General features: G+C 40.6%; 8 protein-coding genes and 1 long non-coding RNA gene across 16 annotated transcripts in view; 2 read left to right on the plus strand and 7 right to left on the minus strand.

Annotated features, from left to right (window-relative positions):
* Positions 1–559: 559 nt before the first annotated feature.
* Positions 560–4,194, minus strand: vrtn (vertebrae development associated). The gene is made up of 3 exons (XM_086060406.1): positions 4,034–4,194; positions 2,823–3,136; positions 560–2,694 (listed from the first exon to the last, which is right to left on the minus strand). Exons 2-3 carry the CDS (start codon positions 3,132–3,134, stop codon positions 1,003–1,005), a joined length of 2,004 nt encoding a protein of 667 aa, XP_085916532.1. The 5' UTR covers positions 3,135–3,136; positions 4,034–4,194; the 3' UTR covers positions 560–1,002.
* Positions 4,195–7,841: 3,647 nt separating this feature from the next.
* dicp3.1 (diverse immunoglobulin domain-containing protein 3.1) lies at positions 7,842–11,494 on the minus strand. The gene is made up of 7 exons (XM_086060409.1): positions 11,401–11,494; positions 11,013–11,273; positions 9,449–9,745; positions 9,333–9,386; positions 9,142–9,249; positions 8,302–8,342; positions 7,842–8,234 (listed from the first exon to the last, which is right to left on the minus strand). The coding sequence occupies exons 1-7, from the start codon at positions 11,450–11,452 to the stop codon at positions 8,130–8,132; spliced, it is 918 nt and encodes a 305-aa protein (XP_085916535.1). The 5' UTR covers positions 11,453–11,494; the 3' UTR covers positions 7,842–8,129.
* A 10,577-nt stretch (positions 11,495–22,071) lies between these two features.
* Positions 22,072–47,778, minus strand: fndc1 (fibronectin type III domain containing 1). 2 transcript variants are annotated; one of them, XM_086061394.1, is made up of 21 exons: positions 47,647–47,778; positions 42,694–42,888; positions 41,029–41,097; positions 38,646–38,894; positions 38,376–38,471; positions 38,166–38,283; positions 37,887–38,074; positions 37,673–37,780; positions 37,267–37,455; positions 34,827–37,184; positions 34,617–34,729; positions 34,396–34,507; positions 33,961–34,293; positions 32,930–33,115; positions 28,702–28,938; positions 27,561–27,669; positions 24,649–24,728; positions 24,455–24,484; positions 23,956–24,117; positions 23,379–23,501; positions 22,072–22,635 (listed from the first exon to the last, which is right to left on the minus strand). In XM_086061394.1, the coding sequence occupies exons 1-21, from the start codon at positions 47,717–47,719 to the stop codon at positions 22,520–22,522; spliced, it is 5,244 nt and encodes a 1,747-aa protein (XP_085917520.1). In that variant the 5' UTR covers positions 47,720–47,778; the 3' UTR covers positions 22,072–22,519. The 2 variants fall into 2 exon arrangements, with proteins under 2 accessions (XP_085917520.1, XP_085917521.1); XM_086061395.1 differs by lacking the exons at positions 41,029–41,097; positions 42,694–42,888; positions 47,647–47,778 and having other exon boundaries at positions 38,376–38,439; positions 38,646–38,792.
* A 2,799-nt stretch (positions 47,779–50,577) lies between these two features.
* Positions 50,578–98,332, plus strand: otofa (otoferlin a). Of its 5 annotated transcripts, XM_086061393.1 has the most exons (49): positions 50,834–50,921; positions 55,808–55,866; positions 62,458–62,546; positions 66,995–67,094; positions 69,269–69,468; positions 74,889–74,959; positions 75,765–75,903; positions 76,022–76,076; positions 76,894–77,025; positions 78,555–78,617; positions 79,199–79,283; positions 79,396–79,555; positions 79,660–79,846; positions 80,058–80,244; positions 80,500–80,723; positions 80,809–80,917; positions 81,012–81,198; positions 81,974–82,094; positions 82,390–82,490; positions 82,758–82,848; positions 82,912–83,028; positions 83,236–83,388; positions 83,752–83,944; positions 84,009–84,133; positions 84,237–84,371; positions 85,609–85,770; positions 85,970–86,041; positions 86,301–86,420; positions 86,487–86,648; positions 86,731–86,893; positions 87,519–87,592; positions 87,884–87,913; positions 87,998–88,135; positions 88,207–88,282; positions 88,584–88,729; positions 88,891–89,025; positions 89,098–89,235; positions 89,303–89,430; positions 89,561–89,731; positions 89,841–90,001; positions 90,500–90,642; positions 90,708–90,796; positions 91,899–91,997; positions 92,153–92,251; positions 94,331–94,572; positions 94,640–94,818; positions 95,289–95,389; positions 95,653–95,840; positions 96,076–96,224. In XM_086061393.1, exons 1-48 carry the CDS (start codon positions 50,840–50,842, stop codon positions 95,831–95,833), a joined length of 6,174 nt encoding a protein of 2,057 aa, XP_085917519.1. In that variant the 5' UTR covers positions 50,834–50,839; the 3' UTR covers positions 95,834–95,840; positions 96,076–96,224. The 5 variants fall into 5 exon arrangements, with proteins under 5 accessions (XP_085917515.1, XP_085917516.1, XP_085917517.1 ...); XM_086061389.1 differs by lacking the exon at positions 91,899–91,997 and having other exon boundaries at positions 50,578–50,921; positions 87,423–87,592; XM_086061392.1 differs by lacking the exon at positions 92,153–92,251.
* On the minus strand, positions 70,462–90,264 carry LOC147158586 (uncharacterized). Its single transcript, XR_015090884.1, has 6 exons — positions 86,703–90,264; positions 78,080–78,148; positions 75,772–75,916; positions 72,506–72,598; positions 71,577–71,664; positions 70,462–70,750 (listed from the first exon to the last, which is right to left on the minus strand). It is a non-coding gene; the product is annotated as an uncharacterized LOC147158586 (long non-coding RNA).
* A 153-nt stretch (positions 98,333–98,485) lies between the features above and the next one.
* Positions 98,486–104,610, minus strand: drc1 (dynein regulatory complex subunit 1 homolog (Chlamydomonas)). Of its 2 annotated transcripts, XM_086061397.1 has the most exons (14): positions 104,451–104,610; positions 104,254–104,302; positions 103,573–103,709; positions 103,315–103,498; positions 103,096–103,233; positions 102,095–102,181; positions 101,892–102,014; positions 101,575–101,696; positions 100,435–100,569; positions 99,725–100,052; positions 99,479–99,565; positions 99,196–99,374; positions 98,968–99,120; positions 98,486–98,895 (listed from the first exon to the last, which is right to left on the minus strand). In XM_086061397.1, the coding sequence occupies exons 1-14, from the start codon at positions 104,522–104,524 to the stop codon at positions 98,793–98,795; spliced, it is 1,899 nt and encodes a 632-aa protein (XP_085917523.1). In that variant the 5' UTR covers positions 104,525–104,610; the 3' UTR covers positions 98,486–98,792. The 2 variants fall into 2 exon arrangements, with proteins under 2 accessions (XP_085917523.1, XP_085917522.1); XM_086061396.1 differs by having other exon boundaries at positions 103,096–103,498.
* Positions 104,611–110,065: 5,455 nt separating this feature from the next.
* ostm1 (osteoclastogenesis associated transmembrane protein 1) lies at positions 110,066–113,850 on the minus strand. The gene is made up of 6 exons (XM_086061224.1): positions 113,341–113,850; positions 112,959–113,073; positions 112,604–112,701; positions 112,416–112,526; positions 110,991–111,156; positions 110,066–110,389 (listed from the first exon to the last, which is right to left on the minus strand). Exons 1-6 carry the CDS (start codon positions 113,698–113,700, stop codon positions 110,331–110,333), a joined length of 909 nt encoding a protein of 302 aa, XP_085917350.1. The 5' UTR covers positions 113,701–113,850; the 3' UTR covers positions 110,066–110,330.
* A 15,965-nt stretch (positions 113,851–129,815) lies between these two features.
* Positions 129,816–139,814, plus strand: nr2e1 (nuclear receptor subfamily 2, group E, member 1). Of its 2 annotated transcripts, none has more exons than XM_086061031.1 (9): positions 129,816–130,382; positions 132,896–133,041; positions 133,477–133,564; positions 134,227–134,462; positions 135,946–136,092; positions 137,549–137,645; positions 137,728–137,880; positions 137,957–138,062; positions 138,885–139,814. In XM_086061031.1, exons 1-9 carry the CDS (start codon positions 130,325–130,327, stop codon positions 139,045–139,047), a joined length of 1,194 nt encoding a protein of 397 aa, XP_085917157.1. In that variant the 5' UTR covers positions 129,816–130,324; the 3' UTR covers positions 139,048–139,814. The 2 variants fall into 2 exon arrangements, with proteins under 2 accessions (XP_085917157.1, XP_085917158.1); XM_086061032.1 differs by having other exon boundaries at positions 137,731–137,880.
* Positions 139,815–141,365: 1,551 nt separating this feature from the next.
* The window catches only part of snx3 (sorting nexin 3), a 14,383-nt gene continuing 13,128 nt past the window's right edge, over positions 141,366–142,620 (minus strand). Inside the window, exon 4 of the mRNA XM_086061787.1 lies at positions 141,366–141,527. Coding sequence (XP_085917913.1) covers positions 141,422–141,527 — 106 coding nt within the window. The 3' untranslated portion in view covers positions 141,366–141,421. The remainder of the gene's footprint in view (positions 141,528–142,620) is intronic.

Consider the following 142,620-nt stretch of genomic DNA (forward strand, 5'->3'; position numbering starts at 1 on the left):
CTAATATGTGATTAATCTGATTTTTAAAATTAATTGTTTGACAGGTCTATTTTTAATAGTAATTTAGTAGTATGTGTAATATATTGGTGGTATCTTAGATTTTTGACGCTGAAATAAATATGACCAGATCGAGGATGCGAATTTTAAACTTGCACCTATCAAGCGCTTCACTTTTACATGCGAGTGGCGGTATCACTTGATCAAAGTGTCTGAGGCAACCCCCGCCCATTCTCTACACTTCTTGAACCCCCTTCACCAAAACACAACCTCTCCAGTCTTATCTCCACCACCTTGCATACAATTAAGACCCCCTCCCCCTCCCCCTCGTCCCCACCCTTGACCATTACCTTCATTAGCATGAGCACAATAAGCTGCACAGAAGAGGGAAAACACACAAAACCGCTGACCCGCTATTGTTAAATGATTGTTTACACATCCTATGCAGGCCATCGATACCGCCAGGTCCAGTTTTGCAAATTTTTCATGTTGGTGCACTAAAGGCTAGCAGTTTTTCTCGCCTACTAAAATAAATACAACTCAAGTCTGCGGCAGTTTTTATTTTCACACTAGGTGAGCACAAATGTAACACTGGACTTAGAAAAAAAAAAGTAGCTTATGAAAGGCAACTGAGAATAGGTAGTCTTGAAATGAGTGGTAGAAAAAAAGTTACATTCAAGTGTCTTCAGAATAAAGGTGCATTTGGTCAAAATGATACATTCACAGTGTTTTTTTGGTGCAAGTCACAATAATGTTGATTACTAAGCAAAAAAATACATACAGCTGAACTAAAAAATTGTAATAAAAACCCTGGCTCGTAGAAACAGTCAACATGATATGCAAAAAGCATACAACAACCAAAGAAAAGTAAAGGGTGCCTGGTCCGGAGCTTAGCGGGAGTCCAAGCTTTGAACTGCCTTTTGCCTGTAGGGCTTCAACACGCCCGCGTCTTAGTCACAGTGTTACACATGTGCAAATTTTCCAAATGCGGTGATGCGCCGGGCTTCAGCCGTGAACCAGCGACACCCCGTGATGCAGAGCCCGCTTCCACATGTAGTAGGTGGAACGCGGGGTGAAGGGAAAGTGGGAGCGGAACTCCTTGAACGTGGGGAAGGACTTCTCCTCGAAGCGCGTCTGCAGAAACAGCTTGGCCTTCGCTTTGAAGTTGGCCAGCGCCACCACGTCCACCGCCAGCCTCTGCGTGTCCGGCAGGGAGCACGCCAGGCCCTCGTTGGGACGCGGCTCGTTTAGGGGAGCCGCGCTGGAGCCGCGGCCGGCGTACGAGGGGATCTCTGCGAACGGGAGCGGCGCGTGATGATGTGCGATGTTGATGATCGGCGCCTCTTCAACCTTCGGGGCGGGGGCATTGACCTCCGTCACCCTCCGCTTTGTGTTTCCGTTCCTCCACAGCCAGAAGAAGCAGAGGGACAACGTTGGAAACCTGAGCTTGAACTTGCTCAGGGACAATTTGGACTTCTGGACCAGCAGCTTGGCCACATCCCTGAGTTGCTTCTTACTCACGTACGCCACCCGGAAACTTCTGTGCGTATGCCTGCAGATTCTCGAGCGCGGCGCTGCTTCGCCGACGTTCTGCAACACCGGCGAGATGCTTTGAGGACTTTGGCTCTTGTCGCCGTCCGAGCTGTCCGAGCTGCTGGCTTTGTAGCCTCCAATGAACAGCATGGCCTCCTTCCTCCAGTTGTAGTAGGTGGACCTGGAGATGCCGGGAAAGTTGCGCTTGAAGAGCCTGAAGGGAAACGAGGCGTTGGTGGCTATGCAGTTCTGCAAGCAGCGTTTGGCTTGCTGCATGTGGGCGACGCTCTGCGCCCGCTCCAGATCCGCCATGCTGAGGCCGAACATTCCGGCCACGCTGTCTTGTTGGTCCAACTCTTCCCGTCTGAGCTCCGGCGAGGACCAGGCTTCCTGCTCCGTGCTCTCGCCGGGACTGACCTCGCCCGTGGACGACGACGTGGAGAAGGTGCCGCCCGATTTGAGGAGCTCCTGCTTCCAGTTGTAGTAAGACGATCTGGAGATTTCCGGGAAGAACTCCTTGAACTGGTGCAGCGGGATGAGCTTCCCTCCCAGGTAGCACGCCTGCAGGAAGTACTTCGCCTCGTAGCGGGCCGTGGACTTCTTGCAGTGCTCCTGAGACTGCCTCTTCCAGCGGTAGAAGGTCCTCTTCGTGATGTTGTACTTGTCCTTCAGACTCGGGTATGAGAACTGGGAGTCTTGGTTGAGGAGCTCCTCGCTCTTGGGACTCTTTGAAGCGAAATCGCTGACGTGGACGAAGGCCACGAAGTGATCTGGTCGGAACAAAGTCTCGGATTGCATCTCGCCGGACCACATGATGTGGAGGGTTTGAGGCTCGCACTCTCTGGGCCAAGTCCTGGGCCGGATGATTCGGTTGAAGTAGTATCGGATCTTATGGTTGAACATGGGGTAGATGGAGTAGATGTTCACCTCGAGCACCGACGCCAGCGCGTACACATGCCACATGTTGGCGTACGAGTCGGGGAAGCACGAGGCCTTGACGTCGGCGTCAAAGATGGCCTCCAGGACGCCGGCGGACAGCTTGATCATGGCCTCAGACTCCTCGGCGCAGAGGCTGAAGCGGACCGCCTGGAGCATCATCTTGGAGTCGATCATCCCGGACAGGTAGTACCTCTTCCACAGGACCATTTCTGCAACCGTCCTTACCTGGTGGTGTAAAAACAAAATCCGATTAGATTTTTTTTTTCCTCCCCATCTTGACCACCAAAGTAAGCCTACTATATCCTTTTCACCAAAAACTAGTCCAGTATACATCAATGGCAATGGACTCTCACCTGCAGCTCCAAGCTCAGCCCACTGTTGCCCACCAGCAGCATGCTGGCCGCGTCAAACAGCAGGTTGCCCTTTCCTTTGCATCGTAGCGGCAGGAGGTCCGCAGGGGCATCCCGCGGGTACAGGCCCTGGGCGACGTCGTCCACGCCGACCCAGTCGGGAAAGTTCTGGCAGGGCGGGCGGGCCAGCGGGAAGGGAGCCAGGAGCCGGTCCACCTCCAGGGCTTTCAGGGTGAGCGCTTCCAGGCCCGAGCTCTCCGTGGCCTCCTGGAGCTCTCTCAGGATGGACAGCACCACCTCGTTCCGCTGGATCATGACTGTCGGACATCGCGGAAGCAGGGAAACGATCAATTGTGTTCAGTGTTCTCGCGCTATATTGCAGATTTTTTCAGCACCTTTATAGGGACAATGACATTATTAAAGAATTAAGTCTGATTGTTATCTAGAGTGACATCTTTTCATTAGGTTCCCAACAGAGCTAAAATGGCCGTAAAAGAAAGAGGAAGGATTATAAAGGAAATAAATGTGTTTCATCTATCTGGGAACCATATTTGGCTACTGAAGTCGGTATTCAAAATGAATCCTGCACACCTCATTATGCAATGGAACTATCTCACTAGTTAAACATAACGCACAGTAACTAAACAGTTGTAATTGGTTGAGGTCAAAATTTACAATAGGTTCCCTACAGCGGGCTAAATCACAGCTAGTTTATCCAACACAATCAAAAACTTGCAAAACTACTTTTTACTGATCGACTTTGTCTTTGACAGCAAACGTCATTCTTCAGGATGAACTATGTTTAATTAAGATGGGAATTCAAAATCGAAACCGCACACGTCATATGAAACAACAGAGCAACTTTTAGTACTTAGTAAAATGCATTCAATAATTTATATTTCATAGAGGTTCATGGTCAGGTTCCCTAAAAAGAGCTAAATTGCAGATTTTGCAATCAACTTAATTAGAAAAACCTGTAATTAATGCGCGCAGGAATGAATTTAGTTCGTTAAGGTTGTTGTAACGTCAAATCCATGTCATCTCTCGATGACTCCATTCAAATGCAACTCGAGCAAACGTATGCATCGCCACGCAAACTCGTCGTTCATTTTGCAAACTTGAACGACCTCAAAAGGCAAACGAAATGGCCCGTGAAACTTTTCAACAACAATGACAAACATTTCACGCGAGAAAAACAACGTGCAAATCCAAACCTGCAGCGATGCGTTGATGTCGCGGAGGAATCGAAAAGCAAAAACTTGCGAGGACTTGCAAAAAAGTTTGCTCGCGCTGCCTCGTCCTACTCCATCGCGCGCGTCAAAGGTGACAATGCGGCGCAGCCAAGAAACCTCCTCAGGAAATTGTCAATCGGTGGAAGGGGGGAAAAAAAGTGCTCCTCCTTCCTCTTTCCTCCTCCTCCTCCTCCTCCTCCTCCTCCTCCTCCTCCTCGCGGTGGTGCAGTCAGGGTCAACTTCAATGTGAAGTGTTAACAAAAGGACAGTCCCCGTGGGGGACTTTGAGTTTGAGCAACATGTTATTTTGTCAACAGTTCAAGGTTACGTGTCAGCTGTGCTTGGAATTAAAGTGCATTTTGTTCCTCACAGCTATTGCAAACTCAAAATGTTTAGAGTGTTTTGGCTCTTGAACGCTGCTTGTTGTTGAGATTTTGTTAAGCATTAAAGAAGAAAAGAAAGAAACAAACCTCTTTCTTTTTTTTTGACCATTATTATTTTTTTACCACATTTAAATCTATTAATCCAAACAGACTCTGATTAATCCATTATGTCATATTTTATTTTTATTTTTATAAATAAATACTCATAAATGTTTAGTTTGTTGCATTGCATTAAGAATGTTTTAATTTATAGTTTGATTTGTTTTCATGGTCGAGCATGTTTTCATTTTATTTTTATGGTGGCCCATCACATTATAATGTTCATATTATACTTCAAAAAACAACAACATTTTAAGCCAATACCGAGTCCAATATTTTACTAAATAAAATTACCGTAAGTGTTTAATTTTACAACAGAGGGTAAAATATAAAAACAATTGGAAGATTATTATTATTAATAATAATATTGGGGGGTATTTTTGGGGACGAGGGATTGTTTAAATCTGTGTAATATATCCGTGTGTAAAAAGAAAGAAAGACAGACGGAAAGAAATCCACAATAAATCGGTAATTAATTTTGATTTTAAAATCGCTAATACAGCCAAACCACTGTTGAGGCCCTAAAATATACATAAATATATAATATAATTTTACTTTATTTTTAATAGGATTTCATAAAGTCCATGCTGTACTTGTGCTTTAAGATACGACTTTAACTTGTTCCTTGACCATGCTCGTAAACCGAAACACTCTGATCGCAAATCATCTTTCCCGATGGAAACAAATGCAAATGCAATGTGTTAGTAATAAGGCAAATAGCACATTATAGTATTACATTATTTAAAAAATAGCATAACATATTCAAATGGCATGCGGCTTCTTTTGGTGTCCATCGCATTAGCCACCGGGGGGCAGTATAATGTAGTCATGGGAACAAACGAATAAGAGTTTCACAACTACTGTAAGTGAATGCACTGAAGTCATATTAGTTGCAGATGATAAAGAATGTATCATAGATGATGTTTGCTAGCCCATCTATTCCATTTTCCATTATGCGTGACCAATAAACTGGTGAAATTTAATGCAAAGATTGGTGATTGTTTTAAAACACACCAGATTTTAGTATATTTGTTTTATGTTTAGTTTGACTGTAAACTTCAAATTCAAAGTATGTTCTTGTTGGGAAGTGTTAGGTTCACTGCATAATGTGATTGTATTTAAAAACAATTTTTTAAAGCCATATAGTTTCATGAGTTAGTAAGTAGTTAAGTAACTGATGACCAAAAATGTAACGTAATGCACAAAATGAGTTTGGCACCTGCAAAGTTATTTGGTGTTCATCCAAATAAGCTGTGGTCAGCTATCTACTGCGTGTGTGTGTGTGGGGGGGGGGGGGGGGTGAGAGTCCTGTTTGTGGATTGGAGCGGAGAGCGTTCAGACTGGGCGTGGAACTCGGCCTCCACTTTTTTAACACCTCTCACCTCTCTCTTGTGTCTATTGCAGGATTTCGCTCATCAAGGCCCTTTTGTTCCACGCACAACCCCCCCCCAAGTTACTCACACGCGCACACACGACAGCAGGGGACTGCAACATTTGGCCCCCGCTGACCCATCAGACAAGCTGGTGCCTGGCTTGGACAGGCTTCGCGGCTTTGACCTTATCAGTTGATCGTGTGACCTAACACACACGCACAATGCATAGGTGAGTAAATGATGCATGTCATCTTTTCCATGGTTGAATGGTTGCAAAGTGTGTCAAAAGCATGTGGTATGTTTTTTTTTTTGTGGTACGCTCGCTAAAGGTTTTTGAAATGACAATGGTGAAATCGTTGTGCAAGGCACACAAGAAGTGCATCACTTGGAGGTTTGAAAGAGTCACCGTGTTCCTTCGAGCCGTTTTAATGACCTCCGACAAAGACGCTTTTGTTTAGGGTTCCAGGGTTTTCACACTTAAATGCATCACACAAAATATTGTACTAACAGTTTAAAAAAGTTTTATATATATATATATATATATCAAAAAACAGAAATAATATCCCAAGATACAGAAAAAACTGAAAAAAAATATATATAATGAAAAACTAAAACAAAAAAATCCAATAAACAGAATATATTCTGAAAACCAGAAACTAAAATGATTTAAATAGAAAATAGTTTATTCCTAAAACAGTTATTCTAAAAACAAACAAGTTATTAAAAACAGATTTTAAAAAAAAAACATTCAGGAAAAACTGACTTTTTTCCACAATAAAAAAACAGAAAAATTATTCAATAAAAAATAAATACATAAATAATAATAATAATTCTTCTTGTTATTATTATTATTATGTGAAAACAGAAACTAAAAATAATATTTTTTTAAACAATCAGCAAAAAAAAAAGTGAAGGCTATATGCTTCCATAATCGACGTAATACTTAAATAATATTGTCTTTCATTGAAATATTTGGGCTATTTGTAGCACATTACAACACATATTTGTTTTTTAATTCATGAACAATTTTTGTCACGATATTTGCTTTCAATTCAATGGCCATTGTGCTGCTCCTTCTGTTGTGTGCACTTTGGCCACCTGCAGGCACTATAATACTGACATACAGATACGCTGTACACGGACATCATCACTCTTGAGTTTGCCGCAGTAATATTAGTCATTTTTTGTAGACTATGAAGAAATATGCCTGTGAGTGTTGTTATTCTATCCGTCTGCATGTGCTATTTGTGTTGCTTCAAGAGTTATAATTTGCCAGTCTGCCTATGGTGTTTTGTGCTGTTTTGTTAGCATTAAGCTAATAAAAGCAAAGTCTCTTTTGTTTATTAGTCAACTTCAGCTCGGAGTGGCAATCAGCCTAATAATAGCAATGATCTTATTTTTGGAAGAATTTGTCTGCCAAACTGCTCGTTGTTGTGACGTGCCTTGGGTTCACTGCCACTGTGCAGCGCTCGTATCGCAAACGCTCAAAAATCTTGTAAGGTGGCTCGCTCGTATCTTAAGAAGACACCACTAATATTCCCAAAGTTTCTCTTCCTACAAACATTTCCGCTCTCACTTATCTTTTCGACCCCCCCACTCACCTCTTTCTCGCTTTCTGTCACGCACACACACACACTCTGAGGTGTGGAGATGCACTGTGAACAACACAAGAGTGGGCTGACTAAAAAGCATTTAAAATGCAAATCGGGCAAAGGCTGGGACCGGCTCCGGCAGGCTCTCTCGCCTGCTGAGACTGTGTTCCAGTGTATGCGTGTATGGCTGCGCAGGTGTGACCTCGTGTGTGCGTGCGTGTACGCAAATGCAGGCTTAAGTTAAGTCAATAAAGCAAAAAAAAAAAAAATGTTTCCAAATAATTTTTGCAGCTTTTGTTAAGAGAATAGTCATATGTTTTTGAGGAAAATATAAAGTCACAGCTCCATAACAAACTTTTTTTTTTATTTTGCAAGGGGGAAAAAAGAGAGAGAGAAAAAAAATTTGATTTTAAAATCTAAAAACAAAACAAAAACTAGAATAACAGAATGTTCACTTCACGCCAGGGAGAAAACAGAAAATCAGGAAGTCACTCTTGTCAAATGACAAAAAAAAAAGGGGAACTGGTATGTCTTGAGGTAGACTTTTCAAATACATAACATATAAATACTTAAGCAGACACATGTACAACAAAAACAATCTTCTGTGCACATAAACACGCATAAAGGACTACTAGTAGCGAATGCAAGCATATTCTGTATCTTGGCCCTGAGAGAAAGACACACTTTGCGCACCATCGGGCAGGACCACATCCGCATAAACGACGTCATCCGCCACCTGTGATTACATTGAACTCAGTTTGTACGCTCCCACATTATATGAATTAGGTTGAGGGTTGACTTACATGGTTGTGAATGGCTGTGGGACAAGAAGCTCCCGGCAGATCTGAAATCATCATTTGCATAATGTCATACAAAAATGGGCAACTATATTCTACGACTAAAATGTAAACAATTTGTGAGGACCTATTTTAATATCGTCCCGCCTCCCCTTTATTGTGAGTGTAATTCCACTGTTGATGGCAAATGGCAGCACTTCCTTTAGTTTGATACTAAATTTGACTAAAGAAGAAGAATTGAAACAGGAAGTATTTCAGATCACCGTATTTTTTTCAGAAGATTATCAAAGGTCACATTCCTACTTTTTACGCCTACAAAATGCAACAGTTCAATTTATAATGTGCATCTTTTGGCATTTTTATTGATGCATATTGTGAGATGCAAAGTTAAGTTTGTTGGTTTGGGGGGAAAACAGCAAATTTTATTTGATGCTATTGCTAGCTATATATCAGGTTTATCTCTGCTTATATTTTGTTATTTATATTCTGTTTATTACTATTTTATGACTATTTTAAGGTCTCTTTGCAGTTTCTTTTAGTCATTTGCAAGGTTATTATAGTTAAGGAAAACTGTGAAACACCTAAAACTAAAATTTAACAAATGCTTCTTTCTTTTTTTTACCAAAATATGTCAGTTAAGATACATGAGTTTTCGGTACAGTATTGCTGTACGTCCATACAGAAGCACTCGACAAACACTTCACACTAAAATTAAAGCTAATAACTTAATAAAACTAATAACTAAATAAAACAAAGCATTTTCCCAAAATAATAATAACTAATAAACTTGCTCTAAAAACGAATTAAAACTTAATCCCAAACTATTTTAACACCGTCACTACTTACTACTCGCTGCCTTTCTTCGCCGGACCACAACAAACATGGCGGCCAAAGCGGTCAACGTGGCGCACGCCAACACCGCCACCACCACGGTGACTTTGTAGCGGCTGTCACCTGGAAACATGACACGGATGTCACTTCTGTGGCATACATTTATAATTAGTCATTTTTAAAACTGAGTGGACTTCATTCCATACCTTGAGGTTCTACTTCTTTGAAGTTGGAGTCTCTTCTTCCCTTCCCTTTGGCAACTAAACAAGCAAATTTGTGTTATTTGTAGTTTAAAATAATTACAGTTCTGTTCGTGCCACACCTGGTACTTGGACTCGCATCTCTGCCGACGTCCAGGTGTTTTGTCCCATTGTAGCCTGGCACCTGAACGCCTCGCTCCCGGGAGCTTGCAAGTTGACCGTCAAGGTTACGTCGCATGGGGACAATCGTGATATGCGATAGCGCAAGTTGTCGCTAACCTCCTGGTTGGCTTGGTCCAACCAGGTCAAGCGCACGTCAGACCGCTGACTTTTAAAGCAACGGCCCAGTGTCAAGAAGGACAGCAGGGTGCACTGGAAAGACACGCCAAAGCCCGGCGGCCCTTTAAACACGGGCGCTTCTAAAAGAAACCACAAATGAACATTCATTTTCATTTTATATCTTTTTTTCTCATCTGGGACTTTTTTTTACATATCATTTTTATTTTAAAATTCTGACTTTATTGTAGTGTGGCAAAATTTTACCATTTTGGTGTCCACTTTTAAAATGATGACATTTTGGCATGATACACTCTTTTTTTTGAAAGTTCAAAAACTTAATAATATGAGTAACTTTAGCATTTATTTTTGTAATATATTCACTTCAGACTTTCATCTTTCAGTTAAAAAAAACTTATATACTGACAATTAAGACTTGAAACGATTTTTCATACGGCATTATTTTATTTTATTTTTTTGGTCGAATACATACATGACATGACATAACTGTAATAATAAAACAATTACTTTTATCACTGCTACTGGTACTGCTAGTATTGTGGTGGCTGCCAATACCAGTCACAGATACTTAAGGCAAACATTGTTTTTGTTTTTTAATTCAGAGATCAAGTAAGTCCTTCTTGGCAGTAGTTGGCGCTATACTGTGGCAGTTTGACACATCATATTTTTTTGCTATTTTCTCAAATTAAATTTGAAATGTCAAAAGTACAAGTACTCAGTATTGGTGAGTACTCAAAGTTAATACTCATACTGGTATTGGTCTGAAAAAAAGTATTGTACAGCCCATTGTAATACAATAATAAAAATGGTTTCTTCAAACAAAACAAAATATTTAATTCTCCCCAAAATATTAAATAGTTCGAGAAATGCTTCTTTTTTTTCTTCTTAAAAAATATATATTATTAACTTTCTTTCTGTAAAGATATACAATTTATGGAAAATAAAAATACAAATTTTCTAAGACATATAGGCAAATATAACTGCATTATTGTTAAATCTGTACTCTTTTTGTCTTACTTAAAGAAAAAAAGATTTGATTTTAAAATCCTTTCTTCTCAAAAAATTATGAAATTTTGCTCATAAATTTGGGATTTTTTTCAGATTAAAAAAAATGTTATGTCAAAAAACAAAACAAAAAAGAAACCCTTTCTAAAAAAATATATCTAGAAAAAAGCATGATTTGTGAAGTCATATTTCCAACGTAATGCACGTCATGTTTACATGCAATTCTTGTCAAAATATGTTTTCCTTGTAATATACTTCATCGTCTTCTAAATCTGATTTTTATTCTTGTAACACTTATTACATACAGGTAATCTTATGCCCCCCCCCCCCCCCCCCATTATTAAATTTCACCTTCAAGTGTCCAAGCATTGCAATTTTACTGACCATTTTGAGGTGTGAAGGCATCATCAATTATTCTGCAGTAGTGAGTTCCAATGTTGTCTTCTGTCAGACGTGGGAGCTTCTTTGTGCATTTTAGGTCCTGATCGTCGTCTCCCGGCGATTTCATCATCTCTCCGTTACTCGCTATCACCACATCGACGGCGCTTTTAGTTTTCGGGCTAAATCTCCAAATGTGATAGCACGCCAAATTGTCGCACGGAAACGTGAACGTCAAGCTGATCGGCTCACTGTCGCCATTGATGCCTGCAAGAGTTGGTGTGCAATAGACTAGAGTCAATAGGACTATTGGTGGCAACTTTAACAAAAAAAAAAAAACTCAAATATTTCCTTTTTTCATCCATATATATACACAGTATACAAATATCATTACCTGCGATGATTAGAGGAAGCAGGAGGAGCCTCATGGCGAAGTACTCGAGCATCCTGAGTGTGTGTGCTCAAGTGTCCAAATCCTCGCCCGAGTCATTCTGTCGTACTTCCTGCCTTTGCATGCAACTTCCTCGAACAAACTGCTGCTGAGGGCAGACTTAGTGACGTCATTGAGTACTTTTAGTACAGCAGGAGTGAACATATTTGGTTAACTGGGAGATTATTATTCATATATGATGTTATTTCAACTAAACTGCACAGTGGTGCCTTGAGATATGAGTTCAGGGCATTCTGTGACCACGCCTTCCTTATATCAAATCATCTTTGCTCATTGAAATGAATACAAATTATTTCTTTCAACAATATTGTGGTTTCTGGATGCTAGGAACTATTCTGCTGCCATTTATTTAAAACGTTCAAACAGCATTTGTGACATTCAGAGACCGAAAATGTCTTTCAGACGTTGAGATCAAAAGGCAACAGACAGTTTTGAAGTTGGCCAGCAGATGGCAGTAACACACTTTTTAAATTCCTAATACTTTTAAAATTCCTAATAAAGATGAATGAGGTCATTCATTTTCTCAAAAATAATAATAATAATAATAATAATAATAAAATAACATAAAATATAATAAAAAAATACAATTACATTTTAAAAAATGAATAAAAAAAAATAAAAAAATAGGCCTACTACTGGTCCCCATATACAGAACAGGATTAGGGCCAGTGAAAGAAAAAAAAAAAGGTCGTCCGGATTCTGACTTTTATCTCAGAATTTTCACTTAACTGTTCCTTGCAATAAATTTAACAACTTACTTAACAACTTAAAAACCAACAGACCATAAATAGCTAAAAAACAAACAAAAAAACAACTGTATTTATTACAAATAACAGGTAAATGTTTTACACTTCTTAATAACAAATTGCAGATCCATTTATCACGATTATATGTAACAAAAAACAACAAAAACGCCAGCAGGACTGCAGAACCGGATCTCGCATTTGGGGGATGTATTATATATCAAATTAGCGGCCCCAGAGACAGCTGATATGTTTTTCACAGATCATATTTATCATTTACGACTGTCGAGTCATGATGACTGTTTCTTTTTTGTTTTGGGGGGGGGGGGGGGGGATCGCAAACTCGCCCGGACGTAGTTTTTAACAGAAGGCCGTAACCACGGATGGTTGGGTCTTTGCCGTTATGCAACACTTAAGGATGTCGTCCAGACGGCAGTGTAATCAAACACGGTTGACTTGAAGGGTCACTGAGGTTTAGGCTGGCTTGCTTTTTACCTGGCGAATTCTGCTCATTTCAGCTCTGTTTGCATTCACTACACTGACTTTAATTGAACAAAGTTATTGTAATTTCCTGTTAATGGACCGAAGTTTAGCACTTCTACATGTATTATTCATTTGTACAATCTGTTGGATTTGGAATGAAGACTCCTTTTTCGATTTAATCACGGTTGGATTTTTCAACAAATCAGCAGGCGTCGGCGCTGCCAGTTCACAGCAGCTCTTTGGCTGGAAGGGAAGGGATGTGTCATTGCAAAGAGGCTAAAAAGAAGTGAATAGCAACTGGAGGGGACCCAAAAGGATGAATTTTTCAAGCTCAATACAGTTGGCCGTTTGAATGCGCCGGACTTGGCTCGTTGTCGAGGAAGGAACTTCGTCCTCGATGGACTCTTTCACTTCCTGGTATACCGCAAAGGGGATGGTGCCAGACGGTAGCAAGAAAAACAAAAAAAGGGGGATATACCGTATTTCATCAAATAGTGTCCTCCACTTGATTAGTCTCGCAATCAACTTCTGGGTGTGATGTCCACTGCGCCCAGTAGAGGGCGGTAACATTTAGAAAAACAAAATTATTAATTATTCCCAACAGTCCATTCTCTTCAATTTGTTGGAGTTGTCCTGGCTGCACTGTTTCCATTAATGTGCACGCTAGATTATTTTTTTTTTGGGTGGTCCAATCAGAGTTGAGCCTCTTTATGTTGCCATGCTAATCTAATCTGCCCACAGCCTTTAGAATGAGTAGTCCTGGCCAATGTGACTTTGATTGCTAATAAAGTTTAATTCACATTACGACTCCTTGTGCTAGCTAGCTAGCTGCCTAGCTCGGGAGCTAGCTAGCTAGCACAAGGGGCTAAAGCCATACCGTGGCAGGTTTTTTACTTTCTGGGCCTGGATTTGACACCTCTGTTAACAGTGGGACTATTTATTTAACCAATCAGATTTCAGATGGCCCTTGATGAGGTTGCCGTTTTTCGTCCCCCGATTGGCCGCACAGCAAAAATGTCTTACAGCTAACTTCACGCATGGCGGGAAAAATTCAGACAAGTGTATTTTTAAATAATCATCGCCACGTCACAAAGCTTTATCACCTCTCTCAAGTAGAAATTAGTCCCAGTTGAGATTTTGGAGGAAATACCAAAAACAATTCTGTATGTTGTTGCGGGTAAAACGATATACAAATGTTACTTTTCATCCATGCTTGAATTTGCTTCCAAGTGACTCATAGCCTTCATTTTGGCCCTTAAAAGAAATTATCTAACGGTCAAAGAATCTTCATCTGCGCTTCAGCCAACAGTGAAGCAATCGAGGCAAGGATCTATGAGCTGACAAATACGATACAAGCGCTAATCGGAAAGCCACTTTAAAGGATAATATGTAACAGACATGCTTGTATGGATTAATAACTTCAACGACAACAATATGGATCTTGTCAATCACTCAATATATTAGGTACACCTGCACTACAGCTTCATTTGTACAGCTTTTTTTGACCTTGTTGACCCCCAAAGCCAAAAGAATAAACAACTCGTCCGTTTGGTAGTCTTCACCGGTCAAAGGAAGGTCATTTTCAAAACGGCTTGCTCTCTGCCTGGCTTCCCAGTTGACAGTCTCAGTGAGATCATGCGCCACACACCAAATGGCGCAAGAATCTTTTCATTATTGCCGTCTGCTATGTTTCATTGTCTGTCTAAACATATGTCCACATGGAAAGGCTGGCGCTGCAGTCAGCACGGAAAAGATGAGTGGGTCACAACAAAATGGGTGTTGAAAAAAAATAATAATATGGAGGTAGATTCAAGGTCAATTCATTCAAGTGGCTATCGTGGCGTCTTACGCAGAGACCCGAGCAAGTTTGGATAACGGGACTTTTGTTTGTTTAAGAGATAAGTACACAAACTGCCAGAGGATTTTCCACACATTTTTCCAAAACAGATGTAATCTATGGCAGTGGATATGAACTAATAGGCCCCAAAACGAAGGCATCAAAGGATCCTCGCCACCGTCTTAAATAATTTCACACTCCCTTAGCGACACTATATCCTATTATTAGGTTCAGATTGTCCATGTGGCTTTCTTCTCTTTCCATTCTCTCACAGTGAGTTGTTCTAAAAGTATGTTTGGATGGCAGTACTGTTATGTCTGTAAGTTATACGACTGCAAAATAGCAACGGCTCGGCCGGACAGTTCAAGATGAGAATTGAGCTTTTTTTTTTTTTTTTGGGAGTGGGGGTTAATGGATTGCAATGAAATCAAAACAACAGTCCTTGCATTGATGCAGCAATTTACTCTAGCACTGAAACTCAAACAGGAGCAGCAAATTGCTGGAAAATCGTCCAGTTAGGAATATGATCTCGTTTAACATCTCATAAAATGGTCCCAAGGACGCTGACGTGATTCAACATCTTCGGGGGGGCTCCACGTGAGTGACCTCATCGTCGCCAGCCGCTCTGCAGAGGTCACGAAAAACACAAACATGATGCAAAACAGTACTCCACAAAACATTGGTCGCGAATGAATTAAGTGCTGCTTCAAATCAGCCGTCCTGGTCGGAGCATGCAGACGGCTCCCGTTGCTGTGGGACTTTTCCGTCTCCGGCTGTGGACTCTGGCCAGTCCGCATTAAGAAAAGCAGGCACCATATCCGGCCTCCACAATGGAGGATACATTTCAACACACAAGTTAGGTCCAGATTCCAGAAATATTTGGACAGTGGCAGAGTTGCTATGGTTTTGCCTTTCTACGCCACCGCAATGGCTTTGACAGAAAGCAACCGTCAACAATATTCTGAAGGAGGTTGGCGTGTCATTGTCAATATCTACGTTGTCTAGTAAGGTAGTACAAATGTTTTGTTAATGTACATAACAAAGTACGATTTTATCTCTACAATAAACACTTTTTCACAGATTAAATTTTTTTATTTTATTTTATGATATAATTTCACTTTGGGCAACTCGGTGGCAGCACTCGATTGTGTTAACACTAAATTTGTAAGAACAGAAAACAGGAAGCGTTTCAAGATCAGCCTCATTTTTGCTGGTGCTCAACCCTCTATCATCCTGTGTTTTACGCCTACAGAAATCAATAGCTGTCGGTTAATTTCCTCATGTACATTTTTGTGCGTGTTTTTTTTATTTGTGTCGTGAGATTATAAGTTTGTTAGTTTGGGGGGAAAAGCGATGTGTCTACTGTAAACACAGGGTTAACGAGATGTACAGGCTAACATGCTAGCTCATTTCTAACTGAACCACTGAACTATCCATCCATATATCTTCTCTATCACGTATCCTCACTAGGGTGAACCAAACGGACAAACAAAAATGACGATGAATCCAATGCACCCAATTGAAAGTCTCGTTGAAAATTGTGATCGTGATTTTAAACTAATGAATGGCATTTCAAGTTATTTCACTGGCGAAAATCAATTGGCTTTATGCATAAACTGAGCCTCATTAAAATTGTAAGTTTAGTTATTGTACCACTATACAGGATTTTAATATGTTATGCCTCTTGTGCACTAGAGCTCTATATTGTCTGAGCTATTTGCAGTCATATGACCACAGATGGAAGTGTTTGTGTTTCTGTCCGTCCCGCATCTGTCACCATGTCGCCGTGTGTAAATAAATCTTGCTTTCCAGCGCTATTTAAATGATCAAAATTGCCATCGGCGACCACAAGCATAAAGTCTGATTACTGTCTTTGCTCCAAAGTCACTCCCTGGAAATCCAGAACAGCTCTCTGTTTTGTTTGGCTTTCTAACTTGAGTTTGAAATGTCACGACTGACAAATGATGATTTTCAATATGGCTCATTTTCCATTTTTGATTTAAATTGTGCGGAACACGCGATGACTTTTTCAGTTTATGTTCCGATGCCCTGTGCGAGTGTCCCTGCTATGACTTTGAAATATGGATAGAAATTCCGGCACATTTATTCCCGACAACGTTTTTTTTTTTTTTGTATCTTTTATTGAGCTTTTGCAGTGGAATCCGCTTCCATGACATCACCTCTCATTGTAATGCAAAATACAATAAATATCATTTCTACAGCAGGTAGTTCTGATCAAGCAATTCGATTTCTCAGGGCTTTAAATCAATTGCAACAGTTGGAACGGAAATGGTATCATTTGTCTTTTAGGATTCAATTGACTTATCGTTAAGATGCCTGGCAGAGGGCTTCTGTTGGTCAATAAGTCATTGGATGGAAACTCTTCTTAGTATTCCATTGTGTTTGAAAACACAGTCCACCTCACAGCAGAGGTAGCTCCCTACCTTTTATACAACTTGTAAATAAATGCCTTGCCTTGATAGACCACAATATGAATTGGTGAATTTGCATCTCCAGTGATAGGGTCATTGCTCACAGACTGTATAATATCAAAAAATATGTCACAATAAAAGCTTACAAGCACTACAAATTAACTGCTGTTTAAATTGGACCGGATCATTTCTTTCTTTCTTTCTCGGGATGAATCACTTTTCCTTGGAAAAACTGCAAAATGCAATTTGGATGAGAGCTAACAGTAAGTTTTTAGTACTGACGAGATGGGAACACACTGTTGTTCTTGCTACTGTCCAGATGTGTGAGATTATTGACCTGGAAACATGTCATTGTTGCTCAATATTTCCAGGTCATGTGCAGTGGGTGTGTCAGAAGTCTGGACAGGGGAATATGCACAGGTGAAAGGTGTGCAAGCCAGGCGTGTATAAAAAAAAAAAGAAGAGAGAGAGACTTAGGCAATAACAGAAGAATATGGCCCAATAAAATGCTTCAAGTTAGCAATTAGCTATTATCTTCTTTAAAATATAAGTGTGCCATCCAAAAAGCATGTCATCAATAAAGTTTTGGTCAAATAAGATAAACTCACAACAAATTAGAGACAATCATTTTAATTAAGCTAGCAATGACCTTTTAGTTGACCTGTATCATGAACATTACATTTAATTTCGTATGATTTCAGGCTTAATTCTGATGAGAAACAAAGTTGTAGATAGGGCCAAGTCTGGGCAACTCGTATTTATGTTGGCTTTGTTTTTACACTCCAACTGTGAAAGTCAGCACTTGTTGAAAAACAATATTTGACAAAGGCTGACTTACCTGCCAAAACTTTTGTTTGGATAAGCCGATGAAGTCGCTTCCTGGTTACATGGACTTTTCCAGTGACGATCCTGATAACAATGAAGTAATAGAACGTTTTGGAAAAGCTGGACCAGAACCTAGTAGTAGTAGTGGATTATTAATGAAGTGAATGCTTTTTGAGCATGTAAAACATTTGCTAGAGTCAAATAGGACCTGTCTGTCTGTCTGTCTGTCTGTCTGTCTGTCTGTCTGTCTAGCTATCTATCTAGCTAGGTAGCCAGCTAGCTAGGCAGCCAGCTAACTGGCGAGCCAGCTAACAATTTCCAGACTTTAGACTTCCATTGTAATAACACGAATCCTTCAAAATAACATCATGAAAATAATCAGATAATCAAGATTAAAAATGTATTTACCTATTCACAAAGCATTCTTTCTAGCTTTGTAACAAGTCCATCATAACCTAGCAACTGAGCTAGCTAGCCAGTTATGCAGCAAAATGTATATTTCAGACATGAACTTTCTTTTCAAAACAAGTATTAAATGAATACTGCAAAACCTGCCAAAGGTGATTCACAAGCTTTAAGAAATACTTGTTAAGCATTCTTGGGTTTCTATGTAAGCCCAAAAAGTGATTTATTAGCAATGCACATAAGTTTATACCCTTTTTATAAGCATGAGATCAGAGTGACATTTGTTATTTGGGCAATTAATAATTTCCAGATTTTTTTTTTTGTTTATTGTCCTGTGAGGTTTTGTTTCATCATATTTTCAACTTATGTTTTGGGTCAAGGCGGGCACATCTAAAACTGGAACTTTCCTAAATGAGTCCAGATGCATTTTTCTACTCGTGCACTTCAAAGCCAACAAAATAATAGTTGAGGATCGCCAAAAAAAAAAATGTTGTAAAACCTTTTTTTCTGTGAATGTATTTATCCATTCAGCTCCTGTGCCAGCAGCGTTCTAATGTAACCTTGTCAAAATGAGCCCTGCTATCAAATGTTAATAACGATCAAACCCAAAATGTTCGCGTTCATGTGTGTGGTCTGTAGTCGATTTTTGGACTCGTTTTACGTCCTGCGCAAGCAGCAGCCACGAGTGACAACATTCACATTTCGTTGAGTAAAACTGATACATCCTGTCAAGACGTGAGTCATGCGCGGAGATTTCTATTACAAGTTGAAATTGATGAAAGGCCTGAGTGATTTATGCGATAATTTCGACAATAAGAGGGGCCGATGTTGTGTTGTTGCCTGAGGGAGGTCGCATATACAGTATTTGTGACAACAATGAAGATCTCGAGCTATAAGTAAAACATCTGTTCTCAACTCAAGAGTTGAAATACATTTCCTGCCTGTCTTTTTCTTTCTCTGTCAAAAGCTTCTCTGTGATGATTTAAGCTTTCTACAATGAAGTCTTAACTTTTTCCAGGCCAAATAGTGACCCACTTAAAAAAAAACAAAAAAACATAGCATGTGTTCACGAGCACACATTCTATAATCATGTTGAATAAAAAAAAAAAAAAAATGGTGGAGTGGAAAGGTGCTCTTAAATACTCACAACGAGGCCAAAAAGAAGCTTTGAAGAAAACAAACAAACACATATAGTTGAGTCGCTAATGTACGAGCCACGTGTGGAAAGTAAGCTCAAGCCTGGACTTAATCAAGCCAGCGTGGCCTCTTGGCCTTTTTGCTGTAAAAGATGTGTGTTTTGCCGCGTGCGCAGACCTTGACTCTCACCGCGCCGCATGAAAACTATTACACATGCTCCGACAGATTCTGGAAAAATGGCTGACAGCTGATGTTCTGGCGCATAACGAGGGTCAGCTTGGCCGCATCTTCGGAGGCGATGCGCCGCGTTTAAGGCCGCTTTAATGATATCAGGTTTTTGGCGGAGCTGGATCTAATCAGATGTTAATGCGGTCAGCAGCGTCGGCGCCGTTCGCGGGCCAAACTCATTGTCATCGGCGCATTTATTCCACAGGGACAAAGACCACCGTGATGAGATGAAAAGGAGAAGGAAAAAAAACCCGGCACTTTCAATGGACCTAATGAACAGATGTTTCTTTTTGGCAAGGTTGTCTAAATGAAGTCAAAGTGAATCAAATAACAGCTTGAAAAACTCTGATTGTAGTGTTGCTGTTAAATCAATATTCCCAAAGGAAATAACGGAAATTCAAACTTCCACCATTAGAAACGTAACATATTTACACTTGATACTATTTTTTATAAATGAATGAATAAATGAATAAATATATATGTATAAATAAATAAATCTCCATTTGTTGCAACAATAAAAAAAACAATATAATGTGTTCTTTAATATGGAAAATGGCACTCTGTAAATCAGAAACCACCGCGCTCAGGAAAACGTCTCAGTTTCATTATTCTGCTACATTTTCATGACGACCGATCCTGATGAAAACACACTTTTTGATAGGCGTATTGTGTTTAAAATGCAAAGTTTTGACAAATCGGTTCCAGTCTGGCTGTAGAAACAAGCATCCATCTCCCTTGAATTGCCCAGCGTCGGCAGTGACATCGGAGATACATTGCATCAACATTTTGGCTTTAGTTACTGATGATAATAAATGAGAAGTATTAAGTACCATAGTGAGGTGTAGGGGTGTGGTGGGGTGGGGGGGGGGGTATGATGACAGGACCCTCGGGCGTTTTGTGCTCACGAGGATCCCGAACGTTGAGGATGAACGCGCCTGGTTGCTACTGCCACTTAATGGAAACTAACAGCTGCTCGCTGGAACGAGCCACAGGCCCCGCGAGCCGCAAATGAATCTCATGACGTAACGATTTAATCGGTGACAAATACCGAGCAGGCTTTTCCACTCATTTTCCACCTGGTTGAGTGCGTGTGCGACGCATCACCAGCAAAGTATTTCCTTTCTTTTGTTATTTTAGCACTTCACTTAACTGCTGGATGTGAAAAGTTATTATCAAAGATTTGATCCTAAACATAATGAGAGCAGTTTGTCCAGTGAGACAATTGCACTCAAATAATCCATAATAAAGCTTCAAATTATAAAACAGGGCGGGGAATTTTCCTAAATATTTGGACAAATATGACGCAAGAATGAAATGATCATCGTTATAGATTATTTGATATTTACCACTTGTGGTTGAAGTTGTTGAGGTTTTATTTGGGCTCTCTTGTAATAACTTCATTTCTTCATATTTATTTTTCATAGCCCTAATCAGTCACCATGTTGAGGACATTTTTGCCAAAAATATACTAAATTCAGTAGGCATGTACTGTATATCAGTAGAAGCACAAAAAAGTTTCAAGAAGTCATGCCTGAAATCTTGAAAAAAAATTTGAGGCCATGTATATAAATGTTGTAGACAAACATTTACGTAACTGTAAACTCTCACATTCACTATTATCTAATAATGTATCTTAAGTACAGGTACTATAAGTAATAATAAGTAATTAATATTGTCCATACTAAGTACTGTCTTTCTAACGTTTGTTATTTTTAATTCAATAGAGTTCTGCTTCTTTACATGAATCATAATTTGTGTATTTTTATATATTAGGGATGTTCAACACTATTTTTTTTTTCAGACCGATACCAGTACGAGTAGTTTAGATAACCGAAACCAAGTAACAACTTAAAAAAATCGATGTTCTAACCTTTGTTAGAAGGTTAATATGAACATGCATGCCATTTACTTCCTGATAGTAGAGCGACCATAAGAGAGGCTGACTGTGACTGGTGTTAGTGATTGGTATCGGCAGCCTTTCCACACTAGAATCGATACTTGTCCCTAGAATATATCCTGTGTATATTAGTGTTCTTATTTTATATCAGCCAATATATTGGTTGTAGGCCAATATATCAGATATTGGCCTGTACAGCAGTGTTGGGAAAAAAAAATGCATTTATATTTTTAACCCCAAATTAGAATGACATATACGAGACAGATGGGTCGTACTAAATTAAGTCAAATTTTGAGTTTTTGATGCAGCCTCATATAAGGTTGATTTTCAAAAGATGGAATTTCCTTCTAATTTATTTTTTTGGAATTTCCCCCCCACCCCCACCATTAGAATTGCACCCGCTCACCTGCATCTGCGCTCAATATGTTGTTTTGGATATTTAGTAAAGGTTTTAACTGCTCCAGTTGGCTGAAGAAACGTGTTGTGACTCAACTCTCCCATTGGATTGATCCAGTACTAAACCTTGATCAAGCTTTGATTGAGTAATAAAATGTGCCACGGATGAGGAGATGATTCGTGTTCTCTTCGTTGTTGCGGTTTCCAAGGCGCTGTCAATTCAGTCTCCTGAGCAGTTATGCGCTCTTTTATTCTTCATCTGCATACATTTAAAAACATACACGGTGACGTTTGAAAGAATTCGGAATGAGCCGCTGTCTGAAGCTAATAAACGATTATGTCCCATTTTCAAACGGAGTTAATTGAGTTAATTATCATTTGATGAGATAAATAACATTGCTTCGGTGCTTGTTTGACAAGAATTTTACAAAGCGACAACACACATGCTTTTTCTTCCCTCATATACAGACTGCTTTATGTAAAAAAAAAAATTAAAAAAAAATACACAGCATCAATACACTGGCTTGCATAAAAGCATCATGATCATTTCATGTGATTAAAGTGTGGTGTCTTTTAGTTGCGGCAAGCAAAAGTCTCAGTTTTTTTTTTTTTTGCAGTTGGCGGGGGGCTACTGGTAGGTTGCCCTCGGTGACAGTGCCCCCGCCCCTCCACCCGTGCGTTACCACTTCCCAGGGATGGGCACCCCACATTCGTACCAGCCCACGAAGGGATGAGACGTTCGTCTGCCAATCACGCCAAAAGTAACAGGCTCCTGTCGGTAGGCGCGATAATATCCTGCAGAAGAAATGTGGAACTGGTAATACATCCACAATATAATATATTCTCACAAATGTAAATATTTTTAATGACTGACATTAAATAACATAATTGTTTGTAAATTGTTGGTATTTAATATTTACCTGGGATTTTTGGGGGAATGAATGACAATTTCATTATTTGTTTTAGTGGTCAGTACATTATTTGATCATTTATCATTAGTTATTCTTAATTTAGTTTTTGTACAAAAGCAACAAAATATTAATGTTCATACTGTTGCAAACGAGCATGACATTTCTGACAAATTCCTAAAACATTTCAGTGGAAATTTGTGGTGATTCATTAAAAAAAAAAACGTTTAATTAATTTTTTCCAAATTATTTTTTAGATTTTAATTGATATTTAATTTAATTGAACAATAAAAGAATAAGATAATGTATTTCTCGTGTAAATTTCATAACAAAATGTGATACTTTTGAAATTCGCAATAAGATTCAAACATAAGCATATTGTATTCTACTGTATTCTTGTCAATTCACATTGGAGCCAATGCAGTGTCCAAATCTGAAAATGGACAGAATTGTGGGGTGTCGTCAGACACCCCACAATGATATCTGCGTGTGATTTCCAACTAATATCGTTCCCTTTATAAGCAAATAGTAAACATCATCATCATCATCATCATAAAGGAACAAGGTAGATCATTTCGAACGAGTCAAACCAAAACATAAAGCAACGACTCCAAGTGACCTGATGTTTACCTTGAGCTGAAGGCAGAGTAATGGAGAGATACGCGGGCCCAGTCCTGCCGTCCCTGTGGGAGTCCACAAACTGACAATGATCCTCTCCTTGTCCCACGGTGTCTCCTATACTGTAGAAAGGCTCTGCAGGAGATCAACATAGTGTTGATGTTAATCGGACGTATCCCTACTGCAGTTCTTACTCTTCTATGTGTCTTGATTCTCCTGTTTTTGCTTCGAACATTTATGTATCTGTTTTATTTGCCAAGTCAGATCAAGTGTGTGTGTGTGTGTTGTTCCCTTCCTGTCCATCATTTCCCTGGGCTAGAAATAAGACTTCCTGTAAAAAAAATTGGATTAGATTGGAAATGAGATTACTTTTGGGTCTATTGTTTTATTGTTTATACAGAAAATCTTCGCATTGCTTGGGGCTTAGTTCTTACCATGACCACTAACATCTGTAATACATAATAGGCAACAAACGGACTTGTAAGCAGAGCATTTACATTTAGCACAAGCACGTCGGCAATTAAAGTCTGATTGATTTGACGCTAGTACAGTATTTTGTTAATCGGTACATTTGTGCGTTCAGACCTACCTCTCAGATCGTCACCCATGAAAAGCTTGTATCGCAGCGAGTTGCACAAAACCACGCCCACAAACTTCCTGTACCACGTCCGCTTGACGTACTGACTGCCTTTACAGGAGCTGTGGGCCGAATTGTAGCGGAAGGAAAAGGGGATCCAAATGGGCTCACCGCCTGAGACACAAGTTGACAAGAGTAAAGAGATGAAACAAAAATGGAAATGTTTGTTAGCCAAAATGTAACATGCAAGTACTCTCACTACTGGCGTCCCGCAGGGCTGCGTTCTAGAGTTACTGCTATTTAAATCCTTTTTTTAATCCTCAGCAGAATTATCCACTAATTGTCATAATGAAAAAAAAGAACCATTATCTAGTCATCTGATTACATCATTGACATGCAAAAGTGTAAGGTAAAGGGACCACATTATTGTCTTCACATGACAAAAACTAATTTCTGCCTGGACTCCGGGAAGTTTTGATAGGACACGACTGAAAGTACTGTACAGACTTACCAGGCGGTCTTTCGATGAGAAGAGGATCGTCTAAAAGAAACAACATGGAGGACAATGTTAATGTTTTCACCTGATAGATAAACACATCTTGTCGGCTGCGATTGCAAAATAAATTACCCCATTTTGACATTTTCATGCTTGAGAACTAAACTATTCAACGTCTAAGCAGTTTTCACTCTGCGGGAGCTGCTCACCTGATTCTGTGACATAGGTGAGCGTATCGCTGACCGGTCCCAAACCAAACACATTCTTGGCCTGCACTTTGAAGTAGTACCTGAAAGAAAACAACGCACGACTCATGAGGGCTTTCGCGTAACATTCTGTTGCGGGGCTCTGCAAAAGTGAGGCAAATGCTAATGACTCTAGCAGATGACTTTGGTCGGCCTGATTCAGGACACAAAGTCTGTTTCCTATTGGTAGGGATCCGAATTCAAGCGGATATTTGGCTCACTTTAAAGGGAGGGTAAAGGAAATGGGCTGAAGGGGACGAGCGGCGATTAGGCGATAGCAAGGCGGGATAAGAACCAAAGAAACAAGCATGTGGAAAATGTCAAGCATGGATGACGAACACTGAAGGCAAAGACTTTCTTCACTGTGTGTTTTTCAAAATAGAGATGCTCACTTTGCCCCCCGGCTGATGAAGAACTTACTGGAAGTATCACAAATTCAAGGAGGATGTGTTTGTGCAGGAGTCCATTCATGTGTGAGGTCAACCGTGCCAAGTTCGCGGTGCTATCGTTTTTGTAGCCAAAAGTCTGCACCACCAGGCCTGGATCCAATCACCAGAGCCACATAACAACAGTGACCGAAATATACAGTACGGCGTGTATCTATCACTAGAGCGAGAGAGAAATTGAGGAAAGAAAAGCAGATGCAGAGAGTGGTGATGTCATGAAAATCCAAATTGGAGCGGGTGGGGGGAAACGAGGAAATCTGAAGCAGAATATAAAAACAAAGGAAATACTAGAAAATATTACATAGCCACAGTATGTGTCTGAAACATTTGTAAACAAAAAAAAAAGGAGCCTAAGATGAACACCTTGTCATCAATTCACATATAAGAGATGCTACTAAAAGACAGTAGTGGAAAGAAAATACTCCATTATGTGTTGTAATCATGTAAGTTTCAAGTACTTTCACTAATGGTGTCCCTCAGGGCCAAGTAATAGAGCCATTCATGTTAGAATGAATCATTCTGGTAGTTTTATACTGTAATTTTACTTTAATCTCACTTCATTTCATTTTTCCTATTTCTAGGGGTGTGGCTAAAACGGCGCCTCATCCCCACCATAAAAGAACTACTCTGGCTCAATTGTGATGTGCATTTAGCTAGCTAGCGATGCCTACACCACAAATATCTTCCCTTTGAATAGTCTGCTTCGTGTGAGTGCCTCGTTGTCAGCCATGAGTGCATGCAAGTGGCGTAGAGAAATGCAGAAGCCCGTGGAGGGCGGATTTTATTTTATTTTTTTAAAGTCTGATTTGACAGCCAGCTAGTGGAACAGGGCTTCGGGCTGGCGTAGCCGCTTTAGAGTGCCTCGTTCTCAGCCGCGAGTGCGCACATATTATGGAGAGAAGGCTAGAAAAGCGATGGGAAAACACGTCATTCAACTTTTATTTTTCAAATAATTCTTAATAATTCAATGTGATAAAGAGCCATTAAAATGGTGAGGGAAAATAGTGGGAGCCGTAACAAATAAATGACTGTCAAGGTTATTAATGAATTATCCTGCATATTGTGTACAGTGACACGCCATCCATATGACTTAATCTAATGAGCAGAACACCTTGTGGAAACATGTCCGCATCAGAGCGTCTACATATGGTGTGTACGTGCGTGTGCGTGCGTGTGTGTGTGTGTGTGTGTGTGTGTGTCTGGCAAGCAGAAGGAGCCTCAAGCATTGGGAAATGCCAACAGTGTCCCACACCAACGGTCCCATGAGTAACAGTAACCAAGACAGCCGTGCCAGCTTGGATACACGGCGGTTGCTAGGGAGGAGCTATAACAAACTCTTGGAAAAGTTGACACTGAAACACAGCTCCATTGTTTGTGTCCTGCAACAGGTGCTCTGCTCGGCTGGCGGCAGACACTGAAGAGACACCTGTGCATTAGATTAGACAGTAAATTAACCTATTTGCGTTTTTTGTGCTCTTTCTGAAATGAGCGGGAGGAGCTAAGTTTGTCTGGATTGCTACGGAGAGTCTTCACAGCATGTGCAGTTGAATGCGTGGAGGCTTGTTGTTTTTTCTAAATCCAATCATCTGTAGGCCAAGTGTAAAATCATCAGGTCGGTTATTTTGTTTTTGACGGTTTCTTTGTTAGCAGAATTTTCAGGAAGCATTCTGCCACGTAGGGTTCAGAGAGCGACATTTTTTTTTAGTGACACAAATCAAGCAAAGTGCTCATCTAACCTTTTAACCTTGTGCAAATGGATTTAATCAGCAGATGACATGTTTGTGGTGAATATTCAAAACATATTTCTCCACATGCCACCGCATTTACTCCAAATTGAAAAACTTCCTGATCATCCAAACATCTGACTCAGTGTGCTTGGATCAGCATCGAGCTGGCCAAAAAGAAAAAAGAAAAAGGAAAATCAACACATCAGTGCCATAAAAATGAATATACAAACAGATACGGGCATATTTTGCGTATTGTGTTATGGTGGGATCGTGTCCTAACAATCCCACAAACAGAAATAAACACTGATGGCGCCAAGAACCAGCAGGAGAGGCTCAACCGCTTCATAACATTTGCACGCAAGTCATGAGGTTTTGCATTAGACAAGATACAAAACGTTTAAAACAAAAAAACTATTTTTACACATCATGCTAAGGCCCTCCTAAAACTGATCAGTTTTACTACATTATTATCATCTTTATTTTATATTTATTTATATTTTTATGTATTTATTTATTGTAGCATTTAGCCTAAAAGTACGTTCAAATGTGTTTGTGCGTACGTTCGGAAAAATATTGAAATACGTTTTAACGTACTTTTGAGCGCACTCGTCTGTTAAAAATGTGAAACATTATCGGTTCCGGGCTTCCGCGAGTTTCTGATTGTCTTCACTTTCGGAGCGCCACAAACGTGATTATGCGTTACCTGGAGTTGGGTTTGAGATTCTCCACAGCGAGATGAGTCCCACTGGATATCTTAGAGGACCATCGATTGTTGAGCACGTCATCATATGAAGCACTGTGCACCATGTACCCTGTAACATCACACACACAAACAACAACAGTGTATTTATGATCTGTTTAAGGTTTTTTAAGGTTATTTTGAAACCATACGTCGTCCACCATATGGAAAAAAACAACTTTTTGGGGGGGGGTTGGCTGTTCTCTAGCCAATGTCTGTTTTCTTATTCTTGCCACTCATGCAGTCAACACTCAAATCTGGTACGTGACCCCGGGCCTGGGGGTCGTGCACCCTGGAGAAATCCCCCCTTAAAGCTATATTGAAACAACGTATGGCAGCACATCAAAGTGAGTCTGTTGGATTTTGAGACTTTTCTATTTTTACTGGAGCCACATCAACACAGCTGGCTGTTGACAAGGGGAAATGGAAATACTCCACTTCATATTACACCAGTTTTTTTTTTTATACCGTCCTCTGTCATCATCTATGAATGAAACATTCCAAAATAAATTGATTCCTCCCACACCCCACAAAAACCTTCCGAAAAATATCCTAAATGCTGCAGGAGGTTGAGAATTAATATTTTTTATTATCATGCAACCTTTAGTCTTCGGGTCCAACCGTACAAAGTTTTAAAGTAACGCAAATCATTCGCACCAGCAGGAAGGAAACACTTGACGGAAAATACCAAATTCAACCCCCAACTACCAAAATGTGGCACTGGAGACGCTATCTGTTTTACACATCAGAAGACGGCCCGTCCCACAACACAAGAAGGGGCTCGTGTGTGTCTGTCCGCCAAATAAAACACTCGGCATCTCTTTCTGATAGGCCAACACTTTTCACACAGAAGGACCTACTAATCTTACATTGTTATTTTTAGCTTTTGTACGTCAGACTTTTTGTTTCCCCTGAGAAACTGAAGAAACCAAGAAATTGCTAACAGCAAACTGCGACAACGCTTAAAAAGGACAAACTCAAGGGCGTGTGAACAAAGAGCACAAGAGACTATTTTGTATGAAATCGATCATACCGACCAATCGTCTGGAATGTTTGACATATAAAATACCAAGGTCTGTCGGATTTATAATCCAGCATTTCTTACCTGAAACCATATCATCCTTCAGTGGACGGCCCCAGTCCAAGATGATAAACGAATGGCATCCCTCCATGGCAACCACGGTGAGATTATGGGGTTTATTTTTGGGAGGCTGCTTCTCATTGAAGGCGCGACTGTCGTTCTTGATCAGATCTTCGAGGACGTCAACTTGGAGGTACTCCAGGGCCTCCGTCAGGGAGCACGGAGCTCCTGGGTCCTTTTGGATGTAGTTGACGTACGGCGCTATGGAGGCAGAAGAAGAAGAAGAAGAAGAAAAAGGACGAAATTCAGCATGATGCAATTTATACAAAATCCTCAACTGTCTATCATGGGAAATGGGCTCAACTGATTAATATTTCAAAACAAAGATAATGTTTTTTCCTTTTAGGATGACTTTGCAGGAAAAGGGTCCATGTGACCTTGGAAACAGATCCTATTCATTCCTTTTGAAATGAAATTCTGGACTCGGAGTTTCGGAGAAGGCCAGCTGGACCTACAGCTGTGAATTCCAAGTTTAACTGGGATTTGGAGGCAACCACAGGAGCCTGGACTGGCTCCCACCTCTGCAGACGATTGGGCCTCGGCGCAGGCCGAGAGTCTTCCACGTGTCAGCATCTGCATTCCACAGACCGTCAGCTCCCGCTGTATGATGTGTACGGAGGATCACACGACTCGCGGATTGCATATCCAAACATTGTCATCCGTCATCTGGTGTTATTGAGAGCAGATTTATATTGAAACGTGGGCCAATGTTTTGTACACTTGTCAGGGAAAAAAAGGTGCTACATTTGTACTTTTAAAGGTCCAATGTCTGCTCACTGGGGCAGGACCCTGAAGGGTATACACAAGAAATACCAGGATCCTTCCAATTTGGCAAGGGAACACCTCAGGGTACAGTTTAACGCACGATTCATAATCATGGTTTCATGTTAACTTGCAACCTAAACTTAATGCAATAATTAATTAAACAACGTTCAACGAACTACGGGTGACATAAACACACTTAAACGGTAATGATGAATGATCATATGACGGAAAAAAAATCTGGCTTGCATGCCACAATACATCCTGGGAATAAATCAGCGGACGGAAAGTACAAAAGTACACAAACAAGAAACGTTGACAGTTTGTTGAAAGTGCATTAACTTGCCCTTCCAAGGTCTAACTCGAGACCACTACTTTGTAATACTATTCTTTATTTCTTCAAAGTGCATGGCCCCTTTGCCATTTTGGACCATTTATGTACCTTTTCTAACCATCAATAGTACTTATTTTCTATTGTGAACCCCGGAAGGTACATCACAAAAAGTTGGGGAACAAAAATGGGAGATTTTTGCAGGCAACTATACATCAATTCACGTATTGTGTAATATGTTTGAACCGTAGTTTAGGAGTGCACTCAAATGAGTAAACTAGCAAGTGGTGCAAGTCAACAAGTTGACCTGAGGATGTGAAGATGTCCTTGGGTTTTGAGACTTTTGACTATTTATTGAGCTCTCGCTTGAATTCAGCAATGCGCGAGTGAGCCAAAAAAGTTCGAAAATATCTGACAGATAAAATTTGTATGCTTGTTTGTCCGTCACATAGCCGGTGCTATGACTGTGTTTTGGTTTGTGTTATGGGGTCATTGTGTTTTGATGTTGATGTTATCAGTTGCTATGGAAATGCTGCTTATGATGAAGTTGTCAGTTTCTATGCAGTTGCTATGGTCCGGAATTAGTCACTCTTATTTAATCCTATAAGGTCTTTATTCTGTCTGGGGCTCTTGACCGCTTAGAGTTTTCTAATTACAATAACAAAGATTTCAATCATTTTTCACATGAAATTCTTGCCAGAGCAAAGATTTCTCATCACCTTTAAAGACCCTCCCTTTTGAGACTCTGCGCTTGCAATCCAAACATGTCGACATATCTGGCATGTGAGACTCCAACACGGATGAAATATGACGGGGAAACTGCAGCAGCGGAGTTCACATAAAAGCTGTCTCGTCAGGATGATATCGGGCTCATCCAATACAATTCACTCGATTGTAAAGGGGATTTATGCAACCTATAAGAATGACCACTTAAGACTTTGTGATCTATGTTCGTCTGAATGTAGATTCACTTAAAGCATGCAACGCATATCAAGAAAGAATAACGAGAGATAATGTCGGCTTAAGAGAACAAATTTCACTTGTTTTATTAGTTGTGCACTTTTCCTCGGTTCAGTGCCCGTTTTTATCGCTGCACATAATAAGGGAGAATAATAACTTTCAGATGGCGCCATGTGAAGGGAGAGGTGATCACATTGCTGACCAAAATAAACTGCGTCCAAAAAGGAGCAAATGTTGATTTTGGAGCAAACGCGAGCCCATTGTGAGTCTCTGGGATTAGTCTGATAAAAGCAAAGCTGTCTTTGCACGCTGTTATCGACTAATTGCGTTTAGCTCACATTTCGTCACCAATGGTAACTCCAACGACCTTTATATCATTAGACTGAAGAGTTCATAACAACCGTATGGCTGCTGCCTCGTTATGATTCACCACCATTTTGAAGTCAAAAGGAAACTTTCAGCAGTTTTTCAATGAGAGTGCTATTTATATATTTTGGCATACGTTGTTGAGGTGGTGTCGTTTTTCAAGGTTCGCCCCTCAAAGGACCTTAAATTCCCACTGCATCGCTTTCAGCTATTTATATTTATGAAGTATATTGAACTTAATACTTCCAAATTCAAGATTATAGCCTAGGAACAAGACTTAACTGCACTTGTGTTTATTTGGACTGACAGCTTGCCTCTCGCTGAGGTGAAATGCTGTCCAACTTAAACCACTTGTTAAGTGCTGTACAGGGAATGTTTGAGTTAACAATTCAGCATTGTGAATTGTCTAGAAATAAAAAATAAATAAAAAAGCTTAAAAAATAACCACTGATCATATAGACTAGGAGATGAAAAAATGAAGGCAATCAACTAAATTATACATTTACAGAATTGTTGACTGTGGTTCATGTCCTCAAAAATTAGAATATTATTCATTATTAATAATAACATGTTAAATAGCCATTTTATTTCACTCGCGTGTATTAAAATAATAGCCCTAGGTAGTTTTCAGTTTCAAAATATACACAATATACATAAATATGTCCATTTTGTTACATCATTATGAGGATTTGGTTCCTCAAAACAAAAACAGCAACGGCGAGGTGAGAACACAACAGGAAATAACTAAATAATTAGTTCAGATCAGTGTAGTTGTGATTAGGGTCTTTTGTCTTGTTCTGGGTAAAAGCCCAGCTTGGTAGATTACGATGCTTGTGCCAACACAGTTTTCATGTTTTGATTGCTCTAAGAAGCATAAATGCGGCTTATTTTATTTGGATCAACATTCATCTGGCTGGATTTTATTGTGTTTACATGAATCGTTAATGCATGTTTTGATTGAGTTTTGGTCAGTTCGTTAAACTGTTAAGGTTTCCTTTGCCAATTATACGTTACGACATATTCTATGTTTAAAAATTCTACAATAGCTCAATGGATAGACAATATTGCTTCTTCAAGGAGAAATGATTTATCAGGGGTTTTCATGTGTGCCAAGATAATATTTCTGTTTGCAACCAGTTGAGGCAAAAAGGAATTAGAATAAGTGACAAAGCAAGTATGTAAGAACAGTTGGAAAAAAAAAAGAAGCTTTTCCTTGTGACGATTCCATTCGATTGACATTTGAAATGAACCAAGACCGCTCAGATGTTTTTTTTTTTCTTATACCACTTTCAACTTTCAGTATTCGTTATAGTGGCATCATTATTATTCGTCATTATTGTACGTATGTGTTGTACCTCGGTTCATAAATTCATCTATTTACATCGTTGTTCCCTGTGTAACCGATCACTCGTAGCTGAAATTGTGCTCTTCCTATAGATACCACAAGATGGCACTAGATCTCGGAGGGTAGTGATTGATGTTGCCACGATGACTCATGGCAGCAAACTGGTGACTTTGGAATATTATACTGCAGCGTCCAGCGCTACGGTACACCAACAAGGTAAGCCAACAGTAGCGTGTGTTTGTTTGATTTTCTCCCTTTTTAGCGGCGCTTCAAGAACGCAAGAACGACATGGCAATAATTGTTTGAGTCTGCTCGAACGAGAAGCAAGAGGCAGTAGTTAACAATGCTTATTGTATTGGCTTTACGTTGAAAGCCTGGTTGACCACATGCTGCAAATAGTACCGCTTAGCAGTGGTGCACTAAATTACCTGTGAATCTCCTCTTCCCTCTGTCGTCAAACTCTGACAAAGGACCTCGGCCAGATGGTCGGGTGTCAGGAGTTGGTATCTCTGTAGTGGTGGTGGCGATGGTGGTTGTCGGCGGTGTCGTTGTGGTAGCTGGAGGCGGTGTCGTCGTGGTCGCTGGAGGCAAGGTAGTCTGGAGCAAAAAGTCATCTAGCAACAAAAGTGTTTATGAGCATTTGCTAAGACAGGAATGATTTTATACCAGACCCAACAACAGACTGGATCAAGAATCCTTTGTAATGACCACTATGAAGTATGTCAAACACAATGGAGTCATTAGCGGGAAGCTGTATGAGATCATTCTAAACAGACCCCATTTTCTTAAATCAAAACAAGCGTTATTCATGTGTAATGGTTTTTCTGCCCACATTTTCAGAGTGTGTGTGTGTGTGTGTGTGTGCGTGCGTGCGTGCGTGCGTGCGTGCGTGCGTGCGTGTGTGTGTGTGTGTGTGTGTGTGTGTGTGTGAATGAGGGACTAGTCAACAAACACATTTGAAAATTAAAAGTTATAGGGTTTCTTTCGACAGCTCTTAGCTCGTTCATTGCTTCTTGTCATGCAGTACCAGGAAATGTTGCCATTGGCGTCATTGTCAACATAAGTACAACAGTCTTCAAATTGTGCAGTGGCACTGTGGTCCGTAATGTGCAAAACCGAACAGCAAGAACGAATAGAAGGGAGGGGAAATATCAAATGCCGCCCATGTGCAACATAGTTCTTTCGACAGCCAAACACCTGCAGTGAGAGTTTGATTGCCAAAGGCTCACATCGGCCAAAACAACTTGTGTTTGGCTCAGTTCAACTATGCATATCCAAAAACCTAACCCGAGACAAAATTCATCAAATACAGGAAAAGAGAACCAATATCAAGAGCTCACGACAGCAAAGATAAAGGGGCTGTGAGCAAACAGAAAATCATGCTACAACGAGATCTACATCATAATCACATGCCAAATGTAACCTTAGATCGAACACGTAGAGTGTTTCAAAGACTCACCTTCTGAGTAACAGCTTAATATTCCATCCGAGTCAAACATTGGATCCCCATATTCATCTATTTTGGAGAAGGTCCCTGGTGGACATGTAGGGTAGGGTTCTTCAGTGGTGGACTGCTCCGTAGTCCATTCTGTGGTGGTGGGTTGTAGGGTAGTGGTTGGAGCTCTGGTGGTGGTAGTAGTTGTGGTCCTGAGGTGAGGCAAGTCCAAGCCAAGCAGCGGTTTCCCTCCGACCATGAGGATCTTCTCTTTGGGGTTGACCACTGGGCTACTATCCCGGCCATGACCAAACAAAGCCATGCCTTCCTGGTTCAGCAAGGGGCTTCCTAGATGGTCTGGTGATTAAGTTGGAAGTAAAGGAGTTATTATTAACTGAACCTGATGATTGTCTTCTAAAACTAATGCTAAAGCAAATTCTGCAACTGAGTGTATGTTACCGAAAATGGTGCGTCCATCCTCGCCAAGCACTACTCTCTTTGGTTGGCCCTGGGAATCTTGGAGGACTTTTCCATCCTGGTTCATAAGAATCCCCAACTCCAAATCTACCAACTTAATCAACCGAAATGTAAATGGTGGAGTCTCAACAGCAGTTGTACAAGTGACTACCAACACTTCATAACGTTAAATCGTTAAGATCATCTCATGTCACTGAATTTACCCATTTGTTTCCGTCTGGTCCAGTAATAAGCCTTTGACCAACAGCCTTGCTCACTCCATGAGTGTCTGAGGATTCTTTATCCTTTGCTGTCAGATTTGGTCGTCCATTTTGACCTAAAAAATTACAAAACGTTTACAGTCATTGTCTTATTCAAGATATTACCATTGTGACGTATCATACTGTTTCATGCATTTTACCATTTGACTTTACCATTTCCATTGGCGGATATAAGAGTTCCTCCATTGGGTGTTTTGCCTCTGAGGATAGGATAGCGACTTCTGCCCCCCTGGCCTCGAAAGCTGTCTCGAGATGAAGATGGTGACAATGATATAGACTGGATTCTACCTTCTGTGAGTCCCCCAGTCCTTGTTGGAGTAGAGATTCTGCTCGCATTGCGATCTGATGTGAACACTGGTCTGAGATTCACCGATGAAGAGTGGGCAGATGATGAGGTGGAATCAGATGTTGAAGAACCCAGTCGAGAGTTGTGTGTTAGTTGTGATCTGGTGGGAACTCTGGATCCACCAAACAGTCTAGTTGCAAGATGAGGAGAGCGTATCCTGCTATTTATGCCAATATTAGGACGGCGGTAAAATGGAGGGACCCCGGACGATGAGGTGGTCCTTGAAGGGGTGTCTCTTGCAGCTACACTCTCATTGTCCTCTGTGTTTCTGTGTTGTTCCGTTATAGCTGGATTACTTTGGTCCACTGCTGGTTCTGCAACATTTGTATCAATCCCACTGTTTTCTCTGTCACTCTTATTAGGGTAGTCCTTCTTGTCATAATTGTTATTGTCATTGTCATTTGATTTCACATGTACAGAATGACGAGAGTCAGAGTTTGAAGACGATGAAGGAGCTGGTGCAGTTGGATGTCTTGAGTTACTATATTCTGCATTTCTGTCAGTCAATGAGGGTTTATAAGAACCCACCCCCATCTCGTCATTTTTTAGTGAGTCACTAGAGGAAGTAGCAGTTGGACCTTCACTAGTCTCTTGTATTGAGGACACTCCTGCAGAACCTGTGGCCACTGAGTCCCTGTTGGGTATACCTCGCATAATAGGTCTGTCTACCCCCGTTGAGGATGACGCTCTGCTCCAAGGAGACCTGCCACCCTGTCTGGAAAATGAGAGTCGTGTTCCTGAACCTGACCTGCTTGGGGACTTAAATCTTTCCAGAAGGGAAGGACTAATTCGGGGACGAGAATAAGTTGTTTTATCAGAAACACTCTCCTCCTTTTCATTTTTGTCTTCTGTGGGATATTCTTTGTAGCTTGAAGTAGGTTCTTCAACTTTGGTTGCCTCTGTGTTTTTTAAAGTGTTTTGGTGTAGTGTTCCCCCATTTGTTGTGGCACGTTCTGGTGATGTATTTGACTTTTCTGAGTTATGTAAAGAGCTTTGTGATCCTCTGTGCAAAGTAGATATTGGTTCTGAAGCTACAGCACTATTTGAGGTGGAGGAAGATGTGATTTGCAATTTCTCAGAGGTAGATGGTTCAGATATTGTTTTGCCATTGATCCTTCCCTCTGAAGTGGACCCAACTGTTGCCTCATTGAAGGTATTTGTTGTTTGCTGTTTGATAGACTGGTCTGGTAAGGTGGACTGCGATGTGGCCTGATTCTGTGTCCTGCTTGGCAAACGTGACTGTGAAGGTCTGTAACCATTGAGCGTTCTGGTTGAATTTCCCCTAAAAGGAATTCCTAGGTTTCTTCTGCCATAACCATTTCTTGCACCAAAGCCAGATCCATTGGTCCGGCCAGATGATGCAGATCCCCTGCTCACAGCTGTGCGTTCTGTCTGAGGCTCTGGATTGTTATCTTTTGTAACCTGAATGGTAGGTTTGTTAGATGCTATACTGGGTTGATAGGAAATGTCTTTGCTCTGGAGGTGTGAAGAGGCTGTATCCTTTCTTTTGTCCTCTGATTGCGTATTACGCTGTGCAGTGGTAGACGGTGAAGAGGACGATTTTGGAGGAAATGGCAATGATAATGATGAAGAGGAAGAAGTCTTGATGCCCCCTTTTTGATGGGGCCTGAGCTTCATGGGTTTTCTTGGCTGTGGATAAACAGATGTGGGTTTAGTTGGGGAAAGTGTAAACACTTTTAGGCTAGGCGTCTCCGGAGTTGGGGGCTCATCCACTTCACTATAAATATCATCCTCAGATTCAGGGGAAACATCATTATATGGTTCTTTTGGCTCAAGTTCAGACTCCATGGTTGTTGCATCTTCTGGGGAGGAGGTTGTTGGTACTCTCTCATCATCATCTTCATCATCATCTTCATCCTCATCATCCTTATCCTCTGTAGGTGAGGTTCTGCCTTTATTTACGCCATTCCTGACTGAGCCTCTTACTGAGGATAAGATGCTGTGATAAGAGCGTGTCTGAGAAAGTGGCCGCACCCGTCTACTGGCAGGTGCAGAATTGCGTGGCTGAGTGGGTCTGGTCGGTTCTTCTGGTGCCTCCGTTGATTGAAGCTCTGATTTGTCATTGCTAGTATCATGTTTGGAAGGACTGTAGCTAGTCCTCTGGGTGTCCTTGGTTCTTGAGAATGATGAAACAGCACTGCTGGCTGGTAGCAGGAAGAACATATTCTTAAATTCATCGTGTCAACAATTTTCACACACATACTGTACACACTAACTCATTCTTACATCCTGGCATGACAACACTGTAGGCCTTGCTTAGTGGTCCCTGCCCCCTCCTGTTGGTGGCTTTGATCTTGAAGATGTACCGATCTCCAGGTGTTAGACCTTCTATAGTAGCTGAGGTTGTGCTTCCTCGGTATGTCACACTTTTCATTCCAAATGGCTTCAGGGCAGGAGCATAAGACATGATGTACTCTGTGTAGAGATGGAGCATAAACAACTGTTGTGAAGACAGGTACAGGAACTCTGCATCAAAAGATCTTTAGCACTACAGGAGTTGTGGTATCATGCAAGATTCCCACTCCTGACACCTGGGGCGAATTCCCGGGCAGGGCATTAGTGTTAGCCAAATACAAACGTATACATTATCTGAAATGTTGTATGTTCTGTTAATGACATATTCATCTCATACCTCGTATCCTCCCATTGGTTTCTTCAGGCGGATCCCAAGTGGCTGTCACAGCAGTCCCTTTCCCTCGTAGCGGTTTGACTTCAAAGTTCTCCGGTGGCCCAGATGGTGCTTGGGGCAACAACAGACATACAAAAAAAAGGGTTGCTTGAAGCACTGCAAACCAGAAAATGGACTAACATTCTTAAAAATCAGCCTCCAGCATGCATGCTCCTACCTGACTCAGGTGTTCTCTGAAAGACAGATACACTCCATTTGCCATCATTTTCTCCTTGAGAGATTCTGACGGCAAATTCATACATGCTATCAGCAGTCAGGGTGTCTACCATCAGTCTCCTCTGGGTGCTCTCTTTGTACTCCCAGCGTGCCGACTCACCCTTCTCCCTGTACCTTACTGTGTAAGATCTTTGATGAGACAAACAGGGAGCTTTAGTTCTAATAGGTTCATTATCTGGACGTGTTTATTGAAAGATTTGTGGTATTTTCTTCGTCTTACCTGAATTCATTAGACTCAATCTTCCGCATTTCCACAGCGGGATCGACCCAGGAGATGAGGACTGATTTTGGAGACATGACTCTGACACTGATGTCCTTAGCCTCATACTCGGGTGGCTCTGGTTAGGATAATACAAAAATACATATTTACATCCTTTGCAATGAGTTTATAACCAATTACGCGAGCGCTTCCAAAACAACCGCAACGTACCTGGTGTGGTCAATTTGGTTGCCGCATGGTTAGCAGGAGCTCTCTGGCCCTGGGCTTTCTGTGCCTGCAGTGACACCACATGAACGGACTCAGATGCTATGAATAGAGAGGGATACCAGGCACGACCAGGGTTTACACTAATGACACTAAAAATTGAACAAACAAAATGTACTCATTGTACTCCTGTCACTGTATTCTACATGTAGTTAAATCCCTCAGTTAACCCTAACCTAAGACTTTGTCTGCTATGTAATGGTTGGGATGCCTTACTTAATTTTTGCGTGTTACGGTTCCTCTGATCAGACTGAGGCTTGTGGTGTTGGTGTCTCTTCTCCAGTGAAGTTGTCCTTGTGAAGAAGCCCCTCTCAGGCGGCCGGGGACCAGTGGAGGACTGAGGGCCCCTCCTCCTGTATGTCCTGGAGCTAGAAGCACTCGGGCGGTGAGCTGTTCTGTTCACCCTAGCAGCACGCTTCAGAGTGGTCTGATTTCTGGCCGCAGGATATGTTGACCTGACTGGACCTGTGACAGAACAAATGTATAGTTATAGGGACCCGTTTACTTTACATTCGGATTGTAATCTGGGCCGTCATATGCTCAGGTCCTAGAACTACTTAAAGGACAACCATTTCCATCAAACCATCCACTCATTTTGCATTTTGAGTTCAGTACAGGTCTTTGTGGATCACAGGCCTTAAACTCAATTTACCTGGGGGCCGTTGTGGGTACAGTAAGTGTATTCCAACAAAAAAGGGTTTCTCCCAAAAAGTGTTCCTCCCAAAAAGTACGACTCTAATCTTCTCAATCTTTATTAATAACGGTTTAAAAAATTAATGTTTTTTTCTTAACTGGAACAGTTTTGCAGAAGATATTGTAGGTTTTTCTTGCCTACTTGTGTTGTCAGAGACCTGGCAGCATGCTGAGCTACATTTGGCCTAAGGGAGTAAGCAGTTGAGACCCTCAAAATGGGTTGAAGATGGTTATCAGGAAGTTTGACTTGTCCGCTTTTTCGTCCTTGAAGGCTCAAAGGAGGTGGGGGGGGGCAGTTCTATAAAAAATAAAAAAATCCTTGTCTGCTTTTCTATTCACTTGCTTGAACTTGGTTTTGAGTTTACATAGGCGATAAAGGTCAATGAGCACTATTTGAAGCACCGGAGGGGTAATTTGAAAAACGGCTGTGTGTGTCTTGAAGTTCGGTAACCTTCTTGTCCTCTTGCTTATCTCCCTTGTGTTTTGGATACTCCTCAGTATGTCTAGTTGTAATGATGTCTGCAACTTTGATGTCAAGTAGAAGGCCCCGAAATGTCGTCCCACTGGCCTCCTGGTCCATCGTGATGACTGGCTAATAAGCCGATTTCTCGTGTCTGATCTGATCTGATCTATGAATTAGCGAAGTCCACCTTAATGGTCCTGCGCCATCGTTATAGACTCTAGTACATTTTAGGTTCATCCAGAAATTTCACCTAAAATCTGAATATCCCAACCTTTGTCTGTGAACGAACTAACAACTGGCTTTTGTGTGTCTGGCTCCACCCTTTGTGGCTCCACCACTGAGTCTGCTCCCCCCCAGGAAAAGATGCCAAATCCATTTTTTAAATACCTTTTTTAGTGCCTTTTCACAAGTGCAGTTTGTCTGTTCGTCCTTTTCCATGCATTTTCCTCTGGTTGTAACTGAGCTGGATAATATATTCATTCGTCCAAACCTCAGTCGCTTCTCAAATTCCTACTTCAATTGAATCATAAATAACCCCATTTGGTCTTGATCAGACAAAAGTTTTTGTAAATTTTTACAAACCACCTCCCACCCAAGTCTTCTTGAGAAACAGTCCGAGCGCATAGTTTGGCACAGGTCGCCCACCACTAAACCAGTGATTCCACATTGCTCTGTCTGTTGTTTCCAGAAGAGTTTGACAAGCGGAGCCAAGCGTCGACATGGAAAGTGGATCAAAGAAGACAGCGTTTTTATTATTTGGTGGGTTCTTGAAAGGGAAATGGTTACAGTGGTGAAGGCGACACAGAAGCAGAAAAATGAGCTGTCTGAAGGTGAAGGCAGGCAAGGAGGGTGAAAGTTGGGGCGAGTAAGGGAGGGAGGGAGGGAGGTGTGATAATGGATGAGGAAAGACATGCAGATAGATGGTGGTGTGCCTGGGGACACAGTAGGGAAGTGATTTGACGCCCCACCCCTTCAGACAGGAGTTTTCTGGTGATAAGTGTGTGACGATTTCTCTTGCTGCACCCTTGATTGAAGACACGTGAAGAAGATAATGTTCTGGCTTAGTAGCTTACCCCAATGATAGAGATTTTTGGTACTCCCTTGTTGTCATACTGTAAATCATCCGGCAACACTTATTACATTACATTAGGAAAACCACATGTCACTGCACCATCAAAATGTTTTTTGTTTTTTTTTAGACCAATTAAGTGAAATTGGATAATTTCCCATGACACATCTGATAATCTATCAACATTGACTAGGAATCACTGATCAAAATTTGAGCTGTATCAAAAATTTGGCCTTTACAACAATAATATTGCTAGTGTTGATTGACACTGTCAGAAACGTATCAATTTAACACTAATTTGGCAACTTGCTAAGTTGCCCCCCCCCAAAGTGATTGTAAAACTTTTGACATTATAGCTAGTTGGCAGGTGTTACCTGTTGATGTGTTGCTGACAGGTGCGCTGCTCAGCACAGCAAAGCCATCAAGCTTTACCCATTCAGGATCTAAAAATAAAAAATATATACATGTAAAATAATGTTTCCTATTAATAATGGTTTCCTATTCACAAATCAACCTACTTACATTTTTTTCTGTAGTACCTATAAACTCGTTGTTGAAATTCGTGTTTTTTAGCGATGCTTCTATATTGCGCTAAAATGCCACAAGATGGCGCCAGATGCCTGAAAGTAATCATTGGCGTCAAGGAAGTACATGCATTCTGAACTACTATCCATTGTGCGATTAAAGTGATTAAATTGATTGATTTGACACCACAACTTTTTGTGAGTCACTCGGTTAACTTTCCCTTAACATCTCAGAATTCATCACAACTTTCCCTCTAAAAAGTGTTTTCTTTTCCCCAAATCTCTTCCACTCCACCTCTGCTACTGCTGGCTTGCTCCTAATACGTCAAAACAAGTCTGCCTTTGATGCTTCCAACAGTAGCTGGCCAGACACATTTATGAAGCAAAGGCAAGCGGTGTGCGTTATTTACGACGCCACCGAGGAAATAACACACAATCTGCAAGGACACTTTTCAGGGGTGGGGGTGGCGGTGGGGGGGGGGGGGGGGGGGGAGACAACTGCAGACATATGGCTACAGAATTTTACGGATGTCAAGGCTAGTAAAATGCACACTGGATATAAGCACACAGGGTCACGCAGAAAATATTTTATATAAAAAAATAAAAGTCATAAAAGTTTGGGAGTAAAGTTGTAATACTATGTGGGGGAAAATTTTCATTTTACGAGAATAAAGATGGAGCATAAGAATAAAATCGTCATTTTTGTACAAGGCAAAGTCTGGAGAATATTACAAGACTAAACAAATGCTTTATACTGGTAATGTTACCACTTTTCCTCATGATATGACAAAGTAACTGTAATTTTTCTCATAGCTTGACAAAAAAAATTCTCTAAACAATATTTTATACTGTAATATTACAACTGAAGCATATTCGATATCACTTTTTTTTCAGACTGATACCAGCAATTTCGTACTTTTGATATATAACGCTGTATTGAACACAATGACAAAAAAACTGTGAACAAAGACTTTTTTTTTCTGACACAGATGATGGATGAGTCACCGATGTGTCAAACTGTCAAGGAGGACTTACTCAATGTCAGATTTATTTATTTTTTGCCTTACGTATCGGTGGCTGGTATCAGCAGACTCCACGAGTATCATTACAACTTTTTTTCACCATATTCCTTTATTGGAGTAATATTACAAGTTTACGCACATATTCTTTTTTTTGTTTGTTTACTTTCTGCTTTCATTATTTTCAGTCATTTTAATGCAAGTGACCTCAGCTAGCATGATATGGCTTGGCTCTTTCCACCGTGGAATTATGGGTATAAAAAAAAAAAAGCAAGAAAATGGAATAATGACAAAAGCAGGCCTCACTAAGCAATCCCTAGTCGTAAAGTAACCGGTCTTATTTTTACAAAGCTGGGAATGATTTGGTTAATATCCTCTTCTTGAACCCCACAAAAAAGTACCAAGATTGTATCATAGCAAATTCCCTATGGAAAATAATCTGCAAAAATATGCAACGTTTTAAGACGGGCGGAATCAAAGGTTGATTCTGTCTTACCGACATCCTCCACTAAGGGAGAGCGGCTCTCCTTGCCCACTCTGGTGTAGCGATGAGTCCTCAATGGCCTGTTGGAGCCGCTCACAAAGCGCTCCACCGGCCTTCCATCCAGATGGATTGAAGGCTCCCAGCTCTCCCTCTGGCTCTTAACCACTGACGTCGCTTTCCCATTATGTGTCCGCGAGGGCTTCTCCGCTGGAATACAAAATCACAGCAAACAGTTGACAGTAAAGCCGGTTTATTGTGCGGCATACGTTTCAGACCAATCTGCGCGCTGAATGATTTTCGAAAAAAAGATTGATATAAATCACAAAGATGAGCTGTGTGCATGTTTACAAGGAGATGTGATCCCCCCCGAGGTCGACGCGGGCATGTAAAGGCTCCGAAAAAAAAAAACACTGTGGTGAGCCTTTTACAAGAGCGCCTCTCACCTGTCTGCAAAAATCCCAAGCGCTGACCCGCTGCACAACCCCGACAACTGTACACTTGACCCCAATAACCGACCGTAAATTCCCATTACAAGCTCGGCCCACCCGTGATGTGAGCAACAAAAGGTTACAGTTTTACTCTGCACATCTGTAAATGTATTTTCCGTCGGTTACCTTATATGGACATTTGGCAAAAAAATAATTTAAAAAATAATTTAAAAAATGCCGATACCGTCACAATTCCCGTCCGATGATATTTTTTCTGCCATTGAGCTTTCTCTGTGAACGTCCTTGATGTCATAACATGCCAGAGGCGCTAGAATTCCTCACCGCACCTGTCAGTCTTCCCCTCACACCTGACCTCGAATGAACGCGCTCAACTTTGGCGGCGGCCTCCATCTCAGGCACTCGATGAGGAAGATGAATGTTTGCCCTCCGGCTCTCCGCATTAACATCGGCACATCAATCGGCACATCAATCGGCACATCAATCGGCACAAACGCTGCCATTTCAGTAAAGTCAAGTCACAGCCCAGGCTGTTTTATCATAGGGGAGCCCGCCTGCAAACATCACAGGGACATTATTAGCAAGGACGATTGGAGGGAAAAATACGATCATCCGATGAAAATAAAGATACTATATTGCATAAAGTTATTTTAGAAGAAGAGCATTCTATTTCACTACACTTTAGTGCATTGCCAGCACGTCGCATTTAAAGGGAATGGAATGAGCCGCTTCCATTGGCCATGATTCAAGTCGGCTGTGGCCACTCCCACAGCGGCACAGACACTGTTATGCCGCCCTGAGTTTATCAGCAAAATTACCAACATCGCGTCTAATGCTGCATGGTCGGAAGTCGGATATATCCGAGTTGTTTTTTTCCCAGTTCCGACTTAAAAGCGTTCGAGGCGAAAGTAAACAACCAAAATGGCGGATAGCGATAAGTTGTTTTTATTTTGGTCCTCAAAACTCAGTTTGACCTCCAGCAAACTTGCCTTCTCAGAATGTTTGCTTCATTTATTGTTTTTAACCTTATTTCATACAGTTCAGTAGTTCACCGTATAATTTCATGAGATAGCGGCACACTGTCACGTACTTTGTGTCACGTGGAGTTATGTTGAATATTTATGAATGAAGAAAGCTAGCGAGGTTTATACTCGAGTAAATTGTGTTTTACCATTCACGGTCTGTGTTTCCAAAGGGGTCGCCATTGTAGAGCGACGTCACTTGTAGTCCGTCAGTGAAGTCGGCGTCCCCCCCCCCCCGACTTCGCAAGTGGAATTTCCGAGTTCAAGGGGGCGTGGCCGTACACACTTCCGGGTTTGAACTCGGAAAAGTTTGACTTTCGACCATCCTCGAATGCAGCATGTGCCGGATTTGCACAGGATTCATGAAAATATTTATAAAAATAATAATTAAAATAATAGATAAATAAATACAAATAAATAAATAAATATAAAATATTTATTTATTTCATATTTATATCAATAAAGTTTTGTAGGAATACGTAAAGTCAGAATTACAAGTCTTAAAAAAAAAATCCCATGTTATTGAAGTTAAATATACACAATTATGGATTTGTAGTCAAAAATCAAAGAATGAAGTTGCAATTTTGAAAATAGAGCCCTAAATGTTTTGTCAATAAAGTTAGATTTTTACAAGAACACGTTAAATTGGAATTACTAGGCCTGAAAAAAAATCTCATGGTTTTGAAGTTAAATATACAGAATTATTTGTATACATGAAGAAGTAAATCGAGCTTCAAAGAATGAAACTGCTATGTTGCAATAAAGTCGTAACATTACATCATAGTCTAATTTTAGAAGAATGAAGTCAAAAATAGTTAGTAGCTACAAAAATGACGTCATAGAATTCCGACAAAGTTGAAATGTTAAAGAATGTCAATAAAGTTAAATGTTACAGGAATAAAGTTGAGTAAAGAATGAAGTCTAATCATTTGTATTTCTAATTAAGATTAAAATCCTAATTCAAAGAATGAAGTTAAAATTTGAGTTGAAAAAACTTAAAATATGATTACAGAGTTATAGAATTACATGACATGATATTACAATTACGTTTTATAATTTTATAACAAATAACAAAGTCGGAATTTTACATTACATTTGTTCTGTCACTGAACGAAGACGAAATATGATGAGAATAGTCGTAACGCAATACTTTGAGAACAGGCTTGCTGCTTTTAGCGTCGTGACCTGTTTATTAATATTGATACTGATACTGAACATTTTCACTTAAAACTTCACCTCTTCTGATTCAACCCTGATTAATTGCGCGAAAATAGTTCTCGGCCTTGGAGAAACATCGATGACATCACTGTCGTGGTGACAGCTGAGCATGTTTGTGGCTTGTCGAAAGTATGGCATGACATCACGGCGAGACGTGTCCCTGCCGGCAATTTGGGGCAGCCAGTCAACTCGCAGGTGCTTGCAAATCACTCAACACCACCGCCCATTGTGCTCAAAAGACATTTTCTCCACCTTGAACACTCTCCACACAACATTCACATTTTCTCCGGCAAAACGATGAAAAAAAAAACGTTAAAATTCCTCATTCGGGGCAAGTCTCCCGAGAAAGCTCCTGCACAATTCCGGCATGTGAAGTGGGGCAGGGAAATTAAATTCCACTGGCTTGCAAGGACATGATCGCCCCCCCCCCCACACTCTCCTCCGTCTCACTTACTCTCCCACTTTCCGCAAGGAGGTGCACTGACATTATCCAAATACACTAACTTCTCTGTTCTCCCGTTGCCGAGGTGTCCGCATACGCCCGCCGGCCCACTTTTTCATGAAACCACTTGATAAATATGACGCTGACAAGCCGATGACATGCGAATAGAGCGAGTAAATGAGCAACGTTCACATCTCCACCTAACAACTACTGTAAAAATGGCCGAGGGGGGGAAGCTCGCAGAGGTCGGCAGCTGACCCGCGATTACATTAAGGAGCTCCCCCGAGTGACTCGACAGTAAGTAAAAATGAAATGAAGACAAAGCTTGCCGAGGAGTGAAGAGGAATGTCAACTTGGAAAAAAATGTTCCCTTGGTCACATTTCCAAGTCTGCTGCTTTGGAGATTTCGTTTCTCAACGAAAAGATCATTTCAAGGATTTTTTTTTTTGCAGTGGATCATAACAGTGCAGTCAAATTCCAGGAAAGTGGAAGTTGGAAATTTAGGGGAATACTGTAAATCATAAATTGGCAACATTTCTGGTTTGCCTCTTTGGTACAAAAAGTCAATCTTGTGACTTGTAACATAAATAGAGAAGTTTGATACCACTCTTTTCAGACCGATACTAGTATGAGTATTCAACTCTTGAGTAGGCACAAATATATATATAAAGACCAATATATCCCAATATAGCATTTTTCCTTAAAACTGCATGAAATTAATGGCAATTTTCTATTCGTCTAATTAGTTGTTTTTGATCGGAAAAAACAGCCACATGACTGGTATCGGCCGCCGTTGCGAGTATCAATACCTTGAGCTCAGGTATCGGCCCAATAGCAATACATAGCTTCGGTACTCACCCATACCTAAACACAAACTTTGGTATTGCTGTATAGTATACCCCCCCCCCCCCCCAAACTTTTACATATTTTATGTATTCTGCTTATTACAAGACAAAAAATGCTCCCTTTCATCCATACAACAAAAAATTACCATTAACTCATTCACTGCCATTGACGGCTATAGACGTCAAAAATTCATTTGAACTATTTCTATTAGTTTAGCTTTTTTTTTCTCACTTTTGTTAACAAGAGTATGAGAACCAAGAATTTTTTTTATTGTGTATTTAGAACAGATATAAAATGTGTGATTAATCGTGAGTTAACTAGTGAAGTCAATTAATTACAATTAAAAATGTTAACCGCCTGTCGCCACCCCCCCCCCCCAATTTTTAATAATGTTTTTTTTAAATGAATTTATAGCAGTAAATGAGTTAATGTAATTTCCAAACTTAATAACAAAGCCATATGAACAATTGAACAACAATAACAAACCAATGAACCACAATGACAAGAATAAATTCACAACTACAGCAGGAACTCTTATAAGGCAATTAAAAAAATATATCTTCTTGGCAATTTTCATCACTCTATATAGATAACAATAACTCAAGTGTGTCCACTATGAGGCAAAAACTGCACCAAAGAACACTATATTGCATAGAAAATCATCATTCCTATCAATTGATTTTTAAGCAAACAAATATCTCACATTAAAAAAAAGTAGGTGTGTGAAAATGAGCTGTAACCAACATTCAACACCAATATCAAATGTAAACATTCAAAATTGCGTGCACTTATGTTTTTTCAAGGAAACTCCTACAAAATTCCCAAACCACATTTCAAAGTAATCCACTCAGCATCACGGCGCAACCACACCTTTCCTTCCCCACGATTCTCCACGCATTCGTCGCCGTTGAAGCAAAAAAGTGCTCACACTTGAAACGGAACCGTGTCGTCTGTGCGGCTGATCGTGACGAGAGAAGCGTTTTTTTTTTACCTGTCCATCCGCGCGCAGGTGTGCAGAAAACCACAAAGAAGGCCAGGAGCGTGCTCCTCGCGCACGGAGTCATGGTGCGTGTGGCGCTGCACAGCTGCAGCAGAGGCGCACCAGCCCCAGTGCCGAGGGGGCTGGGACTCCGCGACCCTCCTCCTCCTCCTCCTCCCCACCGCTGGGAGTCTCCTTCTCACTCGCCAAAGTCTACAAGTCTTCGCACTGGGAAAGTAAATAAATAGATCACACGCTTGTTAAAGAGAGACACTTTAGAGGTGTTTGGCGCCACTTGATAGTGATTTGTTCCATTTTATGGAGGCCGCACTGGCACCCTTGGTGTAGGATCAAACTGGATTGGGAGCCAAATTACGTTTTGTGTCCACTAGATGGCGAGCTAAGCCACATTTTACAGTCAACCAAATGAATGCTTTTCTACTTTTTAAAAGTTTTGTATGATTGCGTTTTCCACACCATTGCACAAAAACAATTAAGTATTATATTTTTTTATTTAAAAAAATTAACTGTTTAAAATTTAAAATACATTTAACATGTTTAACAACATGATAATATTCAAATAGATATAAAAAAAAAACTGTCATTCAGTGGAATAAAAAAAATTGTAAATTAAATGATGAATTTAGTCAGTTTTATTCTAAGTGAATTAGTATAAATAATTAGATTTTATAGTAACAGGACATTATTACCCTAGTAAATATTTTTTCCCAAATATTATTAAAATTATATATGAATAGCAATTCTACACATAATTTTTATTAAAATAATCGGGTTTTTTTTAACTAAAATTAAATGATATGATATGATATGATGACTTGGCATACTAGCACCCTCACAAAATAATGGCCCATGTCATTTTCCGCCCCCCCCCCCCCAGGAAACATGAAAAACTGAACCACATATTGATGATATTAAATGTATTAATAATTTAATTTCAGGGGTGGAATTGAATGATCTGTTTAACTCAATTCAAGCAGAGATAGCCAACATTGAGGAGATATTAAATTAAAAAAAATAAACAAACAAATAAATAAATAGTCAAAATGGGCTAGACTTAAGCCATTATTTTAACAGGATGAAGCTTTTTTACACACAAATAATAACTTCCTTTTTTTTTTAATGACCTCATTTACAAATGACCTGGCCCAAAGGTTAATTGTACTTGTGTAACTAATGTTGTGACATCCACGTCAGCATCAGTCAATTAATTATCCGCTTGAATTATACCTCACATTTAATCCTCTGGATTGTACAGGTTCGAAATAACAATCACTCCATCTGTGTGGTAGACGCTTGAGTCGCTGTGCTTGAACTCTAGACAAACACCCCCCTCTGCTGGTCTGACTCTGAACTTAATCATCAACTGTTCATAAAGCTTACTGAAAAGTGTTAATGGTGTTACAAAGCATGTTTGCAGTACAGTCTTCAAGAAATATCTTGAACTAATAAAAAATAAATCGTATAATGTCGTGGAACTATAGTGTGAGTTGAGTTCAATATGAGACGACGGACATTTTATTTCTTCTATGGAGTTGATGCCTCAAGGCTCGTTGTGGCAGTCTGTCCTTGAGTCATCAACTTTGTGATGAAAACTGAGTCCTATATCTCCTTTTACAGTTTTGAAGATTCTGTTTCCCCCCCAATCAATTTTCAATACCACGGGTCGGCAACCTTAAATACTCACGTCATTTCGATTGTCTCCCACAGGAGAAAAATCAATCACTCAATAATCCAGAGTCCTGTTGATAAGGTTTACCTGATCTGACTCTAGCGTGACCAGAACTCTGTGTGATGGACAAAGCGGGAAATGGGTTGCCTAGCAACTGGTCAGCATCCGTCTTAGCCATTTAATCCTTTCGTTTTTGAGCAGCTCCGCTCATTCATTAAATACAAAATCAGTCAAGCTTTAAGGGAAGCTGAGTATTTACTGAGTAACCCTATCAGATCAATTCAACTTTATGGATGAACAATAATAGCATTTCCCAACATTTACTGAGCTATATTGCTCTTATATTGGGAAAATGTCATGACATGTAATCAAACAAAAAAAGTCACTGTAAACTGAAAAAAATATGAATATCTGATCTCAATTTAGTTATAAAATTGAAAGGGATGTGAATAAATGGGTAAAATAAAAATGTTTTTTTTTTAGCTAAACAAAGCTGATATACTTAATTGTTGTACAAATTGCAACAGGTGAATTGATAGTGTAATTGTATCTTCTGCCACCTAGTGGAATAACATTTAATTGTCCTGCTGTCACTATACGTCGTTGGCATATATATATATATATATATATATATATATATATATATATATATATATATATATATATATATATATATATATATATATTAGGGGTGTTAAAAATCGATTCAGCAATATATCGCGATATTACAATGCGCAATTCTCAAATTGATTCGATATGCGGCCGAATCAATGTTTTAACATCAATTTTTTAAAATGCAAATATTCAACAAAATATCTTACTTTGGGTTAGGGTTCACACTTTAAGCACGGAAGTGTTATATTAATGGGTCATTAAGCCTTAATATTTAATTTCAATGCTGTTCAAACATGAAACCGATTGCAACCCGTTTGTTAAATACTCACAGTTATAAGCCTGAAGTTTCAGATAAATAAATACATGTTCTTACAAATCTTACATTCTACATTTACAAGTTGTTGTTCTGATGAGTATTTTCTAAATTTAAAAATAATCAACTTATAGATTTGTATCGGGATTAATCGTATCGAATTGAATCGTGACCTACGAATCGTGATACGGATCGAATCGCCATTGAGAAGCGACATCGTGCTAAAGTGACACACAAGGTTGAGCCGCATCATTACAGGAAAGCTGTAACACACTCACACACACACCCTCCTCCACCCCCCCTGCCCGCACCCAAGCATCGAGGAGATGCGCGACGCATGCTGCAGCCTGCGCAGACAACTCGTATCGTTTGCCGCGCACGCACAGAAAATCACTCAACTCGACAACAAAACCCCCACAATCGAATCTTCATGCCGCGCACATGGAAAAGGATTTAGGATCACGGAGGATCCGCTCGGGAGGAGAAGCTCGGCTTCAGCGTAACACCGGAGAGCCGGAGGCAGCGGCGGGTTCAAGTTTGACCGTGCGGAGGAGTAACGCGTTACTCCCCACAAGCCCGCCGGACTCATGATGGCCCTCACGCTTCACCTCAAGTCGGTCGCCAACCTCCGGGGGAAAGGCGACCGCGTTGCCAAAGTCACATTTCGAGGTAGGCGGGAACTTTTCCAGCAAGTTGCCTCCTCTTTGCTGCCACTAAAACTTGATACAGTTGGACTATAATCGATGGCATCGCATGCTCTATATATATATATATATATATATATATTTATTTATTTTTAACACTGCATGTTTTCTCATTAAACGTGAATGATTCGAAAGTCACTTGATGAGGCACTAATTGCACTTTGGGCTGCAATCAATTGCAGGGTACATGAACACAAACAACACTCACATTTACACCCGTGGGCAATTCGGAGTCTCCAAGTAACCTAACAAGCACAAAGTGGGAGGAAGTCAGAGCAGCGGGTGAAAAACCCACACAGAAGCACTACGGAACAATTTGCAACAAATGAGCCGCTCGGAGGTATTGATTCAAGTTTCTTATGTTGACTGACATGCTAATAAATATGCTAATCAACATAAGAAATAAGCCTGGTTGTGGCATCTTTTACTTCTCGGCTGCAGATTCAACTTTGGTTACTAAAAACAACGTTTGAAATTTAGTTTTTTGGGTTGGTGGTGCAGCTTAACATCACTCTCCGAAAGTACAGCATTGTGGCTAAAATGCATAATTTAAGCATTAAAAAAAAGCTCATCAAAATTGATGTAGACATAGAATGATTGCCAATCCAATCATTTGGATGTTAAGAGAGGAAAGGGCTTAACCTGCATAAAATATAAAAATATTGGTGCAATCATTTTGATATGTTCAGATCATGTCAAGTTCAGCGACGATCGGTCGTAGCTTTCGGACAATAAGTGGCGTTAAGTTTTCTGTGAAGTCAACGCCAATGGAAAGGAAAAGGCTGAACGTCCGTAAATATCCGGGGTGACTGTTGTCATATTTTGAAGTGGTTGAAGAAGACATAAGCAGACATGTCACATACATTTGGGGGAAATTGATTGCAGTTTTCCGACATCAAGTCACGCTAAGATTTTTCTATGGCAAGGAAAACACTTTCATAAAATCCAAAATGTTAAGGCGATTGTTTTAATATTTTTCAGAGGTTGAAACATGAACATTCATTTTGGAGCACAGGTAGCAAATCCAGGTCCAGAAAGTAAAATCCCTGCCACAGTTTGGCTATAGCCCTTGATGCTAGCTAGCAAGCTAGCTAGCTCCCTAGCAGATAAGCAAGCACCAGTGGAGCTAGCTAGCCAGCACCTGGGGCTAAAGCCAAACTGGCAGGGTTTCTACTTTCTTGTGTTTTGGTGACGAGTGATCACAGTTTTCGGACAATAAAGGGGAAGTCAACCTTAAACATTTCTTGACAATAACACGTCATATGTGACCTCACTAGTCTAAACATGGCATTCTGATTATTTATATTCATCTCGGGGGCGGCCATTTTGCCACTTGCTGTCCACTGAAGATGACATCACAGTTGCTTAGGGGTCGGGCAACGGCCAATCACAGCTCACCTGTTTTCTGAAGCTGAGCTGTGATTGGTTGTTACCTGAGACCTGAGCAACTGTGATGTCATTTTCACTCGACAGCAAAACGGCAAAATGGCCGCCTTCTGATTTTGATACAAACTGCTGGATTTCACTGCTTAACTCATATTCCACTAACAAAATATTAGCCAGGATACATAGAACACATTATTGGCAAGAATTTATTTTTATTTTTTTCAAAAAAAGACCATTAAACGACGCGTTCTAAAGGTTTCCGTTTCCAGGCTACCAAACCCAAATCATTCTTATCAAGTCAAAACAGTCTCCTGTTAAAAGCCCTTTTATGTTTGCCTCTTGTCAAGAATCTGTGCTTCTCACAGGAATTACAGCCATCAACAGTTTGTGTGTGTGTGTGTGTGTGTGTGTGTGTGTGTGTGTGTGTGTGTGTGTGTGTGTGTTGGAGAACTTTAGACAAGCAATTAGTCTTGCGGTCAAAGCCAGGCTCGCTCGTATCTGACTGGCTGATTAGAGTCAGCAGCAGTATTGTTTCGGTTGTCACATTAGCACCTCCCCCTTTCCTCTTTCCTGCTTCTGTGTGTGTGCGTGTGTTCAGCGTGCAGAAAGGATAGCGGGCGGCTTAGATTGTTGTGCGACGCGCTGCAGCAAACTCGCTGGGCTCTCAGTAGTGCATGCGGCATGTCAGCCCAGGCAGGAATTGGACCTACGCTGCCTTGATCCAACCAGCAGTCGTCTTCGCTTCACTTGCTTTCCACTTAAAAGAACGGCTTTGTTGTTGTTGTTGTTGTTGTTGTTGTTGTTCTCGCAGCCCAATTGCTCCTCCATTCGAAGCTGTCAAAACCATTCCGGGTTCAGATGCAACCAGCGAGACGCACTACAGCGATTCCGATCGTCAGGTGTAATGTGGCAAATGAGCCAATTTTGTTGAACTGGGCCGAATGCATCTTCATCTCTTCGTGCCAACGACGTGTTGTGATAGGAACAACAATCCTATGCTCAGCCACTAGATGGCAGAATGTACAATTAACATGTATGTACGTCATTATTTCATTCTTGAGTCAATCTCGGTCATATTTTAAAAGGAAAAGCCAGAAGTTTGTCGGCGAGCACCGAACCGTCGGATTATTTGATAAGAGGCGAGCAAAGCAGGCGTTGCTATTTAATTGATTTCAAGGCAGAGACTTTGACGAGCGCGCCGTCTTATCTGCATCTTCGACAGTTCGTGCTCAGCGGTCGCTCGGTAGCCCGCCAGACACGAGCAAAGTGAATGTCGTTAAAAAGTTAATTACATTACAAGATTAGACTACAGAGGATATCTTTGTAACACATGGAAACATTCATGTACTACTTTCCTTTCAGGCAGTTTTCTACAAAGCGATTTTTAGCGAAGTTGTCTCTCCGAATGTCTTTCTTTCATGTTTGTCCACACACACACACACACACACACACACACACGCACGCACGCACGCACGCACGCACACAAATCCTGTACTTTTTCTTTGCTCTGTTTTTTAGCACTTTGCATGCCAGCAAGGCCAAAAATGCAACCTGATTATCAGAAGCTTTTACTTTGAAGCAGCACACCTTATGTAAGCCTCATACCATCTACTTTCACAAACCCACATTGCGATGAGATGGGGGGGGGGGGGGGTAAGGCGGCAGAGCTGAATTTTGAATAATGTAGGAGGAATAGCATCATCCTCTCTGACATCGAAAGGGAGTTTGTTTAAAAATGAAAAACAATCATTTCAAAAGAAATGTGAGCTTGGAGCATGACGAGTCAGCGTTGGGTATATCAAAAAAAGGTTTTCATTCAGCACAAAACAAAAAAAAAGAGCCTCTTCTTCATGTGATTTAATTGGTGGTTGGCAACCACCTAAAAGTGTCATTACAAGTGGAATATTTCAGTTTGTACATCAAAAGTGACTTTTTCAATTCAAATCATTTTTGTTACACTCTAAATACCATTAATGTAAAAAAAAAAAAAAAAAAATCATTATAGTATTTTGTTGCAACAATGAATGTGTGTGACGGCTGTTTAAGTGCTGAGTGATTACAGGCTAATAATGAGGCGGTTAGACATATTAAAGAAATGAGAATGAAATCTGTCTGGTCTAACGGTCCAACTAGCAGCAGATAGAATTTCGCAATCACATTTTGTCTTTATTTGCTAAATGTCAGCGCAAACATGAGCTGTCTGCGTGCGTACAAGTGCGCCACACCTGCACAAAGCAAACTACGACACAAAGACAATTGCATGCACGCGCCCGCTGTCATTCATCAATATCACAAAACCAGCAGGTGCAGCATGCATGACTAAATCACACGACAGCGACCAATTATCTGCACTCGAGTTTATATAAACACTCACTGGACGCTTCATACAGTGAGGCGCACCTGGAACCTTCATTGAGATGTCAACGGCAGTTGGGCAAACACGCACGATGTTGTATTAGAGCCACGTATTTTAATTGTAATTTTTTTTAGGGGAGGGGGTGATATTCAGAGAAAAAAATCAAACATTTGCGATAAAAAAACTCAAATATTTGCGGCATTTTAAAGTGGCAAATTTGTGAGGTAAAAAACAAAAATATTTGAGTTTTTTTTTCTTGTAGGTTTGTGTTTTTTCTCTCACAAATATGCCACTTTATAATGTCGAAAATGTTCAAGTTTCTCTCGTAGATTTGCGATTTTTTTTCTCGCAAATTTGCCACTTGATAATGTTGCAAATGTTTGAGTTTTTTCTCATTAATTTCAGAGTTTTCCCCCGCAAATATGCCACTTTATGTCAAAAAATGTCATGTTTCTCTCATAGATTTATGAGTTTTTTCTCATAAATTTCCGAGTTTTTCCTCGCAAATATGCCACTTTATAATGTCGAAAATGTTCAAGTTTCTCTCGGAGATTTGTGATTTTTTTCTCGCAAATTTGCCACTTTATAATGTTGCAAATATTTGAGTTTTTTCTCATTAATTTCAGAGTTTTCCCCCGCAAATATGCCACTTTATAATGTCGAAAATGTTCAAGTTTCTCTCGTAGATTTGTGAGTTTTTTCTCGCAAATTTGCCACTTTATAATGTTGCAAATATTTGAGTTTTTTTTTCTCGTGATTTGTGAGTTTTTTCTCGGAGTAATACCCCCCCTCTCTAAAAAAAAAACAAAAAGATATATTAATACACCTTCGTTTACGTTACACATTTAGATTTTTTTCCTATGTCTTATTATTTCCTGAACAAAACTTGACATTTGTAGACCTTTATCCGCTATAAACACCTCTCTTTAAATATCCCACCTAACCAGTGACCTGCATTCACTAAATGTCAAACCCGTCCTACAGCGCAGATGAAACTAAAACTCACCACTCAATTGCGCTCATCAGCGGCATACAAAAGGCGAACCTCCTAATTTCAAGAGCAATGCCATTTATTGCAATGCGATCTGAACTCCTCTTTCCCTTTTCAGGCTCGTCCTTCTACAGCCGCGTGGCGGCCAACTGTGAGGAGGTGGCTCACTTTAACGAGGTCAGTTACTTTTTATTTCCTTACATTATCACTGCTGGCCAATTATCACTTGGATTTATAGACAATTTTAGTAGATAACTTCCGAGTGGTTTTGTTTATAAACAATGCTAATTAAATCAATTTTTGCACTCAAATTAATTGGGTTTACCAATGGAACAATTGTCGCTAATTATACTACAATTGCATCTTGTGAAGAAGTGCTGGGGCTGTATTAGATTATAGCAAGACTTATGACTTATGACATTTCCAACTCCTCTTTATAGAGCTTTCGGTCGTACTTGATGCGGAAACTGTAAGGCCTGCATTAACGTTATTGTTATCAACATGAAAATGAGCTGAGCGCAATGACGGATTTCACCCGAGGCCCAATGTTGGTCACTGGTGGCTGTTTTTACTGCTGGCATGCTGTGAAAATATGGAATTCTTCCTGCAGGCTTTTGTCACAAAAAAAGCGTATTGAAATGCAAAGTGGCTTTTGAACAGAAAGAGGAGGAGATAAGCATCAGAGTGCAGAAAGTGGAAGCAAAACAGACTGAAGGTAGAAAAAGAAGAAGTATTGTATCTTTTATTCGTCCCCCTTCATGAGAAATTCCATTTTTACATTCTGCTGCATAAATGACGGCCACACAAACACAATTGGATCTCATGGACTAAAACGATGGTCGATGGTCAAGAAAAAGGGGACACCAAATTGGGTGAAATTGCAAACTCCACCCACGTTTGCTAAGAATGATACTTTAAATTGAGTTCAACTATTACACAAAAAGTTCTCCAAAATGGTGGCCAGCTCTTCAGCATATCAAATCTTCTACTCAATCAGCTGGGTAAAAATAGTTAACCCAATCTGCTGAAAATGTACATATATTAATAATATATATATATGAGTGTGTAGTGAGGAAAAACCGTATAGAAGATGGAAGCGTGGATATATTCACAAGCAATGTGAAAAACAAAAACACAACAGCTTCCCGATGTAATTCCTAAAAATGCATTTTCTCATGTTTGGATAAAAGCCTCATCAAGTCTCATGAATACAAGCGAGCAGACATCTCCCAACATTTTAGTCTCTGCTTGTTTTTAACGCAGAAAAAAAAAAAAATCCTTTGAAGTGCTCAGTGCTGCCTGTTTCCTTCCCTGATAACGCGGCATTTGCTTTCGCTTTAATCAGGAAAATGGAGGAGTGAGTTCATGCGTTTGGCAACTTCCGCAATCCGGCAGAAATGCCGAAATTTGATTAGTTCTCCCTCCTGTGCATTTAAGTCGCATACTGTATACGTACTGCATATATACAGTATGTCTTGACGCCTCATATTTGCTTAACCATAGAAGACGAAAATGAAAATGCAGTGGTGCGGAGAGATATGGATTTAATTCATTCCGTTACTATTTTCCTAACTCAAAACACTTGTACTGTATCTCAAATCATCTTTCCCCATTCAAATGAATGGAAATGCCATTCATCTGTTCCCGCCTCCCAAAAACAGCCAACGAAAATGTCTGTAAAACATTGCTAATAAGAAAAGCAGAACTCTATAATTTTGTACTTATATTAACAAAAATAAAAACAGTAATGACAATTAAATTCAATGTGCCACCTGGGGGCAGTAAAATACAGGATGCATACAGTTATACAGGGTGGCCAAACTATGGCCTGCGGGCCATTTTGTTACAAAAATATGGGGAAAAACTCCCAAACTGTTGGCCTTATCACCACAGTTGGCCTTATCATCTTTAACAGGTGTTATAATAATTGATATACAATTATATATAAGTAATTATAGATATAATTATATATATTACATAGTCCATAATTATCCATTGCTTGTTAAACACTGGAAGACAGATATTAGTTACCCCGTGCTTCAGCATTCTCATTATGCGTTAGCATTAAGCTAGCAGACTAAAAAGCAAAGTTACGATGCTGTTTTAAATACAAAACGTGTCATTCTCTTAATTTAATGTTAAGTTTGGCAGTAAATTTCAGCTGGGAGTGACATTAAACAACTCGAAAGCCTCTCTTTGGAAGAATTGTTGACTTTCTGCCAAACTGCTGCTTGTTGTGACGTGACGAGTTCACTGGCGGTTCAAAGTTCAGCGCGGGGACTTTTTGTTTGTTTGTTGTTTCCTTTTGTAGAAAGAACATTGGGCAAAGGATAGAAATGTGTCAGGAATATCTACGCTGACGCGACTCCATGCTTGAACCGAGCGCCTATCGCTGATTTCTTTTGACAGGCTCATTTGTTGCTCTCAGTGCATGCGGAGGTCATTAGCATCACTCAGCGTCATGTCCAGAGGAACAACTTAAAGTGGCCTCTGCGACCTTGTGTGTGTGTGTGTGTGGGGGGGGGGGGTGGTTGTTCCATGCTGGTGCCACAGCGCGTCTATATATAAATATATACAGTGGAACCTCGGCGTTTGAACGTCTCGGAACTCGTACAATTCGGACTTCAACCCAAAAATACAAGTCAAAAATGCCTGGAGTTTGAACTCATTTTCGGTGTTCGAACCCCCAAGCTAAGCCCAACATACCTTGAAAACGGGTAAACGAGTGCATTTTGATTTTTCCACGACAATTTTCTTCGCCATGGTTCTCAAAGAAAGACAAGAGTGCCAGCGGCAGCAAAGAAAAACATACCGCGCTACGGACCACAGTGGAATTAGGAAGGAGATTATCGCGCCGTTGTAACTACTGTCACTGCTTCTGTAAATACTGGCACGGGGACCCCCCTTAGCTGTTCAACAACGTGCCTGAGGCACGCAAGGACCGCTGAGTAGTCTAACAATATGCCCAATGTAAAATACACAAACTCAGCACTGAACTAAAGCTAGCATTAACATAGCATTTATCATCCACTGAAGCCATCACACCACAACAGGTAAGGTAAGGTATTTTTATTGTTTAAATACTGTACTGTGCTGTAGTGTAAATGTAAAAAAACATAAATAGAAATACAAATAAAAATAGGAATTTACTGTTTTTGGAGCTTGGGAACGGATTAATCGCATTTACATTATTTCCTATGGGGAAAAATGTTTTGGCGGTTGAACAATTCGGACTTGGCAGGAACGAATTATGTTCAAATCCGAGGTATCACTGTACACCGTCCTCCTGGCCTGACCGCTTGCTCGGAAATGCTGGAACGTTGCCTTGTCTGCGGCGATGCAACTCTTGGATGGCTGTGTTGAGGGACCATTAGCATAGCGCTGCGAGTCATGTTGCTTTATGCATGGTCTAGCAAGAACGCCTTTGAACTAGTATGCCGACTGCCTGGGCGGGGAATGTGCATTCATTATTCATTCCATGGTGGGGATTTAGCTTTTAGCTATGGCGCACTAGTGCCTCCCCCTCACTAGTTAGACAGAACTAGAGCAGAGAACAGCAAACGCCTGCGAGTAGGAAGTTTGGCTGCACTCAAGTGTGTGTATGTGTGTGTGTGTGTGTGTGTGTGTGTGCAACAGACCAAATCGTAGCTGGTAAAAGACGGCTAAAAGATGCTATGCAAAAATAATGACGGAAATATATTCGTTCTCCACGAGTGAGCGGACATCTGCCGCAGTTTAACTTTTAAACAAGATCCTCGGAATGACGTAACACAAGACTAAACTTGGAATGCTACTTCATCTCGCTTTGTCATCTCTATGTTGTCTTTTAATGGATGGACGGAATCAAATTGGTCAAATCACTCATGGCTCTCAGACCTTTGGAAAAGCGTTTGCGAAGATGATGTCACTTGCCGTCGTCGGCTCGCAAGGAGAGAGCAAAAGGACCACACACAAGGAAATTTTTTAAAAATGTGTCTATAAAACCACCACTTAAAAAAACCAACAACTCCGTTTTAAGCCACATTCACCGTACTGACCATTTAAACCCCACAAATGCAGCGAGAATACTGCAAGCGCGTTATGAAATGCACTCGTTGAAAGATTCAGGTCTGCTCCACGGGGATGCTTTCATCTCTCGAAGTATCCTCAATAAATGATGATCCCAGAATTTTTTTTTATAATCTTACTGGCAGTGCAGTGTCGCAAAAAGAAACAGACTGCAAATATGAATGCAGTCAAAACAAGCACAGAGGATATTCATGTAAATGAAAAATGGAAACGTTATGCTGATGTTGTTTGAGTGCTTCCGTTGGCTTGGACTTCTTCTGCTTTAATGAATCCCACTCAGCAGAAACAATGCGCCAAAAAAAAAACATTATTAAAATGTGGGAGTCTAAAATTATTCCAGTGAAGAAAGGAATTCTGTCTCAGCACTTCTTTTTTTTCTTCTTTTTTATAAAAAAGGCTACGGTACTTCTTGTATCCTCTGGGCACCACAGTACTTTTTTTTTTTTTCCCCCTTCAAAGAATTCTGGGTCTTGACAAACAGATTTCGTGTCACAAATCTGCTGTCCTCAGCTGAACAGGATCGAACCGTTTTTCTGGTGTCAATCGACAATTTAGCATGACATGACAGAATATTTTAATGTATTTATTTCAAACCCGGACTCTTGCATGGCATGCATTTTTTTAATTTCTCTTGACTATTTGGGATGCCTGGGACCTGCTGAGCTTCAAAATCAAAGAATGATCTTTTTACATGATGTCGTTTCTGAGGAAAAAAGCATGTCCGCATATGTAGACATTCGTTTTATTTTCCAATAGAATAAATACAGTCCCGTTTGAGTTGTGATGAGCAAAACTTTTTATTTTGCGCCTGAACACAGCAGCATTTTCTCCGAGTGCAAAAACTAAATCATAAATGCCAATTGTGCCCCTGTTATTCATATTTTTTTTAACAAAGTTGGGTTATTTTTGATCCAGCAGTTTTTTTAAGATTTCATGAAGCGGTTCTCGCAGCTTCTGTTGCGTCACGACGACAGAGCGTCGTCTGCCTAATGAGAATGTGGCTTCGACATCCTCATAACAACTTGACTTTTAGTACTAATTGTCTTCTTCTGCTTCAAGAAACATATCTTCTACCGCCCCGTGAGACCATATGGACTAGCTTCCTCATCAGAGTGTGGCTTTTTTCTCCTCAAAAGTCTAACCCTCATCACTTTTATCCTTTAAGAAGACACAAGACCGGAGAGGAGAAAAAAAAAAAAGAAATCTGACAGGATTTCTTAGCGTAAGTTCAAAACAAGCTTTCACCTCTAAAGGCAGGGTTGTAAACGCTTCAAAATGTTGTCACTCAAGCTTATGCCTCGTCGTTAATCGTAGAGGCGTTTTCATGCTATGTTCCCATGGCAACAGAAAATTAAAGGATCACACGGTCATCGCCGGAGTGAAAGCCGCTCGTCTCTCGTCAGCGTTTAGCCGCTGCGATAGAGCGCCGTAGCCTCCAGGCTTTTTGATTATTGAGACTGTACCTGTGTCACTTTTAATGAACAGCCAGATGCAGCCAATTAGGCTGGAAGAAGAAGGGGGAAGGTGGGGGGCGGGGGGTCATCTTTGAATGGTAATGAGTGGCTCTGAAACGAGAGAAAGATCTAAAAGTCAACCAGCCAAAGCATTTTTGCAGCATTGTTGCATCAAAAGTCATCAAAGTCTCTTTTCTTCTTCTTATTTTTAAATTGTTGATGATTGGAATTTTACATAATTAGGCAAAAAGAAAACTTTTTATTTTGTGGAATGCTGTTTCCCGTTTTTTTTTTTAGTTACAAATCATCTTTAAAATAGGGACCAAGTCCTGCTGCGAATAGCAAATAAGTTGAAAAAAAACAAACTGTTCCTAGACACTGAGTTCGTATTATTTCATAATTATCTCATAACGCTAACGTGAAAAGAAATGGCTTATATTTTATTTTAATTTGAAAAGAAAAAAAACAGCAAAGGTGCACATACTCATGCAAACGCAGTAAATATAAAAAAAAAAAGAAAAGAAAAGTAAGGCCAAATATATTTCTTAACATTTTGTATTCTTGTGCTGTTCGATGGCTGAAGGCAAACACGATGAAAGGAACATTCTGCAGGGAGAGCGTCAACACATACGGCACATAGACTGTATTTATTGTCAATGACGTGCGGCCGTTGCCGCTCTGGGGAAATGAAGTTGGCCATCCGTTGTCTATATACTGCAGATGTCGGACGAAGAGAAAATCAGCTTTGTGTTTGCGTGCATCCTTTTTCGCCACGTGCCTTTGCGACCCATGAAACGTTACCACCGTGCACATGTACAGTTGAGGGGGGGGGGGGGGGGACCCCAGGATTTGGTTAATGGGATGAAGAAAGGCCTTATTGATAGCCTGCCGAAGAGCCTGCAGTGTTTTCTTGAATGAGAGGCCGACATCAGCGGGAGACTTTTAATGAGTTTGAAATCACCTTTTTTCCAACCTTCATCCCTTCTGCCCTCACGGCGTCTCCTAAAATGTAACAGCGCAGCACAGCGCAGACGGTGCTAAATGAGAAATCTACTGATGGGTTATATAGCTAAAACTTTGTGTTTTTTTTTTGTCACATCGGTGTGTCGGTCTGGGGTGCGCATATCTTATAACCCCATTTGACTCTCTCTTCAACGGGGATTTTCTTTTCAACAAACAATAAAAGAAACCCCCCCAAAAAAAAATCTGCCCCGTTGTGTTAACTGCCCATGCGTGTCTCCTTCAGATGTTCCGATGGCCATTTGCGAGCAGGCTGGATGGCAGCGAGATGCTGGAGATCCAAGTGTACAATTACAGCAAAGTCTTCAGTAACAGGTAACGTCGCATTCGTCATACCAAACCGCATGCTTTTTTTGCTCTCGACGCACAATCTGTCTAACGGCGCATCATGTTTTCCAGCTTGTACTAAAATGGTCTCACTTGTTTGCGGACTGCAAACCACAACCGCGGTATTTAAATATGATCTTCCTTCTCTTCTTGTTACCTAATGTCATGATTCGCAATTAAAAAGCAGCATCATATTCTCCTCATCGGCGGCCGGTCATGAACGCAAGTGGATTAGATGGTCAGTAATGGGGCCCCATTTGTCACTCAGGGAGCAAAATCAGACGAGGGATACTTGCGGCCTCCGTGATGGACGAAGTGCATTTGATTTAACACTGCATTGGCATACAGACTAATGAGAAACATCACGGCTATTGATATTTGCTGCCGTCATTTTATGGCTCCATTTTTGTGACGTGTCTACGCCATTTGGGCCGCTTTAGCATTTTCATCAATACACACTAAAAAATGACGGGTTGTTTGTTTGGTTGTTGTGGATTTTGAGCAGACTGGGTTACATTTACAGATTGGGTTGGAAATTGGATTTGGCGGGCCCATCATTTTGGACAGCTTTGTTGTGTACTGAAAATTGATTGGGGTTCAATTTCTGGACCACCCACAAAAAAAACGGTTGGGTTGGGTTTGGAAAAGCAAATGCAAGTGATTTAATGTAGTTAGTAAAAAAAAAATGTTTTTAACCATGGCTACACATTTCTTGGTAGCTTCAACTCATCGGTATGGGGAGTTTTCACCCTTTGTCGGGTCAAAATCCTGAGCCAATGTGCTGGCTCAAATCTTCAAACTAGCTTTTGCTGGGTCTCTTTTGGACCGAGCATTAGGTTAGCCATTTTACCCAATTTGGGTAACTTTTTAGATGCATCGTTTAAGAGTGTCAGTTTGTTGTACGGCGTTTCCCCGCAATATCATGGTTCATCATTCGCACCCTCTCTGTTAGATTCTTTTAGCAATTGTTTTTTAATGTATTTTTTTTTCAATATGCTTCCTTAACTCATTCAAACCCCAAAAAATGTATAAATACGTATTTTAATACTTTATCCTACGTTCCCAAAAACGTATGTATATGTTTAAGTTTTTTTATGCTAGAGCTTGCAGAAGGCTTTGATTCAGCTTCTGACATGAAGAGTTCGCTTAAAGCAATGATAGTTTTTTTTTTTACGGCGAGATAAAAAAAGAGTATAAGAGATCAACCAAGGCCATGTTGCAACAAGCTCTTTTTCCCAGTGTTTTCAACATGTTTGTGAATAATGATGAAACTTAGCTATATTCGAATGCTAATTGGTGCAAAACGGAAATACATACAAAGAATAGACTCTAATCTTTCTTTTGGTAGGCTCCATGTTTTTATAGCAATAGAGAATATTCTGTGGGCCTTGCAAGAACAGTCAAAATCCAGTAAAGCAGCGAAGGGGGTGAAAATGGCTGGAAGTCAATGAGTTCATGTAATATAAAACATATAATATCTTCCTATAGCATAGATTTTCAGCTACGTGCAGGCGAGTCTGGAATGTATATTCCCATGATATATATATATTTTTAAAGGATTCACTATGGGCTGCTTGTTCCTCTTCTCAGTCTTTAAAAATTCAACCAGATTCTCGCAGCTGCTTGCTTATAGCCCCCAAGCTTCCACATGTCCCCTTATACACTCCGACTCGATTCGACTGTGTGAGTGTGCGTCCGCTGACAGCGTTGCAGCGCTAAAGACTGGTGGCAGGCCTGTGTGACAGATGTGGTGTCACTTCAACAGAAGGACGCTATTCATTGTTACAGCATTTTTTTTTAATATATTCCTGGTGCAGTTTCCAAAAGCAGCAGCAGCACTAACTTCTATTATTGTTCAGTTAATGAGTATTTTTCATGATTTCAGAGACCAGAATTCGACGACCAATCCCTTGAGACCGAGAAAGTGGAGGAGCTTCAGTATTACCGCCACCAGCACAACCACCGTTGTATCCCATCCAGTGACCACATGTTCGATAACGCCGCCGCAGCACATTGGGGAAGCAGTGACGCATGATGTTCTGTGCGCTATTCCGCCACACCAGTCATGATTTCACAACCAATTTTCTGCTACGGCTGCAGATAATAACAAATCATGTGTTCACCTGGGTAGGTTTAAGCCTGGGGCTTCCCCTTTTGGGGTTCAGATTCAAAATCCACAACTAACTGAAATCGGCGTCAAACCGCCCTTCGGGCTCGCATTGCGAACGACGCGGCTCACCTGCTTTCTGGGTTTGGTCGTGATGATCGCAATGCGACTTTGACCTCACTTCCAGTTGACAGCAGGGGGCGCTGCAGGATAAAATGTCAGCCTAGTCGAAAATTGAAGGATTTTTCCTCGATGCCAAAAAAAAGAAAGTGTTGGATTGTTGTTTTGTCTAAATTAGATGGGATTTCAACCCCCACCTCTGTCTGACATGCTAAATGTATTTGTGTGTGATACAGCCTCCCGTTTAAAAGTCATTCCACATATCATTACCCATGATACGCACATTTCTTTGGCACGCATGCTACGTGCTTAAATTATTGATTGTGTGTGCTTGTTTTGTGATATTATCGCTCCCTGCTGGCTTTTATGCTGCCGGGTGATCGTTTGTGTGCGTCGTCTGATGACTCTTTCAATGATTATGCACAATCCCACATGGGACGTCACGTTTTTAGTACGTTGGTGTTTACCATGAGAGTGCAAAGCAAGCCTGCGACCACACTTTGTGTTTGTTCCTCATAGACTGTATGACTTGTTGGTTTGTGGGCGGAAATCACTTTTGGGGTAAACTCTTTAAAATATTCAACAGCTCTAATTGGCCAGTTCAATGGCGACACGATGTTGCTGGTGCGAAGTGTACGGAAGCAATATATGGCCATGACTGTACGTTTACGCCTTATTATCCTGTCGGTAACAACGAAGCTGTAACAATTTTTTTAGACAGAACGAGAATGTTTTTACTTGATTTGATTTAATTTTACGCACAACTCTAGGAGTCTTAATCCATTTAGTCACGTGTCCAGAGGCAAGTGAGAAGATGTTCAGCGTGTCTACAAAGTGCACATTTGTGCCAAACATGATGAAAGCTTTGGGGAATTAGCCGTCTTCACAATTTGCACGCTAGAAACTAGTCATCTTCTAATCAAAAGCTCAATGATGTTTCAAAACCTAATTGAATAGTCTCATTGATGGAACAAATCACTCTTCTAATTATGTAAAATACGTTTTAGACTCACAGCAATTTTTTTACAAAGGCTGCGGCTTTTTATTTTCAACCCAGTTAAGCAAGACAAGTAGCAACGAGCTGGATGCAGTCAAAGCTGCAGCAAAGGAGGAACGATTCTCAGCGGGAACAGCGCGTTTCACGATCAACTCTGCTTAATGCGGGTAATAATAAGATGAGTGTAAGCAATCATTTACTACGCCGTCTGCTTTTGGCTGTGGTGCGCAGTCTTTGCAAGGAGTTGCCCAAATGGCAACGAAAACATTTCTGGTGGAAGAAAAACAAAAGATCAAAATGTTCAGCAAAGCTTCGAGCCAGTCCATTCTGTCAAATTGAAATAGAACTTGCATACAGTTCAAGCTCATGCATAACATTTATTTGAGTGCGTTTAGAATGCGTATCCTTAGACAGGGATAGTCTGCTGGCATGGCCGCTTTAGAGCGCCTTGTTGTCAGCAGCGAGTGCGCTGACATCAAAGAGAGAGAGCTCAAGAGTGATGGGGGTGGGTGATGGGTTGTAATGTTGGAGGGGGTGAGCATCCATGGCATGGTGACTTTAGAGCGCCTCGTTGTCAGCTGTGAGTGCACGCACACAACAACAAAAAAGAGCTCAAGAGTCACACCGGGGTAGGGGGTGATGTTGGGGTGAAGGGTTCATATGTGACGGGGCATTTCCCTGGAATGGGGCCTTAGAGTGCCTCGTTGTCAGGTGTGAGCGTGTGCACATCACAGAGAGAGAGCTTGAGAGTGACACTAGGTTAGGGGGTGATGTTGAGGTGAGTGGGTCTGATGTGACAGTTGCTTCACACTGGTATACTTTAGAGTGCCTCATTGTTGTCAGCTGCGAGCGTGCGCACATCGCGGAGAGAAAGCTCAAGGGTGACACCAGGATGGGTTGGAGGGTAATGTTGGGGAGGGGGGGGCGGATGTCCGACATGACGGGCTTCCCCCTGACATGCTGACTTCAGAGTGCCTCGTCGTCAGCTGTGAGTGCACGCACATCACTGAGAGAGAGCTCAAGAGTGACACTGGGACGAGGATATGATGTGGGGGATGAAGGCATCTGACGTGACAGGGGTTTTCCCCCTAGCATGGTGACTTTAGAGTGCCACGTTGTCAGCTGCGAGTGTGTGCACATCATAGAGAGAGAGCTTATATATATATATATATATATATACATAATGACATGCATTGATTGTTGTGTTTTCAGATTAGTGGGGACTTTCTGCATGGTGCTCCAGAAGGTGGCGGAGGAGGGGCAACTCGAGCTGACCGACACACTCATAGACGATAATAACACATCTATAAACGTGAGTCTCGATGAAGGATTATTTTTGCCAAAGTCGCACAAACTCATATTGTTTTCGTGTCTTTTCACGAGAGCAGAATTTCATCAAATGACTGAGTGCACAGGATACGAAACGATACGATGCTAACACCCCAAAGTTAACTGTGTGAACACAGACACAGATAACATTTTCTTACGTTTTAATGATATTCATCAGACTTTTATTGGCGTCATTAACTCAAAGCCGACACTTATCAAACACATGATGTGCCTTATTCAGGATGGGTGAGTTCCATCTTATTTTTCAGTATAAATGCTCATCGATCTCCAATTATTTTGTTTTGTTTTTTATGTTGTCATGGCCCACTTACTTGCATCTAATTATGTTGCTTGTTGTTGACTCTACTGCTCACCAGGGGGCACATTTGCATTGCATCTTGGGATTGCAATCATATGATGTGATGTGATGTGCTTATCTACGTCTGAAATGATCCCATTCTTTAGTGTTTACAGTCTTAGAAAGTTCCTTAAATCTGGCCTTAAAGCATTCCAGAACTTTACCATAATGTACGACTTATTTCAGTTTTACTTTAATTGTTTTAATTCAGTTAGCTTTAATTAGTTTCTGTTTAGTTTTCATTAGTTTTTTTCAAACTTGCTTCATTTTAGTTTAATTTCACATATACAGTATACTGTATATACATATATATTAGGGGTGTGCATCGCTCCACCATTTTCGATACAATTCCAGATTGTAACGATAAAATGTAACCATTTTATTCGGTTTTGATTCGATTCGTAGCAGTTTGCAATGCTTAACATGTAAAATCGCTTCAAAGCTCAAACTATCCAAGGTCAAAGTGATTTGTATCCGGTATACTGTACATCTCTAATAAAAAGACGATTTGATATGTTTCTCGATACATGGGGTGCGATACGATACTCGTGCATGATACCGACAAAGATGAAAAACAAAATACATTTTTGCTAGAATTATAGTTCATTTGATTTAGTTTTATAAACATAAACTGTAATTTCAGTTATTTGTAAAAAAAACAAAACAAACAAACAATTACTCACATTTTTATTGTATTTAGTTAACAAAAATGTAGAATTAATTTGAATGCACAACTTTTGTAACGCATCTGGCTAAAAGGCAACAAAGAAAATCGCCTATCAGATTGAATTCTCACACAAGTTCCGGTCAAGGTGTTAACGGAGGAGAGCAAAGCAAAAACCAATCGGTCTCTAAGCAACAGCAGCTTAATTGCATTCTTGCGCTAAGCGGTAATTATAGCTCTTGAGAGAAAGTTGTTTTTAGCGGGGCAAAGAAAAGGACGGAAGATGTTGGCGGTTGTGACCGAGGCAGGTTTCAGGCCAGTTGCGATGGGGGACGTGCTGATGTGATGTTTTTCAGACGATATGGCACACGCCGTGGGAGCGCTTTAAGACTCAACACGCACGCATGAAGTGGCTACACGCGTACATACAGACAATTAAGGCTGAGCAGAAACGAGCCTCAAGGTTAGCGCTTTCTTTTGCAAATATGTGCTGGTGTGGTTGCTATAGTAACAAATAAAAGTAGACAGATTACTCTTGAGAATTGGAAGAAAAGCTCAGGGAGCGAGGAATTTTTTTTCCTCACATCCGTCTTTTTGCTTGCAGTAAATCGACCGTAAAAAAAAAAAAAAAAAAAAGGAAGTAAAAGACAGAAAAATATTCACCTCCCAATAAAAATTCCTAGAAGAAATTACTTTGTCACCATTGATTCTATGGGGGATTTTAAACTACTGTTAACCAAATTTCCCCAGAAGGCACCCTCGAGATGATTTACAGCATCAGCCGAGTCCATTTCCTATAATGACAGCTGTTTTCCCACACACAATTAAATGCATTGGATCTAAAATAAGACGCGAGTTAGCCTTAAGGTGCAGCAAATTATGTGAAACTGCGCCAGTGCCAGGAGGAATAATGGAGCAGATCAATTTAGGAAAACAAAGCAAATTTACAGCTTTAAAGACATCAATTCATAGCAGTGGTGCTGAATACAGTGAGTAGATAATTGAAAATCGAGTTAACGGATGATTTTTTAGGGGTTAATGACGATTAATCGTCTAATTAATTGAAAAATGCAATTAATGAAATTAAGGCAATAAATGCAACCCCTTTTTAACCAAGTCTTTCTCCGGTTTTCAGACCAGCGTTACCATAGAGATCCGATACCAGTCGATGGACGGCGCAGCGGGCGTGTGGAGTAACGGCGAGCATCTGGATGTTCCCGACGACCGCGATGGGATGTTCACGTTCGAGACAGACAGCTTGCTGTCGGGGCAGAGCCACGGATCGGGGGCGTCTGCAAAACGATCTCTGCAGGGATCCATACCCACGTTCAGAAAGTGAGTTCAACACGATGCCTCGCCGAAATGTGAAATATGACTGCGGTCAATGTATCCCGCAAAGTACGATTAAAAAAATTAATAAATAAATAAAATTACAATGCAATGATATGATTCAGACTTCCTGCTGCTAACAGGTGAGCAATAGACACCACAATGGGTCTTCAGGGCTTGCACGAGGAGTACTTTTTGTTCCAGTACTGCCGCCACTGGTTTGTCCTTGGAAGGGGCATTCGTGCGTTCAGTACATCCGAGAGTTCCTAGCGCGCCAAAGCACAGTTCTGTCCTCTGGCAAAGTGTGCAACACAGAAGGGGAAGGAAGTTTCACTGGGAAGCTTGTGTCCAAAAGATCCGTCCTTGTGTTTGCCACTTTTACAAGTAAGAGGCCTTGTCACCTTTTTCCAGAGTCTTCGAAACTTTTTTCCTTCCCCTTTTTCCATGCGGCAAATGCATTTTTTGATGCTAATTGGACTGGACCCTGGGATCCAAAGCACAGATAAGGTCACGAAGAGAATGACCTCATCTTACAGTCAGACATTTTTGCTTTAGGAGCCCGCGAGGACCACAACATGGAGAGTGAGACTCCTGGATAAGAACGTTTTTTGGGGGTTTTCACGAGTAGATTCGGCAATCTCTGATATCTCTGTTTTCCCTCCTGGCAAACATACGGAACTTTCTCTTGTTTACAACTCCGCCACGACAGTGAAGATGTATCAGAGAGCTCTCACTTGTAAGTTGTTTTTTTCCTGTGAATGCCTTGGGGGGGGGGGGGGGGGGTATTGCGGAAGACAGCTCCATTTTTGCCACTGTTTTTGTGTCAATGGCGATGTTTGATGCGCTTTCTCCACCATTTATTGTTGTTTACTGTGTACGTATGCAGTCGCCCTACAAAAGTATTGGAACGGCCAGGTCAAATTGTTGTCCTTTTGGTTTCAGATTTGCAGCTTTTTATTTCATGGCATTTATATTTATATGTGTAAATTCTTTTTGGGACACACCCACTTTCCAAGTGAGCAAAAAGTATTGGAACAGACATTATGAAATGAACTTAAAGTGGAGAACATTTGAAATGCTTTTTCAGGCCTCTACTGCAGAATCTTTCAGTTCTTTTGCTCAATATTTTTTTTTGCAATAGTTCACAACTATTACATATTACTATTTATTTAACAGCAAATTCGAGTACCTCCCACCAAACTCATTTTTCATGCAGCGTTTGCCCACAACTTTGCAACATTTACCTTCAAATGCATACCTGGGGACTGCAAGCCTTTAAGTCATCAATCTGGAAGAATGACAAATACAAAATGTGACCTAACTTTGTGAATGTGAGACGTTTGATTTTAAAAGTCACATTGTGCTCAAATCCTTTTCCTCTTCTTACATTTCAGGATATTCAAGAATTTTACGGTCCACTAGAAATGCACTCGGCATGTGTTAATTGAATCCCAAACAGCAGGGAAATTATTGAATTAATTAGCATATTTTAATGCTGTTACGCTAATTATAATAAAGCATGTATAGCTTCTCTTTTTTTTTTGCGAACGTGACAGTGGCCACCAAGTGGACATCCATTTCAGTAAACAGCAGCGTTGCTTAAAATGTCCGCAAAGCGACTTCCGAATGGTTCGTGCTCTTCTTGTCACTTCTTCAGGATTCCAAATTGATTTCTTCAGCTTGTCAGGCCTATATATATATATATATATATATATACCTGTCGTATATGCTTCATTATCTTCCCCTAAATTGAAAGGCATTGTAGTGTAAGTTGCTGCAGGCTCCCCTCTTTTCCCCTCCTGCCCCCCCCCCCCCTGTGTGGGTTGTGGGCCTGCACGATGATTTATGACCGTCCCCCTTTACACTTTTTTTTTTTTTTTTTTTCTATCTGATGCACCTCAACGAGAAAGCTCTGCAGAGGTTTTGCTACTCCGAGTGAATATATCAACTCGTGAGTGGGTGGGCTGTCACACTCAGGGTAAGAGATTCGAACAGGACACATTTAGCCACAACAAGAATGTTAAGTATCTTTAGAGTGCAAACATGCATTTGTTTTTTTGGTCCTTGTAATATGCATGCACTATTTACGTAAAATGATGTTGATAAAGACCTACTGCGTTGTCCTTCTTCGAAACGCGGCTGCTTTGTAGTGGCAGAGAGTCAACTTGATTTAAAGCTCAGGGCGTGCGTTTGCTGGGGAATCTGTAAGTAAAACATTGGAATGAAACAGACGGCTTCTTTTCCAAGCTGCTTGGTAAAATTGCAATGAAAAAATGTGTTTAAAGGGAATATGGTAGTGTTCGGCTCACTCGGGGTCTTTTTGTTCCCCGTCTTCCTTCAAGGTGCACTCAAACACTTTATTAAATATGAAGGTTGGGAGCACAAAGAGACTTACAAGAGTGTAAATTAGTTGGAAGAATGAATCTGATAATAACATTTTAGAAAATCAAGTCGAAAGACGATGCTGCAAAGGCTGGGGAATCTGGTAACACATTTCTTGGTACGTTCTAAAAACAGTTTGGTCAAAAATGGACCGAGCCACCTCTTGGGTCTATTTGATCAAACTTGGGTCGTTTTGTAAAAACTTTTGGACTGTTGTGTACAAAATTACACATTTTATACAAAATGGCCCAATATTTTTCCGCTGTTGTTTTATAGAAAAATTCCCCGTTTTGTACAAAAAGACTCAAATTTTTGGGTTGTTGTTTAAAAAAAAAAAAAAGGGGGGGGTTATTTTTGTTCCAACTGTTTTTAGAGTGTAGTTTTAACTCGTCAGCATGGGTAGTTCTAACTACTTGACGGATTGAAATCTTGACCCAACGATAGGACGACATATCCACTCAAAACACTGGGTGTAAATAACCCAGCATTTGGCTCGCCCCTTCGGCACCCAGTGCTGGGTTAGCTTTTTCACCCAGTTTAAGTTACTTTTTGACCCAGCCGTCTTAAGAGTGTAGAGGATGGACGGACGGACGGACGGACGGACGGACGGACAGACGGACGGACGGACGGACGAAGAGATGAGTTGACTTGACTGACTCACCTGAAATAGGCACGGTCTGGAAAAAGCTTTGCCATATCCGTCTCCTTTTCGTGTGATTGATGTTCAGTGCACTTCTATGTGTGAACTGGATCCCTGTGAACAAAAGAGAGAAAAGCCCTTGGTGTCAGAATCTATTCAGCAAAGTAACTCGTGCAGAACACACGTGAATTATTTAGCGTTCATATACAGCCACATTGCTCTGGACTATATTGTAGATATAGATTGGCAAGCAGAGCGAACTCCTTCCATGTGGGGCGTGTAGTTGCGAGCAATAAGACGTCCTCGTATCATTCATTTTGTAAGTGCCATATACACGTGTAACAAGGCAATCTATCCATGCTGCCATCTATTATTGATTTGCACCCCCAACCAGCATAAACACAGCATGGTCCATTTTCATTTACAAATTCACGTGCGCACAACTTGTTATACCTCACTTACTTGACGTGCACACGTCTGTGCCGACTGCGTGTGAATGAATTTCGCCATTTCTACTATCGTGTCTGCAGTATTGACGTTTGATTGTTTTGTTTTTATTCAATCTACCTGGAAATAAGTATTGTCAAAATGTAAAAAGATGACAGATTTCCATTCATTCATGATTGAATCAATAGTTTTTCATAACATTTGTCTTTAATAAACCTGCATGGTCAAAATGAGTTGGTTAAAATTTGAAAAAAAAACGTCTCCATCATAAAACCTACATAAACAGCAGAGACAAACTTTTAAGTACAATATTATTCATTGTTATTTTTGTTCACTGACATACACATGTAAAAATTATTTAACCGCTGTTTGTTAATATATACATATTTTGCATCCTGAAGATGATTCCAGCGTTAATTTCATTGTGCTTAAGCTCATTTAGAAGATTTTGACAGTTTCACCTGAAGTGTGCAATCGGGCTGAAAATGCATTAAAAGCAATAAAAAGTCAATTTTGGCTCTCACATCCTAGATCCTAAAGTGGGAGTTTTAAGTCGACTTTTACTACTTGGTCGGTCAACTTTCGGATTTCAATGTTTGTTGATGCTGTTGACTGATGTATTTGGCCCACAACACCTTTTGACTGGTGGTAACATTAACCACCCTCATTACCTCCAATTATATCCTCCCCCCCTCCATCAGTCGCTCCCCTCCTTGCATCCATGCTTCACCCACTCATTGGTCTCATCTGCTTGCGTGTTTTGGACCTGCAGCACCTCATAGATGAGAAATATAATAATCATAGACGTTTATAAAAAGGATTAATGGTGACCTTGCATCTCTATTAAGTAGACGGGGACAAGTAAGTGTTTCATGTGGTAAGTACGAAAAAAAGATATACTGTATTTTCAGACTATGCTTTATTTTTTTTTGGGGGGGGGGGCGTTTTTTTTTCTTCTTCTAAATAGATTGAGGAGAATAGCAGCCAGCCAGGAAATTGATCATGTTAAATTCAATACATCAATTCGTTATTTAGTTGTTGGTGTAACTTTTGGAGCTTCAAATTATTTGTTGTATACATCAGCTGTTGACATATTTAACGTAGTAGCTTAGCATCCTGGCGCAATGACAATTAATTCAAATTTTTGCTAGGACTTTCCATTGGGGGTAGGGTTAGGGTCATTAAACACATTTTTCAAAGGCAAATTCCGACCTAATTTCGGTATTTAAAATATTTATATTTAATATTCTCATTTCTTGAGCTTGTGGCAGTTTTCGTTAGTTGTAAGTTGTAATCATAAAAATTACTAATAAAAATAAATAAATAATAATAATATTTGACTGTGTATGGAGTGATACCGTATATGAGTTTCACTTTTTTAAATTTAACGGTCATTGAAAATTTTCGAAATTTGAATTTTACACGGTATTCTTGGAAACATTCTGCCTGTTTTTCCACACGTGGGCCGGGGATTATAACAGAAACAGGACCCAGATACCGTATACGGATTGTCAATGCTTGAGGACGCAAAGGCAAAAGCGTATTCATTAATTTGCTGCCGTGTATCCATATCGGCAGCAAATTGGACGGTCACACGCATTCTTAATTATTCAGGCTGCTCATTCGGGGGCTGTCGCCGGTGACATCACAAGTCTTTGTCGTGGCCGGGATATGTGATCCAGATCATACAAATGTGGAGAAACCGGATACTCTTGTTTTTGTCGTTGCGGCTTTGACCAATTGTGGCCGACGGCAACTCGGAGTTATACCGGCTGGACTTCAATGTCGTGCCGAGTCGCTATGATTGACTTGGCGGTGTTTGGTTGCCTCTTGGTCAGTGTCAATCAGTCTGGTGGCTTTGGGCCCAGTGATTGAAAGTGACCTTGGAGGCTTGTTTGGAGAATCAAGTACAAGTTCATGGTATCACTTCCCCCTGTCCCATTGTCTTCCACAACAGATCAGGGAAAGGAGTGTTTGCAGCCATGAAGCTAGGCAAGATCAGGGGCTCGAAAGAAGATCACAAGAAAGGTAATGGAACAAGTTTTGAGACCCATTTTTTTTTTTCAAAATTCAATATATACAGTATGTTTGTTTGTTTTTTGGGGTGTGAGCACACATTACTTTCCCGAAAGAAACCCCCAAAAATTATTAAAATACTGTTAAAGCCTGTATCCCACAGAGGGGCGAACACATTTGCAATGCTAACAAAAAAGTTAATTTCATTTCAGGGTTCGTTCAAGGTCGCAGCATTTCCTAAACGTTCTCTAAATTGTCTTAATATTATCCTAAACAGTCTTAATGGTCTTGTTGCAAAGACATTTTGATGTTCAAAATGTCCTTGGGACAAAAAAATACCATTAAGACTGTTTAGAGAACATTTAGGAATGGTTGCAACCTTGAACAAACCCTGAGGAACCTTCAAATTAAATCAGCGTTCACTAGTGTCAAAAACGTTCATCTCTCAGTGGGACATGGGTTTAATAAAATTACAATATTTACAGATATATGTATCTTCATATTTATCTATTTATTTATTTATTTAAAACTATGACTACAAATTGTATCAAAATGTTTTCTCTGTTTTTGGTACAGTTGAGTTCGGTTCTCCATCGGTTCAGATGAACATCTTAGCGAGACAACTTCACCAATGAATTAAAGGAAGATTTTATGTGACAATAAAATGCTACATGATGAAATTAGCCTTGTAATAAATAATGGAACAAACCTCTACACAAATAAAAAAAAAAAAAAAAAATTCAGTTGTATTGTTTACATTGCATTGTGACAGCAGTTTGAAAATCTGTTTATTAAAAAAACAAAAATGACTTCCCAGGTTGTACCTCGGATGAGCCGGCAGTGCTAGACATGGAGGACCTGGACAAGAGGGCGATGCGTCTCGCTGGGATGTTGGAACCGGACGCCATTTCTCTGGCCTCTGTCACTGCCGTCACCACCAACATCTCCAATAAGAGGTCTCAGCTTTGACTACAATGCAAAACACATTCGATATAAACACAGATGTTAGCATGAAGTGAAATACAAATGGATTAATGAATGAAGAAAAAAATGTTTGCGCTCATTTGTGTTCAGGTCCAAACCAGATATTAAGATGGAACCAAGTTCTGGACGACCAGTGGATTACCAGGTTTGTGTGCATGGCTAACATGCTAGCTTAGTATCTTTAAGTAGCATTACACACATACAGTATATTGATTATGCCTAAAACTCTTTTGTACGCCTAAAAAAAAAAACTACTGTATTAGGGAGAATAGTGTCTATTAAGGCAGAATTGCCTCTTTTGTTTCTGATGCTGTTAACATTAGCGGCTGTGCTAATGTTTACTTTTCAGAGTTGTGAGTACAAACAATAATACAATGTTTTTGGTAACTCAAGCAAAAGCTGCTTTTTAGATTTCCTGTAAAGTAGTGATAATGGAATCCCCCCCCGGCAGCCACAAAATTTAGGTTTACAGCTACCCATTGGTATTTCCCACAACGGCGCCGAAGTCAATTATACCTTCAAACTTTCAGGAGAGCCCGAGAGTGAAGTGAAAAAAGGCATCTGTTTTCCTTTTACTGTTATGTTATGGTCTCTACAAATGCATCACATGAGACCAGTGAGATGATTCACGGCAGCAAACTTTTACCTTGCAATTGCATGTTATTGTAAAGAGTCCAGTCCAGCCTTTATGTCTACCTCTCATCTTATTTAAAGGTTAATTATACCAGGGAGATACCTTAAGCTCCTAATGGCTTTGTCTTTCAAATGTAGTATTAGTTTAGCCTCGGGAGATTTCGTCGTTAAATGGAAGTCTGGGAAAAGCAAAGAATCAGGGGGGAGGATCATTAAATTATGTTGAGGTTAATGACTCGTGTGATTTATTTAAGACGCTGATGTTCCAGCTGGTCGGCCTCTATCCTTACTCGACGCGTCAACACTGACGAATTCTCGTCTCCCATCAGATTAGCATCACCATCATCGAGGCCCGCCAACTTATTGGCCTCAACATGGACCCCGTGGTGTGCGTGGAGATCGGCGATGAGAAGAAGTACACGTCCATGAAGGAGTCCACCAACTGCCCGTACTACAATGAGGTGAGATTCCAATGTTTGGCAGTATAAACGTTTTCAGTGCTACTCAAATAGTCTCCACGGCCATAAACAGACTGCGTGATTAGCTCCCATAAAACACGAATCATTGATTGTTTTGTCAGGGAATTAAATTTTATCCTCACAGGCGCAACAGGACCAACTTAAGAAGCCGAGAACATGGTGATGTGTTTTCGGTGGCTGCAATAAACGTGATAAATTTTGGAGCAACCTCCGCCAGGGTTTAACTAGTAACCAAAATGGAAATAGCAAAACATTTCTTCTGGCTTCATTCTGTAATCAGCAGTGTGTGTGTGCAATGAATGACCGTTCGTGCGAAGCCAATAAAACAAACAAGTAGCTTGAGTGAACGAAACTGAACGAAAATTAACTCATTCACTCCCAGCCATTTTCACTGAAGCAACCCCCTTCGCTCCCTCCCGGCTGTTTTACTGGATTTTGACGGATTTTGCAAGGCCCACAGAATATTGAAAACATGGAACCTACCAAAACAACGATTCAATCCTCTTCTTTCATCAGGAAAATAAAAGCATATTTCTATCAGTTTCCGTTTTATCCAAGTTTCTTTCTTTTTTTTTGATGATGATGACATGTCAAATCGGTAACATTACCGAATGAACAATACTGAGCTTCTCAAGAAAAGAAAAAAAATATATATATATCCAAGTTTCATCATTATTCACAAATCTTTTTAAAACACTGGGGGGAAAAGCTTTTTCTCTTATACGCTGCTGCCACCTGCTGGCCGTTTTTTGTAATAACTACCATTGCTTTAAGTGACCTCTTCAGGTCAGAGGCTGCATCAAAGCCTTCTGTATACTCTAAAATACTAAAAATCATTACAAAAAAAACCCCACATAAATACGTTTTTTGGAACCATGGGCAAGATTTAAAATATAAAAAATTTTTGGAGCAAATGAGTTAAGCACAAAAGAGGATTGGACCAACAACAGCCTCCTAATACAAAAGTGGAAGAAAAACTTGATATGCCTGCCCTTGTCAACCCAAAAAATATATTTCATCAATTAATGCAAAATACCTCATCCTGAATAGTTCCCCAGCGAGCTTTAGTTGCAAGATGCTTCTTCGTGTCACACTGATCTGAGTCCTGTGGAGAGAAGACGAACAAGTGAGAGTTTGTCTGCTATCGATTCTTTTGTCTGTGGCAAAACCCCCTGCGGACACACAAACTGAAAGGTAAACCCATCAGGATAATGGCCCTCACAGCTTTCCAGACTATTTTCTCACCCTTCAGTGGAGCTTTCTATCATTCATGGATATCTATGGCGCTATGAAAGGAGGTGATATAAACTGGTCTCATGTGCTTGCTTGGCTTCTTTTATAAATGTAATTACACTCAAAGTCAGTACTGACACTATCATGAAAAGATCACCATCACAGTTTTTACTATCCGCTCAATTCTACCATTGAACGCTGTATTGATGTCTGCTGAGCGCTAAAATTATATGAAATGATCTTTTCCCCCCCGTCGTATTTTTCTCCTCTCTCTGCAGTATTTTGTCTTCGACTTCCACGTCCCCCCTGATGTCATGTTTGATAAGATCATTAAGCTCTCGGTAAGGATCACCTCTCAACCTTTATTACTGTAAAATCATTAACTCATTCACTCCCAGCCATTTTCACTGAAGCAACCCCCTTCGCTCCCGGCTGTTTTACTGCATTTTGACTGATTTTGCAAGTCCCACAGAATATTGTGTTCTATTGCTATAAAAACGTGGATTAGAGTCTCTTCTTTCATCAGGAAAAAAAAAAGTATTTTTCTATCTGTTTCCGTTTTGCAGCAATTAGCATTAGAATATAGGTACGTTTCATCATTATTCGCAAATCTGTTTAAAATACTGGGACAAAGAGCTTTTTTGCAATGTGGCCTGGGTTGATCTCTTATACTCTTATAGTACCATTGCTTTAAGCGTTCTCTTCAGTTCAGAGGCTGCATCAAAGCCTTCTGTATGCTCTAGAATAAAAATTAGTAAATAAAAGATTTTGGGACCATGGCAATATTTAAAATATAACTTTTTATCGTTTTTTTTTTTTTTTTAAAGCAAATGAGTTAATTATCCATGACATGAGCATATACCTAAAACAATCATTTCTTCAGCATTTTGTGTTAATATTTGATTCTACATTCCACGTTCAGGTTATTCACTCGAAAAACCTTCTTCGGAGTGGAACACTGGTGGGAACCTTCAAGATGGACGTTGGGACTGTCTACCATCAACCTGGTAGGCTAGAAACTATGAATATCAAAACATGTATGCAGATTTACTGGATTTATCACGTTGGAAAGAAGTTCACTATTTGGCTCCAAGAAGTATATCTTTTGGTCAAACCCAGAGCACCAGTTCTACCACAAGTGGGCCATCCTGTCCGACCCGGTCGATATCACAGCGGGATGCAAAGGCTACCTGAAATGCGACATCGCCGTGGTGGGCAAAGGCGACAACATCAAGACTCCACACAAGGCCAACGAGACGGATGAGGATGACATTGAGGGGTAGGCCAGAATATTTATCTCGATGACCGATTAGATGTAATGAAAAATCGGTTGAAACAAAAAATGGATACATGATTCCAATGCGTTCCCTTTCTGTCTTTCAGGAACCTGCTGCTCCCTGAAGGGATTCCAGCGGAGCGTCAATGGGCGAGATTCTACGTGAAAGTCTACCGTGCCGAGGGCCTTCCTAAGATGAACACCAACATCATGGCTAACGTTAAAAAGGCCTTTATTGGAGAAAATCGGGACCTGGTGGATCCTTACGTTCAAGTGCACTTTTCTGGACAGAAAGTAAATTTACACTGCATGCTTGACAAAAGTATTGGGACACACCCCTTGATCAGTTGCTAATTAATCAAGGATTGGATTGGACCCCTTGAATCTTTTGGACTATTCCACCGGTCCACACAGTTGAAGTGTCCCACTGCTTTTGTCTGAATATTAACTGCCGTAGCAGTCCCGGGTGTTCTGCCTCAGATTTTAAAGCATGTACCGTCCACAGGGGAAGACCTCGGTGCAGAAAAGCAGTTATGAGCCCATCTGGAACGAACAAATCGTCTTCACTGAACTCTTCCCGCCGCTCTGTAAACGCATGAAGGTCCAAATCCGTGACTCAGATAAGGTCAATGATGTTGCCATAGGGACCCACTTCATTGACCTGCGCAAAATATCCAATGATGGTGACAAAGGTAGGTCAAACAAGGGGTTAACGAGGGGGGGGGGTTAGCCGAAACACTTAAATTGCAAATCAGCATTGATTAGTTGGCGTGTGCTAATTAGCGCTTCCATGAGCCACCTGATCCCCATTGCGGGATAATAATGAAGTCAACGGAGGACTATTAAAAGGTCTGATGGTCAATTGGGTATCAAAGGTGAATTACCAAATGAATTCATTCAACTGATGGACTCTATTGGAAGAAATAAAACTGAAATGTGTTATCTAGGGTTCTTGCCTACCCTGGGTCCAGCCTGGGCCAACATGTACGGCTCGACACGGCAGTACACCCTCATGGACGAGCACCAGGACCTGAACGATGGCCTGGGCGAGGGCGTATCCTTCCGAGCCCGTCTGCTGATGTCCATCGCCGTGGAGATCCTGGACACGACGAACCCGGAGATCCTCAGCTCCACCGAAGTGCAGATAGATTCTGTCTCCAACATCTCAGAGGTGAGAGTAAAGAGATGTGGCTGAAAATGTTGCCGCAACATTGCCTTGAGGCAAATGGTTTTGCCCATGTCCTTCTTCCTGTCAGAGCGCCACTGGCAAGATGGAGGAGTTCTTCCTCTTTGGAGCCTTCCTGGAGGCCACCATGATTGACCGAAAGATTGGTGACAAGCCGATTACTTTTGAAATCACAATTGGTAAAGTAGTGGCTTTCTTTTGCATCGTTGAAGCTAAAGAAAAAGGATGACGGTTGAACCTGAAAGCAATGTGCTGATAACACCCCCAACAAAGGTAACTATGGCAACCAGATAGACGGTATGAGCAAGCCGTCATCATCGAGGAAGAAGAAGAAGGACGGCGAAAGCGACGAGGAGGACAACGAGCTCATCCAAAATTCCAGCGAAGACGAGGGCGACGAGGAAGGCGACCTGGAGTCGATCTCCTGCACGCCCCTCATGAGGCCTGTCATCACAGACAGGTCAGATCAACGACTCTTTTTGGAAGAGGTGCAATTCCAGGGGAATTACTTCAAATAGAAAATCTTCTAGTCGTCTTCTAATTTTAAATGTAGCGTTTTTTTTACACCAATCTTGGATTTTTTTCTGACACACCTCATATGCACATTTGTGTATTTGTCGTACGTTGTTTATTCAAATGCTAGTTAGCTGGCTACTTCCTGGTTCATTGATTAAGACGTAAGACATGAGGACCATACCATATTTGATCGTAGGTTAGGGTAACCAGTTTTATAGTGACCAAAATGACTAAAACATCATATGTAATTTCCTTGAACATTTTTTTTTTTTAAATGGAAGAAGCACCATATTTGTTTATTCATTAATCCATTTATTAGCTAGCAGGCTACTGCTTGGTTCGCAGAATACGACGGGATTGTGACATTTTTTTGTCTCGTTTGTCGACAAGAGTTCCATCATGAAATGCCTCAAAGAGAAAATAAGTAACAAAAGTAAGTAAAGTGCTGTATTTGTAATTATTTGGCTGTCCATTTGCCAGTCATCAGACTAATTCATGGAGAAAGATGTAAGATGTTAGAAAAATACATTTATTTTGTGTTGTGGTTCTATTTTCACTACAATTGATTAGATAGATTAGATTCTAGGTTGTGGGAATTAATTCAATTATAATCTAAATAATTAAAAGATCAACTTAATCCCTTAGACAAAAAAGTAATAATAATTAAAGTGATAGTGATCCAAACAATACCACTGACACATTTTTCCTTAACCTGACAGGAATTACTTTCATCTTCCCTACTTTGAGAGGAAACCATGCGTGTACATCAAGAGCTGGTGGCAGGACCAGAAACGACGACTGTACAACTCCAACATGATGGACAAGATTGCCGACAAGCTGGTTAGTACGCTTTCGCCCTCCGGCTTATCCCTATTTATGGTTCAAATGTTCCGCAGGCTTTTACTCTATATACTGATTTGTAATGAGAATGATGGATGCCTGTTAGCTCACTCAGACATCACAGTGGGCCAAAAATAACTGTTCCATCCTATAATTCAGCCAGTGACCCATGATCTAGTAATGACGGTACTTTTGGACCACTTCTGGTAGCCACGAGCCACTGAAGAGAATAATAATTCATCTCACATTTAGTGTCACATATGCTGCTCTCTGTTTGGTGTTTCTGTGTGTGCAGGAGGAGGGCGTAAACGATGTTCAGGAGATCATAAAGACAGAGAAGGCCTTTCCGGAACGTCGACTTAGGGGAGTTCTGGAGGAATTGAGCATCGGCTGCAGGTCAGCGGCATAGCATCTCTCAAACATGTAGCCATCGTGCAGTGGCGGAAAGTAATGAAGTACTTTGTTACTGGACGGGAGTTTGGAATTGACATCGTTACCCTATAAAAGCACCGTATCTGTATCAGTTTTAGCCGTACTAATTTTAGTATAGATCGAGAGTAATTTTGGTACCTTGGCTATCTCGTTTCTGATCTGGCAGAGAGAGACACTATGAGTCATCAATGGTCTTACCTTTACCGTACATGTTTTGCTCTTTTTTCCCAGTCGGTTTGTGACTTTGGCTAACAAGGATTTAAACCAGGCGGGCAGAACCAAACTGGATCGGGAAAGACTCAAGTCCTGCATGAGAGAAATGGTAACGATGTTGAAAATGAGTGCATTTTCAGACAGCCAATAAGAGGTGATGGTTGTGCTGCAGGACAACATGGGCCAGCAGGTCAGACAGATGAGGACGCAGGTGAAGAAGAACACAGTGAAAGACAAACTAAAGCTGGTGCAGCACTTCCTGCAGAGGCTTCGCTTCCTTGCTGACGAGGTATACATTTGAATACGAAGATGACAGCGGTAATCTATAAAGCCTACTCACAAGTCATAATATCATGTAAAACCAATACATTTGGTCAAAATTCTGCTTTTACAATCACAATAATGCTCAAGAGACATTCAAGAGACTCCAGCTCACCAACAACCTTCATCAGCATTGTTGTGATATCATAAAAGTCATTCAATGCTTCTTGTCCAGCCACAACACAGCATCCCGGATGTTTTCGTGTGGATGATGAGCAGCAATAAACGTATCGCGTATGCCCGCATTCCGTCCAAAGACATCCTCTACTCGGTCGTGGATGAGGAGACAGGCAAAGACTGTGGGAAAGTCAAAGCCGTCTTTCTTAAGGTATGTTGTCACTGACACGCGTTCTTTTGAGTCTGCAAGAAGACTAATAGTTGATTTACTGTTTGTCAGAAGTGGGGGACTCAAGACTTTAAGGTAGTTTTAGTTTTATGCCGTTTTTTTTCCAGATCTCACGCTGTGCCCCCACTATACGAGCATAGTTTGGGAGTCCCCCTCACCCCTACTTCCTCTCCCTTTTCTTACCTAAGAAATTGGGGCAATGCTTGGCGACCCATCAGCTTTCCCGATCCTGTCTCCCGCTGCTAGTTCTCATTCTTTTCATGTTTTTTTAGAAGGCTGGAAACTATAAAATAAATTTCATTCCATTCCAAGTGATTTACTCTCACTTCTGATGGGTGTCCACAGCTGCCTGGTAAAAAGGGTTTCGGCCCAGCCGGTTGGACCGTTCAGGCGAAGCTGGAGTTGTACTTGTGGCTCGGCCTCAACAAGCAAAGGAAAGAATTCCTGAGTGGTCTTCCCAACGGTTTTGAGGAGGTTAAAGCTGCTAAACCGGCCCCCTATCTTCACTCCGTACCACCTGTCAGCCTTGTGTATGACAGTAAGTGCGCACTCGGGTTTTCGAGGAGCTGCTTTCGAGCTGATGTGTTTGTTATGCCCGACAGTGAAGCAGGTGTTCCAGCTGAGAGCGCACATGTACCAAGCGCGAAGCCTGTTCGCCGCCGACAGCAGCGGGCTCTCCGACCCCTTCGCCAGAGTCTTCTTCTCCACGCATAGTCAGGTCACTGAGGTAAATAAAGCCTTGCATGTGGGCTAAATTGTTAACTTCTATGAAAAACATTCTTCATAAATTCCTCCATGAGGCACTATCAACATGCAATCGTGCACTACAGGTTCTAAGCGAGACCCTGTGCCCCACCTGGGACCAGCTGCTAGTTTTTGATGATGTGGAGCTTTTTGGAGAGGCCAGCGAGCTGAGAGACGACCCGCCAATCATCGTGGTGGAAATTTACGACCAAGACACAGTGGTAGGATTCACGCCCAGTGACATCAGAGAGAAAACATGCGGTCAACTCTTTGCACTCATGAAAATATTTTGCCTCTCCATCCATATTCTGACCTTCTGTGCACCTCACTGCCACATCCTGTCCATGCTCAAATAGAGTGTGAAACCGTCACACTCGTTTGAATTGGAGTCTGTCATACAACTGGTGTAGCATGCAGCAAGAACTCTTGACGTATCAGGGTTTCTGCAGGTCATTATAAAGCATTCAAAGTCATGAAATGGAATTTGCACACATTAAAGCCTTAAATGGCATTAAGAAGCATTAAATACGATGTCAAGAGGGATTGTAAAATGAAATACAATTGTTGTTTATGCTTTATTTTACAATGTTGTGCAAAGGAGTCACTATAACACAATTTAGAAATAATATAATGTGATAAAATATATATGCATTTGTGGGGACTGGTGACTAGCTGTCATTTATAATGAACAAAACGGACAGAGTCCACGAGTTGCTTCCTGTTCCGAATACCAATTGCTCTGAATTTGAAAATAAAAATGTACTGTTCCTGTCACCAACGTCTTAAATGAAACACTAATGCCACATAGTAACAGTAAATTGCTCATTAACAAGAGCATGAAAAACTATGGGTAAAACCTTTGCAATTCATTTACGATTAATCGTGAGTTAACTATGGGAAATCATGTGATTAATTACGATTGAAATTGTAAACAAGTACTATGTGGGCATTAAATTACTTTTATGTTGCATTAAAATGGCACTGAAATGCATTAAATTAGATTTGATGATACCTGCAGAAACCCTGAGTTTACTACCACATTGATCATGGAACATGTGTTAGAGATAATTTTTCATGGGAAAATTGTGAATTTTAGGAATATTCAAAGTTTGAATCTTTGCATTGGCGTTAACGATAATAAAGATTTTGACCATACAGTGTAACATCCCAAAAGTAGTACAATTCTAGAAGTGCAAAATAAAGAAGAAAATACTATTCCCCTGAAAAAATCCAGTTTGTCCCAATCAATTCCCGCAAATTCCAGTTATTTCTCCCAGAAAGACTGCAAATTTGGTCTTAAACTTGTCTGCAAGCCACTCACTTTCCATATGCATCTAACCAACACTGCCATCAAGAGGGTCGCAGTGGAAACTGCACCCTCCCATATCCTGGCCTAACTCCCTCCGCTTGTCCCTTGTGACTGTTTCCCACCGTCCATTACCATGATGCCGTGTCCAGGGCAAGGCAGAGTTCATAGGTCGGACATTCGCCAAGCCCACCATCAAGATGTGCGACGAGCACTATGGCCCACCGAGGTTTCCTCCCCAGCTGGAGTACTTTCAGATTTACAGAGGCAACTGCACTGCTGGAGAACTGCTGGCTGCCTTTGAGCTCCTTCAGGTACGTCACAACCTGAAATGATTTGGGATGACTCGTTTCTCATCATCGACGTTCCATTGCATATCTTCCATTCTTTTCCATACTTATCTCTGACTAGGACTGACCTGGTGTTGTTTTCCAAGCTCTGTTTTTCCATTTAAAATGAACTTCTGGGTGTGCCCCTTCACTTTTCCCTCTCTTGTGAAACCACCCGTTCCAGATACCTTTCGATGGCGAGGAGATTAGACGAGCTCTGATCGCTGTCCATAACTTTGCAGTTCCTCAGATAAAGGTGCTCTTCTCCTTTCATCCCATTAACCTCGCTTCCATAATAACCTTCAACCATCCACTTGAGATATTCATTTTTCCAACTATTTTAAACCGGCCGTCTGCTTTGTCAAAATCAAGAACTACTTCACACACCACATCTTATCTTCTCTGTATGAATCCTGCCCATTTTATAGGAACTGGTCGGTCTGCGATGTCACACACATAAACCAAAATGTATCAAAATCTCTTTAAATGAAATATCCTCTCTGAACCCTCGCCAGATTGGTCAAGGAGGAACAGCTGACCTTCCACCCCTCGAAGGACCTACAGACTCTGAGCGAGGCCCAATTATCGCAGTTCCATTGGGGATCCGTCCTGTCCTGAGTCGCTACCGAATCGAGGTGAGATTTATTTAACATCTTGAATTCTATTTCAACATATTAAGGTATTGCTTTCATCCGGTTCAGGTTTTATTTTGGGGCTTAAGGGATCTCAAGAGGATTAACCTGGCCCAGGTGGATCGACCCCGTGTGGACATCGAGTGTGCTGGCAGAGGTGTTCAGTCCGTCCTCATCCAAAATTACAAGAAGAACCCGAATTTTAGCACGTTGGTCAAATGGTTTGAGGTGGTGAGTATTATTGTTCAACTACAACAGATAATAATAATAAAAAAGGGGGGGTACCTCATCTTTGTTTTAATGTTCTCATCAGGACCTCCCTGAAAATGAGCTCCTCCACCCTCCGCTCAACATCCGGGTGGTGGACTGCAGGGCATTCGGTCGCTACACCCTGGTTGGTTCACACGCGGTCACATGTCTGAGGCATTTCCTCTACTGCGCTCCTGACAAGACGTCCAGTAATTGGGGCAGCGCAGGTACAAAGGATCACTGAAAAGAAACACAGATTAGTTTCTGTTCACAGAGTTGAAAGATTTAAAATATAACATATAAGAAAAAATGACGGAATCCAAAACAGAGCCCTGAGGAACACCCTTGGTCTTGGTCTGACATTGACATACAGTATATTACAATATAGTTTGCATTCCCAAATTTTTCTATTCTTTTTCTGCTCCAGCTTTTGTAAAAATGTTTTATATATTGTAGGATGACAAATAACATTACCATGGGTGAAAATCACAGAATGGGGTGTATTAAACTGCATCATTTCAACATGTCATCAGAGCCTTGTTAAAAAAAATCCTTCACTAACTTTCTAATTTTGCTGCATGGTGTGTGTGGACTGTCGGCCTTTCTTTATGCTTTAATGATTTCCCCTTTGCTTGTCTTTTCTCTCTTTTTCTCTCTCACATGTTGCATCGACTTTCCGCTTGTGCCCTCCTGCCACCTTGTGGTGTCTTTTCCTGCTTGTTTATGGGGGGGGGTGGCATGGCTCCATCTGTGAAGCTAAATTAATGAACGGCTACATGGTCCTGACCAATGGTGGCTCCCAGCATGGCTTCTCATCCAGCGTTTCCTCGCGCACTCTCTCCCGCTCCGCAGGCGAAATCGTCGTCAACATGGACTCCCTTGAACCCGCCGTTCGGAAAATGGACACGTGTGTCAAGTTAGACGCTGTAAGCGCGAGTAGTCAATTACAGTGGTACCTTGAGTTGAGAGTGCCCCAAGTTACACGTTTTTAGAGTTACAAGCAGAAGTGCAGTTTTTTGTTTGTTTTTTTGCTTTGTGTTGCGAGCCAATATGGGACTTCAAGACTGGGCTCCAGGTACTCTATTACTAAATAGTGAAAAGCATGGTCATGGAACGATTAAACTCGCAAATCAAGGTACCACTGTATTTATGCTAGTCATTCCCCTTAATAAATTATTCATCCCTGAATTGTTTTTATGTATTATCCCCATTTATAGACATCTGATGCGGTTGTGAAAGTTGACATGGTAAGTGCTTGATCCTACAGAACAATGGCTATAAAATGATCAATATACAATGGGTGCTAAAATATTTCTAATCTGTTTGAATAGATTGAAGAAGAGAGTGACAAAGAGAAAAAGAAGAAGAAAAAGAAAAAGAAGGGAGCAGCGGATGAAGAGGATGAGACAGACGAGAGTGTGCTGGATTGGTGGTCCAAATATTTTGCCTCCATAGAGACACTGAAAGAAGTTTGTGTACATCTATGTCATCCAATATTGTCCTTCAACATGCATAAGGGTATTTAAAAATGTCTCTTTAGACCCTCAGAGCTCAGGAAGCAGCTCAGGCCGAAGCAGAGGAGCGAGAAGACCTGGAAATTGCGGCAGAGGCGGCAGGTACGAAACTGACACTTTACACTGCCATGACGTACAGTGTATCCCTAAATGTGCAAGTTGTTAGCCATGCAGAGTAAATTCAGCCTCGATTGAAACGTTGATTGTTAAAGCAGATACCGCCTACTTGTCATTTCATTCACATGCCATACTCGCATTACAATCAAAAAATAAAATAAAAAAATAAAAAAACTCATCCATTTGTCATGGCGATTGATTGACATTCAAAGAGTCTCAGTCAAATACGACCTCACCTCATGAAAACACCTTGTCCACTTCCACATCCACTCAACCCTCCGCTCAGATATCAAATGTGATGACCTTGTTCGGAAAGGCTCCAGGATGAGAGAGAGGAACAAGGAGAAGAGAAGTGCCAAGGACAAGAAGAAGGGTCACGCTGTGGACGGAGCTGAGAAACGAACGGTTAAATCCAAAGTGGACGAGTTGATGGTATGTACTGTTAACAACGGTGTTACAATATGGGGCTTAAAACAGAGCCTTGGGGAACCCCCTTTTTCTATTTAGAATTTTGTCATGTACCGTACATTCAATTCATCAATTCAATTCTACAGATAAAAAAAAAAATACTCACTTTTGTTGGATGTATACAGGTGTACAACAAGGAACTGGAGACTGAATACGGCAACTTTGAAGACTGGCTGCACACTTTCAACCTGTACAGAGGGAAAGCTGGAGACGACGATGAACACGCTCTGGATGATGACCGGATTGTTGGACGATTCAAGGTATTTTGTGCCATTCTAAAGAAGTTACGAATCAAAGACGGTCCATCTTGTAACGTGATGTTCCCTATCCAGGGTTCCTTGTGTATGTACAAGCTCCCATTGTCTGAGGAGATTACGAGAGACGTGGGATTCGATCCAAATATGGGCATGTTCCAGAGCATCCCTCACAACGACCCCATCCACGTGCTCGTCCGGGTGTATGTGGTCAGGGTACGTTGCCTGCTAATTGCAATCGAAATTGAATCAACTTTAGTGATCTTACTGGCGTTGTCTTCAGGCTACGGATCTTCATCCCGCTGACATCAATGGGAAGGCGGACCCGTATGTCGTCATCAAGCTGGGAAAATCCGAGGTCAAGGACAAAGAGAACTACATCTCCAAGCAGCTCAACCCCGTGTTTGGCAAGTGAGTCAGTCACACCAGATTTGGATATTGGGCTGTCATGTAGAATTAGAGCTATTCATTTTGTGTGAAGCCTAAATCCATAATCCAGATGTTTGTCCCTCCTCATGTCTTTGTCCATCTCTCTTTGCAGGTCATTTGACATTGAAGCCACATTCCCCATGGAGTCCATGCTTACAGTTTCCGTGTACGACTGGGATCTCGTCGGCACGGATGACCTGATCGGAGAGACCAAGATCGACTTGGAGAATCGCTTCTACAGCAAATACAGAGCCACCTGCGGCATCTCATCCGCCTACTCCCTGTAAGCGTCCGTTTATCTTTGCTTCAGATACTGTGTCGATTGAGAAACAAAACAATGGTGGAAGTAAGTATTGCCAAAGGAGTTGAGTTGAGTGTTTTGTCCACACTAGCCATGGGTACAATATTTGGCGGGATCCTTTGAAGCCGAGCCAGATCCTAGCAAAGCTGTGTAAGGAAGGCAAGATTGCCCCACCTCAGTATGGCCCGGGAGGGAAAGTCAAGGTGGCCAAGCGAATCTTCGTAGGACCAACAGAAATCGAGGATGAAAACGGTACGACATAACTAACCATCGTACCACTTTTAACCAAGTTTTTTATGGTTTTTTTTTATTTATCCTAGAGCATAAAGAAGGCTTTGATGCAGTCTTAGAACTAAAGACAATGCTTGAAGTAATGGTAGTTATTTCAAAAACGGCCAGCAGCTGGCAGGAGAGTATAAGAGATCAACCAGGGCCATGTTGCAACAAGCTGTTTCCCCCACAGTTTTAAACAGATTTGTGAATATTTATGAAATTTTGCTATATTCTAATGCTAATTTCTGCAAAACAGATAGAATATACTTATTTTTTTGCTGATGAAAGAAGATACTCTAATCTTTCTTTTGGTAGGTTCCATGTTTTTATAGCAATATAACCCAATATTCTGTGGGCCTCGCAAAATCAGCCAAAATCCAGTAAAACAGTCTGGAGCAAAGGGGGTTGCTTCAGTGAAAATGACTGGGAGTGAATGAGTTAAGTAATTCCAATGTATTGGTTGTACTCCGATGAAAGGTCTAAAGAAGCAAACCGAGGAGCATTTAGCGCTGACTGTGCTAAACAACTGGGAGGAGATCCCCCGAATTGGCTGCCGGCTCGTTCCGGAACACGTGGAGACCAGGCCCCTGCTGAACCCGGATAAACCGGGCATCGAGCAGGTAAGACATGTTGAAATCTTGAAAAGAGTGCGCTCAGTTTGACAGATGTGGCCACATGTTTAAAGGGTCGTATCGAGATGTGGGTGGACATGTTTCCTATGGACACGCCGGCACCTGGACCCGCCATTGAGATATCACCACGGAAGCCTAAAAGGTAAGCCTGGTGGGTTTTGAACGCAGCATGTGTGATGCCTGATGCATTGCTGAAAAAACTGAAAGATAGTTTGACAGCGCGGGATGATTTCTTGGCTTCATCATTGCCAACGATGAGGTATTGTACCAAAGTTTAATGTTTATTTGAATAATATACTTGCATTTTAATTAAATGGTTACAATTAAATGTTAGCTTAATTTAGCATCATGTGGCTAATGTTATATGACAATGTTCACTGAAAAAATTAGCATATAACTTTTTTTATTATATAACTACATTTTTTGCTCTTATGTTAAGTCATTTATTAAAAAAGCATTTTCTAGTAATACAAAAGAGATTTTTGTATAAATCGTATTAAACTGAAGTTACCCTTAGTTTGAGTTGGTGGCAGGAAGGGATGGTGATACTATCACAAGTTTTTTTTTATCTTGTTCTAAAAAACCTATAAATAATTTATGGAAATAAAACAAACAAATTATTCATGAAAATGTGTGACATTCGATACCACTTTTTTTTCAAACCGATACTAGTACGAGTATCCAACATTTGAGTAGTCACCGATACCAATACCACTAGGACTTTTGATATGTAACATTTCACAATTTTTTTTATTCTTCTAATTTTTAGTTCCTGATCGGAAAATGCTGGTATCGGCTGCCTTCATAAGTACCAATACCTTGAAATAAAAAGATGAGTATGAGTATCAGCCCAAATGCCCATCCCTTATGAAAATCTAAAAAAAAAAATTTAAAAAATACATAAAAATTATAAAATAAAGATAATGTGAACACATTCAATAATAAATACATAAATATAAAACAATTCTACTTAAATAAGAGAAATTGTGTTGGTCCAACTTATTTTTGAACAAAATTAGAAATATTAAAATCATATAATTACATTTTTATAATTTTTTCCCCCCTTTGTTTCACTGTGTTTAAGTAAAATATGACTTTTTAACACAGGTATTTATGTTGATTTAATCCTATTTTTTTTCCAGCTGAAAATTTAATTGAGCAAGGTTTTTTTTCCCCCTCCTATTAATAAGCTCCTCATGTATATACGGTATATATGTATATGTGTTCCTTCCTCCCTTTACCAGATATGAGCTCAGGGTGATTATTTGGAATACAGACGAAGTAATACTGGAGGACGATGATTACTTCACTGGGGAAAAGTCCAGTGACATATTTGTGAGGGGGTACGTACAGCGGGATGCAGCCAAACAAGTGGCGCCGGCCGCATCCCGGGCTGTGTGTCGTGTTTTGTTTGCAGTTAACTACTTTTTGTTCTGTTTCCATTTGTCGCGTGTGCGTCCGTCTTTGGTGTTTGTGGCGTGTCTCTGCTTGTGTGCAGCTTTGAGCTACGTGTTATTATTTGGAACACTGATGACGTAATTCTAGAGGACGATGCGTTCCTGACAGGGGAGAAGATGTCTGACATCTATGTCAGGGGGTAAAAAAACACAAGATTCCATCGCATGGCTCGTTTGACTTCACCCCTTACCGCGCTGTCCTACTTCCTGTGTTTAATTCCTATCAGGCACGCACCTTCCTTGTCAAGACATGAGGCGCAATAAAAACAGTCAGGACCAAACCATATCCTTATTGTAAACACGTCTGTGGAAAATGTATTCCTTGCGCTTGAGATGTGAATGAAACATTTACCTATCGCTAGTTTATTCTGCACTGAAGCATTACAAACAAAACTCAAAATACTTTGTAATTTAACATTTATTCATTTATTTTTTTACTCTAAAAATAAATACTAACTTTCAATCTTGAGGCGACATAATGCTGCACGGAGTGAAGGAAGAGGCAGATTTATGCAACACTTCTCAGACAATTGAGTTAATAGAGTTGTTCTCAAGCAATTTTCAACGTATTAAAGTGGTTAATAATGTGTAAATAAATAAATAAATAACAAACGACATGGACATAGACATACAAGGTTTCTGCCCAACAGCTGTGTTATATCAGAAGCCCTAAGTCAACAATTAAATAAACAACAAGTAACCTTCATTTTATGCTCCAAGCATATTTATACACTCCACATGACTGATACATGGGAAGGCCTTGTGGTTTGGTCCTTCACTGCAGTATCTACTAGAAAATGGCCTCTGGCATTCCCTGCCTGTTGCATGCACATATGCAATCCCGGAACATGCATGCTTATAATAATAAGAGCAGCTCCACTGTTTAGAACAACTTTGGTATGTGCAGCCTCCTTGTTTGACTTTTGATGGCAGGAAAGACATCATTTGCAACCAGTGATGTTTTTCCTCAATGCTAATTATCTTCAACAAACATATTGTTGTGTTGACTGACTTCTCAAAATGCTTGCTTGGGGAAAGGTTTAGATGTGTTCTTGCTGTTTAAAGGTGTTAATTGCAGGGTTTTTTTGTATGCACTCTTAACAAAAAGTCTTAAAAGATCAACGTGTCAGTTGTTGGTCTATTCTACTACTACAAACATTTTCTTTCTTCAATAATAGACAACTTTTTAATTCCTATGACATTTCGGACGATGCATGGTCATTGTGTTTGAATTGCCGTTAGGATTATCATCCAATAAAAGTCTGAGAATTGGTGAAAGAGGCAGGACACCACTCATTGAATTAGCATTAGCATCAATGCTGAAATAATGTTTCCTTAAAACTGTCGTGTTATGTCATCTACTGGCGGTTGTGCATCAGTAAAGCCGTTTCCAAGTTTGACATTTACGGTGGCGCATAATCAGATTCTCCCCCATCTAGCCCCATTGAAAAAAATATAATTGACAATGGTAGTCCTACTCGTCAAAAGTAGTGAATTTAAGCATAGTTTATTTTATTTTTTGAATCAAATTGCCAGCTTGTTGTTGGCTTGGTTTGCTTAAAAGTAACAAAATGTTTAGTTAAATATGCACTAAGAGATCAGCTTCAAAATCCTATTCATGCGACGCTGCTTGTAATAGGACGAATAATGTCCAAGGTAATCTTGGTCAACTACTTTAGTGGTCTAGAATATTGGTGGAAAATTCCAGATAACGCTCATTTCACTACAATTTAAAAGAGTGCTAACGTTACTCACGTCAGTCACTGGTATGGTTAGCTTCTCTAGCTTCTGAACATGTTAGCTACCGTACCTTAGCTGGAAGCAAACACAATTGTTAGTGATTTGTATTTTAGAATATTGACGGACCAGCCAGGATAACACCCATTTCATTAAAATATGAAGCAGTGCTAATGTCACTCATATCAGTCACTGACGATATGGTTAGTTTATTTAGCTTCTGACCATGTTGTTGTTAGCTTCTTTAGCTGGATGTAAACGCAGTCGCTAGAGGAACAAATACAGTTATTAGTGATTTTGATTCAAGGTCCATCTTGAACTCATCAAACTCAGTCAAATGTGATGTCCTAACCTCCTGGATTAAAGCAACTTCAACTATCTCATCAACTTCACTATTTGGTTTAACCCTTTGAGGTGCATGCATGCCTAAATCACAGCCAACTGGGGCTGATCGGCGGTTTCCTCCGCCTTTGCCGACACAGGTGGCTCAAAGGGCAGCAGGAAGACAGGCAGGACACGGATGTGCACTACCACTCGCTCACCGGAGAGGGAAACTTCAACTGGCGCTTTGTCTTCCCCTTCGATTACCTCATGGCGGAGGAGAAAATCGTCATCTCCAAGAAAGAATCCATGTTCTCCTGGGATGAGACCGAGTACAAGATCCCGGCTCGCCTCACGCTGCAGGTGTGGGACGCCGACCACTTCTCTGCCGACGATTTCCTGGGTAGGTAATTGAATTTGACCTCATTGTATATTTGAACACATATACACGAGTCTTTTACTGCTTCCAGGTGCCATCGAGCTGGACCTAAATCGCTTCCCTCGCGGGGCCAAGACATCCAAGCAGTGCTCCATCAACTTGATCCGAAACGAGCAGGAGCTTCCCTCCATTTCCATCTTCAAGCAGAAAAGGGTCAAGGGTTGGTGGCCATTTGTAGCCCGCGATGAGAACGACGAGATGGAGCTGACGGTAAGACCGATGCTGAAATGTACAAATACTGTGATACCACTTTTAAGAGGAGTTTGAATCGGCTACAAAAAAAAAAAAGAGGCTGCAGCCCAACAAATCGCTATCTTGCTTTCCAAAGCAAATGTGATCTAAGGAAATGATGAGAAATGTTGCTCACTCCCTTGAGCAGCAGTGGGCAGAGCGTCCAGGACCAAAACCAGACTTGTGAGCACCTTGGTCAAGGGGGGCTGATAGAAAGCTGGATCAGAAACCGTGCAGACATTGGGAAAGATCTCAGGGCAGACATGGTGAGATCTAAATGATCTAGCAGGGAAGAGACATGGACCAGGAACAAAATCTTGCTGGGATCAAGTGGTTTTTGCATTTGTCCAGCCCGTTTGGTACAGATGCTGCAATTCAGCAACATCCTCACTATGATTGTGCGGCTGTCGTGACTGATAGCTACAATGCTAACTATGCTGCCTCTCCAGGGCAAAGTGGAGGCTGAACTCCATCTGGTGACTGCAGAAGAGGCAGAGAAAAGTCCAGTGGGACTTGGACGAAATGAACCCGATCCACTGGAGAAACCAAAGTAAGATAAGGACCAATTGAGGAACTCAATTGGGACTTGCATACTGTCGAGCTGCATGGCTGATGAACTCTAACGTTTGCTGCTCAGGGGTTCTGCTCTCAGTGCGGAAAGCAGTGAAATAGACGCAAGTATGCCTACCACTGCTTTCCTCACTGATGCTTTCTCCTCTTTCTTCTTCTTCTACCCCGGCATTCCCCTCCTCTGTCCCCTTCTTCTGTCTTCGTACTCGCTCTCCCCCTTTCCTACCCGCATCCCCCCAAAAGTCGCCCGGATACAAGCTTCATGTGGTTCCTGGGTCCTCTCAAGTCCATTCGCTACTTCTTGTGGCACAACTACCGCTGGCTGATCCTCAAGGTGCTGGGCCTCATCCTGCTGCTCCTCATGCTGGGACTCTTCCTCTACTCCATCCCTGGCTACCTGGTCAAGAAGATGCTGGGGGTCTGATTAGCCGGTAGTCTTCGCCCGACAACCCCTCACCACCGCCTCTTCCTCATCTGTGTTCTGTGCTTCGCTAAGTCCCCCTTCTGTCCTTGAAAAAATATATTTTGTTGCTCTAGTGCGTCAGTTGTTGAAGTCTCTCTCTATCCTTTCATATTTTAAGTGTCTGCAACTGCATGAAAGCACAGCGCCGCTGAAAAATCGACGCCCCCGTTAATTAGCGTGCTTTCTTGTGTCTTCCCGCCAAGTCGTCCAGACACGACCTTCCTGTGGTTCCTGAGCCCGCTGAAAGCCATCCGCTACCTGGTGTGCAACCGCTACAAGTGGCTCATCATCAAGATCGTGCTGGCCCTGCTCCTGATCATCATGATGGGCCTCTTCCTGTACAGTATGCCGGGCTACCTCGTCAAGAAGCTGCTCGGAGCCTGAACGGGAAGCGGGCGGTTGCGGACCGGCTCAGGTTTTATAACGCTCTATCCATCAGCCTCAGCCACAGGAAGGGCGCAAATTGGGTCCGTTTTTATATAGTGGTACCTTGACTTACGAGTTTAATTCATTACCGTGACCATGCTTGTAACCAAAGGCTTGAAATAAACAGTTTCGCATTACAATTTGCGAGTCAAAATTAGCATTTTGCGCCTCATCAAAACACATTGAATCTCAAAACTGAGAATCAACTGCTGAGATGGTCCCAAAAAGCTTCTGGACGCACGCGTGTCGCAGTCGAGGGAAGCTCAGTGCTACATAAGATGCACCAGCTAACTAGCTAGCTAGCAACAAGCTTTACGGAGTCGCACCTAGTCAGTCCTTGTCTTATTTAACCCTTTAGATACGACTGTTCTAGCGGTCTACCTGTTTTTTGTCTCTCGGCATAAAGCTCCGGGCTCCTCCGCTTTCAGAATCCGTTGGAATTGCGTCGCTAGAGGTAATGGTTCCGGAGTTATGGTGATTTGAAAAAAGTATCTCTATGACGCACCATTTCCACTTAGTCCACATGGGACAATCTGCCAGCTACCGTAATGTACGTAGTATCGCCGTAAAACTCTGTTTCTGCCGTTGGAATTACGTTTCTAGCGCAGGTTCAGGAGTTACGGTGATTTGGAAAACAGGCGTCTTCTCCTGTCAGGGATATTTTGAGAGTTAATTCAGGTCCCTGAGATTAAACTGCCCAAAAAAAATATGCATTCCACCACATTAGAAAGCTGCTCTACAAATGAAGTAATTGATTTGCAAAACTGCTCTATAGAGAAAAAATATATATTTCGAACCTTTCCAAAAAGTTTTTTGATTGATTTTTTTCACCACCATAGCTCTTTTTTTTCCTATGATTTCATACTTTAATTGGGTGGACATTATCGTTTTCTTGTTCTTACCATTGACTTCCTTAGGATCTATGCTTCGAAAATAACTGTGAGGGAACTGACATGGGCACTTGTAAGTCAAGGTACTGCTGTGCACCGTGTCACCTTTCAGTTAATTGAGTCTAACACTGCCCTAACTTAAAGTAAATAAGGGGAAATTGTTTGTTGTTGTTTTGTTTGGGGTTTTTTTTGTGCTCAGGGCCCTCTCTATAGTGTTTTCCTTACCTCATTGATTCAATATGAGGTGTCCTGGCTGGTCCACCAATAATACAGAGCACAAAAGTAGGATCGTCATGGCAATGAAAGAGGCACCACATTCCTTATTATAGGCCAGCGAAGCGTCAATATGTTTCAAAAGCTGTTAGTTTGAGGTCCAGTTGTTACATTCAAGAGTCCGAAACATAACGCTAAATATGCTGACTTTGTTTTTGTATAGCACAGAGCAAAAGAATAAAAATAAAAAAAGGGAAACCCCAATTTGAAATGTCTTGACAATGGTTTTTAACGGTTTCATTTTTGATGGTCAAGCATTTCTTTAGTTGTACAGGCAGTCGGATGATTGCATGGAGATGTTGACTTTCCGCTCCACTATTTTGTACCGATGTGTAGCTGTCGCGGACTTTGCACAAGTCTAAAATAATCATGAAAAATAAATGAAATGTCTATTTTGCTAAATAAATAAAACCAGATCTTATTTAATATGATAAGCTCTGATAATGCAAGTCATTGGAGTCAGGCAAATTGAAAACATTTATAGAATTAAGTTTTTTTTTTGTTTTGTTTTTACTGTGTATGCAAGTGCATGCATCACTGTGACAAACAAACAGGTCGCATGTTAGCATGACGACGTGTTGAGCTCCACATAAACATTCCGTGTACAACATTAGCGGCAATGCTGAGATATCTCAGCATAAAGTTCACATGAATGGAGAGATAAGAAAGAAAAAGAAAAGTTGGCCTACCAAAATCTGGTGGCATTCCCCCCCCTGTTTATTTGTATTCGTGATTCTTGCTGTTCACATTCTGTTTGCACTAAACCTGCCTGTTTTTACCACGGATTTGTGCATTTATAGAAACGTGTGCAATATAAATTTTTGGTCTGCTTTTGATTTTTTGCTATTTGGAATAAACAAAACAACTTGAACGTAACGTTTCCAGTCATTTGTGTACTATGCATCATGCTTAGAGGATGTTTTTAGGCTAATTGGACAAGGGGCGTGTCGACTTTTTATAAACACTGCAGGATCCTGAGGTTGCTTGTCATCTGGAATGCAATTAATTAATCAAAACTAATGGCTAAAGTCACTGATCTTTATTTTGTTTTTTACATTTACAATTACTGTCAACTATAATTGTTACATCCACTAAGTTATCAGGTTGATTGTTAAGCCTAGAACAGCAAATTATCCTTCAATGTGTTACATGTGTATTTGTTATTCTTTTGTGTACAACAATTTATATATAATAAATAGTCCATATGTATTCGTTTGTTGCCAAAACAGTGACAAGATTGTGTGGCTAGTATTTAGTGTAGCTATTTCTATGTCATCTATGTTCATTTTAGCATAAAGAGGCAACTTGTAATAAACGGCAAATGTACATACTCATGAGCTGACAGATTGTTGCATGAGCAAGCGAAGTTCTGCGTTCTGCTGTTCCAGACTCTCAATTTCAGGGATCCAATCGGAGATCTTGTTAAGAACAGTCCTGGGGGACAGAGAACAAAGATGGCATGTTGTGTGTTTTGCGCATGCTTTTTGTTTGTATGCTACTACTTACATGTGCTTTTTCAGTATGATCTCAGCCGCCTCCCACACTTTGAATTTATCCTTGGTGATGATGTTGGCCAAACTTTCCCAGTAGGCTTCGTCCGCCGAGGAATCCCACATGTCTGCGCTCCAGTAGCGAGGCTGCCCCGAGTCATGACTCCGCCTTGAGACAACATGATGTTCGCTCCAGCTATAAATTCGACAACTATCATCACAAATGTATACATTCATAGCCAACCTGAATCGACTGTGATGGTTCAGGAAGTCCTTAAAAGCAGGCAGGATGTGGTTTGGATTTAATGCCGAGCTGGTGGCGCCACCTTGTGACGTGCCACTGGACTCAGCTGGCACCCTCTGCTGGTACTTGAGCATAAAGTCAGCCAACCTGGGTAAATCGTCCTCCTCCAAGCCAAAAATCTGGGGAAAGCAACAAAACACACGGCAGCTACGGAAGCTGAGGAAAATGGCACACTCCACGATGGTTGTGCAGTAAATGTAAAACAAAGTTGACATGAACGCACATAGAGAAGAGTCTCCAGCTTCACAACTTTCTGTTCTTTCTCATCCAAGGTCGCCAACAGCTGAAGTCTGTCCTCCGTCAGGAAGCCCTGAGAGAGTACACAGAGGAAAAAAACTGTGAAAAGATGTAGAGAGTGTCATTGGATTCGTGGAAAGCCTGGTCCCTAAACACTCAAATAAGCTTTTAGTCAAATTTATTGAACAAAAATATCGAGTTATGCAATTGGACGGAAGTGCCTGGAGCTCACCAACTCGTCACACAGCAACTCCATGAGTTCCTTCATGGTCTCCAAGGGCACCTTCTTCTTCTCCTCTGATACTGCAGCCGCTCCATCCATCCCAGCAGAGCTCTCAGGCAACAACCCGGTCTGTTCCACACTGGCTGGTTTCCAAAGGTGGTCTGGACCAGATAGATCCATGGAGGAAGCCGCTTGAGGTGTCGCCCAGGCCAGACCGAGGAGCTGCTTGTAAATCATGGAGTCGACGAGCAAAGCCTTCTCGGCTTGTTGCCTCACTTCCTTGTCAAGCATCTTCCACATTTCCTCAAATTGTTTGGCGTCCGAGACAGCAAAGTGCCTGTTTGAGGTGGTGCACGAATGTAATCATTCAAACGAGTGTCAGGAGTGCATTTCTAGTAGGGCTGAACAATTAATTGAGTTCAAATTGGCAAGAATGCAGTTTTTAAAATCGCAAAGGCTGCAATTTAAGGGTGTGGGAGGTCATTTAAGTGGGTTGGTAGGCTTTATTGTTTATATAAATTGTATTTATTTAGTTATATAGTGTCTACGTAAGTTAAATGCTTAGGAAGTGTTATCCATTCCACAAGAAGCGGATCTTGACAATATAATCGCATATTAATTAGATCGCATTCACAATAGTGAGGGTTAAAAAAAAATCATAATAATTTGCAATTCAATTATTTTTCAAAATCGTTCAGCCCTAATGTTTCATATCTTACTTGATTCTCTGCTGTATACATTGGTATTGCTCAATACTGCGTTTGTAGCCGTTGGATAAACGGCTGCTCTGCTTCTCTGATTGTTTCTTGCTGCTCATGTACGTGCGCTGCAGGTTTTTCAGCTCCGTCTGCAGACTGGAACACAAAACATACAGTAACTTTTTGGGTTTGTTTTATTAGTAATAAAATAATAAAAGAGAACACAATGAAATAACTGGTGTAATGAAAAAAGTAATGACTGTTGTAATGGTATAGTTTGTATTGATTTATGTTGACCTTTAGCACCCTCTCGTGGTAACAAGTGGTACTGCAGTATACTTGAGACTGCCTTGAGTTGATGACGTCAGTGTTCAATGATATTGAGTGATTAGCCCACGTAACAGACTATTTGTGGTCATTTGCATAATTTTCCGGAAGCTATAAAATGTTAAGTCAATTTGTATGTTTTTGGGAATGCACATATTGCTAAAAATGTGTTAAGAACATGTCATTTAAGACATTAACATCTTATACTAGCAGACCTGAATTTTGCTAACTAACTATGTTATTTTTATCATTCAGAACCCATGTTTTGCGATGTAATTAATGTTATAAACAAAGTAAAAATGCACTTTATTGTGATAATTTTACATTTGGGACAGGTTTATGCTAATGTGGCTATAAAACCGTTAGTCAAACATTTTCAACATTGTAGGCTACTAATGTTGTACTGTATTTCTATTTTTGTTTATTCCAATTTGATAGAAAAGAGAAAACAATACATGGACCCCTAAAGGCCATAACAAAACATCTCATCTGTTAACTGTCTGTCTGGCTAGCTGAACAGAACAGTCTTGCATCCAGTGAGGACAGAGTAGTATTTGTGTGTTGGACTATAATTGTCCTGTAATAGCATTTACTTTCCACAAAATTAAAAAAAATAGTAAATGCGAGCACAAAACACGACTGTACCTAATATTTTGTCCTCCTTTGTTTTTCTTCTGTGAGGTCTATTTGCAGTTAGCAAACCAACTCAATGGCATTATAGCGCCATCTATTGGTAATGTCCTTCCACTGCAACGAAGCGCCTATCTAATCATTTTCACTTATCTCAAGACAAAAATTGGTATAGTAACAGTTGTTGTTGTTTTTTTTACTTACCTGAGGATTCTGCTTTTCATGTGGGCTAAGTTGTATATCTCTCGGTCGTCCTTGTCTTTGATGTAGTTTATATTGCTAAGCACGCTGTCGGCCATCATCTGCTGATGTTCCCTCTCCAGATCCTGCAAAATTGACTCATTTTAAGTAGTTCTTGGGACTAAACAGTAACATAGCTGTTGAGTTTGGAAAATAATGTAATTCTAATTGCATTTTTCCCCTAAGCAATTATTTAGAAACACAATCTTTACAACAATAAACAACATCAGATCGATTATGCATTATCTAAAAATGTAATCTTACAAAATTCCTCTTCATACCTGAAACTTAGCAAAGTGCTCGGCCCTCATTTCATCATATTTATATTCCGGATCCATCATCAAGTTGTAAATTTTGGCTTCGTACTCCTCCACCGTCGTCTTTCTCTCTGCCAGCCTCTCTTGCTGCAAGCACACCGTCGGCCATTTACATGTCGCGGCTGATGCATTTCAAATGTAAATGGAAGAAGTTTTTGTCTCCTGACCTGCTGGTCCCGCAGCTCCTTGACGCACTGCTCCCATTCTGTTTGGTCTTTTGTGAGCAAGACGTCATGCTCCTGCTGGTACACGCTCTAGAAAAGGGGGGACCATTAGTGACACGTTAGCAGCCTGCGATAATGAACTCTGAACGGCGATGCTTTCAGCGCTGATGGTGAGCAGGTACATTTGCCATTTTAGTTGCGTGCAGCATGCCAACCAGGGTTATGATAGTTTCGGATTTTTCATTATAGTTGGTTTTTATTTCTTTTTCAATTTTGTTTTTGAAATTCATTTACTTTTAATTGGTTTTTAGAAATAAAAATTTATTTTGAAAATAATGTATTGTAGTTTAGTTTTAAGTTTGTTTATTTTGTGTTTTGTTGTTGTTGATGTTGAAAAGCTGATGTCATTTTCAACAACATAATTAGAATGAGTTCTAGTTTTATAAATGTAAATTGTTTCAGTTAGTTTTCATTTTTGTAAAGGCATTTTCTTTTTACAATTTTAGTTTGGGTTATTTCATTAGTTTTCATTTACTAATAACCATGATGACAATCATTGCCCGTCGCAAATATTTCCTCATAAAAAGGTGCTGCTAAAATAATCCAATCAATCTTTAATGATTACTTGCAACAATCAGTGGAAGCTTCGTGCAAAACTGAAGCAATCTGTCAAAAATAACTGGTAATGCATCTCACATGTCTGTATGCACTCCCAGCTGTGTCTTTATGTACTCCCTATGATGTCTGGATGTGCTCCTAAAGGCTCTCCTCTTTTAACTTTGTACTAATTACAACTTTTTAAAAAGAAGAGGGGGGGAAATTGAGGCAATGGGTCCAAAACAACTCATAATGTGACTCACATGGCCGTACAGTATGTACTCCCTACAACATGAGTTGTCTCCTCCATTTTATGAGATAATTACAACATTTAAGATAAAGCCAGCTCATAATATCTTGGAATGCTCGGGAATGTTGATGTTGCATGTGCATTTGGGTGAGTGTACCTCAATCTGATCCAACTCTTCCCTGTAGGCCTGAGTCAGAGTACAGATGAGCTCTTCAGAGCGTTGCATCATCTGATCAATCTCCTCGGCCTGCCTCCTCAAGTCCTTCACGTAGCGATCGTCGCCGCTCTTCAACTCCTGCTCGGGGTTACATCGAAACACGATGACGTCGTCGTCACCGATGGATGACGGTTGAAATGGTGTGTGCGTTTTCGTGACCTGCTGGAGGTCTTTGATGACTTTCCTCTTGTCCTCAAGGAGTTCCGAGCACAAGAGTTGCTGCCACTTGAGCGTTTCCTGCAGTTCGTACGGGACGAGCGTCTGCTCGGCCAACGACCACCTGCTCGTGATCTCCTCAAACTTCTCCTGGCTGGACTTGACTTGCTTCTCCAGCAGCTCGAAGCTGAGTTGAGAAGGGACACACCGAGAAAGGATGCAATAGCATTGATAGCGTTTATTGGGAAGATGAAAACTCACCGCATCCTGCGAGCTTCCTCCAATTCCTCCCTTTGCATGGAATCTTTGGCGTCAGCTGCAGCTTGGATGTTGCTCACTAATGCAAGCAAATCTCGCTCCAGTTGGGAAAACCTCCCAGGGCTGCATGACTGAGCGTCCTGAAATATATGCAAATAAATACTGCACTACTAAAACTAATGATAATAATAATGGCACAAAGGCAGAATTAATTCTAATTCTAAAAATATAAAACATAAACGCGTATGTATTTTGTATTATTCACATTTTTAATTCGCTGTGAATGACATCATACATGACCAATGTATACTAAAAATAATAAACATAATTATATATATATATATATATATAATCAACAATAATAGGCATAGTGGCAGAAAATTCACATTAAAAGCTATTAAACAAAAACATAAAAATAATAAAAACAATATCGCATTATACTACTCGAATATTATTGACAATAATAATGTGCCTTTTTGTTCACAATATTTGTGGTTCAGAGTTTTTTTATTTATTTTTTATTTTAGTTATCCTCTTCAGTCACGAGGGACTGACTTTTGAGTGTGTCTATAATGAAATGTCCGATTTCGTAGAACATGATTTTAGATTGCACACACACAAAAGCTAATTTATTTTGAGTTGTAAACTTGTGGGGGGGGGGGGGGGGGTTCGAGGGGCACAAACCTTTGCATGTTGCTCTTCTCCTTGAGGCAGCCTCTCCTGCGCGGACGCTCTCCATGTGCACAGTGACAGAAGGCCATTTCATTTCACATTTATACTCATTATTATCTATACACTTGGCTTTGCAAAATAAATTCTAAACCACGCTAAATACACAGTGAATGTTGATTTAAGTGCAAAAATAATATGGCTCCATTTACCCGTTTTCTGCGTCTTTAATTCCGGGAAAATCCAACTTTTCACAAACCTTCTCAGCAACCTTCACTGTTTCCATGATTATGCGCTGATGATTTCGAAATCTTACACCGTATGACGAAGTAAGAAGGCGCGCAGATTCCAGCAGAATAGCGCAGCGCTGCGTTTTGCGACCTGTTGCTACGACAACCGAGTGCTGCCTTCAGGGACACTCGGAAAACCAATAACAGTGCATTGAATACACTAAGGAAGGGCATATAGGATGAGACAGTATAGTAAGTATATTGTTTGGTTTTGTGACACATTTTTCATGATCGGTTTTGTTGTTCGTTTTTACGGCAGATTATACATGGATAAAAATATACTTTTTTTAAAACTTTTTTTTTTAATTAAGGACTAAAAATACTAACGTAAAATATACTACAGACAATTTACAGGTACAAGCATACAAAATAAGCAATACAGTTTTTTAAAAGAACGCAATAACATAAATGTTTAATTTGAAAAAGTATGATATGACAAGACAATAATGAGAACACTTTTGAAGCGAAAGCACAGCCGAGGTTATGAACATTTCCCCTGAATACAGCACCAAATAACTATTTCCAAACTTGTTGAAACATTTTTTTTTTTTTTAAATCAATGAAAAATTGTTTTCAGGTTTTATTCTTAATAACCATGAGCGTAAATAATATTTGATAGTGATTTTGACTGAATTTAACACCAAATATTGTATTTCAATTTGTTGTTACTGGAATATTAAATTGTACAGAAAATCATACATTTTGACCTTGGGCGAAATTATAGTAATAATAATACTGTACCTAAGCCAAAATTTTTATTTAAAAAATGTTCACTGAATTTGGAATATCCATTTGTTGACACTGAAACCTGTAATTGTGCTAGAAGAACATACCTTCGACCATGAGCAAAACTTAATTTTAAATTAATGTGATGATAAAAATTGTGAATGTTTTTTTTTCCAAATACTTTTCACAAAATTTGAAACTAAATATTCCCATTTGTTGATACTAAAACATCTAAATTATTTAGAAAAAAAAACTTTCATTTGACCGTGAGTGAAATTTGTAATCACAATATTGAATATTTGAGTCATGCTGAAAGTTGCATGCTAGTTTATTCCTATCTCCAGCATCAAATCGGGTCATCGAGGTATAATAGCAAGGCTCACATTTATAAATTACTAGATTTACTAATACTGTACATACACATATACAATATAACCCAAACTACAAGACAATTCCGTGTTTGTAAATGGAGCTTAACTACTCAACGCAACCATTACTTTTGAGGCCAATGTGTAATGCCAACAGTTGTCCGCAGATGGCGCTAACGCCTTGAAACAAAGCCCATATCAAGAGTCTACCTGATCAAAAACAGAAGCCTCCTTGCCCAAATGCTCACTGTCTTGTCAAGATGATGGCACCCAACCTCACAAAGGGGTCAGATGCTCCTGCCCTGAGAGCGGGAGGGTCCCCACCCCAACGGCCGCTGCATTATCCTCAAGTGGCCCCCCAGGTAGCAAAGGTTTCTGACATATGATCCAGCATCTGCGATGTCGCCAACAGCTGACTTGTCATAAGACCTTTGTGCAAACGAGGGATGACTAAGGAGCAGAACGGCTGATTTTCTTACGAGCTGGAACGCTCTGGGATTATAATTTTTTTTTTTTTTTTTGCAAGAAGCTGCTGCTGAGATTACAAACTGAATGACTGCCATTAGAGTGATTCTATAATCTATCATAATGCCATAATCTTGGGATTGACAGACTTTGACCCCCGCTCGCAGGTGTATAATACACCCCATTCACTCTCGCGTATGCTCTGCGCGAGGCGCATGTGTCGTGCGCGCATGTGTGCGTGCTAAATCCGAGCCCCGGGGGCCATATGTTTACTTCTTAGTCAACAAAGAATCAGATTCATCGCCGAGGCGTTGAGAGGTGCGTGGCCTAAAGGTCGCATACAGCCAGTTAACTGGCGGCTTAGGTGGAGGGGGGCCCGGCCTTGCATAATGAACTAAACGCTAAAGGAACGATACAGTGGATATAAAAAGTCTACACACCCTGTTCAAATGCCAGGATTTTGCCATCTAAAATAATGTGACCAAATAATTTTCCCACCATAAAATTTTCAAGAAGGGAAGTCAACTAAATGAAATGTGGTTGCACAAGTGTGCACACCCTCTTAAGACTGGCTGTGTTCTGAATGAACAATTCACATTCAACTTCACGTTAAATGGGAGTCAGTGCACAAATGCCACCAAAGGGCCTCTGATTGACCCCAAATAAAGCTCTTGTAAGATTTCCTGACATATTTTGGCTTTCTAGGAAAAGCCTACCAGTTTAGTGCTATTTGGAACTGTTCATAATTCCTTCCACCCTATCTAGGGCCCCCATTCTGAGAAAAAAATACATGCTTGAGGTAGGGTGTTCTTTTGTCACAAAAAAAATAAAACATTTAAATAGCGAGTGTGTAGTCTTTTTATATCCACTTTATTGCATATAAGGTGAGCACTGACTCCCATTTAACGTGAGTTTGAATGTGATTTGTTAATTCAGAACACAGCCACATCCCAGTCTTAAGAGGGTGTGCACACTTGTGCAACCACATTCCAGTTAGTTCTAACTTCCCTTCTTGAAAAACGAATTGTGTGGAAATTATTTGGTCACATTATTTTCAATGGCAAAATCCTGGCATTTGAAAAGGGACTTTGTAGACTTTGTATATCCACTTTATTGCATATAGGGTGAATTTAAAGTATCCCCCAAAATACGTCGGTTTTCGAGAAGAGGCTCCTTCCCGCAGAGCATTCTAAAGCAGTGGAGGAGAATGTGTTCTTGTCCAATGTACAGCATTTCACAAACTCACATTTCATAAGCCGCAAGGACAAATACAGAAATGACATTTTCTGCCCACCATAATGAAGTGTGTTGTTCTCATCCGTCAAAATACACAAATGGTTCATGTCTATTTCGATGTTGCCTGGTGAAGTGGCCAACTGTGTTCAGTGAGACTCTTTAGCAAAGCTTCAAATTAAGCAATTTTCATTGTTTGCAGTAAAGCCGGAACACAAACCTCAGCACATTTTTTCGTGGTTGTTGTGTCACTTTGCAATATCATACTCATTAGTCCAGAATTTTTAATAAACCAAATCTGTGAGTGGATTAGGTGGTCAATTATTATGTGAGGAATTAAGCCGATTACCTCTGGATATAATTTTTTTTTTTTGCAAAGCGGCAATAAATCCAGTAAAAGTCAATCAGCTGCCTTGACGAATGCAGTCTTCGTTGCAATGACATCTCAAAAAATGCATTTTATTATACACACAAATTCATAAACTTTTTCATCATCTGATATACTTGTTATATAAATCCTACCGTAACTATATTCATCATTTATAAGGTGATTCTTTGACTTTCAGCCCTCAGGGGTTAAACAGCAGAATTTAGCGGGAATTTTAAGCCGTCACCGTTGAGCCACACGGGCCCCCGGGCGACGCCCCCGGGCGGCACCACCGCGTTTTCGCGCTGCATGCTGGCAGTGAAAGGGCTCATATGACTCGGCGTGCGCGTAATGCTCTTAGCGGCGAGCTGATGGGCCTCGGTGGTTGCGCTCCGTAAGACCAAGAAGCCAAGAAAAGTGTTTTAACGGGCGTGTGCGCGGCTGTCGAGATTATCGGGCCGAGTATCTTTATCCTGCTGTTAGATTAGCCGCTAATGATGGAGGAAAAAGCCCACCCCCGTGCGAGAGATTGGAACTGTGGCCCTTCGGACAACCCCAGAGCTGCAGTCAGTCATTGGATGCTACAAGAAGGGACTCAAATGAATTGTGCATCACGATTAAGTCATCAAAGCTCCTTCGGATGTGCACGACTTGGCCATGAGGCGGCAGTATAATATAGTATTGCAAATAAAAAGTTGTATTCAACTACTATAAGTGTCTCAGTACGCCACAGTAATATAACATTTTGAAGAGTCAGATTTGTGTTGAGGTAATTTTCTGCCACTGGGTGGCATTAGTGTTTCATGTTAGCTGTTGGTGACAGGAACAGTACATTTTGCTTTTCAAATTCAAAGCAATTGGTATTTGGAACATGAAGCAGCCATTTTTGTTCATTGTAAATTACAACTCGTCACCAGTCCCCACAAATACAATTCTATTTTTGTCATATTTATTATTGCTAAATTGTGTTCAAGTGACTCCTTTGCACAAAGTATGTAAAATAAAGCATGAGTAAAAAGTGTATTTACATTTTTTATAACTCTCGACATTGTATTTAATGCTTCTTGATGCCATTTAAGGTCAAAATTTTAGTGAATTCCATGTAATAATTTTTTTTTATTATTTTAAGGTTTTGTTTGATGAAATTTGTGCTGTGTGTGGAAATCTAATGGAGGTGACGATCCATCCAGCGTAACATTGTGTTTAACAGTTGGGACAGCACAGCCCAAGCTTTTTTTGGGGTGGTGGGGGGGCATCAATTTTCACAATGCAGTCAAATGACCCAGACAAAAGGAAAAAGGAAATACAGCGTTAAAATTAGTTTTGTTATAGGCGATATAGCATGACTCCTTCTTGTGACTGGCCCCATGCGCGCTATTTAAAGACACATGATCAAGCATTGCAAGTGATCTCAGACAAAAACCTTTAGTAAGTAAGGCCAACAAGGGTTCGGAAGCTCACGTGAACAAAATTATTACTGCACGTTTACAAATACTACAAAACTTTCTTAACGTTCAACATTATGTTCTGCTCATTTCGCGTTTTTAAGGACGGCATTTTTAAAATCTGTCCAGGGACGACAGACAGGAAATAGCCTTTTGGCTAAATCTGGCTTCCTTACAGCCACGTTTATTAATGTGCTTTTTCCCTGGTCAATAAACCAATAAATAATTAAATAAACGTGCTCAATGTTCATCAATTCAGCACTTACAAACAGAGCTGCAAAGAAATACCAGGAAATGAATGCGCAACTAAGAAAAAGAAAGAACTCTACAAGGTTCAACAAAAGACTGATTTTGGAAGCGGGATTCAGAGTGCTCTCATGACTTATGTGTATGTGTTTGTATTTAGCCAACACAGCCAGTGATGTGCACCCTCTTCATGTGACAGATACAACACACGTCACCGCTAATGGACATGGAGTACTTCCCTATTTTTGTATGTGGCTTTTTCCTGGGCTTGCATTAAAGACATAAAACCCATTTCTCCATCAATAGCTGGCGCACATACTCACATTTGAGTACACGCATTCACACAAAACCACAAGGATGTTTGTGCAGCAGCATGTGCAACTATGTAATTAATAATATTATTGGAAAGCGTGGATCCGATTTTTTTTTTGTTTAACAATTTTCAATTACAACAGCATGCGGTAGAGCAGAGTTGAGCCCTTCAGTGATGCTTACCTCCTGAATGTGCCTATATGCTATCTTGACGTTTCACGTTTTACTCACGGAGAAGGGGGGAACGGTCCAGGATGTTGTGTTGGGGACCTCGGAAATATATGCAATACATCTATACCAGGCTTAGTAAAACTGGAGAGTTGCAGGATATGTTAAAGCCCATCCAAAAAAAATAATGAATGGCGATTGATACCGTTAAAGTCAAAACATCTTCATTTAATGAAAATATATCCGGTTACAACTGAAATAAAAAGTCTAATGGAAATTAAAGACAACGTGATGGTATGTCGCTGAACCAAAGTCAGATATGTACATTGAAAACTCCAGTGTGTTTGACATTAAATTAACGTGGGTCCTCTAAATACTGATGGGTGAATTCAGCCTTGTGAGAGGAAGAACCGCTGTTTACCACAAACCTCCAAAATGTGCAAAAACTTGAACGCGTCAGTGGCATCCGCCATCAGCTCTGCTTGTCTTGAATGTTCACCAGACTGGAGGCGTACGACTTTGCTCTCTTGGCTGCAATAAAGGGAAAAAAAGAGGAGAATCGCCATTGCTTTGTGTGTGGTTTCATTTTTATTCATAATAAAAGTAAGGCTGATGCTATCGAATAGAGTATTTTATCGATTATCCCAGCCTTAATTCAAGTAACTGGATAACAACTGATTTGGCTTTATTAAACAAAACTGTGCGCATTTTGAGTTGCAGGTAATATTTTTGTCCACTTGGGATCCTCACATTCCACTGTAGTATCTGTGACTTTGAGAGTGTATAGCTTTAAAAAGGTGGGGGCTCGCCCGGTGAGTGACGTGGGTGTCAGCAAATGACAGTGTAACACGTCGTTAACTGGCTAACCCATTAGCCCACTCTATTTTTTTTTAGTTTTTTCAAAATTACAGCCTTTGCCATTTGTAAACGCCAATCGACAACTGTACATTGCAATAACAATTAGAATGACGATTACACAACCAAATATTTAAAGGAATCTCTGCATTTATGATTTTGTCCTAAACTCCAAGTACGCCACCCCCAAAGCCCCTTTAGCAGCCAACAAAGAGCCCTCAAAACCCCAGTCAAAATATGTGCGCGCAACAATGGGGGAATTACGCGGGTTACTTACGGTGTATGAGCTTGCGTTTCTTTTGTTCCGAGTGAAGGAAGCTGCTCAAGTAGAAGATGATGGGCAGAAAAAGCATGAAGCTGGACACGGCGATGACAGGCACCGTCTCCTCCCGGGGGAAGGAACATTTGAAGTTTTTACTCCACAGCCTGCGGGTCATGTTCATCTGAGAACGAGGAAAAGTGGCAACATAAGCGCTGGCGACGATGACACAATATCGCTAATAAGTCCGCCCCATCTATGCCGTACTCATTTCGGAAATGCAACATCTGTAATCAGCAAGAGTATACGAACGACACGCGCTGACACTTCAAAGTCACAACACTGGAATTAAAAGTGAAGACAGTAATGCTGCCATCAGCTTCCACTCCGCCCGAATGTGCAACAAACAGCAGAAAAAGAGCTAAGACTTTGGGAAATGTTAATCGCATTCAAATCCCAAGGCTAAAAAAACACCTTTGTGCAGTTTGATCGTTTGGCCTGTCACGACAGCAACTTTCTCGGGAACGCATTTAGTATGATAATGCAGGTATGCCCATTTAAAGTAACGGGAAGGCATAGAAACAGTCATTTGTGAAGTGAATGAATGTGTGTGCTAAACATTAGCACAGATGCTTTAAAAAACAACAACTTTTTATTGTATTATAAACACTGGTTATCTTAATTTCCCACTACAATATTGACACTATTCTCTACATTACATTACACATTATTAGTGCTAAATGTGCTAACAAGGTAGTTTGCATATACTGGCTGGGGGGTGTTTATTTACTGAGAGTATCAGATGTCTATGCGGGGTATGGTGCAATTAAATTGCATATATGCATTTTAAAATAACATTTTTATACAAATAAGCAATAATAGTCGATTAAAAATACAATATATGATATGCTACTATTAAGTGGATGACGAAACCAGCAATTAAATGGAGTCTAATGAGAATTATAGGGCATTATTTGAGGAAATAAGGTAGAGGGGTTTCTTTGGTTTATGACGCAGCTCTGTTCCTATGATGGCTAACACATTAGCAAGTCATAGTTACAGTAAATATCTCTCAGAATAACAGACACCTGAGGACACTATTTGAGGAAAATGCGGTACCTTAAGTGGCTTTGATCCTTTAGTTTCTGACCAATCTGTTATGAAACTGCCCGATGATATTCCATTTTTAAGGATCTAAGTGTACTTCACAAGTAGAGGGGGGAGCCCAGGAGCAAACAAATCCAAACTGCCACTTCAAGGACCAATGAAATTGTAATTGATCATGACTAACACAATCCATAGTTTGAGTCATTGTTAGCTACAATGAATTATAAATAGCGGCTCTAAGTACTGCATGTTATGTATTTTAATTCCAGACCACCTGTCACAAAAGTAAAAAACAGTATACAGTACACTTTTTCCAACATTCCCGAGAGTACGTACCCCGTCTTCAATGTCAATACACATCGTGTCATTCTTTTCCATGCCGCTGTATAGCTCATTGAGGCCCTTATATGCACTCTTACAATTTCTACAAAGCTCTGTGTGGTTGCCCTGTGGAGACGTGGCAAAAGGGGACACACATTCAGTTTGTGTGAATCTGTGACCGCAAAATAAGATAAAGTGAGTACCTGTTGGTATCTATCAAAGCAGGTGAGAGTTTGGTTGAGCGTGGACATAAAGTACAGCGTGTCATCAGTGAGGCTCTGGAATCCATCGTTGATACAGTCTACATGAGGGGGAAAATGCACCAGCAATAAAAAAAATAAAAAATAAATCAAAATTGCTTAATTAATAACGGTAACATCGAAAGAGGAAAGGGACACGTTCAAAAGTTATCTGATTGGCAAATAATGAAGACTACAGAGCACAACTGATAAAAGTCACATGCCTTGTCTCTCAAAGTCATATGATTCATAACCATAGGAGAAGTGACTCCTACTGCATGTACAGTAGATGCCCAATGAAGTGTTTTTGTGCACTTACTGTCACAGGCAGATTTGGTCCACAGGTCCTTCAGGTTGCGAAAGAGCAGATAAACCACCATGAGACGGTCACTGCGCAGAAGGCTGTCCCTGCAGCTCTCATTGCCAGGACCCAACTGAATACATTAAGCACCAAAAACAACAACAAACCAAGCAGAGGTTTAGCGTTGCCTCCAAAAAATAAACCAGCTGTAAGGAAGAAAATATCACAAGACTTTCGTGACTCGTGAGACACACACACACACACACACACACACACACACACACACACACACACACACACACACACACACACACACACACACACACACACACACACACACACACACACACACACACACACACACACACACACAGCTCCAAAGTCAACGTTGTTGTGGTACCTGGTCCGAGGAGATGTTCAGGAAGGTTGTCACCAGGTTGCCGTAGGCGCCGAAGCAGTTCTGGCAAATTTTAACCGGCCGCGCGGACGGAACCAGGCAGTTGACATACGCCACATAGTGCTGGCCAAAGAGGCGCAGCAGCTCGCCGCAGTAGTCGCTCACCTCCAAGTCGTCCGGGAAGGCGGACAGCAGGCTGAGAGGGGCGGGAGAGTCCTCCTCCGCCGCCGCCGCCGGCTTGAAAACGGGTGACTCGACCGCAGCCAGCGCGGAAAGTGTGGAGTTAGCTCCTTCACTTGTCGCAAGAGCGCAAATATACAGCACCCACGCGGTTAAAAACCAGTTTTGGTGATTCAGAGGCATGTTCCACAGCTTACATGCGTTCGGGTATGTTCGTCCGCCTCAGAGAACCCATGACTTCCGGGTTTGGGATGAGCGGGATCATGTGACCGATGGAAATCTCGCGAGATCTCAAGAAGAACGCCATGGGCAGTATTTTACATACAAATACAGTGTGCGGTGATAACAATAGTAGTAGAACGTAGGAATATATATCTTTTTACATTTATTTTCTTAGCAATGGCAAAGCTAAGCTTTTTTATTTTTTTTATAGATCTGAATATGAAAGCTAAATGTCCATATCTGCTGATTTTTGTGTAATTTCGAGGTAAAATTAAATGTTTTATCAAAATATAATATCACACTTCTATTCATCAAGCATTTACCCATGTACGTATTCATTATAAATCCATCATATCTCTCTCTCTCTCTCTCTCTCTCTATCTATCTATCTATCTCCATCCCTTTGTCCATCCATCCATCCTCACCGATACACCATTGCATCAAATAATCAGAGTCAGCGTAAACGCTTTGGCCTCCCACGCTGATTGTGATAATTGTCACGAGGCCCTCGAATCAAGCCGCGGCAGTCAATGGCCGCTAATGTGAAATTAGTAGCTTTTGATAAGTCTCAGGCCGCATCAATTCTGCAGTCATCGGGGGCCTAATGAAAATAAGGGGGAAGAGGACGCGCGCGGCACAGTCCGCCTATTCTAACGGCCGTGTGCCACTCGAGTGGTAAATACAGGGGTCTATCCTCCCGAAATGCTGCACACGACGGCGAGAGCTGCTCATTAACTCTTCTATCTGCCAACTAATTGCTCAGACGTGGCATCATTCCTTTATCTTTGCCCAAAGTGAGGCCTACCTCTCCATCAGAAAAACATGCAAAGTCCACTTGGAAGCACGGCCGTCATTTTTGTCGTATCATATTGCACTCTCATTTGCATTAAAGTAGTAACTTGGACATTATGACAGTGATAAGGCAGTGATGGGGATCATACTGATTACAACGTTATTTGCCTCTCTTCCTCTGCCGCTCTAATCAGGAGTGCACCAAGTAAAAAAAAAAATTTTTTTTTTTTAATCGGCATATCATTACCAGAGATGACCGTTATTGTCAGATGCTGGCATTCATTAGCATGTGCTAGATAATGGAACCAAGAGTACAAAAATCATCAATTAGACTGATCAAATACATGATGATGATGATAAGAGCTCTTCAGGAACTATACATAGCCAGGCTCAAGCTGGTGAACTTTCTCTTGATTTTTACACACAGTCCACCAAAGAAAAAGTGCAGCAAATTATACTCAAAATGACCCGAATTTAAAATCCGAGGTATTCTATGGCAAATGTCAACTGTATTCGGGTAATGTTTTCTATTGTGTGGAAAATCACCCCCGAGAACGGACGGCTCGTGCTCGTGCCCGTATAAGCCGATCAACACGTTCTTAAGGGAATTTAGAAGGAAACCACACAAAAGTTAAGCACTGTTTTACGTTTTTCTGTGTATAACCTCAAAGTTACGAACTCCACAATCATGGATGGCTGCTGCGACACAATCCTGCACAAACATGGCCGACTAAAATAAAGTAAATTGTTGAGTCTGCTCTTTGTAAGATTTTGTTATGTACCTTGGAGGATGGCAATAAATAACTTGAAGTCTCTTTTTTTTTTTAAATCTATATATATCTACCACTGCCACCTTAATGTTGCTCTTATGTCAAGTTTCTACTTGTAAGTTGGGTCACTCATAACTACCGCGGTACTCGAGTAGCCGTAACCAACCGGTTTTCCCGTGCCTCCCTCAGCCAACACAGGTGTTTCAAATGATCAGCTAATCAGTAAGATCTGCATGCCGCCTGATAACGTTCCTCAGATGTGTTGGTTGAGGGAGACATGGGAAACCGGCTGGATAGGGGTACTCGAGGACCGCGGTCGAGAACCACTGACTTAAGGCACTGTATGTTTTTTTTTGTGCCAACCAAAAAAACACAACCTTCAGCCGTTCAGAATTTTTTGACTAACATCCATTGTAATCCTGCTTTTTACACCTACAGAAAGTGTCGGCTTTCGGTTAATTTTATGATGATTATTTACTGTAAACACATAAGAGGGATCAGTACACTGTTGTACAATATTTTTGTGTCATCCGTTGCTCTTGCTCTCTCAGTTAAGTATACTAAATGTTTGTGTTTCTTTGTCATAAAAGATATAAAAACATGACTAGAGATTATTTAAATAGGGTATTTCTTTTCCAGGATTTCACTTATTGCGGGTCTGGTCTGGAATGTAACCCCGCTATGAATGGATAATTATACTGTTGCCCCTTTGTTTATAAATAAACATAAACAACATAAAATTGAGACAAGACCTGTTTTGGGTCTTTTGAAAGTGCCAAATAAGAGATCACGTTTCCCTCCACCCTCTGCTTACCCACTGATTTAACCTCATTCGATAATTGTTTAACATGTATTTTTTTCTCTCGATATTTTTACCATGCGAGTTGTGCCAGTCTCTCTGCACAGGTTAACTTCCAGTGGCCTTCAACTTGGCTCTTTGGCGCGATGGAGAGAAAAGTAGCTGTAAAGTTATGCAGAAGTTATTCTTCATCCCTCGGGCCGTCCCTAATCCGCCCAAAACCTCATTCTTTCATCGGAGAACTGTGCCTCCTTTCTTGCGCCCCCCTCTCTATACAACATAAAGTCAGACTGCATTTAATGGTTATGTCGCGATGGGAGAGGGGCTTTCTTCTTCGCCCTTTCTCCCCGATATCGCCCTTTTTCGTCGTGTGAGTCTCCCAACCCGCGGGGACCCCCATATTCTTCCCTCGGCGTCTGACTCGAATCGCAAACTAACCCTGATTTTCACCACTTTGCTGGGAATGGCGGGGAGTGATAATAGAGATTTCGCTTTCATTTTATACGCTTGACTTGGTTATTGTTGCTCTGCTCCTCTCCCGTGAGTCTCCTCTTTTCTAGGGATTAAGCCCTGACTTCGTCCTCGCTATACTGGCTGCCGAAGTGGCCCCGGGCCCCGGGGATGACAATTGATGCAGATCAAGGCAGGCCTTTTCTGTTCTCTGAAAAGCTCACTCCAGTTGAAATGAAGCAGTTGGACCGGACACGAGGGATGCTCGTCAGTTTGCTTCCCACAAATGCACGGCGGCAGCGAAAGTTGGGAATTGCTTTTTGCTTAGAAACGACGCTTAGAAATAAATGTGTTGGATATCGCTGATGTCCATCTTAAGTAGGCATAGACCGATTATCGGCCGGGCCAATTATCAGCATTTTGACAAATATCGGCCATTTTGAAGAATCATATGGCCTATTATAGATCCATTTCAGGGAACTAATTATTTAAATTTTCAGAGAACTCTCTGCACCTTCTTATTTTGGTTGAAATTAAAAGTAAGAATTTAATACTTCAGATATTTTGACATTTTGGAAAACTTTATTTACTGTAAAAAATAAGCAATTATTTACTTGTTTAAGTTTTTATTACTTTTGAATACATGCTACTGCCCCTGGGAGATCCCTGAACTTTTTTTGTATCCCCAATATTTTATGAACCCTAAAAGTTGCTCAATAGGCATATATATAAAATAAAATAAAAAAAACATTTAAGAGCTGGAGTTTCTGTTATTTTCAAATTTTGATGCCAATATTTTCCCTTTTAGTGAAAATGAATATCGGCTCCAAATATCGGTTATCGACGTCCTTGACTGTACTATCGGCCCTGACATATGTTAGACAACTTTTGCAGTCCTCTACAAAAAAAAAAAAAAGGGGGGGGGGGCAAAAAAACTGACAAACAAAAACAAAGAGAATCAAACATTGTATATTTTTAAATAGCACAACGCTACGTTCAACCAATCCACAGAGACCGTTTGTCAGTATGAAGAACGTAGGGTACGGTCTTGTGAACTCACCAAGTACGGTCTTCTTAAGAATGTACGAGAAAAAAATTATTCTTAAGAACGTGATTCTCTTTGTAAATTGGAACAGCCAGGGCTGGACTGGCCATCTGGCATACAGGGCAGAGGCCCGGAGGGCCGGTGTCTTTTGGGGCCGATGTGGTGCTATTCAATAATTCATTTCCTCCATTTTACCACAGAGGCCGGCCCACAATTTAGAGGGAGCAGCCCATTAATCCATTTACAATATAGAGAGCAAACTTAACCAATAAACATCAGTGGTAGAGCTACGTGGTAGCCAAGGCTGCTCAGATATTGGGCTAAATATCAAAATGCCAGGACCGATTATTTGTCCCAGTCCAGCCCTGGGAACAACTGTGTACTTGTTAAACCCCGAATTGTAATAAGAGAAGCTAGCTGTTGGCGCTACTGACAAGCTAACTCCTGCTGTGGCTCAACAATGAAATAACCTCGATCAGATTTGATGGTTTAGTCACAGACTTTCCCAAAAGTTACGTTTCTCTTTCCCATAAATGTGGGGAATGAAATTGCGTTAAAATGTACAAAATCTTCATCGATCGATATCGAGCACATGATGTTTATAGAGTGGGGATTTAATGTGCGGTCATTATAGCTTTGCTTGTGACGCAGATACAAAAACATCTGTCATCGCCGCAACAGTGTCCACGCATTGACTGTGTCACCTCCAATCAGGCTGTTGACGGAGTGTTGTGCACTCTTCCGCGGGTCACTTGGGTCGAGCCTCTCCTAGAAGAGCCGCCCCGGTGCTCGTACAGCGAGAAGGGGAGGCGGCGAGCGGTGGGATAATTACCAAACGCGCAGCCGACCGCAGACACACAAAAGCCGCTTTGACTTCCTCACTGCTGGTCGTCCCGGAGAGGACGGTCCCCGCTCGCTCTCCCCCCACTCAACCCCAGAACACCTCTCGTGGCTCCCGAGAAGCCCGGACGTCTTGTTCCATAACAAGACGCGAAAGTGACTTCTTTCAGCTCCACTGAACTGAACATAAACCCCCAGCGACAACCTCCAGTGCCCAAACAGAACAGGGGAGGACGGGTGGGCCAGGACGGAGCCCGTGGGAGGGTGACGGCCGGGGTGGGGTTGACGGATCGTTCGATAAAGTTGTTATTCACGTTAATGGAACACGGGGTGCCCAAAGTCCGGTTTTCATGCACTTTTGTCTCATATATCTATATATTTTTATAAATTTTGACCGGGCCACAATGTTATTCAAAAAAATAAATAAACTGGTGGAAGTGGGGGGGTCTAAAAACATTTGTGGTTACGACACCCACATCCCTCACAGGTGTGGCGCCCCTGTCATCAACTATGACTTCTATACTGTATAATAATGCTAATGAATTATAACTCAATTTCTACACACATCTAATCAGAAAACAAACACAGTGTAGCTCAACTTCTGACTAGCAGATGTCATGCTTAACCAAATAATGCTAATAATAATTACAATAATAATAATAATAATGCAGATTTATGCAACATTTAAACAGCCGATCTCAGAGCTCTTTAGATGGAGCCAAATCCATTTTTAATGTTTTGTTGTTATATATAATAATAATGATCATCTTAACGTATTTCATAAGGAGATCAACTGATGATGCACTTTCCTAAAAAGAAAATAAACACCATGCTGATTTTTCATTTGAAATCATTAAATGTACAAACATTTGTTGGTATTTTTTTTCCTTGACTGCGCCAAATGAAACTGAAGAAATGACCGTGACACCCTCCACCCCTTCCACTCCTTCCACTGGCAGTGACACGGCAATGAAAGCAAGACGTGCTGTAAACATAATGGGCCTCGGGGGTGATTGTTTCTGGCAGGCTACAAAACACGTCGGCCCTCCCCTCAAATTAGTCCCCCAGGAGGGGACGGATGGGCTTGGGATAGGGGGGGGGGGGGGGGTCACATCCCATGGGAGGCACTGACATGACGGCATGCCTGCACATACTATCCTAAACATGCATCATATGGGTGCCCTTCCAAACTGGCATTATGGCATAATACAGTTTCAGTAACCATCTTAATAATGATACTTTTGTGCTACTTTTACGCAGAAAATTGTTTCGCATCCACACACTGATACGTTCAATGCAGTGAGCATAGCTGTTGTAGGACACCTAATAGCATTATTAGCTGGCCTAATGGAAACATGTACAGACTGAATAATAGGGGTCCAAGGATTGACCTGTGGGGAACTCCACAGGTCATAGCCATTTGGTCTGAGACTAAACTACCTCATAATAAGCATATCCTGCAATCAAAAGCAACAGGTGCTTGAAGTGGCCAGGTCGCGTGAGGGAGCAAACTGTTGGTGTGTTAGCATTAGCATTAGCCATGATTTGTGAATGAGGTGGTGGGGGAAATGAGGAAAAATCCTCTGTGGCGGATTGAGCCCAGATGCAGGCAGCGATGTTAACTTTAAGTGGTCCGCTCGCTCCCTCCCTCCGCCACCCTCCTACTTCCCAAGCCCCCAGGTTGCCTTTGCATGACATCATCCCCAAACTATGCCCCCCCCCCCTCCACACCCATGTGAATCTGAGCTGTCACAATCGACAGCCGGCCCACCATTAAACTGTACGCCAGCCCCATACGTTTCCCCTCTCTTCTTCACCACCTCCTTCCTCCGTCCTTCTTCTTCTTTCTGAACCCCCAGAAAGGCATTGTTTGAGTCAGGGCCTGATCAAAAAACTGTTGCCCGCCAACCACGGGGCTTTCTGTAAATTCAATGAGGCCACCTTAAAGATTTTCCTAATTAATGGATGACATCTTTGGCTGGAGGAGAGGCGAGGCATTCTGCTGCGGCTCGCTCTTTGTTCGCCTCCTAATTAACTTTCCCAGGTCACTCAGGTCCCCGCAACCTGCGAGTGAAGAGCTCCCATTGAGGAGGCAGTTGTAAACTTACTTTTTTCTTGCCTCGGCACTTAAAAGGGGAAAGCAACTATAGGGAACAGAAAATATCCTATTTAAGTCCTTTGTGCGTGAACTGCTTGCACATGTTCCAATAAAGGAAGTCTTCTAAATAAGCTGCCGTGTTGCTCTCCGCTACACCCCCCCACCCCCCCCCCTCATCCTTGTCCCACCTCTTTTCTCTCCCAGGTTATGAATGATAGCTGTGGGTTGAAGGGGGCCACGGGGCCAAAGGACAGCATCTGGGCACTGGGGAATTGTGAGCATCTCCAACTTTGAGGGAATTTAAGGATGGGAAAATTGGATAAGGATTGGGAAAAAATACAAGTGGCACTTTGCCCTAAATTGACAGTTTTTTTAAAGGACCCTTCTGCTTTCACCGTGACTTAAATTTTAGTTTTAGTTTTTTTTTTTTACTAACCCTACCAAAATATTGCAGACATTAACCAATTAACCAAATTATAGGTAACATTTGTATCCATTGTTGGACCGAGATGACAGATTTCAATTGTAATGTGTATATCCACTAGTTTGCTTTGTATGCTTCCTATTATGATTTGTAATATATTATTCTAAAATGTAGTGGGCCAAAAATAAAGAATATATAATGATTTTAAATAATTACAGAGAAGTGTTCAAGTTACTTTAATATAATGCATTATTGTTGCTCCTTGGAGTTTTTTTTTTTTTTATCTAAAAAATATAATACATTTAAGATGATGATAACAATAGAGAGATGTACATGTTACACTGTCACTCATTCTTGAGATAAGGGACAAACAATGTTTTAAATGTACATGGTATTATTTATTTATGCATATTTATTTGTAAAAGTATTTTTCAAAACAATAAAAAAAAAATATGCGTCTGACAGAGTTGACATAAATCAATTTCTAAACTGAAAATAATCATGTTTCAGTTTAAAAATTGATTTATGAGTTGACATAAATCAATTTCTAAACTGAAAATAATCATGTTTCAGTTTAAAAATTGATTTATGTCAACTCTGACAGACAATTTTAATTCAAACAGGCCTAAGAAGAATCTATAGTGTGAAATACATTGGAATAGCTTTTAGTTGCTCTGATGTCATAAATATATATATATATATATATATATATATATATATATATATATATATATATAAACTTGTTGTGATTTCACACTATTCTGAAAAACACATTTGTAAAATTATTACGTTTTAATTTTATTACGAGAAAATATATTTTCTTAAATAAATTTCATGTAAAGGGGCAAAGATGAAACAGTACCTTATCATATTAACTAAAGAAATTGCATACAAAATTATTTTTCATGAAATAACAAAAATTTACATCTAAAGGAGTTAACAAAAAACTTCTCTCGTCTGCATCACTTTTTTTTTTTAAGTGTTTTTTTGTTTACAGACGTAGGTGGCCAATCTGACAATAGATGACCTACACTCAAAAGCAACCCAATTATGAATCAAAAATGGACCGATCCACTTTATGGGTCAATTTGACCCCATTTTTTGGGTTGATGTATACTAAATGACCCAATGTGTTGACCCAAGTAAAGGATCTGAACAATATTTATGAGTTGATTTACGCTGAAAGACCCATTTCTCGACTCAAAGTTGGGTCAAATCGACCCAAGTAGTGGATGGGTCCATTTTTGACCCATAGTTGGGTTATTTTTAAAACAACTGTTTTTAGAGTGTATGATGAGCTAACTACTCTGCATATACTGAACATAAATCTGAAAATAAAATCTTGGCTTGCCACCAGTGGCCATCGTACACGACTGCCAGCCATCTCTTTTATCAAGGCTGCCAACATTGGTTACTTTCATAGTACCATCAGAGACTCCACTACACAGAAAATATAATAAAATCCACTTTAGTGTGTTTTTCATCTGTGTGTGTATGTGTGTGTTGTTCCATTGTTTCCTATAAGAAAAACTTGGACCTCTAAAGCAGCAGGCTCGCTAAGAATTCACGCCGACTGGAGACCGTGACCCTTGAACCTGACTTGGCAGCAGGCAAACGTCAGGTAAAGTGGGTCAGAAAGCGAGACTGACTGCCAAGCAGAGCAGATGAACGACTCCTGGTTTGAGTGCTGGGAGCGATTCCAAGTGATTTGGGTGATTCCCGGTGACAGCTCGTTGCTTTTTCATGTTCCCATTTAGTCGAATAATGTCGAAAGGCAATTATGCGTCGCAGAGTAAATTTGCACATTATTGCTCGCGTATGTTTTATAAATACAGAAAAAGCCAAGTGCAAACAAATAATTGGAACATAAGCTATCGTTGAGGTGAGAAAACTTTTGTGCTGAAGCCAGGGTCACATTTGATTTTTAATACAAACAGATGAGCCAGGTCAGTTGTAGATGAGGTAAAAAAAATTAAAATTAAAAAGAGACGTGAAATATTTATTTATCATTATTCATTTAATTACTGTAATTAATTCATTTAATTCAAATACGTTACTGTTATTTCATGATCATTGGTTGTTAGTAATAAGTGGTGGGTTAACTTTTGATTTTTTAAAAAGGTCATTCACAGAATGCTTATTGGTTATTTATAAATAAAAAAAACTGTAGATTTTTTTTTCCACTAATGCATTTACAATGGCCAACACATTTACACATTTTTACAAATAGCGATGGTCCAGTGAATTGTTATATTACCTGGCTGCATGTACTACATCTATTCAAACATCCCTTTGCTTTAAAGGGTTATAACGCCGCGACACTGATGCTAATCATTGGCCCATTTACGCATTTTGCTTTGTTTATCAGCATTAAGCTAAATGGATTTGGTAGCAAAAGCTAAAGCTATGGGTGTGTTAAATCAATGTGCGATTCTCTTTGTTGGACGTTTAGTTTGACAGTAAACTTGGACTGGGAGTGCCATTAATTTTAATTTTAATTAAATATGACCTGAGACTTTCTGACTTTTTTGCATAAAACAACCAAATAAATTAGGTCATTTTGTACAAAATAAGAATTGAAATTGGGTCCTTTTGTACAGAAAAAACAAAAAAGTTGGGTCAAATTGACATAAGTAGCGGATCAGTACCTTTTTTACCCAAATGTTTTTAGAGTGGATGATTTGAAGCCTGTTTTTCTTTTTCTTTTCTATAATTGGTTACTATTTGCCTCCTCACTACTGTAGTGAAGTGAATTAAATTTACTGCTGCCTAGCAGCACTTGTATCACAAAATTTTGCTGGTAAATCAAAGGGGGGGGGGGGTGATCATCGGAATGACGGCTCATTTTTCAATGAACTTAAGTCAGGTCACTTTTATCTCAATGTGCCACTGTACTGTACACTCTAAAAAACAGTTGAGTCAAAAATGACCCAGCCGATCCGCTACTTGGGACTATTTGACCCAACTCTGAGTCAAAAAATGGGTCTTTTAGTGTAAAACAACTCATAAATATTGGGCAGATCCTTTACTTGGTTACAAAAATTTGATCATTTTGTATAAAACAACCCAGAAAGTTGGATTAAATTGACCCATAAAGTGGATCAGTTAATTTTTTTAAAATCTATAATTGGGTTACTTTTGACCCAACTGTTTTTAAAGTGTACACTCTAAAAAACAGTTAGGTTCTTCATCTAACCCAAAAAGTTAGGTAAAATTAATATTACACAAAACAACTCATTTAGGGGGGTTGTTTGTACAAAACAACATTTATTTTTATTTTTATGAATAATTCAAAAAGTTGGGTCAAATTGAGCTCTTGTATTGCATTTCAGTCGAGGTTAGTTCTTCTCTTGATAATGTGAGATAAGCAAATGACTGCACCTGGTCCTGAGTCAAAGCTGGTGTCTTGGCTCTCACGTGTCCTTGCAGTGTCAACACACTGGGCCGCTCTACTCAGCTGTCATAATTTGTTAATGAGTCTTTTCACAGAGAAAAGGGTGGACGGATTGGGTGGAGAAAAGAGAAAAGACGCTCTTCACTACCTACTGAAAGCAGAGGTCCATCCCGAGAGGGGAACCCAAGGGCGACATCAGACCGATTTCAGAGCAGCCAGTGATGGCATCTCTGTATATTTTAATATTAATGACCCCCGGGCCCCTCTAAGCCTCCAACAGGTGCCCCCTGCCGCACTTGAGCCGGGGGATGAGTGAGCGGCCGGCGATCTCGCGCCGGCGGCCTGGAAAGGCCTCGCACGAAGAAGACAAGGCAAGAGCGGACGACGGAGCGGACGGGGAGTCAAGCCATGTTTTTGAGTCACTTTCCCCAGCTGAAACGCAGGTCGATACTCGCCCCCCTCGCGCCACCACCAGCACCCCTTGAGAAAGAGATTGACTTTTGTTTGGAGTTTGTGAGAAGTGGGAATCAGAAGCGGGACAATGGGACTCCCCACGGTGAGAGGCTGAGAGGAGCCATCTCAAATCAGTCAGCCAGGGGACTGACTAATCCGTCCATTGTCCCTCCCCAGCCACCGGCCGCACATCAACACATTCGCCCCCCATTGTCCCCCACCCTCGTGCAGCGGGATTTGCTCTCCCCAACAGCCAGTTTTGTCCAAGGCAGTTCGAGCGGAAGTTTCTCACTGACAATTTGCCCCAAATAGATTTGTCAGAGCGTCCAAACTGCGCCGCGCCGGCCCGTCGTTTTTTTTCCTGGGTTTGGGTTCCGCCATCTCGGACTCTCTCGTCTATGGCCGTATGTGCACAACTGCACTGTATGTTGCACAGCGGTGGACATCTGGGCTCGTATGAGGAAAGTTTTATGAAATGATGCGACAAAACAGGCCCCAGCAAGATGTTTGTGGGCTTGACTTGCTAGTGTGGCCTCGGAAAGAGCACGTCTGCCTGACAATTCTGAGGTTTCAGGTTCAAATCTCTTCCTCTGCACTCTAAAAACTGCCCTCTTACAAATGGTGTGTCCCAAAAAAATGGGGGGTTTAAAAAAAAATCACTCACAAAACTGATGGGTCAAAATTAACCCAATTTGGGTCAACGTTGAGTTATTTATCTGAACCGAACAGTTAGGTCAAATGCGTGACCCAAAAAGTTAACCCAATACTGTTAAAACAGGGACCAATCCAACTTTTTGAGTGACTCAATTCAACTGTTTTTAGAGTGTGTGGAGATTAGTTGGGTCAAAAATAACCCAGTATGAGTAAACACCCAACTTTTTGAGTAAAACAAAAATAAAAAAGTTGGGTCAAATGAATAACCCCAAACGTTGGCTTTTTGACCATAATTGGGTTAACTTTTTGGGTTATTCATTTGACCCAACTTTTTGGGTTATTAAAAAGCTGGGTCAGTCCCTACTTGAACCATATTGGGTTAGTTTTCACCGGACTGTTTTTAGAGTGTGTGGAGATTCCATGCTCCCGTATTACACTCTCCAACTTTAAAACTGCTGCTTCAAAAATTGGATGATGTTTTGTACAAAACAACCCAAAATACAAGCCCAACATTTTTGGGTTATTTTGTACAAACAAAAAGGTTGTTTTGCATAGAACAACCAAGATGGTTGAGTCAAATTAGCCCAAGTTACCGGGTCGGTACAGTTTTTGACCCATATTGGGTCATTTTTTGACCCAGCAGTTTTAAGAGTTTTAAATAGTTGGGTAAAACAAATAACCTAACTATTTAAGAAATGCACCAATCCACTACTTGGGTCAATTTGAACCAACTTCTTGGGTTGTTTTGCACAAAACAATCCAAAAAAGTTGTGTCAAATTAACAAAAGTAATAGATCAGTCCATAACTGAGTACTAGAGTTTTTCGTCTAGCAATAATCTTCAACTTCAAACATGCGTAGGCTTATAATGTGTGAAACAAATCTGAGTTCACTTAAAAGGGTCTCGAAAGCTTCATTCACCTCCAGCAAGTTTGTGGACAGGTAACCTGCAGCGCTGCATTGAACTATCCGTGGTGCTGAAACCTCTCTCTTGCATGTTCCAGGTAGCAGCAGGGTGTATAGTGGACAGCACGCCCGTCTCACAGTCAAGAGTTCTGGGTTCAAATCTGAGCTCCGGATTTGGTACATTTTTATAAACAAGATATCTAAACGATTAATCGATTATTAAAACAATTATTGATTAGTTGTCAATTAATTATTTCAACTCTAATATATATATGCATAAAACATTTAAAACATACAAAGCAGTCAAAACACATACGAATGAAGCTTCTATATAAATGCATAAATGCATTTGTGCTTACAGTCCATTTAAAAAAAAAAAAGTAAAATCCAGTTAACTTTTAAATTATATGATAGCGTTCGGGAGGGGCACACCTGAATACGCGTGAATAAGGACCGAAAGTGATTTAAAGCAGCAGTGTTGATCTCTTCGGGTCACTTTTAAAGCCGGCACAGCTTCACTATGGCTTTTACCAGGCTTGAAATCTCTCCATTATTCGCTCCCTGGTGCTTAGTGACTTCTTGCTAAACCAATTGCTTTCCGCCTGGTTGCTTTTAGGGACCTGTGCAGTCATAAGAAATCATTGTCTGGGCTATTTTCACTTCATCTGGGTGAAAAAAAAGAACATATTCTCATCCACGCTCATGCAAGTGGGATGCTTAAAAAAAAACAGGTTTGCATTGTTCCGCAGTCACTTCCCCCATGTTTGCCCATCTTGAAGTATGTCAAATATCTGCATAATGAAGATGAACTCCCTTGATACAAAAAATAAATAAATAAAGAAAACAGATACACAATCGACTGCATCCTTTGTTGCCGGCAACATTTGATTGAGTGTCTGAGGAGAAGATTGTCACTCGTGGAAGAGCCAGCGAGAGAGAAAGTGAAAGAAGGCAACCCGGGCAACCGCGATGTTGGTTATATTTGTGTAAAGGCTATCAGTGAATGACGAGGATTAGGACGCGTTAAGGAGATTATGTCAAACATTCGCCATTCAGCCGCCGGCAGCCACCCACGCACACGCGCGCACGTCCGCACTCGCGCGCATCGCGCACTTACGGAGAAGTCAGAGACTTTTGTCGAAAGATCGAAAAAGTCACTTACTGGAACACATTATTATTATTATTATTATTATTATTATTAGGTGTGAATAATATGTCTATCAAAGTGACAAAGCTCTGAAACTTTGTGTGTGATATTTTCTCTCTCATTAGTCAGCTCAGGTGTACCTAATGTTGTGTCCGCTTCGCCAACGCCGAGCACCCCCCAAAAAAAATCAAAGAGCCGTTCGAGTGAATTCATCCCGCGCGCTAAAGCCGCAGGTTACGAGACACCCAAGACACAATGGTTAATTGCAATTAAATACGCCTCCCCGCCTCGCCCCATGGCCGCTTAAATCGACACTTTGTGCGGCCATATGGCCTCCGGCGCACCGTGGGAAGAAGGACAATTAAAAACAGAATATGGATTTCTGGACGTTACCCGGGCAGAGCGCAGCAAGCTGTCAAGGTCAGGGTGTCAAGAAAGAGAGGATCCCGGTGTCCACCTTTGCGTGGGTGGGAGGGGAGCCATGCGTGCAGGGCGTCCTGCAGGAAGAGAAATTAGTATCGGAACTAAGCAAAGTGACGGGAAAACTTCCAAAGACAGTCATTTTTAAACTTACAGTGGAAGTCGAGTCAAAAAAAATATTTAGCGCCCCCACCTGTCTAGACACGGCATTCTTATTCAAATGTGTGTAATATGTTTATGGTTGAAAATCCACCCACCTGTTGGCGGCCATTTTTTGCTACTTCTGTCGACTGAAAATGACATCACAGTGCTGGGCGGCCTCAGCAGGTGCGCCGTGATTGGTTGTTACCTGAGCCCTTGTGACGGTGGATTTTGTTGTTTCGTATTCCACAAAAGCGACATCATCAACATTGTGTTTAGATGGGGACGTATTGAACTTAATGTAAAAACGTTTTTATTTTTATTTTTTACTTCAATTTTTAAAATGAAGAAATCTGCATGCTTAACCCAATTCAGACCCGTAGATGGGTCCAGTGGACATGACATATTCGCGTGTCTAAAACAAACAATCACATCATTTGGACGATGTCAACATTTCTGGTTCATGATTGGATCTTAATTATAAGATCTTAACTATTTGCATGATGTTCATGTAAAAAAAATTCAATATAAGCTTGGTAAGTTTTCGACACGTTACAGCCATATTATCTTGACGTCCTGACTATCCGTGTTGTTCATACCTGGGAAAAGAGTCAAAATCAGCACAAAAAAAACGGGGGAAAGAGAGAGAAAGAAAGAAATTTTGCCCAGCAGAATAAAATGCGGGTCTGAAAAGGGCTATAAATGTTCAAGACCCTCACCTATGTAATAAATCATCAAAAGCATTTTTTTTTAAATGAAAAACATCTTGCTTAGGCTATTAAATATACATGCAATGTGTAAAAAAATAAAAAATAAAAAAAAATACACCGTTGTTAGACGGAAGTTAAAATATCAGCAGCGCTAATTCAACACCTGTGAGTGTTAAATATAACATTTCTAACAAGTCGGACTGTCTCCAACATTTTCTAATGTGTCTACCGCATGGTCCACACTAGTTAAAGCTTGTTGGAGAGGTATAGCACATATCACAAGGAAATGTGTGTTTATAGAACACATTGTATAAAGTTGAAGTTGTTTTTTCCATTTCTTTAATTCAATTGAAGTCATGCAGTGTCATAACAATGTGTCCCCCCCAAAAATAAATAATAATAATTAAATCAATTTGGGCCAAAAAGGGGCCGATTATGGCTGCTCTAGTTGGACCCTTTTTGCACCTTTTGTAGTATAACGTTTATTGAATTGCACATGATATAGCCTACATATTTTTTTTAAATAACATCCACCAACCAAATAGGATGGAAAATGAAAATAAAAAAAATGCCATCCCCATCATGTTATTGTACTTTTTTTTTTTTTTTACATATCAAAGATTTAAAAATTAATAAATAAATCGTTTTTAAAAAGGAAGCAGCTGCTGCATTGAAAAACCGTATCGCCATTTGCTGTGCTTATTTTTAATGATTAAAAAAAATGCATTTCTGCCGTTAAATGGATTTAAAACTTTATGTATTAGCACATGCATGTCACATCGAACAATAAAATATAGGCCAAAGCGTATCCTTATGTTCCCTCAGCTTTGTATGCACAAAGATGCTGTTCCATTTCTAGAGGAATTTCTTTGCAGGTTTTGTTTTGTTTGTTTTTCTTGCTAGTGTGGCTTTACTAAATTGCAAAGAAAGGGGGAAAAAAACATTAGAGTGGCTTGTGGGCAGTGCCTTGGGATCAATGAATGAGAGAGGGAGGGAGAGAAAGAGAGAGAGAGAGAGAGTGACGTCATGGCGGAGTTTGTCGTGGAAAGCCAAGTGGATGAAGGAAGTGGAGATCTCCACCCTCGAGCCTCCCCCTGACACTTGTGCTAAATATTAGTAGGCTTGATTTATTCGGGCCAAGTCGCAGCACAAAGTCACACCTGCGGCCACGACTCACCGGCCTCCCCCACCCCGAAAAAACAACACATTGGGTTTGTTTTGTTTTTTGGTTCCCTCCATCCGGCGGCCTCCGAACTTGACGCCTGTTGCGCACCGACCGCTGCCGCCGACAGGTCACTTTCGCCGGGCTGCCGAGGGTGCTGCGAGTCGGTCTGGTTCGCCGGTTGCGCGGACTTGGAAGTGGGACCATGCGCCGCCGTGCGTGCTGAGCGTGGACTCGTTGAGGAAGTTTGCCGGGGCAACTGAAAGCAACAAGAGCGAGATCAAGAATTATCACTTTTTTTATTAGTATTATTTTTTTTAATTGATAATTTTTTTAAGGGACGTTTTTACAACTCAAACTTTCATCATTTGAGCATCCACGATGAGCAAAGCTGCCGGCTCAACAAGTGGCTGTTTGGATATTCTTAATGTTAAGTCAAGTAAGTGGCACTTTTCCTCAAGAAAAAAAATGTAAACATGAAAAGCAAAATGTATTTGAAAGCAGGCTCAATTTACATTAGGATTCGTTTGTTGCGAAATAAATGGCGCATTTAAAAAGATCAATTCAAACTGTTTTAAAACAAAACTAATTGAATGCGACGATTTTCTTTTAAAAATGTTGCATGGGTCAAAAACGTCCCATTTTGGGTCAGAAATCGGCTCAATCTCACCCAACCTTGGGGGTTGTTTTGTACCAAACTGTAAAATTAACCCACATGGGTCGGTCTTTTTTATTCGATTTTTTTTTTTGGCCCATCAGTTTTAAGGGTGTATAGCCAACAGCAACAAAGCTTTATCTTGCAATGCTTCAATTCCTCGTCTTATCTTAATTTAAACACTTTCAAACTAACCTTTTAAATGCCATTTGGACAAAACGGTTGCATAAAAAAATCATTCCAACAAATGCATGAAAAAAAACCCAGACCAAATTACATTTCTCAAATCAGGCCTTGTAATTAATTCCAATAAATCACAGTTGGCTAATTGAAAATTTCAATTAGGCTATATCCACTCAGGTCATCGAAATATGCATTTTTAATGTCAAAACGTTTCCCCCTCAACTCCTTATCCCTATCATTTGATAAAGTAAATATACAATTTAGAATACACTAGTAAGTCTAATTTTGTCCCTTCCACACTGCCGTATAACTTGTTGCGTTTACGCCACATAATAAAGTTGTATTAGTCTATCCCTGACGCACACAAAATAATGATTAGTGAGTAAAAAAATAAAAAGCGAGATTTTTTTTTCTCTTCAAAATGATTGTTTTTATTTCATTCGCGTTCATTTTTCCCTCCTAAAATGTTTGCGAATCAATCTCACAATCCCTTTTAATCCATTCAAGTCAAGTTACTCATCGCCAGGTTAAAAAAAACACACCAAACAATCATAACAATAAAAGAAGGCTTTATAATTGATGATGATAATAAGCCTTCCCTGGAGAGAATTTTCTTTGCTGCTGCTTATTCCCATGCTACCCTTTTGGATGGGTCACTGGTGAATCAGCGAGCAGGTGGCAAAACGTCAGTGGAATTACATTGACGACACCCCCCCCCCCCTCCCACATACACTTTTTTTTCTGTATAGATTTGAATACAAAAAAAAAATCTTCACTTTTTTTTTCTCTATCAAACACGGGCGTCCATTTCCATCTACTTGATTTGAGTTTGGTTGAAACGAGTTGGTGCGCATGATTGTCATGGGCGGTGTCACTGCCTAATCCCAGGGCCTATAGACCCGCCGGATAAAGCAGCTGTCGAGTCCCATTATGAGGGGGAGTTGGCAGCTTGTCGAGATGCGGCCAGTCAGACGAGCTTCAATGGGACAAAATCATTAAGTTAAAACTCCCCAACACAACCCCCCCCCCTTAATGTCTCCATTGTGGCCCCCCTGGCCATTGTTTTACAGGGCCCGGTTATGACGCTTGCCTACCTTTATTCTGGAAAATGTGTGCACTGAATTCCCATGGTCGGAGGGCCACTGACCAGTGAGTGAGAGAGTGAGAGCGAGAGAGAGAGATTTGATTTAATCAAATTGTGCCATAATGAAAAAGAAAAATCAAAAAAAAAAATCAATTATGCCTATGTATGAAATGTGACTAATTAGGATTAAACATGGGAAAAGTAAATAAAGTGATGTATGAATGAGATAATAGATTAATAATAGAGAAGAATTTCAATTTGAACCAAATGTTTATTTTTGTGATAAATTATAATGCAATAAAGTAGATCATAATGAAATATATAGGTATTTATCAATGATAGACAAGTGGGATTTTTACACATTATAATGCAAGAAAAGTAGATTGATAAAGTAAATGCGTAATAATGTAGGATTTGATTTAAAGATTTAGAATTTAAAACAACTTTAAGTGTTGAAAAAATGATGGATGCAGGGATTAATGGAGGGATTCTTTTTTTTTTAAAATGCAAAAACTGCGTAAATGTAATAAAAAGTTAGTTTATAATGGCATATGAATTTCATTAATACAATATATATATATATATAGAGAGAGAGAGAGAGAGAGAGAGAGAGAGAGAGAGAGAGAGAGAGAGAGAGAGAGAGAGAGAGAGAGAGAGAGAGAGAGAGAGAGAGAGTAAAAAAGCACTGCTGAATTGAAGAGAGCGATAGACTGAGTTTAATATAATTAAAGACAAATGAAAATAACATTTGACTATCATAATTATTTTTTTGATTACAATTTTGAAAAAGTAACTAACGTAATTAAGTGCTTACTCAATGAAAAAAAACGAGGGGATGCATGGCTCATCCAAAAGAAAATGGGGAGTTCAAAAACTACAACAAATCCGGAATTACAAGCTTTAAAATCATTATTTGGTGCTGTATAATGACTTTTTTAAATTTCCCATTCATATTTACAATAACAAAAGAGTTATGAAATGTTGCTTGAATTGCCGAAACGACTTGTTAATTTCCAAACTGCCACTTCAGGTCGCATTTTGGACATCCCGTGCAAAGTGTGCGGAGACCGCAGTTCCGGCAAGCACTACGGCGTCTACGCCTGCGACGGCTGCTCCGGCTTCTTCAAGAGGAGCATTCGTCGAAACAGAACTTACGTGTGCAAGTCTGGTTCCCAGGTAGCCCACCCAGCCACCCACTCGCTTAAATATGCCCCCCCCCCCCCCCCCCCCCCAATGCGCCTTGGCGAGACAGTTTCACTCAGGTAGCGCCGTTTCCCAGCTGTGCCTGAACGCATCCAGCTGGCAGCGTTTAAATAGCTGAACGCGCCGGTGCGTTGTAATTTATCAGGTGTAATCCAATCTAATGTGATGAAAGCGAGGATTCAAGGAGCAGGGGGCGGGATAGTACTTAGCCCCTCCGAGCCCACCCCCACCCTCCTAGCCTCCCTCCCCCCCCCCTGCAATGAGGCTGCATTGAGGGGGTCGATAAATGATGATGATAGCACCTGGAAATTGGTCTCCTGGGAAGATAATAGTAAGGAGAGGAGCGTTCCAGCTATTATATGATAACACACTTTTTCCGCGTGCGTGTGTGTGTGTGTGTGTGTGTAGGGTGGGTGTCCTGTGGACAAAACTCACAGAAACCAATGCCGGGCGTGCCGCTTGAAAAAGTGCCTGGAAGTCAACATGAATAAAGACGGTAAATATTGTTGTTGATTTTTTTTGTGTGTGTCATTTTTAAAAGTTTTCAAAAAATGTTTTTTCGTCGTTTTGTCACCTATGAAAAACGACTATTACTAAATCACTTAACAGGGGTGGAAAGTTCTTTTTCGTTTGTGTCTGCACTCTGCATGGCTTATCATACTGCCCCCTGGCGGCTAAATCTGCAGTCGCAAAGAATTCATAATAATGCACAAACTCTTTAAGTTAGCTAGTGGACCATATATATACATATATATATATATATATATATATATATATATATATACACACACACGTGTGTGTCGGGTGGGGTGGTGGTGTGTTTTGATATAGTACTTTTTTTAGGACAGAAAAAGTGTAAAATCTGGAATAAATTCTATCAGATACAAATTGTATGATTCAATCCATTAAATAAGCGGAAAAAAAAACGTTTTCTGCAAGTGACCAAAATGTCCACAATAAAGCCAAAAGGTCAAATTAAATGCAAACAGTAACATTTCAATATTTTAAAAGGTGAAGTTGGAAAATACAAATTCAGACAAAATATGGGAAATTTCATTACATTTGAAGTAACGAAACTATATATATTTTTTAATGGAATAACATTTTCTAGATGATTTTACTGAAGAATAATTTGGATGTCTGCTGTGCAATTTCCAGCCGTTCAACACGAAAGGGGACCCCGAACGTCCACCATCCGAAAACAGGTGGCCCTGTACTTTCGAGGTCATAAAGAGGTCAACGGGTCATCCGCGCATTTCCCGGGTTCCTCTCTGCCGGGCCCCCCCTTCTTCACTACCGTCACGCAACTGGAGCCTCACACTTTGGATATGAGTACGGTGACCAGTACGCCAGAGAGGCAGGCCATTGTGGGCTTGGCGCAGCCCACCCCCAAGGTAATATTCAGATAACATTTTTTTTTTTTTTTAGAGCAAATAATTCAAAGTGTCAAAACAAACATAATAATTAAATCAAATGTAATTAATAAACCTGTTTGTGCATCATCATTTGGCACAAGTTGGCTATACCGGGCGTACGTATAATAATGTCATTGAGATAAACAAAGAACACTTTCACTAAACGACTATAATTGACTCCGTAATCCGGAGTCATTTGTTATTTTTCACTGAGGATAAAGAATATATGCTCGTGAGGACGTGTGAATACTTTATAAAGCCTTAAGAAAGCGTCAAAAATAATTTGCTAAATAGTGAGCCCATGGTTAGGTTTTTTTTTGTATCAGTTTACAGACAGTAATATGAAAGGTTTATAAACTGGTTATTAGTTTATTACTACTTTATAAAGTCCTTAGATGAGAATAGCAAAACTTTAATGTTACTTTTTAAATTATGACCACATTGAGTGATGTTTTCACAATAATATGAAATATTTATTAATATATTTAATAGTATGTAACAACTCACTAGATAAGAGCAGCGAGGGTGACCGCCATTTTGCTGGTCGCCAAATAGTGAACCAAGTCCTTTTACGCACCAATTTTGGATCATAAACTGGTTATTAATGAGTTCATTAACATTTTAAATCTTAAGTGCCACAAGTCATTTCATAAAAACAATGTGAATACATGCTTACTTTCCAAATATTGTGTTTGTCTATTTCTTACCATGTTAAAAATAATTCTAAGGTTTATAAATGAGTTATTAACTCTTTATTAAGTCTTAATAAAAGGGCATCAAGTCATTTCATAAGATGAACAGGAGTGACCTGCCACTTGCCAAATAGTGAACCCAAATTTAGCTGCGTGGTTCCTTTCTACAATAATATGAAGTGAATGAGTTATTTGGTTTATTCACACTTTATAAAGCCTTAAGAACTGCCTGTTACAAATAGTGACTTATGTTATAATGATCATATAACTGAATTTACAAATTATTTATAGCATTAACAATAAGAAATTTACAAGCAAGCTGTAGTCTAACTCACGCCTCAAAGTATTCAGATTTTATTTTTTTTTACCCATAGCAAATAATTCAACCAAAGTGGCAAAAAATAATAATATTTTAAATCAAATGGGCCTGGCGCTACAACATAATGTGAAACAAAAATGTTTTATTATTTGCAAATTGACAGTATGAAAAAAGTCAAGTTCAACATTGAGTGGAAATTTGTATCATTATTATTATTTATACGATTCTATTTTTTTCCCCATCAGGGTTAGAAGTTGAAATTCTTTCCCCGATTTAGCCCTTAAGAGGCACAAATCCGCCAATTAGATTTCTCACTGCAAATCCGCCGCAAGCAACACTAATTCGTCGCTAAAAAGCAGGTGCCGTGGCTTGGAATTTGACCTTTGCCGCGTACAATGAGCCTCACTGTTTCCTGGGTGATGACGGCATCCTTGGTTTGTCCCCGCCGCAGTACCCCCACGAGGTCAGCGCCACCCCCATGTACCTGTACGAGGTGGCCACCGAGTCGGTGTGCGAGTCGGCGGCTCGCCTCCTCTTCATGAGTATCAAGTGGGCCAAAAGTGTGCCCGCCTTCTCCACGCTCCCCTTATCTGACCAGGTAAGGTTTAACGGCGCGTGACGGGAATTAAGGCAAACAAGAGCGGGGGCGGGGCAAGGATTAGAGGAGGCCCAGGGGGAGTTCAAACATGATCGCTTTGGTTGACATGTGTCAAAGGAATCGGCAATGTGGTTTCATGAATGTATGCGCTAATGTCGACTGCCTGACCAGCAAAAGCCCCATCACTAAAGCAAGTCATCTCCGCGAGCTCTTTTCCAAGGGTCTTGGAGCCATGAGTGATGCAAGTAGATATCATACAACAACTGTGACAATATGTCATCTGGAAATATCGATCAGCATCAGCCTTTGTCTGTGTGTCTGTAAAGCTTGGCTAAAGCCTCAATTCCACTTGAAGACTCTACCAAGATCATGCGTAACCGTGGGTTGTCCTACCGGTATCGGTAGTAAAAAAAAAAATTAATAAAAAAAAAATATTAATAAAAAAAAAAAATCTGACAGCTGATATAAGATAAATCTAAAACCATTTTAATCTCAGGGAACTATTTATTAAAATTTCAGTTAACTTTATATGAGATCCTGCTGACCCTGGGAACCTTCAGAACCATAAAAAAATAATAATAATAATTAATGTAAAAAACTATAGAGAGCCATGATATGTACTCGTTTAAGTTTCCATTTCACTTTTTAAGATGTACTGATAACTAGTGTTGTTCCGATACGTTTTTTTTTTTTGGCTCTGATACCCAGTTTTGCAGTATCGGCGTACCGATACCTAGTTATTTTTTTTCTAACATGAGAAAGCGGCCCTGCCATTGGTTGACAGCATTCAAGGCCAGGGCCAATAGGATACCTTGGCTCGGCATGCAGTGAACACGGCGCACGTCAGTGAATGTTAAGCACAAGCAAGACACAAGATGCTGCATTCAAAGTCCTATATTAGCGTCAGAAATAATGGTATCGGCATGTTACTTGTCAGTATTTGCCGATGCCGACACCACTGTTTTAATGCAGGGGGCCTCTCCCGATACCGGTATCGGAACAACACTACTGGTAACCTTGAGAGCTCCCTGAACATTTTGTTGGAAATTTAAACGGGTGTCTATTATCTACGATTAAATAAAAAAAATCTACATTCGGAAAAGTCAGAAAAATTGTTAATTACAGTCAAGATTGGCATTTGTATAAAAAAAAATAATACGCCCATACTCCCCCCACCCTTTCACTAAAAATGAATATCGGCTCCAAATATCGGTTATCGGCCCCCTTGGCTACTAATAACCAGCATCGGTATCGGCCCTGAAAAACCCATATCGGTCTATCTCTGCCATAACAGCTTCACATATTGATGTTTATCTTGGGGACCATTGGGACGAACCCGAACAATGACGCGCAAACATTCACACAGAAACACTCCAAAATCCCAGCGGAAGCCGTTGCATTTGTTCCAAGTCGTCTTTTTAAATGTAACCCAAAGAAACCGTCATCATCTTTGCAGTTGATTCTGTTGGAGGACGCGTGGCGGGAACTGTTCGTCCTGGGCATCGCGCAATGGGCTATCCCCGTGGACTCTACGACCCTACTCGCCGTTTCTGGTATGGAACCGAGACATGCTTGTTGTCGAAGGCCTTTGCGCGCCTCGCCCACCTTCCCCGTGTCATAACATCGCGTCATCAGCAGGGATGAACACGGAAAACACGGAATCCCAGCGGATGAACAAGATCATGTCCGAGATCCAAGCGCTCCAAGAGGTGGTCACCAGGTTCCGACAGATGCGGTTGGACGCCACCGAGTTCGCCTGTTTGAAATGTATCGTCACCTTCAAAGCCGGTGAGATCCAAAGGCCGCTGTTCCTGACAAACCTCAGACTCGTAGAATTTGCATTGTAACAGTCTTGTGGTAACAGTTCCGACGCAGGGCGGCGCCGAGTTGAGAAATTTCCGCAACGCCAGCGCTATTGCCGCGCTGCAGGATGAGGCGCAGCTCACGCTCAACAGCTACATTCACACCAGGTATGACGGTTGGCCAGTAACGTCCTTGTGGAAACACACTCTCGTTACACACGCCAATGCCAATTGTCTGACTTTATTAACTCATTCACTGCCATTGACGGCTATAGACGTCAAAAATTCATTTGAGCTATTCATATTAGTTTGAAACTTGTTTCCACTTTTGTTAACAAGAGTATGAAAACCTAGAAAAAAATAATTATAGTACATTTAGAACAGATATAACATTTGTGATGAATCGTGAGTTAATTATTGAAGTCATGTGATTCATTACAATTGAAAATGTTAATCGCCTGACGCCCCTAATTTTTAAATCATCTTTTTGTTTATTTTTTCAACAAAAAAAAAGATTATTAAAAGCCCCATCACTAAAGCAAGTCATCTCCGCAACATTATTGTAGAGCACCAATCCCGCTCTCTTTACAATAAACAAATCCTGTTTTTTTTTCTCCAAACTAACAAATTCATTTATCTCACAATATACATCAATACTCATCCTCGAAGAAGTAGATAAAATGAACCTATATCAATTGCTTTCTGATGGCGAAAAAAGCAGGATTACAGAGGATTTAATATTTAATCATCTTCAGCAAAAACTAGGCTGAGCTTGAAATTGAAAACAGGAAGTCGGCCCATCTTCTCCTTTATAATTCACATTTTACAGTGTCAAACTAAATAGTGTGATGTCATCTAGTGGCTGACAGTGGAATTACACCCAAAATAAACAAGAGGTGTAAAATTAAGATATTAAAAACCTGGATTGTGGCTTATTCATCAATATATCAGCTACTGTGAAGTATTTCTTGAACCCGTGATGCGTTGCAGGTACCCGACTCAACCGTGCCGTTTCGGCAAGCTGCTGCTGCTCCTGCCGTCCCTGCGGTCGGTCGGTCCGTCCACCATCGAGGAGGTGTTCTTCAAGAAGACCATCGGCAACGTGCCCATCACCAGGCTCCTCTCCGACATGTACAAATCCAGCGACATATGACCTCAGCGGTCAACTCGCCTGCTTGGGAGGAAAAGAAAAGACTTGAACGCGAGGGGGCGGGGCGACCTCGGCCCCCTCGAGACTCGGCCAGCGGGCCGTAGAGTTAGCAGAAACACATCTGTTTGAAAGGAAACACGTCAAGAAAACAAGTTCATCAACTAGCCTGTTAACAGGAGATCTAGTTAAAGGATTAGTGTAACTACCATAATAGATTTGCCTTTAAAGAAGCACTGGAGTGGACAGAGGAAAGCTATTCATGTATAAATACAGATGACTCAAGACTGTGGGGAGCAGCTGCCAAGTGATTTGACAAAGATATGTGACATATGAAAATTACTGCAAGTGTCTATGAGACCAATGAGCTTGACGACCAATTTAATATTTTATTGCTGTGTTCAATCCCAATGGTGAAGTGAAGAAAAAAAAAAAAAAAAAAGACTCACGAGTATGGACGAAGGGCCTCCTGATCCGGTGTCGAAATCAAACGCACCCGGCAACGAAGAGGAAATGACTACTGTGGGAAAGGAGGTGGGAAGTTCTCAACGGACATGCAATTAAAGACGGTGTGTGTATTTAAATGTTTGTATCCAGGCACAACATTAAAATGTTTCGGTCAACTTAAAAGTTAGACACTAACATGGATAAAAAAAATAATCAGCACTTGGGGAGCTGTTTTGTGGAATATGGTGGTTTTATTTTGTTGTAAATACTCGGGAGTTATAACTATTTAGAGGTGAAACCATATGAATAAAAGACACTGGATTCAAGTCAATTTTTTTTTTAAATGAGTGTTTTAATTTCAAAAGAAATCGGTGTGTTGCCACAGCCAAAATAAAACAACAAAAAAGCTTAAAAATGACAAAAACTATATATATATATATATATATATATATATATATAATTAAAATAAGTTAAAAAAAACATTCAAAACTACAGTTTAAGTATAAAATTAACTAAAAATAAAATATAGCAAAAACGTCCTTTAGGGGCTTAATTACTTTGGTATTAACTGTACAGAAAATAGTCTACTCTGTTACTAATAAATAAACAAAACAAAGCAAACAATTAAAAACTAACAAACCCACTCTAAAAACAGAATTTACAAATCAAAAGTCTCAACAAAACAAAAACTACAATGAAAAAGAAAAACTATTATAACCCTGACGTGGATGAAGGAGCATTAGAGGCAAACTGAAATAAGTTCAGAGCAAAATTTTGAGGGGGTGAAGAAAAAAATGAATTGTCATTTTTTGTACCATACCAACATTTTAATTATGTACATTACGATTCTGATATTAGTTATCGGTTATACTAGATAAAATTCACATAAAATTGCAACTTAATCCAAGTAGAATTGCATCTTTTTTTTCTACAAATTTGTTTTCCCCAAATGATTCTGACTATAGTTGATGCCGTTTTCTCACGACAGTCTGACTTTTCATTCAGAGAATATTTCCTTTTTAGGCCCTTACACTACTTACACATGCATTTGAAAGGAGGCAAAAAAAAAAAAAATGCAAATTTGCAGTTGATATTTTACCTATTTTATTGGAAAATCTTCAAAATAAACAAAAAAAAAAAAAAATGGCACAGCAGTGTATAAATCTCAAAATGCGTATATAGCCAGTATAAATACTGCAGTTCCCTCTGTGTAAATTGACTTCCTAGAAAAGCGATGGCGATAATGTGGCAAGTGCTGGTTGCTGGACACACACACACACACACACACACACATACATACATACATACATACATACACACACACATGCTTCCTTTTTTGGGCGGGCGGGGGGGTTTAAGAGGGAGGGGTCAAACACGTTTAAATTTCAAAGCCCACTAATGTGCGACATGCCAATGATGACTATACAATAGATTGGAGTCGACTGTGGGTCTCACATGGAAAGTCTCAAAGTCACGACGTAAAGGAATATATTCAAGACATAGCTAACGATAAATACAATTATACACTCATGTTAGTGGCATCGAGAGACCATGTGATGCTGTGAACATTCTCGGCGATTGAAAGGGGGAAATAAAGTGGAGGTAACTGAAAGGGGGCAGTGAGCGATATCTCTCTCTCTATTTATATATATATATATATATATATATATATATATATATATATATATATATATATATATATATATATATATATATATATATACATTTGGGGATAGCGTAGTGGGTGGGGGGCGGGGTTATCTTTGTGATTTTTTATTTTTAAATTGTTTGAGAAGAACCAGAAGCAGTGAAGAGGGAGCACTTTGGGTTGGGTGGTCCGAGCTCGGCTGAGCGGGCGGGTCAAGTCCGATGAGGGCGGGCGGGCGGACGAGTTGCTTGGCTGCGCCATCTTCTCCTTTTTGTTTTCTTTTTTTTAAGCTTGTCTGATTTTGGACGGGGTGTAGTGCTTGTCCACAGACTCATCCTGTAGAAACATGTGCAGGCATTTCTCGTTCTGGGCCAGAGGATGCCCGGCCACTCTGGAAACACACACATGACCACAACAGGTTTCAAGCAACACAACATTAGGAAAGGAGAAGCCAGTTTGCGGGCTCAGCTGTCAACTTGAATTTAAAAAACAAAAATAAAAATCACTTCAAACGTAAATATATTGTACATTTGCTAATGCTAATTTTTTTTTACCTGATAATGTGATTTTTGCTTCATTTTTTTCCTTTAATTAATTATTTAAAAAAAGAATCGTGTTTCTTTGTTTCCCCAAACATATCTTACTTTATCATCCGCCATTTATTGAGACGACAAACGTGCGTGTGACGTAGTATCGGCCAAAACGTGTGACGTATATCCGGTCTTGTAGTCGCTTTTTTGCACAACGCGCATTTTCACTTTTTCTGATAAGCTTCAAAAAGCTTCCAAACGTGAACCTTTTTTCAAATTTCTGGCGTTTTCATTCAGTTTCTTTTTAGCAATTCTTGAAAATTCTAATAAAAATAGGTGGATGGAAACCCACCTAATGGTTTGCTTACCAGGGTTCGAATAGCTCAATAAATCTTGGCGCCTGCAGTCGTACATTGGATTGATCTTCAAATTTACAATAACGTTTGAGAAATGAATACAATTATTTTAAATGTTATTAGGGATGCACGAGAAGTTTTTTCCACCAATACCAATAACTGCATGTTTTGCTACTTCCCTTCTCGTCACGTGCTTAAAAGAATGAATGACTCGCGAAATGATTGACTTGGCAGTGACATTTGGCAGGAACCCAAACATTTTAGCGCTACGAGCCATGTTTATGTGAAGATGTTTTCAAGGACCAAAATAAAAACAAAAGATTAAAAAAATATCACTCACCATTGCTGCACGTCAACGAGCCGTGGCCATTTGCACACAAGTAGTGTCATAGCGTTTACCATCCATCCATTTTCGGAGCCATTTATCCTTATAGTATCCAGCAACAAAAGTCAAAGTGCGGTAACGAAGGTAAAAAGTCATTTACAAGAGGCGGCGCCACGGCCATCGGGCCAGGGGAGCCTCCGCTGCGGCTCATTTGTCCCAAGTTCCAATATTGATGGTAAATATTGTGTTTAGAGTCGAGGAGGCTTCTGCTCG

This window comes from Leptonotus elevatus, chromosome 18, assembly GCF_054856555.1.
Source record: "Leptonotus elevatus isolate MCC_2025b chromosome 18, RoL_Lele_1.0, whole genome shotgun sequence".
NCBI classification, from domain to species: domain Eukaryota; kingdom Metazoa; phylum Chordata; class Actinopteri; order Syngnathiformes; family Syngnathidae; genus Leptonotus; species Leptonotus elevatus.

What these genes read in the sequence shown, in the direction of transcription:
- vrtn (XM_086060406.1), bottom strand. Translation starts at nt 3,134, where the DNA reads ATGATCCAGCGGAACGAGGTGGTGCTGTCCATCCTGAGAGAGCTCCAG. An exon ending in GGCTGAGCTTGGAGCTGCAG is followed by an intron (nt 2,695 to 2,822) that starts GTGAGAGTCCAT and finishes TTACACCACCAG; the next exon opens with GTAAGGACGGTTGCAGAAAT.
- otofa (XM_086061393.1), top strand. Translation starts at nt 50,840, where the DNA reads ATGATGGCCCTCACGCTTCACCTCAAGTCGGTCGCCAACCTCCGGGGG. An exon ending in TCCGGGTGTATGTGGTCAGG is followed by an intron (nt 89,236 to 89,302) that starts GTACGTTGCCTG and finishes CGTTGTCTTCAG; the next exon opens with GCTACGGATCTTCATCCCGC. An exon ending in ATCTCATCCGCCTACTCCCT is followed by an intron (nt 89,732 to 89,840) that starts GTAAGCGTCCGT and finishes TGTCCACACTAG; the next exon opens with CCATGGGTACAATATTTGGC.
- ostm1 (XM_086061224.1), bottom strand. Translation starts at nt 113,700, where the DNA reads ATGCCTCTGAATCACCAAAACTGGTTTTTAACCGCGTGGGTGCTGTAT. An exon ending in GCTTTGATAGATACCAACAG is followed by an intron (nt 112,527 to 112,603) that starts GTACTCACTTTA and finishes ACGTCTCCACAG; the next exon opens with GGCAACCACACAGAGCTTTG. An exon ending in GAAACGCAAGCTCATACACC is followed by an intron (nt 110,390 to 110,990) that starts GTAAGTAACCCG and finishes CCTTTATTGCAG; the next exon opens with CCAAGAGAGCAAAGTCGTAC.
- nr2e1 (XM_086061031.1), top strand. Translation starts at nt 130,325, where the DNA reads ATGAGCAAAGCTGCCGGCTCAACAAGTGGCTGTTTGGATATTCTTAAT. An exon ending in AGTCAACATGAATAAAGACG is followed by an intron (nt 133,565 to 134,226) that starts GTAAATATTGTT and finishes TGCAATTTCCAG; the next exon opens with CCGTTCAACACGAAAGGGGA. An exon ending in TATCGTCACCTTCAAAGCCG is followed by an intron (nt 137,881 to 137,956) that starts GTGAGATCCAAA and finishes TTGTGGTAACAG; the next exon opens with TTCCGACGCAGGGCGGCGCC.
- fndc1 (XM_086061394.1), bottom strand. Translation starts at nt 47,719, where the DNA reads ATGACTCCGTGCGCGAGGAGCACGCTCCTGGCCTTCTTTGTGGTTTTC. An exon ending in TCCCTTAGTGGAGGATGTCG is followed by an intron (nt 41,098 to 42,693) that starts GTAAGACAGAAT and finishes TTTTATTTTTAG; the next exon opens with ATCCTGAATGGGTAAAGCTT. An exon ending in AACCAAATTGACCACACCAG is followed by an intron (nt 38,284 to 38,375) that starts GTACGTTGCGGT and finishes TATCCTAACCAG; the next exon opens with AGCCACCCGAGTATGAGGCT.
- dicp3.1 (XM_086060409.1), bottom strand. Translation starts at nt 11,452, where the DNA reads ATGCTCGAGTACTTCGCCATGAGGCTCCTCCTGCTTCCTCTAATCATC. An exon ending in GATGCGAGTCCAAGTACCAG is followed by an intron (nt 9,387 to 9,448) that starts GTGTGGCACGAA and finishes TTGCTTGTTTAG; the next exon opens with TTGCCAAAGGGAAGGGAAGA. An exon ending in GCGAAGAAAGGCAGCGAGTA is followed by an intron (nt 8,343 to 9,141) that starts GTAAGTAGTGAC and finishes TGATGATTTCAG; the next exon opens with ATCTGCCGGGAGCTTCTTGT.
- drc1 (XM_086061396.1), bottom strand. Translation starts at nt 104,524, where the DNA reads ATGGAAACAGTGAAGGTTGCTGAGAAGGTTTGTGAAAAGTTGGATTTT. An exon ending in AAGAGTTGGATCAGATTGAG is followed by an intron (nt 102,182 to 103,095) that starts GTACACTCACCC and finishes CCCCTTTTCTAG; the next exon opens with AGCGTGTACCAGCAGGAGCA. An exon ending in AGGAGCTGCGGGACCAGCAG is followed by an intron (nt 102,015 to 102,094) that starts GTCAGGAGACAA and finishes GTGTGCTTGCAG; the next exon opens with CAAGAGAGGCTGGCAGAGAG.